At 41.7% G+C, this 112,593-nt stretch overlaps 1 protein-coding gene across 4 annotated transcripts; it reads left to right on the top strand.

Annotated features, from left to right (window-relative positions):
- Positions 1–24,486: 24,486 nt before the first annotated feature.
- DCUN1D4 (defective in cullin neddylation 1 domain containing 4) lies at positions 24,487–92,800 on the top strand. Of its 4 annotated transcripts, none has more exons than XM_068542990.1 (11): positions 24,487–24,617; positions 43,644–43,714; positions 43,890–43,929; positions 52,152–52,266; positions 55,069–55,160; positions 63,315–63,385; positions 68,685–68,776; positions 75,241–75,349; positions 87,101–87,205; positions 89,313–89,415; positions 89,524–92,800. In XM_068542990.1, the coding sequence occupies exons 1-11, from the start codon at positions 24,593–24,595 to the stop codon at positions 89,577–89,579; spliced, it is 879 nt and encodes a 292-aa protein (XP_068399091.1). In that variant the 5' UTR covers positions 24,487–24,592; the 3' UTR covers positions 89,580–92,800. The 4 variants fall into 4 exon arrangements, with proteins under 4 accessions (XP_068399091.1, XP_068399092.1, XP_068399093.1 ...); XM_068542992.1 differs by lacking the exon at positions 24,487–24,617 and adding an exon at positions 25,007–25,083; XM_068542993.1 differs by lacking the exon at positions 24,487–24,617 and adding an exon at positions 38,735–38,777.
- Positions 92,801–112,593: the final 19,793 nt, after the last annotated feature.

The raw sequence follows: 112,593 nt of genomic DNA, 5'->3' as shown, positions 1-112,593 counted from the left end.
ATTAATTTTTTTACAGTGGGTTAGAAATTTGGGCAGCACTCGGCGGGGCAATCCTTCTGTTCCATTTGGCATTGCCTGGGTCACTTACTGGCATGTGGATGGTGGCGGGGCTGGACCAGAGGGTCCTAGCTGGCTTTACCCATGTGACTGTGTCTTGATGAGGAAGGCTGGAGAGGACTCAACTGAGTCCCTTAGCTGTCTTCTCTATGCTGTTGGGTAGTTAGACTTTATATATGGTGGCTCAGGGCTCCCAAGTGAGTATTCCAGGAGGTAGAATATGGAAGCTTCCAGAAGACTAAGACGTAGGCTCAGATGGAACAGTCACTTCTGCCATATCCTATCCATCAAAGTAGTTGCTCAATTCAAGGACGTGACCAGGTCCCCACCTCTCAATAGGACAGGTATCGAAACGTATGTGACCGTCTTTAATCTGCCACAGCTAGATTTCAGGAGGTGTTCTTTGCATTTTCTAGATGAGGAAACTAATACTCAGGCTGATTGAGTTGACTTGCCCAGAAGGGCATATCTAGTAGGTGGGGAAGGTGAGACCCTGCCCAGGACTGCTGATTCCAAGGCCAGTATACCTATACTGCTGGAGACCTTGCTGGGCTCAAATAAATATTTTCTAAAGAACATAATATGCAACAGTGCTTCTTCTCCTCCTCCTCTTCCCCCCCTTCCCCCTCCCCCTCCCCCCCTCCTTCTTCATCTGGCTTCTTAGCTTTTAAAATTTATTGGGGGAATTCAGGGCATTTGAGGGCTCAGACAAGCCCTTAAGTGTCTGTGTTTCTGATGGTACATGTGCCCAGTGGCTCTTTTTTCCCATTTGACCTGTTTTCTTCCTGAGGCAGGAATGAGGTAAGGGCAAGAGGGAAAAGGTGGAAGTTTTTCTGTAAGAAATGGGGGTCGGGATAATTCTATTTAGTGGCTCCAGATGCTGCCCTTAGCATTGGCTGCTGGTTCCATTACCTTCAGTTCTCAGCAAGCAAGGGGCTTCACCCATGCAAGAAGCACCATTTATTTAAGATTAATGTGGGTGGGAAATTAGTCAGGAAACAAATAGCTGGGGGACAAGGAAATAAGTATGAGCTATTTCATTGACCATTAAGAATCAGTCCTCTGGAATCTGGCTTTAAATCGAAACATTGCTTAACAAAAGCCAGAGCATGCTTCACAGCAGTTTTCCTGTACAGTATAAATGGCTTTTTTGAAAAGCACCTCCCAGTACATGACATTTGCTCTATTGCTCAGATTTGGTCACAGGAAATCCTGGGGTTCTCTCTGGTAGAAGGCACTTTGTCTTTACTAATAAGCTATGCTTTCACTTTTCTTTATCTTAAAATGTCAAAAGATGCTTCTTTTCCTCTCTCAGTGAAGCAATGGCTATACTAACCCTCTCCTTTTTTTCTTATTATAGCAGAGCCTATTGTTATATTATCCAATATTATTTTATATTATTAATTATGTAATATTTTATTTGTAATTATAATTATAATAACAGCCTATTGCTATGGCTACTATAGCCTACCGCTATAGTATCCTTTAGATTTTTTTTTTAAATTTATTTATTCATTTTATTTAATTTTTTTTTTTTTTTTTTGGCTGCATTGTGTCTTTGCTTGCACCCAGGTTTTCTCTAGTTGCTGAGAACGGGGGCTACTCTTTGTTGCAGTGCGCTGGCTTCTCACTGCGGTGGCTTCTCTTGTTGCAGAGCACAGGCTCTAGGCGCGCGGGCTTCAATAGTTGTGGCACACAGGCTTCCGTAGTTGGGGCTCGCAGGGTCTAGAGCTCAGGCTCAGTAGTTGTGGCGCACGGGCTTAGTTGCTCCGCGGCATGTGGGATCTTCCCGGACTAGGGCTCGAACTCGTGTCCCCTGCATTGGCAGGCAGACTCTTAACCACTGTGCCACCAGGGAAGCCCTATCCTTTAGATTTAAATTTGTGCACCAAGTCTTCGCAAATACCTCGTCTCTCCTCTTCCAAAGTGCTGGAATTTGTTTTATTTACTGAAAAGAAACCTGCCCTATTTTTTACCAGACAGCAAAAGCACTAAAGAAATCTACAAAAGCACTTTGGAAATCTACATCAGATCTAAGCAGGGAAAAATTCCCTTCCAAGTACTCCTGAATGTAACCATGCCAAACAGCATATTGCATACCCGTAGCCCAGGACTTCAAAGTAACAGCAAAATTAAAGTTCAATCAAAGCATCGTTCACTCGGAACATTTTTGCTTTGTGGATATCAAGTACCACATGTACTTGCAGTGGCTAGAATTTCCATAAAAGGAACAACAGGAGAGCTAGATTGCATTACCTAAAAGCACTGGTGGCTGTTATCACAAAGGGAAAAAAATTAAAGCAGAGGAAAGATGATAGGAGTAGAGTTAGCTGAAAATGAAAGGCAGAGTGCTTGAGCACTACCTGGGAATATTAGTGGGACCATGAGCTGTGCCCATCTGATGTGTGCCTTTATTATATCCTTTATCCACAATGTCTGAGGCTTGGGAAATTTCTGTGATTTATGAAGTGCCACCAAGCTTGCCTCTCTGGCAAGGAAAGCCACTGTGGCTCAGTTTAGTGCAGTGGTTTCCAAAATGGGATCTTTCGCTCCTGGGGTGCAGGAAAAATATTAATTAGAATTACTATTTTATTCCATAGTATTTTAGTGTTTTAAATCTTGATCTGGGGGTTATGTTTATAGCAATGCTATTGAAAGTGAGGGCCATCACAGGCAACATCACTATCACCTGGAAGCCTGTCAGAAATACAAATCCTTGGGTCCCATCTGAAACCTACTGAATCTCTGCTGCTCTGGGGTTGGGACCCCATGGGCTGTGCTTGAACAAGCGCTCTAGGTGATTCTGATAACCACGAGACTTTGAAGAGCAAACTGGTTTTTAGTGTATATGTTTATAAATAAATACACATGGGAGATGCACTCAGACGTTTTTACTGATGGGATGCTCAAACAAAAATGCAGGAAGATGATGCAGTGATGGAAACCTGCTGACTCAAGGACATACTCTTCCCTTTTTTTCTATTTTGCTAATTAACCCTGGGATCGGGGGGAGGTATCATTTAGCCTCTTATTGTACTTTCTAGGTGAATTTAAACAAGTTACTTAATCATTCTGGAAAATGAGAATAAAGTGAGATGTTTTATCTCACAGGACTGTTGAGGAGAGTTAAGTAAGCTTGTGTATACTAGAAGCATGTAGTGAACCTTGAGCACAAAACAGATGCTTGGTTCCTCTTTTCCCATATAGCTGTGGATGCCACAGCATCAACAGTGTAAGTTCTTCTGCCTGCTCTGGTAGATCTATTAGTCCCCAGACACATCAGTATATGTATGGAAGCTAAAAAAAAAAATCTCTTACGGTCTACAGACTATAACCTTGTATATTACACTTTGTGACACCATGCCAATACAGACAGATGGAGAGGGCAGCAAATGAGTTTATTCAACATAGTTACCCTTTCCAAGAGTTGTATGTAATTTTCCATTGACATTCCAAGCTGCAAAGAATAGCAGTGTCAGTGATGCTGCAGACCGTAGCAGTTCAACATCATGCTGTTGTGAGGAACAGCTAATAAAACCCATTACTGATTATCCTCTAGAGCAAGTAGCCTCTGACTCAAGCTGTGCATGCTTCAGCCTGGCAGCCGGACACAGCTGAGTTAGCTTGTGGGAGATGATGAAAAGTATTAGCCAAAGGTTTTCTCTACGAGACCCGGGAAATGTGCCGAACCTTTTGTGTTCATAAGAATCACCTGGAGAGCTTGTGCAATTGGCACATTTCTGGGCCTCATCCCCAGAGATTTTTATTCTATCGGTATGAGGCGGGCCTAAGAATCTGTATTGTTAACAAGCTTCCCACGTGATTCTATTGCAAGTGGTCCACGCGCAGGAGAATTTATGTGCCCTGAATCGCAGAGGTTTTAGAGCTGATTAGCACTTTAGAGCTCATTTGGTGTGATATTTCTTAACCTTTTTCCCTTCATGAAAGCCAAGACGATTGCCATTAAGATAAATGCATGACACTTTCTCATTAATATATTCACATTTGACAAAACCACAAAGGTTGGGAAAGACTAAAACATGCCACAACTGTTAGCAGCAGTAATTCACAGCAGACCAAGGCACTGATAAGACTGTGTTTTACTCAGTTCCCTACTGTGGAATTTAACAGTACCTCTCAAGAAAACTTATCAAAATATGAGGGAGAGAGAAAAAGTGTTAATACAGAAATGACCTTGAATCTACTGCTGTTTTAGAAATAAGTCATTAGTAATCTTGAGTACTTTATCAGTAACAGATTTCCTGGTGATACAGATCACAATTGAGACACGCCCTTGTGGCAGGGTCTGCTAGTAGTCTCCTGATATTTCTTTTCCTCTGTGCTCTGTAAGAACCTCCAAATTTTAGCTGGGCACATGGACACTGAGGAAAAAATGGCTACATTTCCCAACCTCTCTTGTAGCTACGAATAATCATGGGCCTAAGTTTCTGACAATAGGATATAAGAGGAATTAGTGAGACTTCCAGGCAGTGTCCTTAAAGGGAGGGCATGCCTCTTCTCCTTTCTGTGGCTGGAATGGGAGGTGAAAGTTAAAGCAGCCATCTTGGACTATAATGAGGAAAGTATGTGTTGAAGGTGGCAGAGGAAAGAACCAACTAGAGGGGAAGAAATAATCAAAGAAATAATAGAAAGAAAAATGTCCAAGGCTGAGAAAAGGTGGAATCTTCTGACTGAACATATCCTCCAAATCCTGAACAGGATGAAGGAGACGAAATCAATATCAAGAGGCACACGGGCACCATTTCAGAAATCACAGCCCTTGTTGCCGCAGGATCCAGGGAGGTTTCAAATGGCTTAAGACTGTGGGATTGTGAGTTGTTGCTTCAGCACCTTGAATCTTGAAGTAACTGCCCCTATACTGTTTCCAAGGTATAGAGCAAGCAGTCGATGATTGTGTCTTAGTCGATGAGCCTCAAGAGGAAAATGCTCAGATCAAGATGATGGAGTAGGAAGAGCCTGGGCTCACCTCCTCCCACAGACACACCAAAACTCTCTCTTTCTGAGAATGACCTAAAGACTAGCAGGACAACTCTTCTACAATTAGGGATGTAAAGGAAAAACCACGTTGAAACCGGTAGGAGGGGCAGTGATCTAGCCAGAACCCACAGGTGACCCAAAAGCAGAAGGGGGTATCCCAAACTCAGGGGTCCTTCCTGAGGAATGAGGGGTTCAAGCCCCACACTGGGTACCCCAGCCCTAGGGACCAGGATGATCAACCCCCTTAAAGGTTTTGAAAGCCCATGGTGCTCTATGACTGGGGAGCCAGGGGCTGTAGGAATCTGTGACTCCACTCTGAAATGGTCTCACACAAACTTACTTGCTCTGAGTCCCAGCCCAGAGGCAGCAGATTGAAAAATGCCTGGCATTCTATCTGGCCTGCCAAGACCACCCCAGCACACACCCAGCCTGCACCAGATTCCTGCTCTAGGCCCCCAGCCCCCTGCCAAGGCGGCAGCCCTCACTGGGCCCCAGGAGAAGTCCCTGTCAGCACCAGGCTCTGGCTACAGCCCCACCCACCAAGGTGGTGACCCCCAACATGCCCCAGGAGAAGCCTTGTCCTGTGCCCACTTCAGGTCCAGCCCTCCCATCAAAGCCACTGGCACATGCAATCTGCATAGGGACGTTCCTACACAAGGACATACCTTTAAGACTGGGAGAGGTAACTGTTTTGTCATAGAGGCAAACACAGAAAGTCAAACAAAATGAGAAGACGGAGGAATACGTTCCAAATGAAAGAACAAGATAAAACCACAGGAAAAAACCCTAATGAAATGGAAAATGAGTAATTTACCTGATAAAGAGTTCAAAGCAACAGTCATAAAAATGCTCAACAAACTCCAGAGACAAATGGAGGAACACAGTGATAACTTCAACAAAGAATTACAAAATATAAAAAAGAACCAATCAGAGCTGAAGAATACAATAACTGAAATGAAAAATGCACTAGAGGGAACCAACAGCAGACTAGGTGATACAGAAGAATGCATAACACAGAATAGTGGAAATCACCCAATCAGAAGAGAAAAAAGAATTAAAAAAAACAAGGATAGTTTAAGGGACCTCTAGGACAACATCAAGCATACTAACATTCACATTATAGGAGTCTCAGAGGAGAAGAAAGAAAGAGGGTGGCAGAAAATGTATTTGATTAAATAATGACTAAACAATTCCCAAACCTGTGGAAAGAAACAGATGTCCAGGTCCAGAAAGCACAGAGAGTCCCAAACAAATTGAGGCCAAAGAGGTCCACATCAGGACATATCATAATTAAAATGGCAAAAGTTAAAGAGAAAATTTTAAGGCAGCAAGAGAAAAGCAAAGAGTCACATACAAGGGAACTCCCATAAGATTTTTTCAGCAGAAACTTTTGTAGGCCAGAAGGGAGTAGCATGATATATTTAAAGTGCTGAAAGGAAAAAATCTACAACCAAGGATACTCTACCCAACAAGGTTATCATTCAGAAATGAAGGAGAGATAAAGAGTTTCCCAGGCCAGCAAACAAGAAAAGAGTCCATCACCACTAAACTGACCTTATAAGAAATGTTAAAGGGCCATCTTTAAGTGAAAAAGGAAAGGCCATAACAAGAAATAAGAAAATATATGAAGGAAAAATAAACTCACTGGTAAAGGCAAATTTATAGTAAAGGCAGTGGATCAACAACTTAAAAAGCTACTATAAAGGTTAAAAGTTGTAAAATTAACTAGCTACGATAAATAGTTAAGAGAGACACAAAAAGACGTAAAATATGACATCAAAAATGTAAAATGGGGTGGGGGGGGGGAGGTGAAAAATATAGAGCTTTTAGAATGTCTTAAACAACTATCATCTTAAAACAAATTTACCTATCTACCTACCTATCTAGCTACCTATCTACCTATCTATCTGTCTATCCATCTATCTATCTCATGGTAACAATAAACCAAAAACCTACAATAGATACACAAAAAGCAAAAGAGGAACCTAACCATAACACTAAAGAAAATCATCAAGCTACAAGGGAAGAGACCAAAAGAAGAAAAGAACAGAAAACCACAAAAACAAACAGAAGACAAGTAACAAAATGGCATTAAGTATGTACCTATCAATAATCACTTTAAATGTAAATGTACTGAGTGCCCCAATCAAAAGACAGAGTGGCTGAGTGGGTTAAAAAAACAAGACTCATCTATACATGGCCTACAAGAGACTCACTTCAGAGTGAAAGACACAGAGAGATTGAAAGTGAAGGGATGGAAAGATATTCCATGCAAACAGAAACTAAAAGAAAGCTGAGGTAGCAATACTCACATCAGACGAAATTGATTTTAAAACAAAGTCTAGGGCTTCCCTGGTGGCGCAGTGGTTGGGAGTCTGCCTGCCAATGCAGGGGACGCGGGTTCAAGCCCTGGTCTGGGAAGATCCCACATGCCGCAGAGCAACTAGGCCCGTGAGCCACAATTGCTGAGCCTGCGCGTCTGGAGCCTGTGCTCCGCAACAAGAGAGGCCGCTACAGTGAGGGGCCTGCGCACCGCGATGAAGAGTGGCCCCTGCTCGCCTCAACTAGAGAAAGCCCTCGCACAGAAACGAAGACCCAACACAGCCAAAAATAAATAAATTAAAAAAAAAAAACAACAGAAAAACAAAGTCTATAACAAAAGACAAAGAAGGGCACTGCAATAACGATAAAGGGGTCAATCCAAGAAGAGGGTGTAACACTCATAAACATATACACACCTAACACAGAAGCACCTAAATATATAAAGCAAATATTAACAGGCATGAAGGGAGAAACTGACAGTAATACAATAATAGTAGGGGACTTTAATACCCCACTTACATCAATGGATAGATCATCCAGACAGAAAATCAATAAAGAAACACTGGCCTTAAATGACACATTAGATCAGATGGACTTAATACCTACAGAACTTTCCATCCCCAAAGAGTAGAATACACATTCTTTACAAATGCACATGGAATATTCTCCAGGATAGATCACATGCTAGGCCACAAAACAAACCTCAATAAATTTTAAAAAAAGAAAAAGAGGAAAATGTCAGAAACATTATACACTTAGATTCTAGGAATAGCATCGCATACAGCAGAATGCAAAATAACAGTAAGGTAGATAAACAATCATTCATAGAGCAAAATAACTTTTATATCTGTACCTGCTGTTGAAGTCCCACAGAAAGTGCACCAGGGAAACTTACTGCTTATACAAGCTGAGTCTACTGCAATTGCAGAGCAAGGAAAACATAACCTTTTCTGGAGTCTCGGTAGGGTCTCCAAAGGGGGAAGTTAGGGAAGGGTACTTATAGAGTTTGGAGGGCTGGAATTAGTCATAGGGCAGTTTAGGTCAGGGATTGACAAAATTTGTAAATCTGGCAAGTTGCTAGAACTGTCCGTGGTCTTTGGAACACATAAATCCATGTGGAGTTATTGTTACTGTGGTCTTATATTGGGATATATGGGTCTGAATGAGCAGGTGTTAAAATAATTTGAATTTAGATAGTTGATGTTACACACTATATTCTGGCATAGTTAATCTATTTTGCAAACCACAATACAGGTGGTTTTTTGTTTTTTTGCAAACTGTGGTTTCCATTTCTTTTCTCACTGTAGTATCTCGCATAGTGCCCTCGTGGGCACTCAATAAATGTTTGGTTGAATGAATTAGTAAATTAATTATTAAAGGTAAATCAAGAACAAAACTAATGGTCCAAGTATCTACACACAAAAGCATCTGGCAGTGGTGCTTAATAAAAACGCAGATTCCTGGGGTCACCCCCCAGATAGTGTGATTAAGTAGGTCTGGATTTGGGGCTAGGTGATTCTGATGCAAGTGGTCCACAGATTTCACTTTTGAGAAACACTAGCATAGTGGCATGGTGATAAATAAAGTGGGCTTGAGATGTTAACATGTGGAAGGAAATAAGACCTTATAGGTATCTTTGGGACTTGGTTAAATAGGATTGATAATTGAACTAAAGAAATCAAGAGTTATGTCCCCTTCAAAATAAGCCAGCTGATAGAAAAGGAAGCACAATGAACTGTATAAGTACATACCTACCTAAAACTCTATGCATTTTTTAATGAATAATAATCCTTTGATTTATTTACTACACATTTTTGTTACCCAGAGCTAACCTCTTTCAACTCCTTTTTATTTTTTCTATTTTATTTTTTCTTTTTTAACATCTTTATTGGAGTATAATTGCTTTACAAAGGTGTGTTAGTTTCTTCTTTATAACAAAGTGAATCAGCTATACATACATGTGTATCCCCATATCTCTTCCCTCTTGCATCTCCCTCCCTCCCACCAAAATCTATGGATTTTTATGTGATACACAGTGGTGAGCACTTAGTTGAGAAGTAAAGAAAAGAGAAATAGAAGCGATATTGTCATGGTAGAGCGTGTCAGATTACAGTGTCTTGACAGAGCTCTGTTACTAGGTTATTTCTTATTAATAATAAAATGCCTAAATTAGAATGCTTTTATTATGCTTTTCTTTGAGGTGAAATTAACATTAAATTAAACATTTTAGAGTGAACGATTCAGTGGCATTCAGTTCATTCACAGTGTTGTGCAACCACCACCTCTCTCTAGTTCTGAAACATTTTCATCACCCAACAGTAAAACCATGTACCCATTAAGCAGTCATTCCCCAATCCCTCCGCCCGCCCCCGCCCCACCCCTCCCCAGCTCCTGGCAAATGCAGATCTACTCTGTCTCTATAGATTTACATATTCTGGATGTTTTGCATAAATGGAATCATGCAATATGTGGCCTTTTTGTGTCTGGCTTCTTTCACTTAGCATAATGTTTCCAAAATTCCTCCATGTGGTAGCAGGTATCAGTACTTCATTCCTTCTAATGGCTAAGAATATTCCACTGTATGCGTATACCCCGATTTGTTTATTCATTCATCTGTCCATGGACATCTGGGTTGTTGTTTCCACATTTCTGCTACTGTGAATAGTGCTGCTGTTTGTGTACAAGTATACCTGCTTATTTTAGGTATATACGTAGGAGTGGAATTGTTGGTTCACGTGATAATTCTATGTTTAGACTTTTGAGGAACTGCCAAACTATTTCCTGCAATGGCTGAACCATTTTACACCTCCACCAGAAAAAGATGAGGGTTCCAATTTCCCCACATCATCACCCACAGTTTGTATTTATTTATTTTTTGCTACAGCCATCCTAGTGGATATAAAGTGATATATCATAGTGGCTTTGATTTGCATTTCCCTAATGACTAATGATGTGGAGCACCTTTTCATTCGCTTGTTGGTCATTTGTATATCTTATTTGGAAAAAGGTCTACTCAAATTCTTTGCCCATTTTAAAATTTGGTTGATTGCCTTTTTGTTGTTGAGTTGTAAGAGTTTTTAAAAATGTATTCTGGATACCAAGCTCTTATCAGATGTGTGATTCAAAAATCTCTCTCCCATTCTGTAGGCTATATTGCTTTTTAAAAAATTAGTTGAATTGACTAACAGTTATCTTTATACTAACATAAGTTTCACTCCCTTGTGTTCTGATGTGCTTTCTTGAGTGGAAGACCTAGTTAGGGCCATGTGAATACGTATAAATGTCTGGTATATATTGCCTCGCTCCTAATCTTAATAAGTTTGTGGGAACAAGTTGCTCATGGGAACATATTTTTCAGGAGGATCATGGCAAAAAAAAAAAAAGATTGAAAATTGCTTTTCTAGACCAAAGGTCCAGATTCAAGGATAGGATGATGTATTCCTGATTCCTGCATACCAAAAACTGGTTCAGAGGTGTGAAACAAAAGCAGGAGGGACACCAACTAACGTGACATATATGAAGTCTCCTCAGCCACACCAACCTTGCCGTTCCTCAACCCTTGGATCTTGAGACAGAGTGACGAAAAGCAAGATAATTCCGTGATTCTTATTCCCAACGTTGGCTCATTCAGCAACCTCCAAAGAACAGAGTGCAGCTCAAGCCATTAGAATTTGGCTTATTAAAAGGGGACATGAGTCTCACAAAGCCTCAGATACCAGCTTTTTTTTTTTTTTTTTAAAACAAAACTAATAGCAGCAGCAGCAGCATGAGATGTAGCATGAAGCTGAAATTGTTCAGATCCTGGATTTGGAAGGGAAGGATATGCACCAAAGAGTGATTGCCCTTAATTTAGGAATAATACAAAGACCAGTGGGAAAGCAGACTGTTCCTGGCTGATAAAACCATGGAGGATTTCAAGTTTCCCGACACCTCTAGACAGGGCCCTAGCAAATATTAAGCGCAGAGTGAAAACCGTCTTTAACATTCGGCTATAGACTTTCAGATCTGGACTGTGCTTCATCTTAAAGGTGGCCCACTGGCATGTAGCACGCAGAGAGAATAGAAGCTGCTGATTCTTCCTTATGATATCAATCCCGCTGGCTACCCACAGCCAAATTCTAGACAAATCAGAGCCATCTATTAACATAAGTATAAACTGGAGACTGTGTATGCTCAGGGTCAGCAGAAACCATGGATGAACTTGGCGGGTGATGAGAAAAGTACAGAAATCTACTCTGCCCTCTAATACTTCGCCACTTCGTCTAGTCCCAGTGGACACAACGATCACCAGCAGAGAGTTAATCAACTCTTGATGGATGAAATGTTTACTGAGTTTTTGTTACATGCTGGAGACAGTGCTAGATCATCAAAGACAAAGCTCCTGTTCTGAAGGTAAGGCGGCCATACAGAGTAGAGGTTTCTCACACAGGAGGATGGGTCCTGGCAGAGTGGGGAGGCCCACTGGACTTGGGAGGAAGGAGAGCTGGATCAGCTTTGCTCTGAGCCAGGACTCTCCTGGTTGCAAGTGATAGAAACCTAATTTGAATTACAAAGAGGGAATGTATTGTCATGAAACCAATCCCCTGGAAGGGAAGGGATCTGCCAGGCTTCAGAAGCAATTGGAACCAGGGACTAGATAGCCATCAAGACAAGGTCACTGCACGGGCTATGTCTGGAGAGCTCTTCCCTCCCACTTAGTTTATCTGCTACTCGTTATTCATGTGTCCAGTCACTTCCTCAGGAAAGCCTCCCCTCCCCTGACTCAGCTCCCTGACTGAATCTCACCCAGACACCTGGCTGGTCTATTCAAGCCTTTGGGGCAAATTAGAAAAAGGTGACCCTTTTGCATGGACAGCGCCAGGGTGTGAAGAATAGGGTCCCCCTTCCTCTGGGCACATACAGCTTCACACCAGGCCTCATGGCTTGGTGAGAAGACTCTAGATGGGATTTCAGCCCACTTGTCCCCTTGGCTGTGCTGCTTTGCGCAAGTGTACACACTGGCTTATCAGCTGTGGACCCTGCAGTTCTCAGCTAGCCTGACTGGCTCTTGGAGACCCTAATCTTTCTGTTGAGCCTCTCCTCAGAGCCTGTGCCCATCTTCAGTGAGGGACCACACAGTGGCAGGCGAGAGACTGAATTTGCATTGTCGAAGAGAGAAGTTGGAAAACCACAGAAATAAAGAGATGCGGTGCTCACAAAAAAACCCTGTAGTCTATTGTATATTCTCAGAAGACTACCTTTTCTCACTACTTGTCAAAATAGGAGTTTTACTTTGCTTGCCTGATTATTTAAGGAATGTCTCCCCTGCAAACTTGTAAGCCCCACAAGGACAGCAGTTGGGCCTGTTTTTGCCCAACATGTTATTCCTAGGGCCCAGCAGTGTCTGGCACGTGGTAAGCCCTTAATAAATACTGTTTGTTTCATGAATAAATGAATGAGCAAACAAATGAGTGTGTGTTTATTCCTCTGAGACTGGCTTTTTTAATGAGGGGGGAGCCATGCTTGAGGGCAGCTTATAAGCCCACAGACAGAGAAGGCTGCTTCTTCTTAATTCTGATTTTTAAAATTCCAGGGAAGGATGCTCACTGGCCCATTTGAGATCACATGTCCACTGGGAGTGGGAGGCACCCTGACTGGCAATTCCTATCAAAGCTCTTTTTGGTGAATGGTAGGGTGAGCAGTACCCCAAAAGTAGAGGAGACTCTTGCTGGCGAAAGAGGAGAAGGCTGGGCAGAAACAACTCTGATGGCCCCCATACTGCCATTGACTTGCCATGGGCTGGTCACTTCTGTCTTTGTTTCCTCACCTGTGAAATGAGGGAATGAGCTGAGCTCATCTCTGAGATCATCCAGCCCAATGTTCTGTTCGTTTTGTTCTGCTTCTGGTTTTGGTTCTGTTTCCTCCTGCCAAATTCTGTTCTAGTGCTGCACGTGTTAAGTGGAAAAAAACATGACTGTGGGCAGCCTCAGTCAAGGCAGGCTTAATGGAGGTGAGCTTTACGCTGAGTGGGAAGGGCAGGGGAGTTGTATATGGAGAGAGAGGGAGGAGGGGAGGCTTTTCAGGGTGAGAGGCTGGCTGGGAGAAGTCTGTTAGGGATTGGTGTTGAGCCATTTGTTTGCTAAAGTCTTTTTTTTTTTTAAGAGTAAATATCTTTGTAAGGGGTACCATGTTAACTCAGCTATATTTTCTCCTGAATTAGCTTATCCAAGAACAGCAAGCCAGTCATCCACAAGGATCTGAGGGAATGAGACATTGGACAGGTAAGTTTTGATCATCAAAATAGGTCCTGAGTACAAGCATTTCTCACGTGTATGAATTAGGCTGATCACCGTGGGGTCGATGTATACAGTTGACCCTTGAACAACACGGTTTGAACTACACGGGTCCATTTTTATGTGTTTTCAATAGATATACAAAAATATACATGTAGAATATTGTATGCAAGACTTGTATTGAAGTGACAGCCTATCCTTACATAGGCACGAGGTGAGTGATAGTTAGTATAAAATTCATAATGTGTTAGTTTTCTTACTGTTTTATAACTCTGCTCTCAAAGAATTACATTACTATACAGTGTGCTTCTCTCTCTCATAATTGGAGACACTACGTATCAGCCTATCATCACAGGTAAGTGGTTTTTAAAAAACATATAACAATGTTTCCAGCACTGTGCTATGAATATGACACTAAATGCCATAAAAATTTTATAATGATTCATTCATTAGTGTATAGGCTAGGCTACTGGGAAGCCATCGTATCAATTACACTAGGCTACCATAAAGCAATCATAACGCTGCTTCTTCATTATCAGTGCATGAATCGTTATACCTGTGAATATATACAAACTTCTTTTTCACATTATCTCTTCATTTTTGATGCCTCGTGTTAGTAATACACATAACATCTACAGTGTTTTGTATTATATGACAATATTGATGTAGGTGCTGACAGACGACTCGTAAACAGATGGTGTAAACTTACAGTATAGATAAATACAGTACTGTAAATGTATTTTCTCGTCCTTATGATTTTCTAAATAACATTTTCTTTTCTCTAGCTTACTTTATTGTAAGAATACAGTATATATTACATATAATGTGCAATATATGTTAGCCAACTGTTTATCAGTAAGGCTTCCAGTCAACAGTAGGCTATTAGCAATTAAGTTTTGGGGGAGTCAAAAGTTATATGCAAATTTTTGGTGCCCCGACCCGACCCCACCCCCAGTAGTTCAAAGGATAACTGTACTTTGTATGTGTGCTGGTTGGGGGTGGAAGATAGCTTTGCTCCAATAGTGGGGGAGGAGACTCAGGGGGGCAGGAAGGAAAGAAGTGTCTCCCTTTCATGAAGCTTAAAATGCATGAGGCTCTTACATACACAACTAGCCCTAAACCCTTCCCGTGATCATTAAGTACAATAACCTCTCGGTTATTGAGAGGTCTCGGCCTGTCTGTTCCCCTTCTAGTTTTTCAAGCAACCCCTCTGGTTTTCCTTAAGGATGCTGTCTAAGCTCACTTCAATCTTTGTCAATCTTGTTCCTACTGGGGAACAGTGAGGTTTGCCTTCACTCCCTAAGGATGGGCCTTGTCCTGAAAGTGGGAGCAGTCTGTCCAAGAGGGCCATCCACCAGGCACCACAATGGAAGCTCTGGGAACCTGGGAGCGGGGCTGCAAGAGGGAGAGAAGGCTTCCAAGGGGATATGGCAAGAGGGGGACAAGTGGCAGAGTTTGGAGCTGGGTTCAGTGGCAGTCCTATAACAACACTCTGCTACTTTGGGCCCTGCTCTCACACACCCCAGCACATAGTCCTGTTGCCACGCCCTTGGATCTGTTTCACAAGTAAGAGAATAAAATTCCATACCCTGGAACTGGGGAAACTGTGTTTCATGTTACCACTAATGATGGACAGAGAGAACACAGGACATTGCCTGGACCCCTAGAACTAGGCAAGGTGTGACTGCCTACTGATACTAGAAAAATCGGTCCAGCTTCCACATCAGAGGCCCTGGAGTGTGTGTTGGGGGAGGCGAATGGGTGGGTAGGCAGCCCTCTGTAAAATGCCCTACAAAGATGCAATATAGCAGTGACTGAAAATACAGATCCGCAGCCAGTCTGCGCGGGTTTAATTCTCCTGGTTCTGCCACTCACTAGCCGTAAGACGTTGGGCAAGTTACTTTACCTACCTGTGCCTCTGTCCCCTCATCTGTAAAATGAGTTTAACACAAGTTTCTACCTTGTGGCATTGTTGGGAGGGTTAAATGAGTTCATACAGGTGCTAGAACAGTACCTGGTGCCACGTGAGTGGTACTTGAGTGTTTGCCAATATTTATAGTCCCCCAAAATTGTCTGTGGGTTTGAAATGTTTCCCAAAGCTGAAGTTATAAACTTTGAACGGAGGTTTAAAACAGGCTAAGGTTGTGGTGATGGAGCTTGGAAGCCAGAAAAAGTGGTTGTGAGGATGGAGGGATGGAGAATAAAACGGAAGCCGTTGTAAGGGCTCGAGGCTGGACTTTCAGGGTAAACCCACCAGACTGTGCGGGGCGGGGGGCAGGGTGGCTGGGAGGCCTAGAGCTCAGCAGGAGCTGATGAGGGCCTGGGGTCCGGGAGGAGGGGAAGAAACAAAGGAGAGACAAGGCACTGGGCGATTGTGGGCAGGGTAGGGCCCAGGGTCTGGGTGTGGCTGGCTGCAGAAAGAGCAGGGGTTTTTTGTTTTAATTATTTATTTAATTTTTGGCTGCGCTGGGTCTTTGTTGCTGCACGTGGGCTTTTCTCTGGTTGCGGCGAGCAGGGGCTACTCTTCATTGTGGTGCACAGTCTTCTCATTGCGGTGGCTTCTCTTGTTGGGAGCACGGGCTCTAGGCGCGAGGGCTTCAGTAGTTGTGGCACGTGGGCTTGGTAGTTGTGGCTCGCGGGCTCTAGAGCGCAGGCTCAGTAGTTGTGGTGCCCTGCCCGGGCTTAGTTGCAACGTGGCATGTGGGATGTTCCCAGACCAGGGCTCGAACCCATGTCTCCTGCATTGGCAGGCGGATTCTCAACCACTGCGCCACCAGGGAAGCCCCAGAAAGAGCAGTTTTGACTGCAACCAGTTTGGAACTGGAGGTGAGCAAAATCTGGAAAGAAAGGAAGTTTATTTTTGGCATCTCCTCTCCAGAGAATACCGCTCCTCTTTTGCTCTATGTCTGATACCTCCACACTGCCTTGAAAGTGCTGCCCTCCAGAGCCAAGCCTCCCCCATCCCCACCTGAAACTGCTCACCTCCCCCTCCACTCCCCTCACAAACCTCCCATTATTTGAGCGCAGGCTCCCAAGTCAGCCTGCCTCGAGGAAAGCTAACAGAGCGGAACTCGTCTCTCACTAAAAAAATTACTGATAGCCACGGACTAGTCCCTAAGGTGCCTTGATTTTAAAAAGTTCAAACTCGTAAACTAAAACGAATTTCTAATCTAGGAATTCTTAATTTAGGGGGTGATAGGGTGGGCGTTGGTAGGTTTCTGGCCTTTGACAGACAGTCATCATTTTCAATGAATCTTAAAGGGAGTCTGTGAGTCCCCAAATGTTAAGGGCATTTGCTTTGACCTATTTTGGCTGAGGCAGCGGAACAAAGTAAAACGTAAGCATTCAGCTTAGTTGGAAGAAAACAGTTTTCAATTGTGTAATGTCTCCAGATTCTTTTCTGTTTCTGTTTTGGAACCATAGATGTTTTCCTTAAATGCTTGGATTCACTGCTTTCCTCCCACCAACGTGGCTCCTGTGGTAGCTTCAACTGGGGTTCAGGTGCGACTGCTGGGAGGTATGGGGTAGCTGAGGCAGATGTAACGAGGTTGTAGGGGCCTGGAATCGGCTTAGTAGGATGTTTTCAACATCCTACATCATCTTCCCTTCTAAAACAGGAAGTTCATACTTCCACAGCATGCTGTCATCACCAAGGAAGTGGGCATATATTTCCACAGCGCGCGTGCTCCTCTTCCCTCCCCCATTTCCTATTGCTGTCTGTCGCTCCACCCACTCTCCCAGACTGCTTCCCTTTGCCATAATGAGATGCTTGGCAGCCACGACGTCCGGAGATGGATGGGGCCTCCTGTACTGCCCTGAGACGGATGTTAAAGATACTGTATTCATGGAAGCAGGCTAGAAAAGGCGAGGAGGAATGAAGAGCCTCGTTTCAACAACACACAGGAGCCGATGCTGGAGTAAAATGGTTTTTCCTTCTGTCTATGCCTTGCTAGCTGGGGTAACTGAAGCAATGCTGTACTTATGAAAGTCACTCTAAAGGTCATGGATTGTTTAGATTCTATTGGAAAATTATACCTTCTGAGATTGAATTTAATGCGACATCACTAGGACTTGATTAGCTCAATGCGGTTGAGGTGGAAACACCCAATTCAGAGAAGAACATGTGGTGATGAATGAATACACTTTAATTCAAATATTCTGTTAAATCCCTAGACAGGTGTGATTTCCATAAAATAAAAGGCCCTGGATAAAAAAGAAAGGTGTCGGTTTAGGCATCTTATAGTTGTGCTGGAGAAAAGATTAGTTAAAAAAAAAAAAAGGCTTATTAATGCTACCCTAATAGTCATGTGTCAAGAAATCTTGAAGGTTAGAAATAGTTTCAAAAATAAATGAAATTTTCTCTACATCTAGGATAGGCAAAAAAAAAAAAAAAAAAAAATCATTGCTAAATGAAATTGAAATTGAAACACTGATGTCAAATCTCAGTGTAATTGAAAAATTCTTTCAATTTTTCAAATTCTCTTTCTGAGAGATCCCTAAGATGGCTGCTTCATAAAGGAAGAAACTAGGATCTTCTAGATATTTAAACATACAGACTCATTTTTACCCGAAATAGTCCCAAGCATAAAAATTAGCCTATTGCATCTCACAAGATTGCATTAGGTTCACACAGAAATATGTGATGCCATCACATAATTGGTGCTCAAGCAGTCATTCCTGCTCCCCTCCTACTTTTATAAATGCATTTATATATTTTATCTTATTTATCCCTTGAAGGTATTATTCCCATTTTTTTATAGATGAAGGAACTGAGGCCCAGACAAGTTTAATGCCGGTTCAAGGGTTTAAGTGTAGGTAGGGCTTGAGTCTTAATTCAGGCTGGCCCAAGGGTAATACTTAAAGACATTTTGCCTTTGTCTCTAGTATAGCAGATTTAAAATCTTTTATACCAGTAACTGTGGCTTTCAGGGGAATGTAGTATTACATCAAAGTACAAGGAAGAGAAATTATTCATTATGGGAACACAATATGTGTCTCTATTCAGGTAGAATCCCCTGTCATTTATTACGATCTGTTTACTCGTTTGGGGTACCATCTTTCTATAGTCGCAGGAATTTCTTATATCCATTTGAACTTCCAGTATCAATCAATTTTCATTAAGCAAGTTTTTAAAGAGTTTGAATGGCGGGCATTGATATTGGGTACTCATTTTTTTTCTTTACTGTATAAAGTCTCACATGTCGGTTCTAAACTAGACTAATTTCACACTGGTGGCATGTCCTAGTGAAGGACGCTCTTGTATGCTAATTCAATGTTCACCGTAAACTCTAGAAGGGAGGAAAGAAGCCCAGCTAATAGAACATAGTGACTGCGGAGTCAGGGACTAGCTCAGAGGAAAAGACAGATTTGGGATGACAAGCTGGCTGTGAGGGGGAAGAGTATATTCCAGAATGTGCTGAGTCCCGGAGAGTGTCACACCGACCACAGCAGCTATCATTTACTGAGCATTACTACGTGCCAGGTACTTTTAAGAGCTTTACTTGTATTTACTCATTCATTTAATCCTCACAACATTCCTATGAAGTAGGTCCTACTATTTTCACTATTTTGTTGATGAGGATCCAATACGATTTTAATCCAGGCCATCTGGCTCCAGAAAGCCTAAATTCTGCTTCAGAAAAAAATGGCATAAGTGCTCGAAGGCTAAAAAATGTCCAGTGTAGAGGTGGTTCCAGAAAGTTCCATCTATTAAGGTTTTTTTATACTGGGACACACGTTATAGCCCCAGTGGAGGCAGATGAAAAAAATGGAAGTTTCTTGAATGTGCATTATAAGCCCACATGACAGAAGCATATCAATTTTACGAAGTAACCAGTAGTGACCGTTACTTGTTTGTGTTTAATAGTCAGTGTTCTGACCTCTAGTGTAAGAGCAGAGATTGTCCTTTTTGGTAACAATGAGGAAAATGTCTACTTCTATGCTTTTTCCTTTAACCTGATAATTGGGACCTGACTATATGCAGGTGTTGAGAAATGAAACCAACATTTTTATTACCCTAGTAGCATCTGGCAAGTAGCTATTTGCAAAACTGTTCTACGTATATATGTGAAAAGCAACATATGTTATAGTGACATACGTAATTAAATTAAGAGCTGAAACTGGTTCCCAATAACACAGGCCTTAATGGTTAAAAGGTTAATTCCAGTAGGCTGAAGAGGCTGACCCCTCTCACTGATATATATTTATTACATTTAGTAGGACCTCATTAGATACTCTGGATAAATAACCTCAATAATAATATACCATGAAGTAGACAGCTGCTTCTGAAATAAGATCAAAAGGATAAAATAGATAAGAAAGGTGTAGTAACCTGGAAATAATCTTTCTGACTCATATTTTTCATAATATATATCTACAAAGGCAGCTTGAGTGGCTAGATATTCAACTCCAGAAAAAGGTCAGGTTTCACACACTATCTTTTAAAAGCACATTCATATCCATATTATTATATCCTTATAAATAAATCTCTCACATATGTAGGGCATATATTAACCTGATTACGAAGAGTGAGAACTGAAGCCCAGCAAGAGAACACTATAACACAGGGAGTTTGGCTACTTAGCGGCACTATTACTTACTAGCTGAGTGGCAAGTTATTGAAGTTCTCTAAGCCTCAGTTAACTTATCTGTAATTTGAGGATAATATCAGTACTCCATTGGGGGTGTTGTGAAGTTAGGTGGAATAATTAACAAGCAAAGCACTGTAAGAGTAGAGCTTATCACACCGGAAACACTAAAAAAAGCCATCATCCTTTGGGTCAGCAAATTGTCAGTTGGTTATGAGTTTGGAGAAATAAACCATCCTGATCTCTATGGATATATTTACTCCTCCCCCCACCCCTCATATCCTGGAAACCCACTTAGCTGGACTTTTTGTAACTAGTGGAGTTCTACACACTCTCTCACTGTAATCTGAGGCTGAATTAATTCCTACCTGCAGTTTGTTTTCTCATTCTCTTCAAATCTCCACGGGGCACATTTATCTATTTGTCTGAGCAGGCCCAACTTTATTTCAGTCTTAAGGACTATGCCATTCTCCATTCTGTAACCCCAACCCTAATACATGCAGGAAAAGCAAGCTATAATGGAATTTGTGGAATTTGGGGAAAAGTTCTAAAATGTTATTAAAGAGCACTGCTATTCTTTCTCACTAGACTCTTCCATATCAAATTTCAATCTAGGCTTAAGGTATTTAAACATATATGATTAAAATTAATGTTGGGCAACAAATAATATGGAAAGATTCCAATTAAATTAGGTATCAGTTGACACAGAGTAACTTGCTTTAATATTACCTTAAAGCAGCAACTGGGTGAAGCAAAATGGCATAGAGACTGCATTCCCAAATATCTCTACCCACCACAGTCCCAAGACAATTATTAACTTTTTTCTCCAAGGATATGAATATAAATGCACAGAAGCATAACATTATTATCTCAGTAGACATCCCCACAGGGATTGAGTGATTTGGGAATGCTACCAATGAGAAAAAATAGAAATGTATTATATATTAAAAAAATTCCGTACTGAACTTCATAAAAAAGAAGGCAATATTCCAGCTCTGAAGTACAGAATTTGAAGTAGATTGATATAATAACTTTCAAATGGAAAGGGAGAGTTGTCTACCCACCTTTGGAATTTGAAGCCTTGCTAATTGGACAGTGCAGTGCAGGGGAAAGACCTGGTCTAGGAGTTGGGATACTTGAGTTTAATTAATGCTTTGCTATAAACTAGCTGAGTGACTTCGACTACATGTTTAGCTCTTTTGGACCTCAAGTTTCATATTCCTAAAATGAGGAAGTTGGATTTGATAATCTCCAAAGCTCCTTTGAGATCTAAAATTACACCTTACAGTCAACATTCAGTTCACTTTGAGGAAGAGTTAACTAGTGCCTACTATTTGAAAGCACTGTACTAGGTGCTAGGGACATAAAGATAAATACAACAAGCTTCCTACCCTCAAAGGTTTATAATCTTATAGATTATTAAAATGACAGGGTAATATTTGCAGAATATTATGCAGTCATTTAATTATACCTGTTTTATTACTCATAACACATGTGGGGCAGGGAGGCTTAGCAGACTATGAGCTTTGCCTCTCAATCCTCAGGCTATAGCCGACTCACTAGAAAGATCTGAGTAAATTACTTTCTACATCGGTTTTTTTTCTTTGAAAATAATCATACTGACCCTGAAAGTGATGCTGGAAAATAACAAAGGTTGTATATTCTATAAATTTTTATGGACCGCATGTGCCAGAGGAGTGTTGGGTGCTGGGGCAAAACAGCTGGCAGGTACCTCCTGTAGATTAACCATTATATACATTATTATACAGTTTGCTGCAAATAAATCAATATAGCAAATGACTACCTAAAATTAATTGTGGCCTTATTTTAATTTAGAGGTCTCAAGAAACAAGTCCATTTCTGTGCAAAATAATGTGTCTCAGCCCTTGAAGTACCATGATAAGCAGTAAAATGCCATACAAATATTACATATACAAAATATTATAAACTTGTATAAACTATAAATGTTTCCTAGATGTAGAATAGGTTGAAAACACAAATGGGGTAAAGAATGCAGGAGCAGTTTTTCTGCTCAGACTAAGGACAGACATGCTGACAATTAGATCTGCCCCAAAAGATCTAATTTTTTTTTCAAAAGTAAGGGGTGGTGGGGGGAATCAGTGGGCCTCTCTTTTATTTGGCGACAAGCAAGTGCAAGAAAGTTCATCTGTAATTTGTTCAGTTATCTATCTTTTGCACATCTGCGTTCTGGCCGGAAGGGACTTTGAGGTTTTTCTGCAGCACATGAGCATCAGCGGGCTCTATCCTCTTATAGTAGTTCTTCTTCGTCTCAATAATCTCAAAGCCAAACTTTCTGTAGAAGTCAATTGCAGACTCATTGCTGATCTGGACATGCAGATAGATGTTGTCAAAAGTGCCATCTTTTTCATCTTTTTCATCATCTTTCCAAGATGTTTAAGACATGATTTGACATTTTAGTTCCTATTCCTAGCCTTAGGTATGGTGCCAGACATCCTAGTGTCGTGATGTAAAGTCTCTTCTGATTCTGTGAATGAGCCACCCTACAGCATACTGCACCTACTGCAGTATCATTGATATAGGCAAGTATTTCAGAGTCCAGAGGTACCTACCCACCTCTGCAGGGCCCAGCTGATGCTCTGTCAGGTTAAAGGTCACCAATGATGAAATGAGATTTTTGTCTTGTCTGAACTGAACCTGAAGTGGATAAATCAGGTTCAATTCTGAGAATCTATGATTAGATGAAGTGATCCGTAAGTGTTTGAATGACAGAAACATGATAGATATAAAATTATAAGGATGTAACTTATTAATGAGACATTAGGGATTAAGAGGGATGGAGTATATTACAAGGGGAGTGGTGTGGGACGGAGGAACTGGTTTCATCTTGTTCCTTCAAATATGTTGCTTTTAGCCGTAATATTTATGCCCTGATTTGAAACTTAAATTTCAGAACCCTGAAACTCAAAAGCCTTGGCTGTATAAGTCTAAAACAAAAACGACTGTTTTGTTACCGGTCGTTCTTAGTGTCATCCATCCTCTGAGGCAGGAGGGTGGATTGGCTCCGCTGCAGGATGGCGCAGGGCTTCTGCATATAGAGAAGCGGTGTTTGTGTGTTGTGGCTGGGATAGGATGGGGGCAGTCCTCCGTTAATATCTCAAAATATCATTCCGCTACCATAATATGGTTGAGTGTGATGAGTTGGTTTGAAAGCCTTAAGAAAAACTGGTCGGAACTCATGAAAATGGTGCAAATTCTTGACTTATGAAACTCAAATGGTCAGAAGTCACCTAAATTAACGCCTTCCTCTGCCAAATAACAGCCAGTTTTGTTTTCTGGACAGTTTCTTGGCGTTACTGACGTATGCGCTTACGCTAATTGTCCTTTGAGGGCTGGTAACTTGGCCCCTGGACTCGCCGACATGCCAGACTGAGCCCGAAGCTCAGAGGGTGGCCCTGGGTTTCCTGCACGCGGTCTGGGGGGCGCACATTGTGTATCACCGACAATGCAGCATTCGAAGCCTTTAGAACAGCCCATTTGTCATGAAGGAGGAAGAAATGTGCTGTCTCTGGAAAAGAAGTGCATTTCGAAAACGAGGAGAAGACGGACTGTTGTACAAGAAAGAATTTGTTCCTCACCAGAGGGTTTGCTGGAAATGAAGACGCGGCGATGCTTTATCCAGTTTCTAGCTGTACGAAACGGCTAGCAAGATAAGTCCCAGTCCAAGTTCGGCGCGGACTGGGCTCCTGCAGAGAGCCGCTCGGAGGCGTGGAGACAAGCAGGAGACTCCGACGCGTCGCGCCAGGCGCGAGGGAAGAGCTGATTCCCCTACTCTGTGCAGCGGGATGCAAGCCGCCCCAACTGCTCTTCCCCTTCTCGGTTCTTCGGGAAACACTTCGCATGCTTTGTTTCAGACGCCGACCCGTCTTTCCCGGTTGGTCTACAGCTCCACCAATCCCGCCCGCCACAGGGCGGGGCTTCAGGGTCAAGGTGGACCAATTCCCCAGCCTCGCCCCTACACGCGCTTTCGGACCCCCGGGGCTGAGTGACAGTGGTCGGGGCCAACCTGCTCTCCCAGAACGTGGCCTCCGCCAGGGGCGTTAGGGAATGAGGCGTCGGGACCAATCGCATTGGACCTTGGGGGGCGGGGCCTCTGCCAGCTCCAGACCGGCGCTCTCCGCTCTCCTTTTGTCAAATGAGACATGAGGAGGGGCGGTCGCTCATTCAAGGTTCAGCCAGTGGAGGAGGAGAGGTGGGCGGGCCGGGAGTGCCTGGCGGCGGGTCCTCAGCTCCCAGCCGAGGTGCGGCGAGCCGGTGGGGGGACCGCGAGGCGAGCGCGGGAGCCTGGGCGGCGATCGCGGTGTGAGCTACCCGAAAATGCACTCGGATGCCGCCGCTGTCAGTGAGTAACAGAGAGCTAGCCGGCCGGGACCGGGCTGCTGCCAACACTCTCCGCTTATCTCCCACAGTCGCCGCTCTGCGCCTCCTGTCCCAAAACGCACCGGGAGCCCCTGCCCGGGAGCCACCCCTTCCCCTCCCGGGGCCGGGGCGGGCGGTGACGCTGCGGGCGGCGCGGGGCGGGGGCGAGCGTGGGGGGAAGGGGCCGGCCTGTCGGGGGAGGGCGGAGGTGAGGGGGGTGGGGACTGGCTGCATTTCAGTGTTGGGGGAAGGGGGGGGCGGGACGTGCGATGAAGGGCCGGGACCAGAGTGTCCCGGGTGAATGGAGGTGGAGGCGGCGGCGGGCGCTAGCGAGCAGGGCTGGGGGTTGGCACCGGCGGCGGGGGAGAGAGAGGGAGCGAGCGAGCGGGGCGCAGGGGTGAGGATTTCCTAGGGACCGAGCGGTGCGGGCGGCTCCGTGAGAAAGGCGGGTGAGTGCTAGGGGAGCGCGGGGGCGGGGACAATGGGAAGAAGGGCTGGATGGTGGGGGTGGGGGGGGAAACAATGGGGTGGGGGATTGGGGGCAGCGGCCGTGCGGGGCAAGAGGGCGGGCGAGGAGATGAGGGCTGATGTAATGGGAAAGCGAATGGTGGGAGGGATTGAGGTGTGATGGGATAGTTGGGGAGTCCGGCGGGCGGGAGGGCCTTAGGAAGCGTGGAGGGGTAACTGGGAGTGGTGAGAGGAAGCAGACGTCGGGGTAATAGGATGGAGCAGGTGTTGGGAAGATAGGGTAATTGGGAGTAGAGAGGAAGAAGGTGGGGAGGGTTTGGGGTGACTGGATGGAGGTAGGGGTAGAGGAGGTGCAGTGGGGGTGAAGAGCTGGTTGGGAGGGAAGGGAGGTTGGGAGGGGCCGGGGCAGGGGTAAAACTGTCTTGTCCAGATTCGGTCCGCGTGGGGCTGGGGGGTAAGGTGTCAGACTACGCGTTTGGGGGAGGTGTATCCTCCCCCGGATTAGGGCCGGGTTCCTTGAGGGGGAGCTCTGAGGTTTGGGGTGCTTAGAGAGGAGGGGGCGGGGCTGAGGTGGAGGGGGCGGGGGAGGTGCCCAGAGGTTGGCGCTGGCCGCGGTTTCCCCCGAGCGGCGGGAAGCGAGGTCAGCGCTGGCGCGGGCTCTGGCTGCGGGAGTGGGAGGTGGGGCAGGGGAGCGGGCTGCGGGTTTGCCGTGGCGGGAGCCGGAGGGGTCGGGCCCTGGAGGCCAGGAGCGTGGGGCGGAGGGTGGTCCCTGGCGGTCCGTGGATTTGGCAGTCTGTGACGCAGTTGTCTAATTTCTGGTCGTCAGGTGTGGAGGCTGGTGGCTCGGGACCCGCTTCCCTGACGGGAGGGCCGGACCACAGGCCCCGCGCAGCGCCCGCGGGGCGCGACCTCTCCCAGCCTTGCGGAGAAGGCGTTTTAGGGGTTTCCTTTAGGGTCTGGCTCCAGTCGCCGGGTGTGAGGGGAAAGGCAGTCCCGCGGAGAGGGGAAAAGCAGTCCTGCGGAATTCTGGGACTTGTAGTCCGGGCCGCGGTTGGGTTGGATGCACGTGGGTAACTGTGGAAACGAGTCCCAGAATGCAGCGCGCCCCTCGGAGCTTCCCAGCTCTGCCAACTCGTGCTTTATTCCCCGCGGACCCGAGCGCGCTCTAGGGCGGTGCTCCTGTCCCCTGGGCCCTTCTCCCTGTGTCAGCGGCTGGGGGAGAACCAAGCCAGACGCAGTCCTTTCGTACTTAGGGTCTTGATCCCCGAGTTGATTGTTTCCCTCTGCGTTTGGTGGCCTTACTTGTAGAATAAATGCTTGGTTTTGAACCATCTAGTACATAGGTTGTGAAAGAACATTCAAGATGCAACACAATCTAAAGCAGCGCTTAGGGTGGTGTATATTTGTGGCATCCAGTGTATATAAACACTAGGTTAAAATGTTCCGTCTTAGACAAATCTGGGAATGCAATGGAGACACATGTAAACCTTGTGAAGGTAGTATAAATTATGTGTTTGTAGTTCTTGGGCTGTTTAGATTGCCAAAGGATAAGGGAACTTTTGGAAAAAAGATGGTCTTGAAATGAATTGACTGTTGGAGGCGGCTTAATGGAATTGAGGGTGGACGTGGTCCCGTTCATTTAAGCCAGCTTGAAAATGTGAAGATGAGCGAAGGGAATATTTGATGTCTTCAGTTTTCAAAGAAGCATGGGAAGCAAATGAGACTAGAGGAAGGTAAACTCAGTGCAGGACCTTAAGAGGTTTCCATGTTTTTTCGTTTCTGTTCTTTAATATCAGAAACCATGCATTTAGACTGTAGACTCTCCAAACATCACATCCTTTGCCAGTTTTCTTTACCATTTATATGCGATGACTCCAAAACCTGTAATGATTAACTCAGAGATGACAGAGTATTTTTATGTGTTATATAGGGTATTTTGAAACTGTTGGTAGCATGGTCACTAGAAGAGTATTATGATGACCCTAATGATAAAAATTTTACCAAGAAGTCCAAAGATTTGGAAACTGTCTGGTATGGTTACAAATAAACTGAACTTGAGTACTTGTGTGATTTTATCAGGAAAAGATTTATATCTATTTTATATTTTACTTAAGCTTATGGTGAAATACCTAGGAAATCCTTTGTAATATGTAACATGGTCATGTTTGTTTGTTTTAATGTGCATGTATCACTGGAATTTGCTCTTGTAAAGGGTGAAGTGTATGAGGTTGAAAACAAGAACTGTACAAGATGGTGTTTTTAAAGAGAATATTAGGCTAGTCATTTTTTTCCCTTTTCTTTTTTTTCAATTTCATCCCAAAGGGCAGGTGCCCTATACACACACATGACACTCCCTCTCCCCCAGCCCCCAAAACCTGGGTTCCTGTACATAATCACCTTCTACTTTCTGCTCTGGTTTTTAGGTTCCTCTTTGATTTTTGGCCTTTGGGGAGGTTCTGTGTTTTCTTATGAACAAAATTTTTTGACTGTTTTAAACAGATGGTTCCAACTTAATGATGGTTCGACTTTACAATGGTGCTAAAGCAATATGCATTTGATAAAAGCTGTACCTCGAATTTTGGATTTTGATCTTTTCCCAGACTGGTGATGTATGATACTCTCTTGATGCTGGGCAGCAAGCGGCATCCAGTCAGACACAGCAGCTCCCAGTCAGACACAATACGCTTATTACCATTTTGTACCCAGACAGCCCTCCTGTTTTTCACTTTCAATACAGTTTTCAATAAATTACCTGAGGTATTCAACATTTTATTATAAAATAGGCTTTGAGTGAGATGATTTTACCCAAGTATATGCTAAGGTAATAAGAGTTCTGATCATGTTTAAGATAGGGTAGGCTAAGCGGTTATCTGTAGGTTAGGCATATTAAATGCATTTTCGACCTAGGATATTTTCAATTTGCAGTGGTCTTAACTCAGGGTAAGTGGAGGAGGATCTGTACTGGTAAGGATTTTCAGGTTATCTTGTCAATAACGTTGCCAGGAAAGAAAGCCCCTCATTTTCTCCACTTCAGAGGATTTCTGTACTTTTACTCTTTCCTTCCTCAGTTCTTACCTCCAAGAATTACCCCTATTAACACTTGATCACATTTTTTTCAAATGTTATTTATCATTATATCCTTTTCTCTTTTCATCTTTAACTGCTCCCAGAAGCTCTTATTAGCTTATTGCTTGCTTCCTGACAATAATATATGCTTGCATTTTTCTCATCTTGATAATAACAGTCTTGCTTAGTCAGCAGTGTAAAAATCATGGTTTCAGAAACTGACCTCATGATGACTTTTGTTGTATCAGTTAGGATGCCTCTGGCAAATAACAATACTCAATCAAAAATGGCTTAAGTAGTAGAACTTATTATTGTTAGCAAGAAGTTTAGCGATAGATGGTTCTAAGGCTGGTGCAGAGTCCTAAGGATGTCTTAAGAATCTAGGCTCTTTGTATACTTTTTTCCTTTCTTCTTAGTATTTGGTTTATCAAGAGCCTCAGGCTCATTGCCTCATGTTTGCAATATGGTTGCTGCAGCACCAGACATCATGCCTATGTAAGAAAAGGAGGGAAGGAACATACTTCCTTACAGTTCCCTCCTAACAGAGTGGAGTTTTTTTCTCACCTTGGCGACTTCCCCTTTAGTCTCACTGGGTAGAATTGACCTCCTGCCACTGCTAGTTGTGAGGGAGGTGGAGAAAGTGAAAGTCTGGCATTTTCAGCTTCTCTTGTGGGATGTGGACTTTGCTAGGGTGGAAGAAGGGTGAGGAGAGTGCTCTGGGTTGGTAGCCTGCAGTTATTTCCCTGAATCAGCTACTTTGTCCAATTGTCTCTGGCTTGGACTCAGTTTTTTTTTATCTGTTGATTTATTTTCTGTTTCATTCTAAAATAGAGGTGACTTACTAAATATAGATAAAATTCTGTCGAGAGAAAGAAAATATAGATTTACAGGCTACACATAAATGCTTGCCATATGTTAGAAATGGGCCATATATTTGGCTCTGAGCTTCCTAGTAGCCAAAATAAAGAGGAAAACAAGACCAATTAATTTTATTCATTTGGTTAATGAAACTGCAGTTCATTTAATAACCCAAGCTGGAAGCTTAGACATTCCTCATCCTCTCTTTCCCTGGTCAGTAGCGAGAGAGAGGCTGTATCTCTTCCCATGCCTGTCCTTTCTTTTCCATACCTATTGCCATCGTCCTAGGTCTGATCCATTCTTTCTTATATTGTAATAACCAGTAATCCTTTTGCCAGGCTCAGCCTCCTTTTTATCCTCTCCATCACCAGTTGCATATCTTTGTCCTTATGATCCCCCTACCCCAAAACCTCGGAGTCTCCTAGTTGCTTACTGAAATAGACTCCTCAGAAGCTGGGGTTGAACCTGTTCTGTAGTTTAAGCTCAGTTTTGAATTCCCCCAGCACTGCTCCCTCCCCACTGCCTTCAGTGCTACTTCTGTGGAAGTTCTGTGTTCCTTGTTCCCTCTCTCGAAGGCTCTCTCCTTCCATTGAATCTCCAAAGACTGTTTACTTCTATTCTCAGTTTTATCTTATTTAACAGTAGCTGCTTGTTTACTTATTTGTCCCCCCCCCCCAATTAGATGATAAGCCCCCTGAGATCTGGGACTGTGTCTTACTTAGTCACCACTTTATGGTCCAGCAGAATGCCTCGCTTAGGACCTCAAATATGTAATAAATTGAACTTAAATGGTCAACTCTTGAGCAGTTAGTGAATTATCTGGAAAATTTTAATGTTTCCTCCTGCTATCCTGCATGCTTCCGAGGTGTCTTTCATTGTCTTTAGATTTTTCTTCCAGGCATACAAACTTCCGCTTATTCATTCTATGCCCTCTTTTGACCAAGTTGTCCTATGCAAACCAATTTAAGTAATATATATGTTTAAATACATGCAGATACCAGTTTTGAAGAATGTCTGTGGCATGGAGCAGTTCTCGGAGGGAGCGGAGTGCTGGTGATATGCTGAGGGGCCGAGAGCAAGCGTGCGTGTGACAGTACACGCATCTGCTTCTGACCTGGTGTGTAACAGGCTGCCCAGGTGGGGAAGGCTTGGGCAGGGCTTGGACGGCCTGGATGTGTCTGTTTTTCCCCTCTTCTTGTTTCATGACCAGATTCTGGTCCAAAGGGCTTATTTCTTAATGTTAACAATGCATTGAGCTCACTAAAGGCTTGCTTTCTTTAGAAAGTGAACTATGTTAGTTGGAGGTGAAGTTTCTGAGCCTCTGACATTAATGCTAACATCTCTTCATAGGTGGTCAGCTTAAATTAGAGTTAATAGCTTTTCACAGCTTATTCTGAGATTCAAGTTAGGAGAAGTACCTCTTGAGAGTTATTCTTTTAAGCAGAATGTACATTTAAAAATATTTGTGGCTATAAAAGAGGCTATAATTTGTGGCTTATGTTTTAAATAGAAAAAGTATTGAAATACATTTTAAATAGAATCATATATTTTAGCAATCGTTGCATGACTGTTTCAGATCTAAGGATCTTTTTTCTATCATGTTCAGTATTCTAGTAGACAAAGTATCTGCTACTTTAGATTTTAATTGTTTTTCTTTTAATCAGGAGATACCTTTAATGAGTTATTTTCAATCTAGGAAGGTAGGCTTGTAGTTTTTGAAACTACTAATTAATATATTGAGTAAAACACTAAATGATGCAGAAAAAGATCCCCACCCACCCCAAATAACATTACCTCTGGGTATGATTTTTTTTAGTTCCATCTTTGAGGATTTTTTCCTTGTGAATATTTTTTGAAAACCTTTCATTACTTGCTGGCTGTATCAGTAGTACTTGCAGAGATGGTGTGTCATCCGTCTGTGTCCGTGATGGCCTTTGCCAGTCGTCGGGGCCCAGGCTCTTCCTCTGATTGGGGAATTCTTACCATCAAAGGCAGAGCTGCCCAGATACAGCCACACCACGGTGTGAATCAGAAGCTGAAGGCAAGACATGGGAAGCAATTGGAAGTGCCTGGCGGCCTTTTACAGACGATGGACAGTGGTGACGGCTGCTTCTAGAGGCCGTGGGAGCTACAGCCCAGGCAGTTCCGGGCTGTGTCGGTGGTGCACTCTGCAGCATGCCCTTAGGCATTGTTTTGGTTGTACAGCTGATGTGCTTGGTGCTCTGGTTTTCCTAGAGAGTCTGTGAACTACCCAATAACCTTTAAAAAAAAAAAAAATCGCTGTTCAAATAGCTAGTTGGTTTCTGATGCTCGCAACTAAGAATTCGGACAAATCCAACATCCAGACCCGTCATGGGTTGGTACTTGGCTGAGGCCCTTGTGGAGAAGAGCAGTGATCTGCCTTTCCACCCTGGTTGGACTCTGTTCAGAGTCCAAGAGTCCTGGCTCGAGGTGACCCAAAAGGCTAAAGGGGGGACACAGGCAGTGTCAGGGGGAGCTGCCTTTGCCAGTGGTCAGGCAGGACTCTGAGGCACGCATCAGTCACCCCACCGATCTCACCATATGGAGCTCTTACTGCTGTCTTTGCCTGATTCCATCTTTGTCCCCCCGCCCCCTCCCCAAAATTCTTGAGAGTATTAGGTATGGAAATAATATTGGTAGAATGTTTATTTTGTTTAGCCAAAATTATATCTAATAGTCCTAATTGCTTTTTAATTGACTTTATTGAGTATAATTTACATTCTGTAAAATTGTACCCATTTGATAAATATGTGTGTGTGTAACCACTACTATAATTAAGATATAGAATGGTTTCATTACCCCCTAAAGTTCCCATGTATCCCCTTTCAGTCTGTACTTCTCTACCTCCCACCACAGTTTTTTTTTAAAGATTTTTTTGATGTGGACCATTTTTTTTAAAAGTCTTTATGGAATTTGTTACAGTATTGCTTCTGTTTTATGTTTTGGATTTTTTGGCCACAGAGGCGTGTGGGATCTTAGCTCCCCAACCAGGGATCGAACCCGCACCCCCTGCATTGGAAGGCGAAGTCTCAACCCCTGGACCGCCAGGGAAGTCCCCCACCACAATTTTTGGCTTTTAATATATATCATCTTAGGCCTCCTCTGTGTTAGTTGATGATTTGTCATTTTGCTGTTCATGGGGATAGTACAGTATAAAAAGGTGTAATAATCTCTCTCTGTCTTTTTACTGAACTGTTAAATCCAAAGAAAAACTGTCAGTGCTGTATAAATTATAAATCTGGTAATTAATACTTTACCACATAGAATGGGCTTGAATTAGATGACTTGTTCCCTTGAAAGATTTTCTGGTGGATGGCTTTTCTTGCTTCTCTGTGGGCCAAAGGCATACAATGCTAGGTTTTGCTCCTTGGATACCACGATTTCTTTTCATTGTTATCTGGGTCAGGTTGAGAGGCAGGAAAGCATAGTAGTTAAGTGTGGGCCCTGGTTCTGGGTTCTGCCTCTGTTAGCTGTGTGACCGTGGATAAATTACTCAGCTACTCTGTGTAAGCTTCAGATTCCTCATGCATAAAAAATACCTCCTGTGTGGTATGGAGTTGGTCAGTCAACAGTGTTTATTGAACACCTACTATGTACCAGGCCGTCTTCTTCATCTGTCGTGAAGTTCCCCTTGCAGTGTGGGGGAAGATGCAGATAATAAGCAGATAAGTCATGTAGTATGTCAGATGGTGAGCAGTTCATTTGAGAAAACTCAAGCAGGGAAGGGCAGTGCACAGGTGCCCCTGTGTGTGCAGGGGGGAGAGGAGCAGAGCAGGGGACGTTGTAATTTTACAAGGCTCGGTCAGGGAGGGCCTCACTGAGAGGCTTGTCAGACAAGACCTGATGGAGGTGAGGGGGCATTCCAGGGAGAGGGAACACAAACGCAGAGACTCTGAGGAGGGGAGCAAGGCTGTATTTGAGGAACAGCAAAGAGGCTGGTGTGCTTGGAGTGAAGCTGGGGATTGGGCAGAGAGAAAGAAGTAGGAGGCAAGATCAAAAGTGATCCTGAGGATTAAATTAGATAAAACACAAAGTATTTAGAGAAACGCTTGGCACTTTTCTAATGATTACTGTGTAATGACAATTTCTTCATTAGGCTTTAAAAGGAGACCCTTGAGAGGAAAACAGGTTATAAGAAAGAAAAGAAGCAAGTGAAGCATTCCCTCACTTAGTCACTCTCCAAACCTTTTTTCTTGCTGCTGGGTGCTGCTGTAACAACGTGACTGAGCCTGGTCCTCGTGTTTCAGGAGCTTCCTTCCAGCAGGCTTACTGGTGGATGCAGAGAGGCCCTGGACAGTTGAAGTATGGGACAGGGCAAGATTATTTGGATGCCCAGGGTGCTTTGGGAACAAATAGGGAGTCATTAAAATTAGACTTCAGGGAAGGGTTAGCTATTGTCATGTGGGTTTAGCTTTTGAAGTTTCATTACGTGAAGAAAAAGATGGGTGTGTGCCTGAGGGGTGAGGTGGGAGGGTGCTTTCCAAGCAGAGGGAACAGCCTGGCAATAGCATGGGCGTTGGATAGACCATAGCGAAGGGGGGAGAGGTGGAGGGATGGGCAGGAGCCACGTGGGGAGGGCTGAAAAGAGGCACCAGGGAGGGTTTATGAGTGGAAAGGAGGTGAGGGGAAAGAGAGAAGTTAGAGGAGGTGGGGCGTGGGGAGAGAAGAGGAACGAAGTGGGATGGGGAGGGGAGGGACTGACACATGTTTATACACAGTGATCATTCTTGGGCTGCTCCAGCTGTCGTGCCTGCGTTAACTCATGTAATCCTCGCCACAGCGCTCTGAAGTAGGTTATGTAGGTACTGTTATCATCCCCATTTTACAGATGAGGAAGCTGAGGTACAGAAAGGTTAACTAACCTTCTCAAGGTCACACAGCTGATAGGTGGTGAACTGAGATTCTAACTCAGGCATTCTGACTCCAGGGTTTAGGTTCCCACCACTGCCTGTGAAATAATACTCACTGTTTTATCTGTGCTTTTCATTTAATCCTTATGGTAACCTGGCAGGTATATTGGAATTCCATATTTTGTCACTGTTATCTTTGTTTTGCAATTGGTTCTTTTCTTCTTGGAATGGGTCCCAACAGGATAAGGTCTAGGATGAATTCCTCCTTTCCCACTGCTCTTCTTCCCCTCATTTCTGCCATCTCACAATGACAGTGGGCATTTAAAAACGGATTCTCGCTGGGCAACTGATTGTGGCAAAGAAGAGTATTTCCATACTTTTTCTTTACTCACTAATGAAATAGTCATTTTTAGTCTTAGATTTTATTTTAAACAGACATTTGTATTAAGTACTTTTTAAACACATAATTTTTATATATAGGAGATACCTAACAACATTGCAGAAAAGCCAGAAAGCTTACCTTTCAGTAGAGCTACTAATGTAGTTTTTGCGTAACATCTTTGAAATGATTCTCTTTCCTTTTCCTGTAGTTGAGGGTGGGTTTAAGTCTTTTTCCCCTTTAAGATCTCTTTCTACAGATTCCATTCCCAAAATTATTAGACCGCAGATTACTTGTTCTTAATTAAACAGGAAGCTGAGAAGGAGTGTTGTACATGCAAGCCCAGGCAACTGACTATTGAAGTGAGAGTTTTAAAAACCTGTCCTCTTGTCATCCCTTCTGCCCCGTCTTTACTTTTTGATCTTCTGGGCTCAGTCTGTCTTAGTCTCTTCTATGTTGAATAATAATAGGGATTAAAATAATAAACCTTCATTAGTGCACAGTATGGGCCACCGCTGGGCTGAGTGCTTGGCATGCACCGTCTCAGGAGTCCTCACAAGCCCTTGTGAGGGGGGACCTGCTGTTGTGGTCTAGTGAGGTTGGGTTATAGGCAGGGCCCTCAGCTAGGACGCCACAGAGCAGGGGCTCTAACCCAGGGCTTTCCGAGGCCAGAGCTGTACTCTTTACCCTAAATCTGGCCTCTCCTGACATTAGTGAGATGAGAGGGTGATTTTTACTCTGAGCGATGGAGTGGACGGATCTGTGTTCCTCCGTGGGTAGGGTGGGGTGAAGGGAGTGAATCTAGGGCCCTGTGTACCTTGTCACAGTGGGAGAGCTGCCAGGCCGGCTGTCCTGAAGTGGCCGACTCCGTTGAGATGGCACCACCAGCAGGCACAGGCTGCGCAGTGGATGACGGGTGCTAGGTGGCATGCCGCCTGTCTTGGGCGGGTGGCTTCTTTCCCAGCCGCTTCTACAGGTCCTGTGAGAGTTAGGAGGAAAAAGCCAGCAGCAGTGGTGTGCTTGGATGGTTTTAACGTCAGATCTTGTGTTCAGTGAAAGCGCCGAGTCACCTGTGATGACCTGCTCCCATTCCTTGTCAGTTTTCCCCTTTCCATGCTCACCTTTTTGGCCCTGTGCCTTATAAATAGCAAATATTTATAGATGAGGAGAATGATATTAACACCTTCCTCACTGCTACTTTGCTTCATTTAGTTTTCACCTAGCTTTTCGACCTTGAAAAGCCTGGATGTTGATCTTTTCTTCATGCTGCAGGGCTTGCAGTGAATGAGTTGAACCTGCCCTCTGGCCCGTGCTGAGATTGTGATGTGGATATGGATTGGCTGTGGCAGGCTGGGGTTGGGGATCGAGGCGAGGGTGGAGACGGAACGCTTCTCTCCGGTTGCACTGTAGAGTCACCTGGACTGCTTGAGAAGTCTTTGACAACCCCACTCCTCTTTTTATTTAGTTGGTCTGGATTGGGGCCCGGGCCCTGGCAGTTATTCGCACTGCCCAGGTGACTCTGATGTGCAGCGGCTGGATTAATGCTCAGGCGCTTCCTGTGTGCTTGGGGTTTGGTTTGGGCTGGGGGGCAGAGGACTCCAAAGCTGCGGCTGACCCCCTCGGGCCCTGCCCTGGGCGGGGAGCACAGGCCACCCCGCTCGCCGCGCAAGTGAAGCGGAGTGGCGCGGAGCCGTGTGCCGGGCACCGTGCTGGGCGCCTCGCAGCACGAGTTAGTTGGATCCTCACAGTGTCCTTAGGAGGCAAGCACTATTACCATCCATTTTATAGACCAAGAAATTCCTACTTCTGACAAGTTAGACAGGTGTGTGGTGTGAAGCTGACCCACGACCTGGCTTTTGGTTTTTTCTCAGTTGTGGAAAACTCGTTTCGGATCTTTGTGTTTTAATAATTTGGCCTCAAATGTGAATATGTTTGTTTTAACGAATGAGATGTGTACTTGTGCCATCTCACATAGCTAAATGACGATCAGTTGGTGTGCAGAAGTGTAAATTGGTGTCTGTAATCCCAGTTGAAAATACTACTTTTTATTTTATTTTTATTTTTATTATTTATTTATTTATGGCTGTGTTGGGTCTTCGTTTCTGTGCGAGGGCTTTCTCTAGTTGCGGCGAGTGGGGGCCACTCTTCATCGCGGTGCGCGGGCCTCTCACTATCGTGGCCTCTCTTGTTGTGGGGCACAGGCTCCAGACGCGCAGGCTCAGTAGTTGTGGCTCACGGGCCTAGTTGCTCCGCGGCATGTGGGATCTTCCCAGACCAGGGCGCGAACCCGTGCCCCCTGCATTGGCAGGCAGATTCTCAACCACTGCGCCACCAGGGAAGCCCCCAATACTACTTTTATAGCGTCAAAAGTAGACTTCGTTTTATGGTAGATTTTGTCTGTCAAGTTATTTTGAGATAAAACTCATTTCTAATGACCTTTTACTTAAAATTGCATTTTGTACTTGTCTTTTAAAATGACTTATACTCTGTATGCTTGAGCTCATGTATAGATCCTCCCTGACTTGTAAGCTGACCCCCTCTTTACACTCTGGCTTCTGTAACCTTCCAGGGTACTAAGCAAGTCAAATCTCAGCATTTTAAACGTGCTCCAGTCTCGCCATCGTAAAGCCCAAACTCAGCAGTCCCTCAGTCCCCCACCCACACCCCAAAAGCCATTACTGATTTAGTTCTTCATTTTCATTGTCATCAGAATGCATTTATTAGTACATATCTGTGCATAGTTCTTATTAAAAATTTTTATACCTGAGAGCATTGCTCACTGATTGGCCACCTGGAGTTTAGCTCATAATAAAATACTTTCATGAATCTTTAGTGACAAGAGGAAAGAGGTGTAGTTAATAGAAATAATATAGGCGTTATGTACCTTTTCTGCACTATCTTTTCTCCAACAAAGAAAAAAAGAAGTTGGTAGGTTGTTTTAGATTTTACCAGTTTTAGTATCTTTTTATTTAATATTAAAGTTCTCTAATTTTGTGTGCTTGCTTATTAACAACCTTGGGTGGGAAATGCTGCTGCTTTTTACCCCTGATGGAGTGTGAAGATACATGGACACTTGCTCCCATCAGAAATAAGCTAGAATGGAGAAAGGAGCTTTGGATTGGGAATTAGAAGATGTGAATTATCCCCAGCTTGGCCACAACTAGTTACCTGACCCTGCTTGGGCTAATTTTCATAGCTCAAGGAGAATTTTTGAGACTTGGACAAAAGGACATGAAATGTTGAGCTTCCCTCTCAGCACCTGAAAGCAATCTTGTTGGTTTTCCTCCCAGTACAATCACATTTGGTGTAGCGGTTAGTTCTAAAGTCCATATGTAAGGTGAAAATCACCTGTGTTAAAAATATCACTGGAAATACTTTCAGAAGGTGCCCCTCATCAGAGGTTGTCTCCAGCACAGCAGTTCTTTCCTCTGGCGTTAGGACAGGTCACTGGCTCTTCAGCTGAGCACCAGTTGCAGCAGCTGGCTTATGTTTAGGGACTGTGTTTTATGAAGAATACATTTCTTTAAATACTTGACTCATACAAGGTTGTGAGATCCACGTGGAAACTGAGCCGACCCAGTGACTGTCAGATTCCTGTTGCCCAGCTCCCACTCATTAAGTAGAGACCTCGAGGGCAGTTACCGGGACAATTGACTTTTCTTCTCTCTCCCTCTTCATTTTGCCAAGCAATTGAGTTGAATTTGTGTGAGTTGAACGTTGATGTCCTGCAATCCCGTTGTACTCAGGATGTCTTCCCTCCACTTTTGCTGCCACAGTCTACCTTAAGACCCTAATCATTTCCCACCTCAGTCACTTCCAGTAGTCTTCATGAAAGGCCGCTCTAAATCCAGGCCACACACTCGCCGTAGGGAAGTCTATCTAAAAAACTGATTAAAACACTTTCATGGCACCCAGGCTCACAGCAGTGCTTCTCAGACTTCTCCACCAGCGTTCTGCTATGGCAGAATTAAGTACCCTCTGGATTCTGGGAGCGTAACTTGGTCTGGTGAAATTTCTTTCAAATTTTGTGCCATAGTCATTTTTTTGTTTTCATGTGAAACAGTTGTACATGAATTACCTTTGAGTAGGACTGATGCTGCTTGAATGTGCCCTGTTTATCTGTTACATTTGCATACCCTCTGATGGTCCAATTGGAAATACAAGTCCTTAGGAGATTAAACTCTTAAGCAGGATTCACAGCTGCCTTTTTCTGACCTTGCGTGCCTTTTGAGTCTCCTGATACCGTGCTGCTTCTCACTTATGAAGATCTAATGGTGTGAATGCACTGAAATACCCTGAACATATTGAATTTAAGTCTTGATGCATTTGTACCTGCATTCATTTATTCCTTGAGTATTTATTGAGCACCTGATGTTTCCCAGGTATTGCTTTAGGTACGAGGGATACAGCAGTGGACAAGAGCAAGCAAGTTCTGGCCTTTGTGAAGCTTACATTCTAATGCGAGAGGAAGATGACACACAAATATGACATATATCAGGAGGTACTAATGCCATAAAGAGAAGTAAAGCATGGTAAAGTGATAGTGAAGAAGAGGTCCTGTTTGTTGGGTCTGGCAAGGTTCTGTAAGAAGGTGATATTTCAGTGGCAACCTGATTAAGTGTGAGAGCAAGCCATGTTATTATTAGAGGAAAGAGTGCTCAACGCAACGAGAATAGCACGTGCAAAGGCCCTGAGGTAGGAGCATGCTTGGAGTGTTCACAGAATAGCAGGAAGCTCACTGCAACTGAGAAGAGTGAGCAAGGGGAAGATGAGTAAGAGATGAGATTGGGTACATGGGTAGAGGCTGAATGTGCAGAAAGAGCCCTGAGTCCATGATATGGACTTTTCTTTTGCTTTGGATGCCTTCCCCTTCCATGCTTTGGGTGGGGTTGAAATTAATTTTAATTTGTTCCACATGGTAGTTGGTTGCCCCTCTGTTTGCTAAATAATTATCTCTTGCCCATTGATTTGAAAAAAGGCAAAAGATTTAGTCGATCTGAAGAGAAACCAGAGTATTTCATTGATTTGAAATGCCAGTTAATCATATTAATTATATGTGTTTATACATACTTAAAAACATACAGACATGCTTGCAGGCATATATACAGACATATGTTTATTAGCTCTCTTCCGTTGATTTGTATTATAATTACTGTTATAATTACCTCTATACCAGGCATTGGCACACTACAGCCCATGGCCCCAGTCAGGCCCACCACCAAGTTTTTATAAATAAAGTTTTATTGGAACACAGCCACACTCATTTGCTTGTGTATTGTTTATGGCTGCTTTTGAGCTACAATGGCAGGGTAGTTGTAACAGAGGTCGGATGGCCCACAAAGCCTAAAATATTTAAGATCTGGCCCTCTGCAGAGAATTTACCAACCTCTGCTTTATATTATGTATTGTCTGATAGGGCAAGTTCTTCCTCATTCTTCTTTTTCAACAATTTCTTGGCAAGTCAAGCACGTTTGTTCTTTTCAGATGAACTTTAGAATCAATCTGCCAAGCTTGCCTGACTCCCTTCCTTTTCCCCCACCTCTTTTTTGGGGTGGGGAAGTGGGAGGCAGGGAGAATAGGAATTTGACTGCATTTAATTTGTACTTTAGTAAAGGGCGAAGTGATCGCCTTACAATACTGGGTCTTTCCATTCCAGGAATATAATATCTCTGCATTTTTGTCTTTCAGGAAGCTTTCATTGTTTCTTCATTTGGTTGTTGCATGTTTAAGTTTATTCCTACATGTATTATTGCTTTTCATTGCTGTTATAATTAAGATCACCTCCCAGCTATATTTAACAAATGACTATGTCATAAAAGAAAGGTTTGGATTTTTATGTATTTAAATTGTTTCTGACCCTCTTACGGAAGTAAACTCCTGTTAGGACTGTTAATTCTGAAATTTGATTCTTTTGGTTGATGGTCATTGTCTGAACTTACCAATAATTGTTTTATTCCTAATATTTATGTCTCTGCCTATATTGTGGGATTCTATACTGAGAGTAGTTTGGGGGAAGTGAATTTTGACTCTCATTGGCGTTCACTTTCTTCTATTATGTAGGTCACAGCAAATAGTAATTATAAAAAAAACCAAACAAACAAACCAAAAAAAACCCCAGAAAACTTTATGCCCAGTCAGCATTTGTTGATCATTTTTAAGAATGCCCAGAAGATAGTTTAGGCAGACCATTTATCAAGCAGGCTGTGCCTTTCTGCAGAGCCATTTGTCGCTTTTAATATAGAACGTAGGGTTCGCATGTCACACAGGAGAGTCAAACCCAGTGACTACTTTACTGTGGAGGGCCTTTTGATCATGGACTAAAGTTGACTTAACCAAGCATTTATACTTTGGAATTAAAATATGAGCAGAAGAAGATTTTATGAATGAGTTAGTACTTTCCTAAATATGTTCTCTGTAAAGCATTTGATCTTTATCCTTAACATCTATTCCTTAAGGACGTGAAATCTATTTTAGATTTCAAGGTCTGTTACTTGCCCTGAGCACTGAACAGATGAACCGTAAATTCAATATGTGTTAACCTTTGTGGATTTATCTTTTAATGCCATTTTAGTCTTTTTGTCCTGAATTTGTGTCTATTCCCCAGCTTCTTACCTTGGTGAAACTAAAGAAGAACTATTCTGTTCGTGCTGCTGTTCCTTTTCATTTCCCCTTTTTTTTTGGTGAAGCGATGATGAGGTGGTTATGGTAGTAGATGCTGGATATGGAAATAGAGAATTGCTGACATGTATTATGTGACTTGTGAAATGAACCTTGTTGCTTGTGTTGTCTGTAAAGTGAAACTTCATGTATAGAACCTGATCTTAAATGCTTTTGTGTATTTTTTCCCACTGTTGAGATGATCTTCCACCATCATTATGAACGTCAGTTGGTGGTATATGAATATAGATAGAAATGCCATCACACACAGTAGAGATGTATCAGGCCACATGCCTCAGTCACAGAGGGAGCTCCAACTTTGAGATCTTTGATGTGGGGCTTGACTTGGACCTACAGAAAGTAGAAACCATTGTAGATAGCTAGCTGTGTGGTGTGGAAAATGGTATAATCAAATAGAGTGATAATTGATATCTTTTATTCGGCACTCACTGTGATCCAGGCATTACATTGGCTGTCTGCCACATCTAGGCATTGTGATCTCACTTCACAACTGAAATTTAGGTTGAAATTTAGGTTAAATAACTGGTAGGCCTGAGATTCAAAGTGACTGTTAGACTCCAGAGTCAGGTTGTAAAGCTCAGTGAGTGGTATTTTGGCAGGAACCGTGTGTGTGTGTGTGTGTGTGTGTACGTACGTGTATGTGTATAGAAGGATTTAGCAGTTTTATTTTGTTTAGATTCTCCTGTGTGAATCTTGACAGTTGAATTCACATCAGGGTGGTATGGCATGAGTTCTGGAGACCTCATTGCTGCAATGATCTTTGGCAAACCCCTTCTGTGTGGCCTCAGTGAGAGAGAATCTAGACCCTTAAGTTTTCTGGTTTTGTTTTTTTGGGGGGCCCAGGAGCTTAATTAATATTTCAAGATGTTAATGTAGTATATCATTTGTCTTCCAAATTTTAAATTGAGAGAGTACAAAAAGGGGGTTTATGGCTTGGTCATAGGTGCCAGGAGAGGGGGGCAGTGGAAGATGAAGCTCCCCAAAGCCTTTGCGGGTCAGGACGAGGCTTTTGCTTCGAGTTTTAGAGCCCCTACCCAGCTTTATGAAGTAGAAGCATAAGTAAATAAATACACACACGTATACACACTCGGATACCCCAAATGGTTTTTAATCCTTTTCTGTGCAATCGCACTAATTAAGATGGAAAATCAAGGTCTGTGCACATTATGTCATCATTTACCTTAAATATGGCTAAACCATTCAGATGCCAAATAATTAATAATGCAAAATAGTTAACACATGTCTGTATTTGAGGCCCTGCTCTGGTTGCTGCTCAGCCAAGAACTCTGATTCTTTGGACCATTCTCGGTGGCTGTGCCTGTGGCGTGCATGTGCCAGAGCCGTGCATGTGTGCATGTCAGGGTCTCCGCTGCCTGCTGGCCCCTCTGTCCTCCAGGCCAGCCTAGACCTGGATTCCTGGCTCAATTTAGAAAAGAAAGTGAAGCTTTCTAAATGCTGGCAAGTCAGCTTGCTTTCCAGATTCGGAGCAGCAGCCCAGAGAGTCCAGCCCCAGCAGAGACAATTTGTGTTGTAGTGTCTGCGCTTTGCATCTGATATGTGTCCCACATAAAAATTCCAGTGAAGGGAGATTTTTTTCTTTTTTATCCGAATGGCATAACTTGGAAAGTTACAGTATCTTTTCAAGGTTATTTTCAGACTAACCTTTACTAGTCTTTATGATAGTAAAGAAAAGGAACTACTGTAAATCTTGATATTTTATGAAAATACTTCTATTGCTTGTTCAAATATGAAATTATTCATAGACTTTTAACCCATATTCACATAGCCTAATATGTAGGCAAGCATACTTAACTTTATAAAAAACATTTGAAACTGGAGATTCAAAAGCCTAACAGTTTAACTTAAAGTTTTATGTTGTGCAGGATTGTATGATGGAGCAACTTAATTCGTCTTGTGTGTATGATTCATTGTGCAATTATTAGAGATGGCATGTGGAGACAGTCTTTGATTTGGCCATGTTTCTCTGTGAGTGTGAGTTCTGCCTCTGTGTTTCTGGTTCTGTGGCACATTTTACTGTTGCCATGCAGGTAACTATAGGCTACATCCCAGAGCCCTGGCCTTTCAGACTGGGAGCTTGCAGGATAGTCCTTTGATCTGTCCGTGTTTGTTAAATTAGGAAGGGGAGGGGTTTAGATTCCGTTTCTGCTCTATGTTATATAAGAGCCAACAAAATAAGTATATTGTAAGAAATGCCGAATGGTTGAGATGCTTTCCTATTATTTTCTTGCCAGGAGCTTGATACTGTGCTAGTAATTCTGGGGAAGAGAAAGAGAAAGTGAACAAGTTTCGTTTGAGATCTGTCTTCTATTTGTGTGACTTGTTTAATTTGCTAGCATTATTGATATTTTTCTTTTAAGCTCAAGTTTATTGCTGATAGGCTATTATAACTACTGAAGTATTTTTATTTTACCTTACAATTCACATGAACATTTCATGAACTTTATTTTAACATGTGGTTGGGAATTTAATTTTATTGTCAGACTTTATTTCTAGCAGATAGGTTGGTAGTTGCATGTTGTATCTTATTTAATAAGTATCAAATTAATGGAGATAGAATTCAGTTGTATCAAAATATTTGTTTATCTTCACTTCTGAGCTTTCTTTTTTAATAGTCTTTTTGCAATATGAGAAGTAAATGACACTGACTTTTCCCCTTTTTCTTTCAAAGACTTTCAGCTGAACTCTCATCTCTCAACACTGGCAAATATTCATAAGATCTACCACACCCTTAATAAGCTAGTAAGTCAATCTTTTAAAGACAAAACTACCAGCTGTTTAAAGTAGTAGTTTTAAGTGTATTTGATAAAATTTAGATTATGGGTATTAAGATATCAGCTGTTTATGAAACTATTGAATTTTAAAGCTTGCTGTATGGTATGTGATTTCTTGGTAATGATGAACATATTTCTTGCAGAATCTAACAGAAGACGTTGGCCAAGACGATCACCAAACAGGTATCTATAAATGCTAACACTACTTAATTTTAAATAAACTTCCTAATATAAAGTTATAATGCATTCCATTAGCAAGTTGTTACTTGGTTGAGGATTGTTTTTCAGGGTGTATGGAGGTAGCCATCTCACAACTCCTTCCCTGGAGGAAATCTGTTCTAGGGCTCTGGTTTATAACAGAGTCCTTCAGTTCCTTTAAAGGGGCTGGGGAGTCTCCCCAGTGGTTTCAAAATAATCATTTCTCTACTGAAGTGTTTTAGTTTATACTAAAAAGTTGCTACAGTAGTGCAATTTGGAAGGTATTCCATAAATATTTGTTGACTTGAGATGTAAAATGAGTTGATAGGTCAGTAGGGGCATGTGTACACACACATGTGTTGTATAGGTCCTGAGGATTTATGAATGGGAAAACTGAAAGTTGATAATTGTAAACAATTCTCTAGCCCTGTGGTTCTCAAACTGTAGCTGGCATTATAATCACGGGGGGCAGGGTGTAGTTCCAATGGATTGCTGGGCTCCACCCCCAGAGTTTTTGATTCTGTAGGTTCGGGGTGGGGCCCTAGAGTTTGCATTTCTAAGCAGCTTCCAGATGATGCTGATGCAGCTGGTCTGGAGACCACACCTTGAGAACCACTTCCCTAAACTGTAATGATCATAAAGTTCAGAAGCTTGCACTTGATCTGTAGTTACGAAAACTTCTAGCAAAAATGATTAAAATATATTTTAAAGTTTTTGAAAATTACCACAGTAATACATGAATACATGCTTGTTAGAGAATTGTGAATAGCACAGAAGCAAATGAAGTAAAAAGCCACAATCCTCCTTCACGTCTCCCAGCCCAGCCTTCCCCCAGTTTGCCGCTTAATGTTTGTTCTTTCAGACATTTTTGCACCTGCATATATTTTTATAGTAGTGGGTTTTTAAAAAAATTTATCATTGATGAGCTCATACTGTACATACTGTATAGCATCTTTCTTTTTTCATTTAATTTTTTAACTTAATGGTGTATCTTGGAGGTTGTTGGGATTTAGAACTCTCCCCACCCTTCCCCTCCAGATTGGTTCAGGATCAATTGAAAATTAGGCACCAGATGGAGATTGAAGTAACAGTTGTGTTGGAAAACATAGCTTAGAAGAGCAGCAGAAATGCAGAGGCTTTTCAGTATTTCAACTTAATTAGATAGCCTTACACGCAATCACTGCCACAGCTAGTTAAGCACAGCACACCTCCCGGCCCCTCTCTAACCCACCACTTATGGTGGAAGGGTATCAGCTTCTGCTGGCAGGTTGATCTGAAAGGGAGTTCAGAAGGGGCTGGGCCCCTCTGCTCAGTTCCTCCCCGCCCCGATCACCAGTTAGATCAGACATTCCTTCTTCCAGAGGAAGGAATGAGAGAAGGGGGAATGTATTCTAGAAGGCCAGGCCACAGAGGGTCCCTTCACCTGATCTTTCTGTTTTAGTAAATATAGGTCAACTCAAGGCAGTCAAAAACAGTTTCCTTAATAATTTTATTGATTGATTGGTTATAGCTCCTTAATTTTAGAAGCAGTGTGTGCACATGGTTTTAAAAGAGATGTCAAAAAGGTGTAAAGAAGCGAAGGTTGCTGGCCCATTTTATGAGCCCTAGCTCCCATCCCCACTAGTACTACACCCTTGACTCTCCAGAGATAACGCTTATATTCTTGTATTTGTTTCCCAAATGATGATGATATATGTTTTTCCCCAAATACAAGTATACCTTTGTATGTGCCTCTTGTTTTTGTCACTCAGTATATCTTGGAGATCTTTTCATTGCAGCACATTTATAAAACTTTAGTTTTCAATGACTGCATGATTTTCTGTTTCATGGATATATCATAATATGTTTCTATTGATACACATTTAAGTGTGTTTAACTTTTAGCTAATTTTCAGGGCCAGTTTTAAAAGTTAAAAAAAAACCCCACATTTCTCTCTACTATTCTGGAACAATATATTGGTAGACATCAGAGATTTTTTAAACTTAAGAGTTAGTGTAGTTTTGATTTTTTAAAACTGAATTTTGTGTTTGTAAAGCCTTTAGGTTGTCTTTCCCTTGGCTAAGGTAATAAAACATCTAAGTGCTGAGTCTTGTACATTCTGTAGTTAACGTTGAACTTTGGATTTAAGTGAGTATTGTTACCGTGGTAATTTCACATTTAAATATTTAACCTGAATGTGGCAATTTAATAACTATAAGCTATAATTAAGGAAAATGAAAGTGGAGAGTGTGTTTGGCCTCATGCCCCCTCTTTCGCCCTTGGGGACAGTGGATGTGCCTGATGTTTGGTATATGACTTGCTGGTGCAGTGCCTGGTACCTTGTACGTGCCAGTCAATGTCAATTAACATTAGTAATTTCTCAGAGTGGTCCATTTCATTAACATTTCCCCATCTGGTTATAGCATCACTTGTGATTACCATACCTGACAGAGTATACTTTAAAAATTAAGTAACATAAAATCCGTAGTGTTTGGAAATCTGAGAAAGTTAATCACTGTAGTGCCTCTTTGAATTTCTTGGCCCATCAGTAGTCTGAGTCATTTCTATAACAACTGTATATGGAAGAGCCAAACTAAGTGCAAAAGAGGCCTGTTATCTTCCTGCTCTGTTTCCTTTAACACTTTTCTTTGGTGCTTTCAGTCTTCCACCAAAAAAAGAAGAAAGAAAAAAAAAAGGAGAGAGAGAGTGTATGTTAAAATTGGAGAAATAGCGCAAAATACTGGGAGTGAATTTAAAAAGCCAGAGAGGACCAAAAAAAAATGATGAAGGAGGATGATAGATGTCAGAAGTCAGTATTGTTTAGAGAGAAAGGAAAGGAAATATTTTGGTCTTAAATAGTAGGATAAAAATTGCGCATTTGGACACTACTAGTTTTACTGAAGCAAGCAAGTAGTTCAATGCTCTGTTCAAGAAAATGAAATAAAATATTTAGGTACTGGTAAGATGTCTTAAAATGCATCCTATTTACCAACTTAAATTACTATACCTTTGTGACATTATTCAGTGAAAAGTGAGGTGAAATGGCTATATAAAAAGTATTGAAATGGCAGAATGAACATGTAAAATGTTATTGAGTCAAGGCTATAAGATACAACAAACCCATTATAATGAAAATTAGACAGTGAGATTTTTGTATGGGAACATGCATTTATGCTAAGTTTGGAAAAGTCAGAAAAATTCTCTAATTGTATAAACCTCTTTGGAGATGACTAGAAACTGGGCACACAATTTAATATGTCTTACAAAAAATGAATCCTGAACGGGACCTTTTTTTACTTGAGGCCCACAGCAGGAAGATTAAATTTAAAAAAAAAAAAAAAAAAAAGCAGTGGAGCAGTGACTTAGATACCATTTATTAAGAATAACATGCTTAGTTAAATTATTATCAAAACAGCTAGCTGCATAGGCATTAAAAGGCCTTTGGTTTGATCCAGGTGAACTTAAATTGCTCTTTAAAATTGATTTTTCTGGGACCAAATATTGGAATAGATATGTTAAAAATGTTGGCAGTATTTCTAATTGTTTAACGTAAGAAGAATAGCTATATTCATTGACTACCTGATTTATTTGAAAATATGGTCAGTTAATAGAATAATTTATTTGTTCTTCTTAAAAACTGAACCAAAAAGAAATGAACCTGAACTCAAATCATAGCCTTTGGTTAAAAAATAGAAACAATTTTTATTGCCTTCCTAAGGATCATTTAAAGACTTCAGCATCAAGAAAGAGCTTCTAACGATGGAAGAGGTGATTTCAGAGTCACTGTCACAATGTAGAAATATTATAGTCTGAACACCAGAATATCTATCACGATAATGTGAAGGAGCCTGAATCATAGTTTGGGATTACTAGTTGAGATTATTCATCTCTTCCTCTTCCTACTTCTTTATTATTATTATGATAAAAAGGCATTTTCTCTTTCATAAGTACCTGCCAGATGTTTCTAATGAGATTTAAGATGGATCCTTAAAATCTTTTTCATCACTGTTTTTTCTTGGGTGATTGGCAAATATTGAAAACTTGCAGCTCTGATCATTTTAAATCAATTTATGGGTTAAATCGCTTTAATTTGTCAAGTATTTATTGAATAGGAACTTTCAGGTGCTCAACTTATTGGCCCGTTGTCTTATCTGTAGAATTGGGGTGGTAATAATACCTCTCAGATTTGTGAAGATAAATTTGAAAGTGCTTTGTAGTTACTAATTTAAAATGTCAGCCTTAATATTTTGCCTCTACCTGTAATGTCAGATTGTTTATACCTAAGTAGATACTTGTAGCAGGTTAAAATAGCTAAAGCTTCTTTGAAACATAAGCATCCCATAACATTTTTGTTTATAGTATTTGCTTACTGAATTTTCTTTTTACTCTAAAAATAAAGTTTAATTAAGGTAGATAGTGATAAAAGTTCTAAAGCAGTAAAGTGTAAATTTAATGATACGAATAAATACAAATTTGTAAAACATTCATTTAGATTTAAGTGTTTTTATTATAAAAAGACATCACAGAGTTATTTTAAGAAGCAAACATTCTAGAATATGTGTGTTTAAAAAAAATCCGACCTGCCAGGAAACTTAGAATCAAGTGCTTGTCTTAACTGACGAATGGGAAAGAAAATCTGAAATGGTGGTGTATTATCTATTCATAGATGTTTCAGATTTCTGGAAACATACTGATCTTTAAGCAGAATTTGATTTACGCTTGTTTTAGGAACACATTTATTCAACAAATATTTGAGAGTCTACTGTGGGACTCTCAGTACTGTATATACTGTATTACTACTGTACTGAGATGATCTATTAGCTGCTGGGTCTGCACAGGTGAACAAAGCAGAACCCTGCAAACCAAGGTGCACTTTTGTGCCTGAACCTAAAAACCTGAGTTGTTGCTGTCGCTCAGGTAGGATCCCTGGAGCCATGCGGGCTTGGGAGAGCAGCTTCGGGGCCACCGAGCTGTGAGTTGTGTGCTCTTTGTGTATTTTTGTTGACTTGGTTCATGTTGGCAGATTATTGTAGGTAAACTTGTTTTCCTCAGCATTAAAAAATTGCTTTTGAGAGAGCCTGGAACTTTTTCATTGTCGTCATGGGTTCCAGGGTTCTACCTGTGGAGCTGTGCTGCGTCGCGCAAGTTGGACTCGTCCTTCCTGTGAGGTGGGGGGCGGCGAGAGGCTCAGTGAGCCAGTGGGTGCCTGGGCTGTAACGGGAACCGGGGACGAACAGACGCCGTTTCCTTGTGAAGGGTGGCCCCTAACAGTCACTCGCTTATGCCGATGATTAGAGCAGAGAGGTCTGAACGAACGCCACGGGAATAAGTGAAAGAACAAAATGCCAAATTTGGGATGCTTTGGGGCTAGAATACGAGTAAGTTTTACACCAGGAAAAACGATTTGTGGAACTTGAACAGTAAGAAAAAAAAGTTGAAAAAGTTAGTTACTTTATGATGTTTGTATGTTTACCAGAAACATGATACTCTTGTCAAGTAGGAATCCGTGAAAGCAAGACATTATGCCAGTGTTTCTATGAAGAGGCAAATAGTAGAGGAGCTGGTGGATTGATCTTTATTGGTGAATATTGGTGAAGACATTATTTTAAATGGTGTTCATCTTCCCACACGCTGAGGAGATGAGTGCATTTCCTCTGTGTTCTGCAAACGCTGGTGGGAGGGAGAGGTTCCTCCCCGGAACAGATGCTCAGAACCTGCCCGTGACCAGTACCAGGAGACGGTGTCTTTCCTTCAGACGTGCACGTCCAAGGCGGGAGAAGCAAGCCTCGAGGTTGAAGGCAGACTCGTTTCTGAGCAGCGTGGCAGGCTTTCCGGCAAGGCGGGACCCACTTTTTCATTCTGCACGCCCCACCCCGAGGCATTAACGGACAAGAATAAATCTTGACCGTTGGCAGTCTGCAAAAGCTTGGGTCTCCGTGCACCTCTTCAGACCCTTCTGCGCGCTTCAGTGTAAACAGGACTGCCGTTTCACCGGGAGGATGAGCGGGGCGTGTGTGGCGGGCAGCACGTTCTCTGGCTCTCTCTCTTCCTGATTCGCGGCTGTTGTGGGGAGAGAGAGATGGGCGTGCCTTGTGTCTCTGAAGAACCTCCTACTCGCTCCGTTGTTGGGCCCCGGGAAGGGTGGCTGAGGATCCTCGTCTTTTCAGCCTGGTGGGCGCTGCCTCTGGCCGAAGGAGTAGGCAGGGTCCAGTACCCGGCGCTGGGCGCACACCTCGTTCGCGCTGTCGTCCTGGTTCGTGGCAGAAGAGGTGCTTTCGGCTGGTCTGTTCCTGAAGCGCATCGCCCGGGAACTTAGCGTGGTGGTGGAAGCCTGAGTATGTCCTGAGATTTAGGTTCCAGTCCCGACTATTGCGCTTACCAGGTTGGGACTGTTAGCTACTGACAACTCTCTCCCTGCCTTCTGAACCGCTTTCTAGAGAGAACTGTCCACATTCACTGGGATCACACCCTCCGCTCACATCCTTCCCCAGCCTCTTGCTTGTGCATCCGACTGCTGCCACCACCCTGTGCACTCCTCCTCCTTTGGCTTCCGGGAGTGTACATTCGCCCAGGTTTTCTCCCCACCCAGCTCTTCACCCTCTTTTCCCAGCCCCCGAATATCCACACTCCCTGGGCTCTGGCCTTGGTCCCCTGCTTCTCAGTCTCTGCTGCTGAGGCTGCGTGGAGGCGGCAGTGAGTGGTGGTGGGGAGCTTGGCCTCGCCGCTGAGCTGCTTGGGCTCCATCCTCGACTTCACCTGCTGCCTTCCGGCTGCCGCTTCATCTGTCTGCCTGAGTTCCCTCATTCGTAAGAATGGGGTGGTTGTGAGGATTGGGTCAACGTGGAGGTCCAGCCTGAGCACGCACCTCCCTGGTGGCACTCAGATCCCAACATCTGTCTACTCGCAACACTTGGCCACGTGAGCACGTATTGAATGGATATTTTTCCCTCATAAAACTCCGGAGAGGTAGATCTCATGTTCTCATTCTTCAGATGATGAACCAGAGACCCAGAATAGGTCACTGACTGACTGAGCCACATGACTAGGTGAGGAGCTGGCGCTCATCCATTGAATGCAGAGCACTCAGACCCTATCGCCCGGTGCTGCCTTGTCCCAACGGCTCACTGAGGGCCCTGGGCCCTCCCACCAAGGCACCAGTGGAAGGAGGAGGGCGTGCAGTCCAGATTTCCCCACTTAGCACTTCCGAGACCTTGGAAAGTCTCTTGAATGCCTAAGCCTTAGTTTTTACCATCGGTCAGTAGAGATAATGAACTCTGCCCTGCCTGTCATTCAGGGTTATTTTGGGAACCAAGTGACATAATATCTCTGATAGTACTTGTGCCAAGATGGGTATTTTAATTATGTTGTAATTGTCTTGTAATTTATAATGGTTTAAGACAGTCTGAAGTGAGACTGTCCGGGTTTGAATTCCAGTTTTGCCCCTTACCTGACCCCTCTCTGCCTCCGTTTTCTTATCTGCATAAGCAGTAACGATTATTCTTTTTTCGTAAGCTTGTTGTGAGGTTAAGCGAGGTGTCACACATGTAAGTGTTAAGGGCAGGGCCTGGCTCACCATAAGGTTTCCATAGGTGTTCCATGTTGTTGTTACGTTTTAATATCTTTTACCAAATGAAAGTTAATGCTTCCGAAAACCCTGACTGAAAGTGGCAGAAACAAATTAAAAATTTTTATGGAAGTTTTTGCTCAAGATCATGTCAGGCTTTTGCCCCAGAAATCCAAATTCTGTTTTTTTTTTTTTAAATCAGATATTCCTTGAAGCTTAAGAGTGTTGGGACTGATGTACTTGTATGTATTTTAGATCCAAGGTCACCAGTCGAGCTGGCCTTGCCTAATGAAGTACAGAAATGAGATAGCAGTGCACTTCCTTCTGAAGGAACGTTGATGTGTAAAGGAAGCCGGAAGCTTAGATGATTTATATTAGTATTTTTGGAGAGTAAACTGAAGTTATTATAACTTCATTTTCTGGTGTGTTTTTTGGGGGCACTATTAACTTATTTGTGTCATTGCTAGGTTTATTTCTTGACTCTAACATTTTCTCAAAGAAGAACTGAAAACCAGTTTTTCACTTTTCATTTTTTCATGTTTACAGATAACATCTAAACCCTTTGCAATGTAAGTTGTGAAAGCTCTTCATTTAGCGCCGATATTCTTTGGAAGGGTTTCGACGTGGCATCCCTTACTTTTGTGCTCTTCACTCTGTTTTGTAGGAAGTCTGCGGTCTTGCAGTTCTTCGGACTGCTTTAGTAAAGTGATGCCGCCGAGGAAAAAGAGAAGACCTGCTTCTGGAGATGATTTATCTGCCAAGAAAAGTAGACACGATAGGTACGTCGCAGAGACAGTGGAACCACATTGATGGCATATGTTTCGAAGAGGCACCTTTCTACCCAAGCCCAGTGTGGGTCTTCTAAGCGTACAAATGCCAACTGGAATATTGTTTTGGTTCTGCCAGGAAAACTTTCAAAGTGTAATTTTTCGTGATACTTACTTAACGTGTGGGCTTATGAAACAAAAACAAGTTAGGTAACCTGAGTTCTTAGAAATTCAAGTTTTATCTCAGTCCATTGATCCATCAAAACTGGTGTAGAGTTTCTTTCTTTGCTTTTAAGAGCTTGCCCTCTGTGCCTGTTGAGGACCTCAGGATTGGTACGTATCTCTTCTTTAAGAGGGTGCCTGCTCACTGCCTACAGAGGCTACTCACTGCCTACAACCGCAGGAATCCTGTAGCTGCCTTTGCCAGGACCTGGGCTGCGTGGCTGGAGAGAGCTGCCTGCACCAAATGCTCTAAGCCTGCCTGGACTATTAGCTGAGCTGACATTTCTTCTCAGAAGAGTGAGCATTTGTTAGAAACCATGAAAAACAAGACTGTTGAAACCACTTCTCGTTCAGACAAGTGAACTGTTAATTTTGGTAACTCCCAAGGTCCATTAGACTTGCTTATTTTAGGCATCTTTACTGTTTCACCCAGATTTTAATCTTTTCTGCCTTTTCCCATCTTCCTCCATTCTGGCTCTGTAGGTCACGTCACTTCACTTCACTTATGTGGCCTGAATTGCCATATCGATAAATCAAGGGAATTAGATGAGATTTTTCTGCTTCTTTCTTTTTTTTTTTTAATAAATTTATTTATTTATTTTTGGCTGTGTTTGGTCTTCGTTGCTGCACGCGGCCTTTCTCTAGCTGCAGCGAGCGGGGGCTACTCTTCGTTGTGGTGCGTGGGCTTCTCATTGCGGTGGCTTCTCTTGTTGCGGAGCACAGGCTGTAGGCGGGCGGGCTTCAGTAGCTGTGGCACGCGGGCTCTAGAGCGCAGGCTCAGTAGTTGTGGCGCACGGGCTTAGTTGCTCCGCGGCATGTGGGATCTTCCCGGACCAGGGCTCGAACCCGTGGCAGATTCTTAACCACTGCGCCACCAGGGAAGCCCTGAAGCCAGTTTAAAAACTGGTAATTGAGTTGCAGAAGGGTGCGAGGTACTCTCATTGATAGCATTTCATCAGTCACCTAGGGGATGGGGAGCTGTAGCGTTATCCGGGTTTCATTCTTGGTCTTTTTTGAAAAACAACTTTATTTACATACCACAAGGTATACAGTTTTAAGTGTACAGTCCAGTGATCTTTACGGAGTTGTTGGAGTTGTGCAGCCATCACTGCAAACCAATCTTAGAAGGTTCCCATCACCCCAGTTGGAGCCTTGACGCCCATTCACAGTCCATCCCTGTGCCTATTCCCAGCCCCAGGAAACCACGAATTCACTCTCTGTCCCAACGATTTGCCTTTGCTGAACAGTTCACGTCAATGGTCTTTTTGTGCCTCGCTTCTTTCACTTAGCATAATTTTTTTGCGGTTCATCCATGTAATAGCATTTGGTATCTTTTTCTTGTTTCTGAATGTTATTCCATTGTCCTTTTCTATGTAGAGTATTTTTAAGTGATTCAGTCATTACAGTGTCATATAGAGGTCTCCGGGATATTGACTAGTTAACAGACTTTGAGCTGAGATAGGATGTCCAGGCCCAGCTGAGATAGGATGTCCAGGCAAATCTGTTTGAACCCCTGGGCAGTATCCACCTTTGTTTCCAGGTGGGATGGCTACTTTTTATAGAAGAAATACAAAACTGGTGGTTTGCGGTTTCAGTATCTTAATACTTTATAACCATGTTTTGGGGGTTTTCTGGGTATTAAAACCCAGAATCTCTGATCAGCGGTATATACAGATATTCTGGTGAAAGTCTTGATCATGAATGAATGCTCTTTTAAAAAGAATTATACATGATTTTATATTATATGCTATGTAAATAAAAACTGTATTCACAAATATTTATATAACTATTTAGACAGTTTATTTATAAATACTCATAATTTTTCTCTCAGAATCACGCTTCTCCCCTCCCCAAGTAGGGCCTGTCTTGGTTCTCAGCCCCGTGTCATCATGAAGTAAGGAGTCCCTGCCGAGGGTCACAGTGTTGGCAGGCGGAGGCTGCTGTGCTTGCTGACTCCGTTCTCCAGCTTATGTGTCATTTCCACAGTGCGAGGGCGTGATAGGAGAGGGGCAGAAGCCCAAGGGTTCTCTGTACTTCACTTTCCTGAGGTTTTTTTCCTGGAGACTTGGACATAATTTGACGTTTCTTTTTATTTGCTTGACAAGTTCCTTGGAGGTGTCTAATACTGCCAGGTTCTTCCTTAGTCCATGCTCTGCCCAGCCTGACTCGTGTGGCACGGGAGTCAGGAGAACTTGATGCAGAGACATGAGTGAGTCCTAGGGTCACCAGCTGAAGAAACACCATCCACATTTCTTGCTGTTATCACTAGTGTTCTGTAGTCAGTTCTGGCTAGAGAGGTAGAAAGGAGTGTATTAAATACTTGTTCTCTTCAGTTTTTACTGATTATTTGTTCACCAGAGAAAAACCTGTATTAAGTGCTTACCATTTAATTTTGTACTGGGTATGACTGTGTTTAAAACTATAGCTATAAAAGCTGAAGCTTCCAAATGCAAGAAGTGAAATATTTTAAATATACATGAAATACTGACTGAATAGATGTCTGGTTGGGTAAAAGAATAAAAACTATTTGCTACTTAAAAAAACTCAGTATCTTTACTTTAAATAACTTAAAACCCCTTTCTTGATTTCTAGCATGTATAGAAAATATGATACAACTAGAATAAAGACTGAAGAAGAAGCCTTTTCAAGTAAGAGGTGCTTAGAATGGTTCTATGAATATGCAGGTAGGTAATCATTTATATCTTCTAAGACTGAGCCTCATAAAAATAAGGAGTGCCTTAGAGGAGATTAAAGAATTAAAAAGGAGTACTTTTCGAATTTGGGGTGTGTGTGTGTGTGTGTGTGTGTGTGTGTGTGTGTGTGTGTGTGTGTGTGTGTGTGTGTGTGTGTGTGTGTGTGTGTGTGTGTGTGTGTGTGTGTGTGTGTGTGTGTGTGTGTGTGTGTGTGTGTGTGTGTGTGTGTGTGTCTCCCTGTTTTCAGGAGGGAACACAGTTGAAACAAATCACCAAATGTCCTATTTATAGCCAGCAGCTAAGCCAAAGAATTCAGAACACTAGAAGGGAACTGAAAAGATGAAATGTACTTGGGAGAAATACTTTGGATTGCTAGGAAACCTCTTGAGAATGCTGGTAATGGGTGACTATTTGGTTTATGCGTCCAAGTTAAAATAAGCTTTGCTGCTTTGAACCTTTATGTAGCACAATGGAATTTCTTATATTGTGTCTCTATTTTGAAAGATCATTTGGCAGACAGTGTTTGTTTTGTCATTTAAAATGTCTTAAATCCAGTCCCATTTTTGCAACTTATTATAATTGGTTGGATAATGTAATACTGAAATAAAGGGTTTGTTTGTTTTTGTGGCTGTGTATGTGTAAAAAAGGGGGAAAGAAGAATTTTCAGGCGAGTTTGAACTGAAGGCTCTTTTACCTTTCCTCTTCCCCACCATATTTCTGGCCCTATCATAACTTATCAACTTGACAGTTCCAGTGACCTTCAAACCAATTTTCTTGACATCAGTCTCTACTCCCAGTCGGGTTCTATGTGTTTCCTGTTGTATTATTTGAAAAAAAAAATAATAAACTGAACAGATCATACATGTCATTCCCTAACAATCTGCTGCACCCTTGCCCCCCACTTAAAAATCCCTGCTACCTATAGGAGAAAAGACAACTAACTCGGTGCCATCCCTTTGCCTGGAGTGTTTTTCTCCACTTTTCCATATGGCAAGCTGCTATGCATCTCTTAGCTTACTTAGCTTAATAGCCTTCTTTGTACTCTTACAGGAAGGACATTGTTCATAACTGGTTTTGATACCCTTTTTTTTTTTTTTTTTAATTAATTAATTTATTTATTTATTTTTGGCTGTGTTGGGTCTTCGTTTCTGTGCGAGGGCTTTCTCTAGTTGCGGCAAGTGGGGGCCACTCTTCATCGCGGTGTGCGGGCCTCTCACTATCGCGGCCTCTCTTGTTGGGAGCGCAGGCTCAGTAGTTGTGGCTCACGGGCCTAGTTGCTCCGTGGCATATGGGATCTTCCCAGACCAGGGCTCGAACCCGCGTCCACTGCATTGGCAGGCAGATTCTCAACCACTGCGCCACCAGGGAAGCCCTTGATACCCTTTTATTGGGTGTCAAAATGAGGATTCCTCCTGGGGCCAGTGTTTTCCTCCTACCCCTACTCTACCCTTTTTCTGATAAAAGTCTTGCACCTTTGGCCACAGAGATTGTTCCAGGGGCTGCCAGGTAACCCAGGTCAGGACAATCAGATAAAATTTCCTAGGGTTTTCAGATTGAAGCTGGGAGAAGAGCATCTTTCTCTTCTGGTGGTAGACTTGAAAGGATGCGATCCTGATTCCTGTAGTTTTTTGGATTTTTGTGAGCTACCCCAATATCCTTCTAGTGAATTCTCTTTCATTACTTGAACTAGTTTGAGCTGGATTTTGTTTGCAGGGCACAGACACATGGTACAGACACTTATATAGTATTAGAATTTATCTGTTTTCATGTCTAGGTCTTGAGAACATGAATCTCTTGAAGACGTTTTGTGAAAGTGGTTAGCACGTTTCCAGGTGTTCAGTACCTGGGTCTGATGGAACGTTTTCTCCTGTTCATATCAGTTTGATTATGAAGCTCTCTTGCTTTCTCATATTGGTTCACATTTATTGTTATGAAATATATTATAAAAAGGAAAGTTTAAACAGAAAAAGTATACTTAATCCCACCACCATAGCACAGCTCTTTTGATATTTTTGTGTCTTCCTTTATAAGCAAATATGAATTTTTCCATAGTAAAAACCACACTTCTGTTTTCTTTTAAAAGGAAGCAAGGTACAGTTTTCCTTCTTGTTTGCTTTTCTCTGGCTCAGAAAGATGACATTTGGGATAAAGATTAAGCCACATTCTTTAGGTTCCTTGAGGCCCCTGCCAGGTGGTTCCTTGGGATTTCATCACTGCGCGAAGTTTATGTGGGTGTGGCTATCCCTATTTTTATTAATGCCGCCCCCCCCCCTTTTTTTTTTGCTTTCTTTGTATTTCATCAGGGAAAATAGCTTGAAATTGAGAACAACTGGCACCTGCTTTCTTGTTTTTTAAAATTTATTTATTTATTTATTTATTTTTGACTGCATCGGGTCTTCGTTGCTGGGCGTGGACTTTTCTCTAGTTGTGGTGAGCGGGGGCTACTCTTCTTTGCGGTGCTCAGGCTTCTCATTGTGGTGGCTTCTCTTTGTTGTGGAGCACGGGCTCTAAGCGTGCAGGCTTCAGTAGTTGTGGCACGTGGGATCAGTAGTTGTGGCACACGGGCTCTAGAGCTCAGGCTCAGTAGTTATGGCACATGGGCTTAGTTGCTCTGCGGCATGTGGGATCTTCCCGGACCAGGGCTCGAACCTGTGTCCCTTGCATTGGCAGGCGGATTCTTAACCACTGCGCCACCAGGGAAGTCCTCATTTTTTAATATCCCAACTACATGAATAAAAACTGAAGATAAATATTATTCAAGAAAAATGCACAGCAAGAAGTCCCTGGAAGGTTGTGCTCTGGGCAAGTCTGTGGGAGCAGACAGTGAGGCCGTGGGCCCCCTGTGCTAGGGTGAGGGCCTGCCCCCCTCGCTGTGCTCATGTTCCCTCGGAGAGAGCCACCTGCTTTTGGTTGACTCCCTGCACTGAATCCGGAGTGGAGTGGAGGGTGGTAGGGGCCTTGGTGCTGCAGTTGTGCTACACAGATGGACCTTAGTTCTTTCCAGAGTTCTCAGTTCCACCCTTGCCCTGCCCTCTGTCCTCTGTCCTCTGCACTCCTTTAGCCTGAGCCCAGCTCCTCCCAGCTCCTGCATGGCCAGTTAGTCCCAGCCCTCTTTTGCACATCCTGTGATGCAGCCTCTCACCTTTTTAAATCCCTGTCAACTCAGTTTCTGATTCTCAGAGATTTAATAAATGAAATGCTCTCCACTGGGACTCTTGTCCTGTTCTCTGTGGTTATAGGCTTACTCCCTTTTGTACTTTGGTACTTGAGTCCTCTGTGACTTTAGAAAGGATTGCTGGGGGCAAGGTTGGGGGAGTGTCTTATTTAGACCTCCGTCTGAAACTGGAATCCCATTTCTTTTCGTTATAATAACCAGTTTTACATAAATGATTTATCTAATAACTTCCACTTTCTGAAATATATCTAACAGTAAGAGATGAGACCAGATACACAAGTGCCAACATTTCAGAGTCACACTAAAGCTCACACATGTAGGTCATAAAAGTTCTACAAGTCCTGACTGTAGGCCCTTCATCTCTACTTTGGATTAGGTTCTATAGCAGAGTTGTTTCTTGGTTTACCAAAGTGAGATTTGGGACCAGGAACAGGTGCTAAGAGACAAAGGAGACAAAGGTTTTGCTGACAAAGGTTTCTTGGCAAAGGAGACAGCATGGCCCCGTTTGCCCCAGTGATGCAGCATGGTGTGATTATGGAAACTCTGCCGTGAGCGCCTTGGGCTCTCATGAAAGGGTTAAGTATATTTAGTTAGGGGCCCCTGCTTAAAATGTCAGTGAAAGTGGGAGGACCACTTTTTTCTAGATTATTGTCAGTACATCCGCCTTCTAAATGTACCTCTAGTATCTTTCACCAGGGCATTCTATAGCTTTTAAACCATCTCCCTCAAACCCACTTTTAATCCACTTTGTGTTAACCAGTAGCCTATTTATTAGATTAAGATTGTTCAATTCTACAGGTAAAATGATAAATCTAGTGTATATACACCCATAATCCCAATGAACAATGTGATCACAGATAGATCTAAATGTGTACATGGGAATGATAATGAGAAAAAAGGAAAAGTTGTTGTAGATAGCAGGATTATGGGTAGCCTTTAAGTAATGTTGACTGATAAGCTATATTTAATATTTTTAGGATAAAATATTAACGTCATATGAGTCATCATGCCGTTGCAGATCATATTGTTAAAACCCTGCTCTTTTCAAACACACAAGTGCACGTGTATATAAGTAATATGACAATGGCATTGCATAAAATGTGGAAAAAAGAAAAAAGCATGGCTAACTTAATGTTTACCACTGCCCAGTGTACCTCAGCCAACCTTTGAGGGCCTGCTACGTGCCAGGCTCTGGTGTGCGGATGACAGGAGCGCTGTACTCAGAGCTTATTTTCTGGTGTGGCAAACAGACAAACAAATGAGAAGCATCGTCATTGTAATGAGCATTGACAGGGAGAGGAGGCCAGGTTGGAGGGGGTGTGAGTGGGACAGCCAGCTGGGAGACCCCAGGGCCCTGTGCACAGGCAGGGGAAGGGCAGGTGGCTTGCCAGGCTCAAGAATAGGTTGCAGTAAAAGAGCTTTTTTAAATCACGAAGAATAGAAGCCAAAGACAAAAAATCTTTTAAGATTATAATGTACCTTTTTTTTTCTCAGCTCTGTGCAACCACCTGCCAGTGAGTCCTGTCAGTAGATACCAAAGAGTCATCTGTTCCTACAACCAAACCTCTTAGCAAAATAGTAATAGATGGATACTTCCATATGAGAATAATTACTCTTTAATGTCACAGCCTAAATGCTTTACAGTAGTGGAATGAGGAAAAGAACTATGAAACATGGGATACGCACACACACAGTCACCTACGGGGGGTAATGTAAAGTGTGTCAGCTAGGTGTTCTCACAGGAAGATTATCAGACAGTCGGTGAAAAAAGCAAGGTGTAGAATTTATAGGTACAGTATGAACCCATGGGTATAGATAAACAAATTCAGGGCTACATTTCACCGTATATTTGCACATACATAAATACACAGCAAAAAGGTCTGGGAGGATACATGCCTGTCTCGTAAGGAAAGGAAGAAGGCAGGCCTTCTCTTTTTACTCTATTTTACCTGGACTTCTTTACTGGAACATTTCACCGTGTGAATGTCTTCATATATCGTTTGTGTAATATACACATGAGTGCCCACATGCGGTGCTGTGCACACTCAAACCCAAGTGATAAAATGCCAACTGTATTTTCATTTGAGTCAAGAATGAGATAAAGATGCCCACTCTCACTCTTCTTATTTGCCATTGTTTTGGGAGTTATTAGCTAATGCTGTTAGGTAAGAGAAAGAAAGAAGGGGCACGGATACAGGAAAGGAGGAGGCAAAAATGATCATTCGTTGAAGGTGAAATGATTGAATTGTGGTGTACCTGGAAAGCCAAAGAGAATTGCCTGAAAAACTTAGAAACTAAATAAATATGTATATACATTTCTGCAGGTAGGATTTATAGAATGGCTTATTTGGGGAAGGGTTCTTAAAGAAATGCTTTTATTTATTTATGGGCTCTGTAGTTTGCGGCACGTGGGCTTTCTGGTTGAGGCGCGTGGGCTCCGTATTTGCAGCCCGCCGGCTTAGTTGCTCCGCGGCATGTGGGATCTTAGTTCCCTGACCAGGGATCGAACCCGTGTCCCCTGCAGTGGCAGGCGGATTCTTTACCACTGGACCACCAGGGAAGTCCCAGAAATTCTTTAATAAGTGGTCATCTCTGGGGAGTAGAGAGAAGTTAGGGGGAAACTTTTGCTTTTCTAACATTTTTATTTTCAGTTTTACTTTTAAATGAAATTTTGTATCATGTTCATGTATTAATGTTGCCCAAAAAACTAAGTTAAAAATTAAGTAAACTTTTATTTGATTTTCCCTCCATAATCAAGATAAAAAAATTAAGAATTCATAGAAAAACATGTAAAATAAAAGGAGAAAAAAGAAAGTCCCAGAAAAAGGTAACAGATTTGAATATGTGAAATAAAACTTTGTAACAAAGTAGCACATTTGTGATTAAAAGGAAAATAACACATGCAGAAAAAGTATTTGCTCTGGCTAGATTATGTGAAAGAGCCTGAGTTTGGACTTCAGGGGGAGCCAAGGATTAGAAGCAGAAAAGTGACACAAGACTGTCCAAGGTGATTTTAATAGTCATCCTTTGTTGAGAACAACCACCTTACACTTTTATTGTGATCTAGTTATTACTGTATTGAAATTACTCTTATGCTTTGTCTCCCTTCCTGGAGGGCAAGGACCATGTATTACTCCTCTTCAGCCACTTCTACAGCGCATCGCTCCAGGGTGTGCCCGGTAGATAATATCTGAATGAAACTGAAACATTTTCAGATGGTGGATCCTGCTGGTCTTGGCAGCTTGCTAGATCTGAAGTCTATGGAAGATTGTAGAGTGATTCTTGTGTGGTCCAGTGGCTAAGACTCTGTGCTCCCAATGCAGGGGGCCCAGGTTCGATCCCTGGTCAGGGAACTAGATCCCACATGCCGCAACTAAAGATCCCGCATGCCGCAAGTAAAAGATCCCGTGTGCCACAACTAAGACCCAACGCAGCCAAATAAATAAAATTTTTTCTTTTTTTAAAAAAAAGAATAAATAGCTCTTACACTTGAGGAACTTAGAAGGAAAGGTAGATGAGTTGGGACTTAATGCAAATGTGAGAAAAGCATTCCTAGCATTGCACGGGGTCACAGAGGACTGCCTGACCCAGCCTCCGCTGCTGGGGGTGGGGAGATTGGGAGGACTGCCTGTATGGTTCCTGTCTTAAAGATTGAAGAAGCTGGCATGGGAAGGTGGGGAGAGGGGAGAGGGAGATGGGCTGTGGCCACAAAGAGTTAGTACTGCGTTGGGTATGTGTCAGGATGTGTGTGCATAGCAAACAATGGGTCGGTGTTTCTGGATCTTAATTTTTATTCATTCAGCAATATCTATTTGATTCTTTTATTTCCAAGAAACTTGATACGAAGGTGGAAAGCTATGACGCTGAAGAGGAAGGGACGCGGTAGATCATAGAGAACCTTATTTGATATGCCGGAGACTTTGGACTTTACCCGTAGGTAGTAGGGAACTTAAAATCGAAAGAGTTTGTGTTTGAGGTGGACCCTCCAGGTGGCTTTGTAAGGGATGCGTCCGAGTGGGGTGAGGCTCTGGAATTAGGGAGATCCTGAGGAGACTGCTGTGGTCATCTAAGTGAGAGAATGACATCTGAACAGGTCAGTGCAGTTAAGAAATATTTGGAAAGTAAAATTGGCAGCACACTTGGTAACTGATTGGCCCTGGAGAATGTAGGAGAAGGGGGGGACTCCAGGATGATGCCTCAGTTTCTGTTTCTGGTGGTGCCCCCGTTGAGACGCTACAGGAGGATAATCTCAGCTACCACAGAGAAGCCACATAAAATAAAGATGGACTGTGTCTACTGGATGTGGCGATTAGGAGTTTATTGGTGACCTTGGCAAGAAGAGTTGCAGTGGAGGGAGATGAGCAAAAACCAGATTGCAGTGGTTGAAGAACGAATGGGGGCTACAGTAGAGCTGGGACATGGGGACAGTTCTTTCAGGAAGAAACAGAGATAATGTGGAATGTGAAGAAAGGGGTTATTGCCTTGTCTAGAACAAAAAGACTGCTTGTTTTTTTTTCTGTGTAAAAGAAACAATTATGTTATCTCCCAATTAGTTTTATAAAGAATATTAGGTGGCGGTTTGCTGTGTTTCCAAAAATTACTGTATGTGTTGAAATTATTACCAAAATAAGAATAGAGATTTAAGCTACTTTAAAGAACAGGAATTGAATGCCTGTAGCCTTATCTTTAGACATGAATTATGTGTACATCTGTCCACAGGTTGAAGGACTTGGCCATAAACTGACTTAAGTGTGCAGAACAGAATCCTTCAAAGATAGAACTGAAATTCTAGAATATTTTTCAATATATTCTTGGTGATTTCTTCCTTCAGAAAGGATTTATGGTCTTTAAGTGTTATTTGATCTAAGTTTACTTTCATAATAAGTATTTTAACAGTATAATACTACTATAGTAGTAATAGTGTATGTACATGGTTAGATTTAATTTCTATAAATTGCATTTCATCACAGGTACAGATGATGTTGTAGGTCCCGAAGGCATGGAGAAATTTTGTGAAGACATTGGTGTCGAACCAGAAAATGTAAGTCTAACTTACTAATTTGGGTAGATCAGTTGATCTGATTTTGTCTCTTGGCAAAAAAAGCAACAATGAAGATGTAAGGGTGCATTAGTTTTTATGAGGCAGTCTAAGAAATAAGTTCCAATTCTAAATTGGTTTGTAAGCAAAAGTTTTTTTGCAATTGGTATGCTGTAACTACAGTCAGTCATTTTTTTCTCTCATTTAACTTCTTGTCTCTAAAAGGTACGGTAATAAAGTAATTAAACTAGATGTTTAAAAAGTGGCGTGGGCATGTGTGCCTACCATGACGGATAACTGGGGGACTGAGGGCTTTGTGTATCTTTGTCCCCCTCCGTAGTTGTTCCAGCCTAATGTAGAGTTTGTCCAGGACTTTGAATAATTAATTATTCATAAGGGTTTTGAATAGGTTATAATTAAAAAGGTTTTTTCACAGCTCCTTCATTTCCAGTTGAATTTAGCTCAGAAAGTGATTGCTTTTTAGTGTAAAGCCCCTAAGTATTTCCTTTAAAACATTTAATTAGAAGTTTTTTTATATGCTTCATTATTTTTGCATAATTCTTATCATCATGTTATTTTTGAATATTTTTTCCTATTCCCACATTTGTCTTACTGCAAAATGAAACATTATACAAATGCTGTGACTGATTAACTATGCAGTTTAATATTACATCAGCCTCCAATTTAACAAATACCTCTTATATCCTAAATGAATTTATGCTCTGGAAGAGCTCTCAAGGGATCATCCCTTTCATTCAGACTGTTGGTGAGATATCTGGTACCCATGCATATCATGCTCTTCGAGACTTCACACTTTTTTCTTTAAAAAAATTTTGTTGGGCTTCCCTGGTGACGCAGTGGTTAAGAATCCACCTGCCAATGCAAGGGACACAGGTTCGACCCCTGGCCCGGGAAGATCCCACATGCCACGGAGCAACTAAGCCCACAGCTACTGAGCCTGCGCTCTAGAGCCCGCGAGCCACAACTACTGAGCCCGCGAGCCACAGCTACTGAAGCCCGTGTGCCTAGAGCCCGTGCTCCGCAACAAGGGAAGCCCGCGCACCGCAACAAAGAGTAGCCCCCGCTCACCGCAACTAGAGAAAGCCCGTGCGCAGTAATGAAGACCCAACGCAGCCAAAAATAAAAACAAGCAAACAAACAAATAAATTAATTTAAAAAAAAAATTTTTGTTACCATTTCTATGCCTCCATCCTTCCCACTTCCCCCCCAAGTAACACTGTAAATTTTCTAAAGAGCCTTTGGACTGTCTTTAACTTACTACATGGATTTTAGTCTTGTATTTTTATTTTAATGTAATCTAGTTCAGGTGTCTTGATAAATTATTGAGTTTGGTACAGAGGTTTGGGGACAGCTGGGTCAGTAGTATTTTGCCTGATCTAGTCCATAGCCTAGTCATAGACAGACAAAAACATTTCACTGACCTTAAGAAGGAAGTTTTCTGACAGGGGCTGGGCCAAGGTTGGCAGTGTTTTCTGGACAGTAGTGTAAAAGGGGCGAGAGTGAGCTGGGCCTGAGAGGAGGTCCAGAGGTTCCACCCGGGGGACAGTAATCAGCATGTGATCAGAGGGGTGGGTAGCAGGGCCCGATGGTGGGGAGGCTGGGAGGTATCGGGCCGCCAGTGTGAGAGGGATCAGGTGGGCATCTCCTCTCAGGGCCAGAAAGGCCTGTCGGGTGGGAGGAGTGCTGACACTGATTCTAACCGAGAAAACAGGGAGGCCCAGCTCTTTAAAGTTCCTCAGCCCCAAATACCAGTACTCAATAAAAAATAGCTACTCTTATTATCGTTTTTTGGCAATTATGAGTCTTTGGTTCTCTATTTCTGTAGCAGTAGAAATAGTCTTGAAATGTTGAATCACATAGAAGACTGAACGACTGAATTCAGACTATTATTCCAAAGCATTGATTCCTGTACTTCAATTCTAAGATGCCACTAATAGAATTTTTTAATTCTATTCATCACTAAAAAGGAAAAATGTTAAGTAAATTCTGATAAGCCATCAATTGTGGATACATCCCAATTTAAAAATTGTTTGAAAAACCAGCACAAAAATAGTTTTTTACAGGCTTGTCTGCATTGATGAGTGAGCACTTTAAAGTATTTAAAACCCTCACCTTGCCTGATATTTATAGCTTATGAAATTTAAGCAGGCTTGTAAAATTCAGTTCAACTTCCATTTACTAAGGTAACAGCAAAATCCTTTAAGTAGCTAGCTTCCTTATTAGCTGTACTAGGGAAAGGTCTGTTTGTGTAAAGAAGTACCCATTGTGAATATCTGCTTTGGCTGTTTGGCCACATTACATGCATGCTTGTATGTGTGTTCCTTTACCATAACCATTTTTTTTTTTTTTTTAACTTAACAAGTATTTATGTGGAAATTTTAATCCTTCTAATAGAGGATTGAGTATAGATAATGTTTGAGAACATACGAAGTTTGAATTAGAAAATATGTAAATAGATACATAGGAGTCAGAATTCCAAGAAAAACTGAGGGATGAGGAGAAAATCCACTAATGTGTGAATAGTTTGAAGAACACGTTAACTCCTTCTTTCTGGAAAATCCTTCCTAGTAGGCCCCTGGTCTCTTAAGTCACCATTTTCTAACCAATTTAATAATCATATTTTGTGGTGATGTGCATAATATGTAGAAAAATTGGTTCACTTATCAGTTCTAGTTATCTAGAATCTAGATTAGTAATCTAGATTCTAGATTTTTAATCTAGATTTGTAAAATCTAAAAAACCTAGTGACTTAAAAAAAATGGGTAAGTACTGATTGAATTGATATTTGATTGATAGGTCCTAGAGATTTACTGGATTCTCACTGAAACTAATCTCCAAAGTAGAAAACCATAAAGTCAGCACCAAGAGAAAGCTTTGCATTAATCTTCCAGTTATAAATTAAGCAAAGCTGGAGATTTTTAGTCTACAAACGAGCTCATTGGCAGTTGAAAGGACAGACCTTCTGAACCTCCTGAATGCTGTTGTTCTGGAGTCCTTCATGTGCCTTTTGGCTCTCAGGGCCTAATTAAATCATCTAAAGTGATTTCTGAGTGGCTGCTTGCCTCATTATGGTGGGGAGTGTTATGCTTTTATTTTGCATTTTGTTGTTGTTTGGGATTTTTAAACACTTTGGTTCTATTACAAAAAATAATATAAGGCAGGTGCAAAATTGTATTTTTTGATTCATTTTCAGGGATAACAGCCTAAAAATATGTTGATGCTCTTTTTTTTTTTAATTTTTATTTTATATTGGAGTATAGTTGATTTACAACATTGTGTTAGTTTCAGGTGTACAGCAGAGTGATTCAGTCGTACACATACATGTATCTATTCTTTTTCAGATTCTTTTCCCATGTAGGTTATTACAGAATATTGAGTAGAGTTCCCTGTGCTATACAGTAGGTCCTTGTTGATGATCTGTTTTATATATAGTAGTGTGTATATGTTAATACGAAACTCCTAATTGATCCCTCCCCGCCCCCGCCTTTCCCCTTTGGTAGCCGTAAGTCTGTTCTCTGTGTCTGTGAATCTGTTTCTGCTTCATAGATAGGTTCATTGGTGTCATACTTTAGACTCCATATATAAGTGATATCATATAGTATTTGTCTTTCTCTGTCTGACTTACTTCACTTAGTATGATGATCTCCAGGTCCATCCATGTTGCTGCAAATGGCATTATTTCATTCTTTTTTATGGCTGAGTAGTATTCCATTATCTATATATACCACATCTTCTTTCTCCATTCATCTGTCAATGGACATTTAGGTTGCTTCCATTTCTTGGCTTGCCTCATTTTTTTATGTTATGTCACCCCGATTCCTTTCACCGTCACCACCATCTGACCCATTTGGGCACATGGATTGTAGTTTAATGGTTTGGGGCAGTTCTTCTGTTAGTTGAAATGAAGCATTTAGGTCCTGGGTAAAGAAATCAGATTAACTGCCAAATGCAGAGTATGCTAGTCCCTGGCCAACTGTATACAGAAACATTTATTTTCTTCCCATTGCCTTCTCTTTTTTTATTACAACAAATGGACATATAGCCATTCAACAGTGTATGTGTGAGCTCCACTTTTGTACTTGGGTTCCCTTTTGTATGAATGACTGTCCAGAGATAGCCAGCCTTGCAGAGTGGCAAAACTTCCTAGGACGGTCCTAGGAAGGCCCTGTCCCTCTTCTTTACCTCTCTAGGAGTGGCATACTTTCTTTTTTAGTTACCCCTCACCTTGTCTTGGGTCTTTGAGGTAGACAGGATGGGAGAGCTTCCTCCTCATCCCCCAATCCAGGCGGCCTCAGCTCTGTCCCTGTGTAAGAGCCCTGGAGAGCTTCCAGTTGGAGGCATCTTGGAAATGTAAATTTTGTCTTTTATACCTTTAGGTATTTATTAAACTCACCATCACTGTCTCGGTGCCACCTTTTCTCTAAAGCAGCTGAGTGAAAAAGTGACGAGCGGTGCCAAAAGCCCGAGTTGTCACAGTTCCTCATGTCTGCACAGTTTCAGAAGATGCACTGAAAGCAAGGATGGCGCCCCACTGAGAAGTGATTGAGTGATTGTCCGCTCATCCTGCGCTCATTGCAGGCACAGTGCCACCGAAGTGGAGTGTTGGGCTACTTTAAAATCATTTCCCCAGTGTATGTAGTTGAACTCACAAACATCGAGTTCACTGTCCGTGTCCCACCACCTACCGTTTGGGTTTTTAACACTCTGTTCTGTACCTCACTCTTTTTATTTTCACTTAATAAATCTTGGAAACTGTTCCATATTTGTACTGATGGCTCCACTTCATTTGTCTCACTGGTGACATAGTATTCTTTTGTATGGAATGTGTTTAGCAAAGAAGTATTTAAGTAGTTCCTTATTAGTAGATGTTTGGTTGTTTTCAGTCTTTTGCTACTACAAATAGTACTGTAGTCAGTCTTGTTGACTATACAGCTTTGTGTATATGTGCAGGTGTATCTGTGAGATAACTTTCCATAGGTGGAACTGCTGGTTTCAGTTTTGATACATACTGCAGAACTGCCCTCGGGAGAGGTTAATGGCTTTACACTTCCACCCTCAGGCATCATAAGAAGTCATGTTTCTCCAAACCCTTGTCAGCAGACTGAATTATCAAACTTTTAGATGTTTGCCAAACTAGAACTCATTTTTGAAGTTACCTTGTTCATATTTCAGTGACTAAACTACTGTGGACTGAAGCATTTGGCTGATGTTAATGTATTTAATTGCTGAGGTCTGTCCTCCTTATTTGATTGGTCTTTCTGCTTTGTTTTGTTTTAAACAGGTAGTTATGCTCGTCCTAGCTTGGAAATTGGATGCACAAAACATGGGTTATTTTACTCTACAGGAATGGTTAAAAGGAATGACGTCTCTACAGTAAGTCCTGAGGCTACCCTGGGGCAAGGGTGGGGGGGTGGGTGTCCTTGCCCTCCCCTCGCTGCCTGCCTGCCTCCCCCCTGGGGTCTCATCGAGCCTGGTTTGGGTGACTGAAGGAACGCCAGGGGATCTGGGCAGGCTTCACCTGTGGCCATAGGTGTGAAGACCAAGCCCCATTTTCCTATGATGAGGAGGGCTATAATGGATGAATTTTAGAAATTAAAGTTTTTATATAATGTATATCGTTTATTTTAGTATTCTTCTAGAGCAGCTCCATAGAAATAGGCCATCCTTTTCTCATATATGTGAGCCACGTGTATAATTTAAAATTTTCTAATAGCCACATTTAAAAAAGTAAAAAGAAACAGGTAAAATTTATTTTAATATATTGTACTTAATCCAGAATATCCAAAATACTATCATTCCAACATGTAACCAATATTTTAAAAAGCTGTTTTACCTTCTTTTTCATATTGAATCTTGAAAATCTGGTGTATATTTTACATTTATGGTACATCTCAGTCTTCATTAGCTGTATTTCAGGTGCCCAGTAGCCACATGTGTCTAGTGGCTACCATATTGGACAGCGCAGGTTTAAAATCAAAGTATTAGCATCTGGTTTATAATTAGTGAGAAAAGTTGAGTAAAGTATAACTTATAAGTAAAGATACTCAATATCTTTTATTTGATATATTCTGATATTAGCTTTGGGAAAAGTTAGAACTTCATTACTCTAGTGATTAAAAAAAATAATAATAATAAAGATTCTGTTTATGTTACCTGGGCCAGAATTGAGGGAAAAAAATCAGTGGTCTTATGTGTTCACTTCGTGCTTACATGCATGTGTGTCTGTGCGTGTGTGTTTACGTGTGTGTGCTTGCTAAGAGTTTCACTCAAGAAAACAAATTGTCATTCTCTTTTATTCATTGAAAGATACACTTGAGGTGGATGATGAAACATTTCAAATGATATTTGAAGGGGAAGTGCTAATTCTTAATACAGTAACTGATTTAAAGTACTTGAATGGCTTCTCTTTCTTTTTGCTTTAACTAGGAATAATAGACTTCAGTTTTTACTGGATTAAAATTGGGATTGAAATGGTTTTATGGTTTTATTTAAATAATTTTGTAATTTGTCAACTTTCAATATCATTGTCCCTTTGGCATTGGTAACAGTGCTTCATTTTCGTTGTGTTTTAGTAGTTTTATGAGGCCTGTTCACTGTTCTTTCATTTGAGCCTCACAGCTACCTAGGCAGATCAGGCTTTACCCTGCACATTTTACAGATGGGCAAACTGAGGCTTAGAAGGGGTATTTGATTTGTGAAAGAAAGTGGTAGGATGGGAGGAAAACCTAAGACTTCTGATTCTTCAGTCACATTCTTCCTCTGACAGCTATTGTCTGATGACAAGTGTGTTTTAGGTAAAAGCCAAATCACCCTTTTACAGATACGCTTTCCTCTCAGCATGCTCTAGAATTTTAGGGTTAAGTCTCTGGACTCTCTTAAAATTGTGTATGTCGTGTTGGGGAACACCTCCTTACAATTTCCAGCCTACTAACTCCTGCATTGTTTTCCGTGCTGCCTCCCTTTGTTGCTTTCCGGATAGAGCACGTGATGGCTGCTCCTTTTTAAGTATCCTTGTAATGATGAATGCACAGCCAAATCAAGATTTTATTCATGGCTTTAGAGAAGGCACCATCAGCGTTTCTTCAGGCACAGTTTCATGTGTCTTAAGCGGGTGTAGTATCCATTTTTGTACAGTTCTAGATTCGTTTTTACATTTGCCTTTACAGAAGAATATCACCCCGTGCCAGGCCTTGCCCATGTTTTGAGGATTGCGTCGCCTGGGAATTGAAATACACAGTTTCCTGGAAGAGGCCTCCGCGTGTGTTCATGGGGTGGGGGGGCGCCCCACAAGCTCTTTGTGGGGAACTCTGCTCGCCGCTTTGTGTGACACGGGTAGTGGCAGGTGGATTCCCATAGAATGCTGCCACTTGGCCCTCGCAGTTTACAGTGTAGTAACAAACCTGATCCACTGTAAAGGAATTGAGGAATCTGCTTTCTTTTGTGAGATGAAACTCTGAGATTAGTTTCCTCATCAGTGAGGTGAAGGTGATTACTCACAATAACCTTTAAGGTTCTTTGTAGTTCAAAAATAGCACAATTTCAAGTTTTAAGAACTTCCTCCCCCTTCCCCTCCTGCCTCCCTAGGCTCGTCATTTGTTCAGCAAATATTTGAGTGGCAGAGGTGTGCCAAGCACAGAATTCTAGGTCCTGGGGAAACAAAAGCCATGAACAAGACAAAGTCCATTTGGGGCAGGAGCTTGGAAGCAGTGTTCAGGCAGAATATCCAGAATTAATAAGGTCACTTCTCTTTATGCTACTTGCATTTATAAGGTATTTGCACCCAATAAATAAGAAAACTCAGAGGCCAATCCTTTATATGCTCTAAAGATGGAAAGTAGTCCATCTTTTGAATGATCTATTTTGTCTTCTATTTGGATTTTTTCTTTTTTTCTCATTTTTGGCTTTATTAAACCTGTCCAGTGAAGTTTTACGGACTCAAGCTGGAATTAAAGTGTATATAACAAAACCTTTTCTAAAAAAATGGTAACTGTACAGTGAGCGCATGCTAGAAATAGGAAGCCCATGGGTTTTGGAACCAGAGAGTTTTGAATCGGTTCTGCCACTTCCTGGGTGTCCCTGGTAATGTCCCTAAAACCAGGAACGTTGAAGTGATGAAATGTGGCTTTCCCCAGGGCACCCAGAAATCAGTCTCCTGGATGCCATCTGGAGTTGTGTGCTTGGCCTCTCCAGGGCCATGTTTTGTGACTCTTGGAAGCAGTGACAGCAGCTGGTAGGGAACATCTATCCCCAAGTTCCCGCAGTCGTTCTCAGAGAAGGCACAGCTCTTGATTGATTGATTTATGTATTTATTTATTGGCCACATGGCTTGCACTTGGCAGTGAAAGCGCCGAGTCCTAACCACTGGACTGCCAGGGAGTTCCCAGCTCTTGTTTTAATTGACTGTTTTTTTTATTGCCTTGTTCCAACGTGTGGTTTAAAGTTACCTCTGATGAATTAAGCTTATAGAGTGTTTAAGCTAAACAAAACAAAACCCCAAAAAAGTGTGTTAGAGTTGTAGCTAACTTTGCAGAGAACTGGTGACGGGCTGGAAAAATACCTTTGGGCTGACCAAGTGAAGGGGCAAAGGCTGTCCCGGGGTAATGGGAGAGAACTACCTTTGATTTTATAACCTTTGAGGATTATTATCCTGATTCTTGTTGCTTCTGACTGTGTTACAGCCGCAGAGTTCAAACAAGCAATGATTTCATTCCACAGTATATGCGTATTTTCTTACGGGGAAAGATGCCCCTTAGCGGTTTGGCACTGTCCCTGTATGACCACCGCAAGTTTCCTTGTACGTGGTACACAGAAAAGCAGGGGGAAATGTATTGAATGATGTGGCTGCTTTCTGAAAAGTCTCAGGCGGAGCCTGTTTCTTCACAGGCCCTTTGTTTGAACTGAGCCCCTCTGCAGATGGCCTTGTTGAGTGGCCACTAGATGGCAACGTGCGGTTCAGACAGGGTGACTCAGCGGCCTGTCTCCCTGATGGGGGTTAGTCCACAGTCTCCACAGGACAAGACCCCTTTTAAAGCAGATTAAACCCCTTATTGACAGTATCGTCTCTAACCCATCCTTAATAGATGCATGAAGTGAAAATTTTACTTTGGGCATTTTATGCTTGACACTCCAGATGAGCACTCCGAGCGTCTTGCAGACGTAGGGACGTCTTTGCCAGTGTGGCTGGACTTGCTTCCAGGCACGCTGCAGACGTCATATTCACCTTGCAGCGACTTTATTTTCTTTTAGCTATGCAATGGTCATCTAAATGAGTGGTTCCTGCTCTAGAATCTGATGAAACAAACAACTGCTCTTCTTCCTTTCATTGGACAGGACTAACTAAACTAAACCACTGGCCCAAATCTGGCCAGTTTCCTGTGGTTTTCGTCCTTAACCTTCTTTCCAAATGACGAGGGGAACCTTGGCCTTAGATGTTTTGGGGTTAGCTGGTTTCCCTCCTCTTTGATCCTCCCCCATATTATTACTGATAAAATATTATTCGTTATTTATATACATGATAAGAAAATCGAGCCATACAGTAGAGTGCCCAATGCAAGGTAAGCCCTGCTCCCACTCCTACCTCACAGGCTCTACTTACTGCTTTCTTGTGCATCCTTTTAGCCTCCAGCAACCCTCATTTGGGTTCTGGCAGTAAATCTCTGTAACTAGGCTATCAGTCAGTGTCTCTTTTTTTCCTTCCCTAACCTTTCTCCGCAGAGATCCAGAGTGAGCTTTTCAAGATGGAAGCCTGATCACGGTCTCTCCCATGATAGGAGGTGGCTTCCATTGTTTCTAGGATTCAAAAAAACCTCCCAAGACAAACAAAAAAACCCACTGTGGACCACAAAAACCCTTTGTGGTCTGGCCCTACCTCCCGTTCAGCTTCATCTTGGGCCACTTCCCCTCTTACTCTACCCAATCCAGTCACAGTGGTTTTCTTTTAGCCTTTGGACTTGGCATGCTCCCTTCTGCCACTGGGCCTTTGCACATACCGTTCCTTTAATGTGGAAAGCCCTCCCCTCCAAAAACATCTAGTTTCCACCTATCTTTCAGCTCTCAGCTTACATGTCAGTCCCTTAAAGAAGGCTTTTCTGACTTCTAAAAGTCTAATTTTAATCTTTTTTAGTTTTCAAAAACATCAGGAAGAAACAAAGCACATTCTAAATTGTTGTAGACTCATAGAAATGAAATATTTACTGTAACTTTTGACTTTTAGATATTTTATCATCTCAATAGATCCTGGGGAGTTTTTTGTAGATAGCTCCAAAAAAAAAAAAAGCTTTCACAAATTTATTGCTAAAAATACATTAGTACACTCTGTTATGAACCATATTTTAGCTTATAAAGTATGTAAAATATTTACATTGATAATACTTGTAATATGTATTGTCTATACTTAGTAGGAGGTAAAAGCTCTACAGAGAAACGCAAGGATACACATGCAGCATTGAAAAGCTTTAATATTGTCAGTGAAAATGATGACTCTTTGTTCTCATTTTTAAGGGCTAGATATTATGAACAGAAAATTAGTTTGTAAAAATAACCAATCAGTCTACTTAAGAAAAATAAACAGTGTGTCACTTACCTGTGAAAATAGATTGTCATCACTAGGGGCTCCCTGGAGAAATAGCTGATTTCAAGTTTAGGGTAGAGAGAGTACAAGGTGAGCTAGAATATCTTGCGCCAGAAAAGTGAGGACGTGCTCAGAGACTGACGGGGGCCATGTCAGAAGGACACTGGAGCCAGCTTGAAGGGGCCACTGCCCAAACAAGGACAATTTATGCATCAAAAAGAATGAAGACAGTAGCAGATTATAACACTGAGTAAAAGGCAAAAATCCTTAAGTCCAGAAAGTAAGAAAGATGGTGAGTAGAACTCTTTATAGAACAATTCCAGCCTGTAAGTGTAAAAGCATGATAGAATTAGAAAAATCACCATTTTGTACCTTCAGATGTAAAACTGATTCAGGCAGGGATCATCAACAGATGCTAAAATGTTTCACCTGGTGAAATGTTGTTGAGGAACAGGATTGTCAGTCTCAAGGTATCATCCCCCAGATTACACACCGTTTCAGAAGGGCGAAGAGTACCGTTAAGTGGAGAATCTGGTGGACGCTGCCTTCACCAAATGAATCAACTTAATATCACCAGTAATGGGACAGACTGACTTTATGAGCCTCCTCACGGGTATACTGAGAAGGACATCACGTGGAGAGTTCTTATCATGAGCACTTAATCTAAATATAATCATAGGGAAATTATCTGACAGACTGAGATTCTGCAAAACAACTAGTCTGGTTTTTTAAAAAATGACATTGTCAAGAAAGAAAGAAAAAAGGCTGGACACCTTCTAGATACTAAGGAGATAGATACCTGAAAGCAGTGCATGAGCCTTGACTGGATCCCGGATGAAAAGAAGCAGCTGGGGGAAAATTGGGAAATTTGCCCATGGGTCGTATATTAGCTCAGAAAGTTAACATTTCTAGGATATTAAGAGTGATGATGGCATTGAAGTGTTTAGGAGGAAAGTGGTATTATGTTGGCAACTTACTTTCAAATGGTACAGGAAACAGTGCACGTATGTGAGAGAGCAAGCACAAATGTGACAGTGCTCGTGGTGGACCCAGGGGATGGGTATATGGGTGCGTATTTACTAGGCCTTCAACTTTTCCGTACATTTGAAATTTCTTAAAATAAAAAGTGTAGGAAAAAAAATAGCTCATCGTGGACATGTTCCAACTCCAGGGTTTTTATTGTCTTTTGGTATTGTGTTTTATATTACTGCCCCACGTTAAAAAAAAAAAACTCGGGTTATAATTTGCCTTTATTCTGTTTTTCTAGATGTGATACAACAGAAAAACTCAGAAATACTTTGGATTACTTAAGATCATTATTAAATGATTCTACAAACTTTAAACTTATTTACAGATATGCGTTTGACTTTGCACGGGTGAGTTCTCTGGAGCCTATCCAGATGTTTCCCTCTCTCTCCCTCCCCTTTTGAGGTTTGTTTTATGTACTACAGCAAGGAAGTTGAATAAGCTACTCCCAGGATGCTAGTTAGAATTTCTCTCTATGTGTACACTTTCTACACTAACTGATTCTGGGCAAGAATGTGGTATGTCAGCAAAAAGCTCTAGTGACAGACTATTAATAGCTCTTGAGATTGGCTTAGAAGTAATTTGTAAATGGGCATGTAATAGACACTGTTCTAAATGTCTCTTAGGTAAGCTTGACAAATCTTTTCCTTCTCATGAAACAGCAAAGCTTCACCCATTGAGTTTACTGGAATAAGTTAGTCAGATCAAAGCCAGTTTCATTTTGGGTGCTATATCGTATCTGAAAATCGTTTGAATTTCAAACGTAAGCTAATTTCAGTGGACGTTATTCAAACATAGTTTCTAGTCATCATTTTGAGAAGTGATCATCTTGTTTGTCACGTAGTGAGCCAGTCCAAGTAGGTGAATAGGTGGTTCTACTGGAGTGACATAAAGCTGTATTTTTCAGCCTGGTCACCGTAAGTAGCGAATTCTGAGGTATAAGTTGGCATTGTGTTCATTCACTGTCCACGGCCCATATATACGATTACACTTTATTGCAGAATGGTGGTTTCTGTTATGTTTGTGTGTTTGGTGGGTTCAGGTGACTAGGCTTTCTTGATTGATGATTTCTTTTTAATCTTTTTTTTTTTTTTTTTTTAAGCAGAGAACTCAGTGACAAATAATTCTTTTTTCTTACCACCTTGTTGATCTTTTCACTTTTTCTTCACTTTGGCTCTGTTAGCTCAGCCAAAGGTTTATTTGCTGATGAGTTCCGGTGCATCTATAATAACACATTAGTAGTTCACTGTGATGTCCTCACTTGTGAATTTTTGCAACCTTCAAGTAAAATCAGGACATGCATGAAAATTTATAGATGTTAGAAGTAATATGGTGAAATTCAGTTGCAGTGTTTTACTAAACAGCGTTTGTGTAATTGTATATAGAATTTGTTTGCCAGATGCTTTTAGAATAGATGCATAGTTTTTAGGATTAAATGTTTTGTTTCATGAGATTTTTTTTCCTTCCAAAGTCAGCAGTGTCCTATTGTATGGGCAAAAGTTTGTTTAGAAGCATCATGCCTTCTCACGAAAATATTTTCTAACTTCCTTGTTTGAGGGTCAAATTTTCCCACATATCCACTGCTTTAGAACTGGCTTCCGTTTTGCTCCTCCCTGGCTTTCCATCCCCTTCTCGGCTGGTCACCGAGGCCCCTTCTGTTGCCTCTTTCTTGGTGCTTCCACCACAGCCTTGGGGTTGAGGCCGTGCCCCTCGCCTGTACTGCTGCCGTGGCCTTGCGTCCACGTTCTGTCCCTTCTCACCCACACTCACACCAGTAGGGTGTCGTCCATCCTCCTTCATCCTGGGGCCACTCGGGCACCTTCAGCTCACCGAGCCATTGCACCCATCGCCTCCGTGTGAGTGTAGTGCTTCACCACCGTGTGGATGGTACAGTTGCTCCCCCCGCAGCTGAGTGACGGATGGGATGGTTTTGTCCTCCTTCACAGAGGAGTGGGGAACTTGGGGCAGGGCCGCCGCGTTGCTCAGCAGTAGGTTCAGGACTCAAACTCAGGTTCTGGCTCCAGGTCGCGTCTGCGGCTCCCTCCAGGCCCTCGTAGTCCAGTCCCAGGCTTCCTCTCCCACAAGACGCCTGTGTTGTGCTGACGTCGAACCAGCAGTGCGCTGAACCTGCCGCCTGCCCCCGCCTCTCTGCTGCCTGCCTTTTGTCCCGCCAGGCTCTGCTTGGAGCCAGGTCTCTCCCCCGACTGCTCTCTTCAGCGTCGGGCTTCTGGGCCCAAGCCACGTGCCTCCACTGTCACACAGAATCCTCCTGCCCCGGAGAGAACACGTGCCCGCACTTACATGGCCCTCGTGTCCCTCTAGCTGCGCCTTGGAGTTTGGGTACAGGCCTGCATTTTTTCTGACAGGTTAAGGGAGTGCCTGTTTTCTTTCATCATATCCCTGGGAGCAGCCCACAGAGATCTTTGCCTTTTAAGGAGAGTATCAGTAATATCAGCAAATTAAGCCCCTTTATGTAATGATGAATAACAACCACCCGTATTTAATCATTACCAAATAGATTTCAGTTTAGCTAAAATATGCTGTAAGATGAGTTTGTTATTGAATCCTTTGTTTTGTTTGGTTTAACTGTATCCCACAAGTGTCGAGGTGTTGTGTCTTCATTTCCATTCAGTTCAGAATATTTTCCAGTTTCCCTTGTGGCTGTTTTGGACTCATTGGTTATTTAGAAGTGTGTTGGCTTGTGTTATTTGCCAACTATTAGGACTTTCCAAGTAATCTTTCTATCGTTAATTCTGCTGTGGTCAGAGAACATACTCTGGACAGTTTCAGTACACTAAAATGCAGGGAGGCTTGATGTGTGGTCCAGAATATGGTCCGCTGTGATGAATGTTTTGTGTGTACCTGAAAAGAATGAATATTCTGCTGCTGTTTGGTGAAATGTTTTATAAATGTCAGTTAGGTCACGTTGGTTGATAGTGTTGTTGAGGTCTTCTGTATCCTTATTGATTTCTGCCTGCTGTTCTGTCATTTACTGAGGGAGGAATGTTGGACTCTCCGACTATAATTACTTCTGTCATTTGTATCATTTCTTGTTTCATGTAGTTTGAAGCTCAGGCATTAGGTTTAGATAGACTTAGTATTATGTCCTCTTGAAGAATTGACCCTCTAGCATTATGAAATGTTTTTCTTTATCTCTGATAATATTCCTTGTTCTGAAATCTACTTTGATACAAATATAGCCATTTCTGCTTTTTTTTTTTTTATTATTAAAGTCTGTATGATATATCTTCTTCCATCCTCTTTAAAAACCTATTTGTGCCTTTATATTTAAAGTGGGTTTCTTATATATAGCATATGCATAGTTGGGTCTGACAATATATGTCTTGAGGTGCTTAAACAATTTACATTTAATGTATTTATTGATATGGTTAAGTTTACATCTCCTAAATTGCTATTCATTTCTCTTTTTGTCCCATCTGTTTTTGTTCCTTTTTTCCTCTTTTCATGGCTTCTTTTGGATTGAGGGGTTTTTTTAGATTCCATTTTAATCATTCTTTTCCACTATTGTCTTATTAGCTGTGTCTCTGTTTCATTTTTTTGCAATTGCTCTAGGCTTTACGGTATACATCTTTAAATTTTCACAGTCCATCTTCCGATAATATTATACCACTTCATGTATAATGCAGGAGCCTTTACAATAGTGCACTTTCATTTTGCCCTTCCGTACTTTTTGCTGCTGTGTCATACATTTTACTTATACATGTATTATACATCTCACAATCTATTGTTTTAGTCTGTTCAGGCTGCTGTAACAAAATACAAGAGACTCAGTAGCTTATAAATAATGGACATTTATTTCTCATAATTCAGGAGGCTGGAAAGTCCACGATCACAGTGCCAGCAGGATAGGTGTCTTTCTGCCGTAAGCTCACGTGGTGGAAGGGAGGAGGGAGCTCTCTGCAGCTGAGGACCCCACCTCCTATTACCATCATCTTGGCGATCAGGGTTTCAACATATGAATTGGGGGGGGGGAGCATACACAAACATTCAGATCATAGTATATATTAATATCATTTTCGCTTTAAATAGGCAAAAATATCTTTTATATTTACCCAAATATACACCACTTGTGTGCTCTTTCTTCCTTTTGTGTGGATCCAGGTTTCTATCTGGTATCATTTACCTTCTGCCTAAAAAATTTCCTACAGCATTTCTCATAGTACAGATTTTCTGGTGATGAATCTCTAAGCTTTTATTTTGCCTTCAATTTAGAAGGTACTTCCCTGGATAAAAGATTCTAGATTGACCATTTATTCTTGTAGTACTTTAATGATAGTTCTCCATTGTTTTCTGTCTCGTGGAGTTTCTGATGATAAGTCTGGTGTCATTCATTATTCCTTTGAACATACTGTCTTGTTTTGTTTTCTGACGGCTTTTATTCTCTTTTCACTGCTTTTCAGCAAGTTGACTATGGTGTGCCTTGGCATAATTTTCCTTATGTTTATTCTGGTTAAGGTTTGTTGAGTTTTTTAGGTCTTTGGTCTTACAGTTTGTATTAAATCAGGAAATTTCTCAGCTGTTATTTCTTCAAATATTTCTTCTGTTCTCCCTCTCTCTTCCTTCTGGGACTACAGTTATACCTATGTTAGATGCTTGATATTGTCCCGCAAGCTACTGATACTGTGTTCAATTTTTTTGCTTTTGTTTTCCCTTTGGATAATATTTATTACTATATCTTCTAATACTGATCTTTTCTTCTGCTAATCCTAGCCCCAGTATATTTTTCATTTCAGATACTATATTTTTCATCTCTAGAAATTCTATTTGTGTCTTTTTATATCCATTTCTCTCATCGTAATATTTTCTTCTACCTTCTTGAACATCTAGAATGTGTTTATAACAGGTGTTTTAACAACGTTGTCTTCTGGTTCCATCATATCTGTCATTTCTGTATCTCTTTCTCTTGGTTAAAATTTTTATCTTGGCTGTGGGCAATATGTTACCGCTTCTTTGCATTCCTAGTAGTTTTTATTCTTTCTTTGTTGGATGCTGCGTATTGTGAGTTTTATGTTGTTGGTTGCTGGGGTTTGTTGTATTCCTTTAAATAATGTTGGATTTAAATTTTTTTTTCTGGTATATAGTTAAGTTACTTGGAATCAGATTGATCCTTTGAAAGGACTGGTCCAGAGCAGCCTCAGTCTAGGGATGACTTAACCCCACTAGTAAGACAATAATACCCTTCTGAGGATTCTATCCAAGGCCCTATGTATTATGAGATTTTTTTCCACTGTGGCTGGTGGAAATAGAAACTATTCCCAGCCCCATGTGAGCTCTGGGAATTTCTGCGTACTCTTCTGCAGTGATTCTTTCCCAGACTCAGGTGGTTTCCTCTCACATGTGCACAGACAAGTCCTCAGCCAGCGGCTGGGGAGACATTCTGCGGGTTTCCAGGTCTCTCTGTGCAGCTCCCCCCTTGCTGGTATTTTGCCCCACCAATCATATGCCTCCTTGGACTCCACAAACTCTGTCCTTTCCAACTCAGTTGGTTGGGGTTCCACTGGGCTGGGTCTGGGTCCCCCTCCTGTGCTGTGGCCTGGAAACCACCCCCGCACAGTATGCTGCTGTCACTGGGGGCTTATCCTTTTTCTCAGGGGTCATACTCCTGTGCTGCACACTGACCAGTGCGTGAGAGCCATTGTCTCATGGATTTTGTTCAGTTTTCTGGTTGTTTGACGTGCACGGGGCGTGGGAATCTGGTTTGTCTAACTCTGTCTTGGTTGGAAGCAGAATTCAACCCCCCCGCTTCTTCCCTCCAATCCTTTTCTTTTCCTACTAGAAAAATGACTCGTAGAGGTAATAACGCATAACTACACAGCAGACCTTTTAAAATTGAACTTTTAGTAAGAACTGAACTTTGTTATAGTTTTAATATCCTAAATATTCTCTATTGGAAATAACAATGACATATGTTAAATATTCTGAATTACCCTTTATTATACCAGGAAAGAAACTGTAGTACCAGAAAGTGATAAAATGCCACTTTAACATCTCTCCACCAAAATTATAATCCTAAGAGTGCGATTGTTTTCCCCTCACCTTAGAATCTTGTAGCCAATTAAAAATAGTACTTGGTTGTAAAGTTATATTATTTTTCTCCTAATTTTACTTTGACCTGAACTTATTTGTAGTCTTAGGGATGGCAGAGAATCGTGAAACTTGAGAGTTGAAAGAAACCACAAGAGGACACTTGGTCCAGTCTTGTCACAAGGCAGACGACAAGGCTGAGGGCCAGAGAGGAGGGGACAACACGAGGGCCCGGGCTCTGCCCCTGAGTGCAGACCGTGTCCTCCCCACGGAGCCACACCACCTTCCTGACTCAAACTGTCCACCGTCCTGTGGTGTCCTGTTCCAGGAAGATGGTGGGGTAGAGACTCAAGAGCTGAAATGGCCAGTTCCTTCTACAAGTGGAATTTTGTCTGAGTACTTTTATGCTTAGCGTTTTCCCCCTAATGTAGATTTTATTTATTGTGTAAACAAATATGGTTGTATGGATTCCTTAAGTAAAACAGCCGTTTTTGCCTTGATTCCTTTAAAAGGACCTAGTGAGAATAAGATTGGACAAATAGAATGAGATAAAAAGCCTAAATATAGTGATTTTTTTGGTTGATCTGGACTAGTTATTAAATATGAGTTAAATTTGTTTTTTCTACATTCTCTGGGGCAGAGACAGGGTACTGTGCTGAAAGCCACAGAGAGTTGCCTCTTGGGGTTCTGAGAAGGATGAATGTTGGGCTGAGTGAGGTGCTGACAGCAGCAGCATCTTGGCATCTGGCTGAGAGTGGACACCATGAATTGACGGAGATGCCGCTATCGGAGGTCTTCCAGCAGTGCTGCCTCCGACAGCCTTGGTGTAGGAAGGCGAGGATGATGGGGAGGACTGAGGCAAGTCCTCAGTGGGCTCGGAGGTGGGGTGGGGGAGATGGGAGCCGAGTGGAGCCCTCCCACGTGACTGAGGTGGAGAAGCGCTGGATGGAGAGAAGGGAGGCCTTCAGGGTGAAGGAGAGGAAGGGCAGTGAGCAAGAGAAGAATGGGAGATTCCTCTAGGGGCAAGTCCTTGTTGTTCATTCCTTGCAGTAAAGCTTGAAGAAGTTGTAACGGAGGGTTTTGGGGAGGCCGAAGGTACCGGTAGGAATCGAATCCCCCTTCCTGAGAGGTGATCCTGTGACAGTTAATCTGTTGTTACAAGTCAGTCCTCACAGCCTGTCCCTTGATGCACCCACTTTTCCAGCTACCAGTGCTTTTACTTAGTTTCTGAGGAGGTGTTTCAAGAAAGTGTAAGAGGTCACAGGTGAAAGCTAACGTCTATGTCACTTCCATTTAATGGAATGGTTGTGGATGTTAGAATTCGCGAAGGAAAATTTTGCTGGGTCTTGTGTTCAACACCCCCTGTTATCAGAGAACTCTGCCTGGCTCTAATCTGACATCTGCTCTGACCATTTGATTCATTTTCTCTTCTAACTTGAGTCAGTTTCTTACTTCTTAACCGATGTGTTTGTCTACTTTCCCTTTCCACACAACCCCCAACGCATCAGACACACACACATAGGTACTCCTCTCTACTTCTACCTTGTACTTTCATTGTAAATTATGAGGAAAACAGAAGGTGGGCCTGTGCGAGGACAGAAGTAGGAAGAATATGTGGTCATCTCATCTGAGGTCTGTTACCCTGGACATCTTGTCAGCTTTACCTTTAAGATTACCGTTTGGTTATTGCCCAGATTTGCTCAGCAGTTGTTTGTAAAGCGAATTGGACTGTGTGTCTCTTAACATTGAGAGCTGTCTTCCCCCCTTCCTTCTCGGGGAGGTGGATTGGTACACGATGAAATGCTCAGGCTTGGAATCAGACTCCTGGTTCAAGCCCCAGCTCTTATCGATTGTCATTTCATTCCTGTGCCTCAGTTTCCTTATTTATAAATTGGGGATTATAATAATGCCTATCCTAATACGGTTGTTGTATTAAATGAGTTTGAAGTATGAGGCACTTAAAACAGCTTCTGGCTCAGTTTTAAGTTCTCAGTAAAAGTTAACCGTAGAATTAGAAATAGTTGTTGAATTATTCTTCGCTGACATTACTTAGGTTTCAAATAATAATTTACCTTCCAAGAGTAGTGCATACAGTAATAGAATCTATGCCAAACAAAACGACTGTGGAGAGGCTATGCCTGTTGGCAGATCTTTCTTTTTCTTTTGTTTTAAAGGAATTGTCAGTAGTTGAGCTTAATCAAGTAATTGCCTTGCAAACATTGTTATTTGAAAACTGTGCTGGGGTAAGTTCTAAGAGCATTATGGTTTAGTTTCACTTTTCCCAGTGGGAGGGCACTCATGGGTTTTATGACCTTTTTGCTTGTTTTTAATGTGTATTTAAAAAAAAAAACTCTCATTCAAAAAACTGATTTGCTGTATTTTCAGCTTTGTAAACAACCACTTTAAGATTTGAGTTCTTTAGCGCTCTCTATTTTTGCCTTACGTTTGTTGAACTGTGGTAAGGAAAACTGCATTTTCTCTTTATATTTTGTAATCCGGTGGTCTCAAATGAGAGTTCCGTGACCTATATTACAGGTCTTCAGTGAAGGCCTTTTGATTTCATGTACTGATTTCTGACTTGGTTGTCACCATTTAAAATGGGTTGTGATCATGGGCATTTATATACTATTTCTAAAGTTCATCTAGTCTCTCTCGAAAATCTTAAGGATTTCTTTTTTAATGTTGAAGATTTTTTCTTTATAATTTTAGTAATTCAACATTCCCCTTTTCAAGTACAAGTCTTTAAGCTATTCAAACTTTGTGAAAATTGGAAGTAGATCATTTGACACAGGGGTTGGTGATACAGCGTAACTGGATACCTAGATGTTTGCAGATTAACTTTTGTTATATATTTATATTTGCATATTGACAATTAACTGTTTAATTACTTTGTTTCAGTTTGTGTCATTGGTGCCATTTAAGAAAAAAATGCTTAGTTTTCACATCTTACAGGAAGACCTGTGTTGGAACAGTCTTATATAAACAAAGGCAATATTTGTTTTCATTTTTGAACGTCAAATCAGAACTTGGTAAAACTTCATTATTCTCTACTCTACATTAGGTGTTAGTAGTCTTTAGCTTGAGTAGTGCATTTATTCCATATATGAAACATAACTTCATAGAATATTCAGAGAAGGATCCTTTGGTCTTGCAGCTGTAAATAAGAGGACTGATCTCATCTGTAACTGAATTTTAAAATCTGTGTTTAAGGAAGACCACAAGGCAGAATCTAGTTGTGTATTATAGGGGGTTAGTACATCTTTGGTGTGTGTATAGAACCTGTTCGTTTCCTATTATTATTTGAAAAATAAAATTGCTTTTTATTTTGTTATCTTAGAAAATGAAAGTTGGGTTAAGAGGTGGGCAGGGAGAAAAGTTTCACTTCTTCTCCCTTAACCTCAGTGGGCCTTCTGGGGATGCTTGTTGACTCTGGACAGCCTGTCTCAAGGTACATTCTGCTTAAATTCTGACCTTGAGATGCAGAAATCTGCCGCTCGCTCCCTGGTGCTCCACGAGCAGAGTCACAGCGTTGGTGTTGACAGTGTACTATTTGAATTTCCTGCGAGGGGTTTCTAGATGTCTTTGCTGTATTCCTTGAATTTGTTAAGGTGATTTTTTTTTTTTTTTTTAAATACTTGTAATGTTGATGGCTGCTTCATAGCATTCTGGGAGATTCATTTCACTTTTAATTGGGAAGCCTTTTGAGAATGCCATTAGGATCATTGTCAGAGAACCCCCTGGGCATGTCTCCATTTTGCTGTTTAGTAGCTGTTTGCTCTGGGATCTCTCAGCTGTGCTGTCCCCAGGAATTCGGAGTGCTCCCCGTCATGGGCATTTGCACGTAGCCTCACATCCACCCACAGGCAATGTTGGTTATCAGCGAGATGCCACTGTTCAGATCGCGAGTGCATCCATAATATCTCTCTCTTATTTGCTAGGCAGAAGATGGTGTTAGTGATTGCGAGCTGCTGGCTGGCACCCTTGCAGAGCAGGAGTAAGTGAGTGCTGTTCAGCTTTCCAGTCCTGTGAGTCTGATGCCTTTCATCCATGTTTTGGCATCGCTGCCAAACACATGCACTGAAATCCTTCATGATCATCAGTTTGTCAGATGATTGCACTGTTTCAAAGAGTCTGTCCAGGTCCTTTGTATCTTTTTTTTTTGTCACCTTAGTGTATGTCCATTGTCACGGGGACATGGATGATGTTGGAAGAAGGCACAGTATGTATCAGGGCAAGACTAGGGACTTCAGGTTGAGTGAAGGATTACAAACTCCTCAAAGGGAGCGCATTTCCAGAGCGCCCGTGCCCTCAGCCCGGTGCTGCCTGAGCTGTTGTTCAGCAGGTGACCTGGGGCCCCGGTCCTGTGGTGCCGCGTGTGTTTTCAGCAGTCCCCTCGTTTTCCTTGTGGATGCTCCGTAGCGGGGCGTGCCGTAGCTGCCACAGCCGCGTGACACGGTGAGAGGAAGCTTTCCGTTTGCTTGCACAGTGCACCGCAGAAGCAAGAGCCCGTGCAGTGCAACAGACCTGTGAGGCTTGGTGGCAGAAGGTGGGCCCCCTCGAGGGCACCTTTCCTGCCGTCGTCCTCTCCACGGAGTGGGTACTGCAGCCCTGAGCAGGATGGTATGCGTGGCCGGGGACAGCAGAGCAGGCTGTAGAGAGGAGGCCCCTATTTGCACTGAACTGTGGAGTTGGGGTCCCCCGCCATCCTCAGACTTCAGGTGTGTGGCCAGAACAGGGAAGGGTGACTCGGAGCCATCCGACCTGGTCTGTTGGTGAACGGTCGTTGTGCTGTACAACCAGGACCAAAAGACAGACCCATCACACATCTTCCCAAATCTTCATCTACTTTGCTGGCTGTTGAGTTAGGCCCTGCCTTACATTTGCTGTATTGTTCCAGTCCGTCACTTTAAAATTCAGTGTCACGGCCAGAAATTCTCTGTATACTAAAGAGCACTTCACTGTTAGAATCCTTGCGGTAACAATTTTTTTGGGCGGTGTGTGTAGCTGCATATGTGGCTGACAGTGGTGGTCACGGCATCACCCCGTAATTTGGTGAACATCTAGGTTCCGCCCCACGTGGGATAGCCGGGCACTTTTCCTTTTCCCTTTGTAGAAAAGCACTTTTGCAGACTTTCTTTGAAGTTGAGATACCACGAGGAGGCTAGCTCTGGATATATAAAGTTAACCACTTAGGGTCCCACGTCCTCTGTCCTTTTGCATAGAAACTGCCCACCTGTAGTTCCCGAATGGAAATTGGTAAGAAAGATCAGTGAGAAATTAGGATTCTTAATTGCAAGTCTAAGTAAAATGAGCTTAATCTGCCCATATTCAGGTTTATGTAAATGTCTTTTCTGGATTCCTTATGCAATGTTGTCTTTCACTTGGCTGTTAGTTAGGGGTGTTCTGCTAGGAGATTTCACATCCAGCGACTCCAAGGTAAGAAGGACCGTAACAGGTAGACAGACTGCTTTCCCCCAGAGTCGGGGAGTGAATGCATCCTCTGATTTGGGAAGACCCTCCAGAGTCCCAGCATTCATTATGAACTCAATTTAACAACAGCATTTTTAGGTTACAAGAAAAACATTTACCAAAGAAATAAAAATTGGTGGAAAAATGATTTTTATCAAGGAAACCTGATTCCTAAGCATGGAATTAGAAACCTTTAAACTCCATTTAGTTAAGTTATGGACTTTGGGATCAGTGATTATGATGTTGATAATAATCATAAATGTCAAACAGCAAGTTACAGATTTTTATTTATCGCATGAAATAATCATGGAGATTGTTACCATGTAACTAATGTATTTTGCATTAGGGTGATCATTCAGTTGACATGAATCTTTCTCACAGTAAAATTATATAGTACCAAACCGTTTAATCTTCCCACTGTGTCCTGACACCTCCCCTCCCCCACCTTAGTCTGGATTCAGGGTTTTTATAGTGTATGATAAATGAGCTGTTTACTAATTTTTTGTTGAAGTAAAACAGAAATTTGAATTATTGGGATTGATTATTTGGGGGCACCTGGCTCATCCTTGTTTTTGTTTGTTAAACAGGAAAAGGACCAGCGCAGCCTAGACATAAACACTGCCAAGTGCATGTTGGGACTGTTATTAGGAAAAATCTGGCCCCTTTTTCCAGTTTTTCACCAATTCTTAGAGGTACTAAATTGTTATTTTATGGAATGTATGTTTGCTTGCTTAGAACAACCAAGTATGCTTTATTTAACTCTTTTATGTAATTTTCTGTTTGTTGTACTTTTCTGCCTGTAGGAACTGTGGTGACGTAATTGCTGTCAGTGAGCACTTCCCTGCGTTCTGAGTGTGCCTGTGTGTGCATTGCATGTGCCGCATCGCTCCCCAGTACAAACGCATCCGAGACAGCGCGGCTCTGTCCTTTCCTCTCTTGTCCCCATTTTAAAAGCTTGTTTTTGTTTAGATTTCCTGCTCTTTATAACAAGAGTAAAGCAAGATTTACTTTTTTTTGTGGCTTTAGGTGAAGTTCACCTGCCTTCTCACTAAATTAAGTTTGTAATGTATTCTTATCTACGCTTAGCTCCAAGTAACTTGGGGACCTAGATCAATCCAAGTGACAAAGTCCTTCAGACAGCATCTCCTGCAGTTTAAATTTTCTTCACATTTGTATTAGAAGTAATCCAGCACTTTCCTCTATCATTGTCGTTCATTTGCTTTAAGTATTAGCGATAGAAATTTTGAGCTGTTGGTTATTAAGAACTGGCTTTGATGCAGTGTAGTAACTCTGCAGGACCTGAAGGAATCTGAGATGTAAGTGTGAGTTGCATGGGTTGTCATATCACATAGACCATCCTTCCTGCCGTCCAGTCCCAGGCCCCTTTAAAAAATGCTTTCTGCTTGAACGGATGGGGGTGTTGCATCTTTGAGAAACTCCTGGGCCTTCCCCTGACTCCAGCTTCACTCTTGAAGTGAGCTTCCTTACAGCTTACTTGGTGTAATGGTCCAGAAAAACTTCCAACTGATAGGATTCTTTGAGAACTATTATTAAAAATCGCTTTTAGCATTACTAACTGGGACTCCTGAAGAAAGGTATAAAAACTAGTTTTTAATACAAGAAGTACTTGTTTACTTGTACTTGTGACAACCCGTATTTACCAGTGATCTGTTCCAGTTTCTCTGACAACCTTAAGAAGTGTTAGCTTTGTTTGGAAAATGAGTAGAAACAGATTCCTGTTCTCAGAGAGTTGGGCAGAATTTGAGCCCGGGTGTGAAGGGTTCTGTGGCTGAAGACCTTGCCGCCAGCAAATTTGACTTCGCACAGTTCCAGGAGCACCGTCAACTGCTTCGATGACTGGGTTTTGCTTTTAGTTGCTTAGAAAGTTGAACTTGTGGTCTGTGCTTTGTTCTCCCTCTTATATTAGTTTGCATTTTTCTTTGAAAAGGGCACAATAATCCTTTCATTTGAGCTTTTCTTGTGTTTGCATCCTCCAAACCGTTGGTGCAGCTCTCTTTGCTTTTAAGTACTTGTTTTGTTTTCCAGTGTTCCTGATTTTAGTGGCGAGGATTTTTAAACATTGTCGGACTGGGTTTTATTTTTAAATCTTTATACAGGAATACTGTCTTTTAAAATATGCGTGTGGCATATTTCTTGTCTGGGAGGAAGAGAAAAACTAGTTCATTGCTATTCTGGGTTCTTTTATGATCAGACTCAAGTTCTGAATTATTAGAGCAGTAACTCTTCAGTGGCTAGACCGCCCGGTCCTGAGACCGCTTGCAGCACTTAGCGAGGTCTCGTTGAGTCAACCCACCACTGCGTGTGCTGTAAGCTAACAGCTTGACAGTGAGCATGCCGTTCATGTCAGGGGCTGTTAATGGGAGCAACTCTTTATTTAGCACTTACTGTGTGCCAAGCACTAAATAAAGTACTTTACGTGAATTACAGAAGTTATCTCTTTAAATCCTTGCCACATCTCTGTGGGATAGGAATTATCGCTCTTTTACGTAAAAGGGTTTCTGCCGTTTAGAAATTTCACTTCTGGGGATGTAAAATTGTGTTTCTTTGGTGTATTTGTTGTTTTGTGTTGAGCCTCCATGATATTTTTGTAATGAAAATTGTCATCTGAAGCTCCCCTCTTGCTCTCTCTCACCTTTCTTCTAGATTGGTGCTTAACGTACCTCAAATGGAAAGAGTTAACCTTCGTGAACTTTATTAAGTTGATTGTTACAGCAATTGAAACCATCTCATTGGTTAATTGTGTGTGTCAGTAATTCATACTACTTTTCCCTCCACCAGCAATCAAAATATAAAGTTATTAACAAAGACCAGTGGTGCAATGTGCTAGAGTTTAGCAGAACAATTAACCTTGACCTCAGCAACTACGATGAAGATGGAGCATGTAAGTACCGGGCAGGTGTTCCCCCGCTCTCTGCCCGCCCCTGCACCTTTGCTCATCTGCCTCATTGTGAGAAGCCTCATAGCCGTGTTGTTCTCTCTCTCTCTTCAGGGCCAGTTTTGTTGGACGAGTTTGTGGAATGGTATAAAGACAAACAGATGTCCTAGGACTTTATGCATAGCAGCGAGAGAGTCACTGTTACCACAGTTATGTCAACCATTAGCCATAAATTGCTGTTTGTATCCAAGCGCATGCTGCTTTTCTTGCACTGTCTCCCTTTGGCAGGGACGTGTTGGTGTTTGCTATTGAATGGGCCAGCTCTGCTTGCTGTGTAGCCTTGTTCTCTTGGAAGGCTGCTTCGCAGTTTGTATTTACACTACAGATTGGTGAATTTGCCAGCGTCCTCACTGTGATTATGTGTATATTGCTGTTTAAATTTTGTATATGTGTATAAAAAGAAGAAGCTTCACCTAGAGATTATTTCTGCAGAAATGTATTGTAAAATAATTTTTGTGGCATATTTCTAGTCCCTTTTTTCAGATGAACCAATTATACATTTATTTGGTCTCAAATGTAGCATTTCAGAAAACAAGACAGAACAACTGTTACCATATGCAAATGTTGCCAGAATTAACCTTATTGTTTAAGAGGCCAACTTTGGAAGGAGGTGGGAGTCATAACTTTTCAGAGGCATATGCCAAATATAATTTGGTTTACTTAAATATTAGCATTTTTAAATGATGGAAGTTAGAATAATTGAACATACAGACACATAACTATGCCACAAATCATTTCCACCGTGCAGGGTATAGGTTTTGATTTTCTAATGTGAAAGCTAGCATGGTTTGACTATAGGTACAGATGAACAAATTAAAATTGCATCTTTTTTTTTTTCATTGGTTTTAAACTTTTGTAAACTTTTTTAGTGTTTTTTTTTTTTTTTTCCTTTTGCATTCTTCCTAGTCAGTGTTTGGTCTGCTGATGCTTTCTATGCCATTCTAAGTAAAATTTATTTTGCCGCCTCCATGAAAACCTAATGGTTTGCTGGCAATTTATAACTGCAGAGCACTTTTAGTTGTGGCTTGAATTTTTAGTTAAGCTTTCATGGTGTTCAATTCTCTAGTTTTGAGGGGGAAAGAACTATACAATAAGTGAGAGGCGTTTTGCTTTGCTTTCCATTTTTGTTTCTTTCACGCTAGGCTTTTACTGGCAGAATGTCCATTGCAGGCAGTGGACACGACTCCACCAGCACTGAGCTAAAATCTCTGTTACACGGTAGGACCTTTCCTGGAGGGGCCGCTCATCATTACCTGAGTAATGTGTGCAGAGAGGTGATAGCCAATATTTATGTGGATGAGGAAACAAGAGTAAACGGGACGGTAGTTTTAGGTTTGTATTTTATGTCTTTTTTTTTTTTTTTTTTCCCCCTTGTCTTACCCTTCTCAAGGAAATGTATAAATAACATGTTTCTCCCTCAACTATCTGGTGCTATTGAATGACTAATTTAGTCCCTAAAGTTTTGTGAAAACACAAAAGTCTAACGACTTAAACCAAGTGAAAGCTAATGGTGCATTTAGACAAGTGAATGCCTAGTTGTGAGCAGAATCCGTGATTGAATATGCAGCGGTTGGAAGAGGTTCCGTTTATTTCAAAATCTGGCCCCAAGACCTTTTGGGTCAAATGTGAACCTCTAAATGGCATTAAATGAGTAAAGCACACAGACAATGCTACTCTTGACCATGATTTCACAGCTTCTTTGCCAACAGTGTTCAGATTTTCATATATTATTTTTTTCCCTAACTGAACCACCAAAGACAGGAATTTTGTTTGTATATACAGTGTGTGTGCATATACAAAATCATGATATGGTAGAGTGAAATTACTTCCTTTTTCTACCGAATAGAAAGGTTTGGTTTGCTGTGAAATAAACCAGAAGTTGGAAAAACTCTGTAGTGATTAAGCATACTTGACCATTCCTTGTTGAGAAGTTGTAGACTCCCTTCTACCTTACACATTCATACCAGTTTGCACAAATTCCTATCTGCAAAGGATAGAAGATGTTGAGCAAGCACTGCTCCTGAGACCAACGCGTTGAAAGGGCTTCCGTTCTGACGGGCGCCTGCTACTCCAGTGGCGATTGGCCATAGGCAGGTTCCAATCTGTTGAAAACTTGAGTCATTTTCAAAAGGATCCCATAAAGTTGACAAATTACACTTTAAAGGCAGCAGTTCTTAAGTCTGATCAACTCTAGTTTTGTTTAAAGCAAATATAAATCATAGATGAAATTGGTTTAAAAGGTATCATTAGAAACTGGAGAAGTTTTTAAACACTAAAGCACAGTTAATCCTAAAATAAAAGGATTGTTACAGGGAAGATGTTACATTTTAACCACAATGGACATTTTGATGATAGGGGTTTTGGAAAAGCCAAGTAAAAAGTATTTCATGATGTACCTAATATGGAGATAAGTATTCCAAAGGGATAATCTTGCGTATTTAGAGAAGTCCAAGTAATCTTTGAACTCCCTTGAAAAATAAATCTTTGTGACTGCAGAGTGCTTGCCCTTGGTTTTCTTGATTCTGTGCAGTTATTTTTAAGGGGAAGAAGAGGGGCCAGGGTAATAAGATACTTTTTCTTAAAAATGTCCCTCAGTTACATAAGCACTTGTTTATGGGTGAATGCCAAGTGAATGAGGGTGCCTTTTTCTGGTTTTTCTTTCTCACCTACGTCTCCACCCTTTCTCTTTCCATCATGTTTTGAACTCCACGTTGCAATACTCTGTCATGATAGAACGCAACTTTTAGATGTTTACTGCTGCGGTAGGTCGGAAATTTCCTTATTTGATTTGCCATAAACACCCCCTGTAACATTACATGCAGCTTATTTGAAGCATGACCTCTGAATTAAGTTTTTATAAATCTGACTAGACAGACCTCTAGATTCTGGATTAACAACAAACTTCCGTTGCCTCTCAGTCTCCATCTTAACAGTGCTTTTGAAGTTTATACAGAAAGCTTTAAAAGTTAGTTTGTGCCCTTGGTTTTTATTCTTACAACTGCTAAAATACCTCTGTACGCCTTATCTTTTATTCTTTCATACGTTGTATAATAAATGTATAGAATTCATTGACCAACTGAAAGGTTGGGTGTCTGTAAATGAGACCAAAACGTGGGTTGTTTTTTTTCATGAAGTCATTTCTCTTGGGGGTTACTGTTAGTGAACAGCAGCTAACCTGTAACTGTGAATGCTTCGTGTCGTCAGTATTTGCATTACCTTCATAAACGTGTGCAAGTCCTGTGACTCCCAGCTTAACTGAAATACTGTTATGCCATCTAACTTGAGTACAGCAAACTGGTTTTAGGTTTTAATGGAATTGATGTAAAACAATACCCCATAAATAAAAAGTATTTGTGTTTGGTTTCAGAACTGATTTGTCAATTCTTTCTTCTCTGACTTTTTCTTTAAAAATCACTTAAGGTAGGGGCTTCCCTGGTGGCGCAGTGGTTGAGAATCTGCCTGCCAATGCAGGGGACACGGGTTCGAGCCCTGGTCTGGGAAGATCCCACATGCCGCGGAGCGACTGGGCCCGTGAGCCACAATTGCTGAGCCTGCGCGTCTGGAGCCTGTGCTCCGCAACGGGAGAGGCCGCGATAGTGAGAGGCCCGCGCACCGCGGTGAAGAGTGGCCCCCACTTGCCGCAACTAGAGAAAGCCCTCGCACAGAAACGAAGACCCAACACAGCCATAAATAAATAAATAAATAAAATTAAAAAAAAAAAAATCACTTAAGGTAGTTTCAAAGTATTTCGTTTTTTAATCTTTTTTGCTTTTCCCCAACTTTTTATATGGAAAAATTTCAAAGCTACGGAAAAAACACAAGAATAACATAATGAACACCCATATACCTATCACCTGTGTTTTCCGTTGTTCACATTTTGCCACATTCTCTGTGCCACTCTGTGTGTGTGTGTGTGTGTGTGTGTGTGTGTGTGTGTGTACTTCTCCCTATAGATACAGAGATGGAATTTTTTCTGAACCATCCTAAAGTAAGTTACATTATGACACTTAATATTTTGAAACAAGGACATTCTTATAACCACAGTACGCTGCTCACACTCAAGAAATATAACATTGATACAATACTATTACCTAATATACAGTCCAGATTAAAATCTCCCCCTTGGTACCAAGAATGGCCTTGAGAATTATTTTTAATCCAGGGATAAGCAATGCATTTAGTCGTCATGCATCTTCAGTTTCCTTTAACCTAGAATAGTTCCAGATACAGTATTTTAATAAGACAGTACAAACGGTCCTCAGCCAAAGAGGAAAAAAAATTAAAAATTTACTACTGTATGTTGAGTATTTCTAAACATCGAGCTAATAACCTAGTGCTTACCATGTGCCAGGAGCCAGGTAGAAATGACCATTTTTACTATCTCCAAGGCTACCACCCACTTAGTTTGTAAGTGTGTGTCAGCCTTGGTCACCACTTTCTAAAATTGTCCTACACTAGAATCTTACCTCCCTGACGGTGGGACCTCCAGCTCAGAGTGGATGCCCAGAAAATGGATGAGGAAGGAAGCAAGTCACATGGCCAAGAATTGTCAGGACCTAAGAAACCTCGTGTAGAGATCAAGAGAGTCCAGGAAGGACTGATACAGATGTTAAGATTTTTAGAAGCTTGAAAGCAAGAGAGGAGGTAGAGAACAAGATTCATAAAAATCAGGATCCAGGTACACACTTTTATTTATTTATTTTTTCCTTTGGGGCCATTTTATTTTCTTTAACATCTTTATTGGAGTATAGTTGCTTTACAATGTTGTGTTAGTTTCTGCTGTATAACAAGGTGAATCAACAATACATACACATATATCCCCATATCTCCTCCCTCTTGCGTCTCTCTCCCACCCTCCCTATCCCACCTCTCTAGGTGGTCACAGAGCACCGAGCTGATCTCCCTGTGCTATGCGGCTGCTTCCCACTAGCTATCTATTTTACATTTGGTAGTGTATATATGTCAATACCACTCACTCACTTTGTCCCAGCTTGCCCTTCCCACTCCCCGTGTCCTCAAGTCCATTCTCTACGTCTGCATCTTTATTTCTGTCCTGCCCCTAGGTTCTGCAGAACCATTTTTTTTTTTTTTTTAGATTCCATATGTATGTGTCAGCATACTGTGTTTGTTTTTCTCTTTCTGACTTCACTCTGTATGACAGTCTCTAGGTCCATCCACCTCACTACAAATAACTCAATTTCGTTTCTTTTGATGGCTGAGTAATATTCCATTGTATGTATGTGGCACATCTTCTTTATCCATGCATCTGTCAGTGGGCTCTTAGGTTGCTTCCATGTCCTGGCTATTGTAAATAGTGCTGCAGTGAACATTGTGGTACATGACTCTTTTTGAATTATGGTTTTCTCAGGGTATATGCCCAGTAGTGGGATTGCTGGGTCGTATGGTGGTTCTATTTTTAGTTTTTCAAGGAATCTCCATACTGTTCTCCATAGTGACTGTATCAATTTACAGTCCCACCAACAGTGCAAGAGGGTTCCCTTTTCTCCACACCCTCTCCAGCATTCATTGTTTGTAGATTTTTTTTTGTTGTTGTTGTTTGTCTGTAGATGTTTTGATGATGGCCATTCTGACCAGTGTGAGGTGATACCTCATTGTAGTTTTGATTTGCATTTCTATAATGATTAGTGATGTTGAGCATCCTTTCATGTGTTTGTTGGCAATCTGTATATCTTCTTAGGAGAAATGTCAGTTTAGGTCTTCTGCCCATTTTTGGATTGTGTTGTATGTTTTTTTGATATTGAGCTGCATGGGCTGCTTGTATATTTTGGAGATTAATCCTTTGTCAGTTGCTTCATTTGCAGATATTTTCTCCCATTCTGAGGGTTGTCTTTTCGTCTTGTTTATGGTTTCCTTTGCTGTGCAAAAGCTTTTAAGTTTCATTAGGTCCCATTTGTTTATTTTCGTTTTTATTTCTATTTCTCTAGGAGGTGGGTCAAAAAGGATCTTGCTGTGATTTATGTCATAGAGTGTTCTGCCTATGTTTTTCTCTAAGAGTTTTATAGTGTCTGGCCTTACATGTAGGTCTTTAATCCATCTGGAGTTTATTTCTGTATATGGTGTTAGGGAGTGTTCTAATTTTATTCTTTTACATGTAGCTGTCCAGTTTTCCCAGCACCACTTATTGAAGAGGCTGTGTTTTCTCCATCATATACTCTTGCCTCCTTTATCAAAGATAAGGTGACCATATGTACATGGGTTTATCTCTGGGCTTTCTGTCCTGTTCCATTGATCTATATTTCTGTTTTTGTGCCAGTACCATACTGTCTTGATTACTGTAGCTTTGTAGTATAGTCTGAAGTCAGGGAGCCTGTTTCCCCCAGCTCTGTTTTTTCTTTCTTAAGATTGCTTTGGCTATTCAGGGTCTTTTGTGTTTGCATACAAATTATGCAATTTTTTTGTTCTGGTTCTGTGAAAAGTGCCACTGGTAGTTTGATGGGGATTGCACTGGATCTGTAGATTGCTTTGGGTGGTATAGTCATTTTCACAATGTTGATTCTTCCAATCCAAGAACATGGTATATCTCTCCATCTGTTTGTATCATTTTTAATTTCTTTCATCAGTGTCTTATAGTTTTCTGCATACAGGTCTTTTGTCTCCATAGGTAGGTTTATTCCTAGGTATTTGATTCTTTTTGTTGCAATGGTAAATGGGAGTGTTTCCTTAATTTCTCTTTCAGTTTTTCATCACTAGTGTATAGGAATGCAAGAGATTTCTGTGCATTAATTTTGTATCCTGCTACTTTACCAAATTCATTGATTAGCTCTAGTAGTTTTCTGGTAGCATCTTTAGGATTCTCTATGTATAGTATCATGTCATCCGCAAACAGTGACAGTTTTACTTCTTTTCCGATTTGGATTCCTTTTATTTCTTTTTCGTCTCTGATTGCTGTGGCTAAAACTTCCAAAACTATGTTGAATAATAGTGGTGAGAGTGGGCAACCTTGTCTTGTTCCTGATCTTAGTGTATATGGTTTCAGTTTTTCACCACTGAGAATGATGTTGGCTGTAGGTTTGTCGTATATGGCCTTTATTATGTAGAGGTAAGTTCCCTCTATGCCTACTTTCTGGAGGGTTTTTATCATAAATGGGTGTTGAATTTTGGTGAAAGCTTTTTCTGCATATATTGAGATTACCATATGGTTTTTATCCTTCAGTTTGTTAATATGGTGTGTCACATTGATTGATCTGTGTATATTGAAGAATCCTTGCATTCCTGGGATAAACCCCACTTGATCATGGTGTATGATCCTTTTGATGTGCTGCTGGATTCTGTTTGCTAGTATTTTGTTGAGGGTTTTTGCATCTATGTTCATCAGTGATATTGGCCTGTAGTTTTCTTTTTTTGTGACGTCTTTGTGTGGTTTTGGTATCAGGGTGATGGTGACCTCGTAGAATGAGTTTGGGAGTGTTCCTCCCTCTGCTGTATTTTGGAAGAGTTGGAGACGGATAGGTGTTAGCTCTTCTCTAAATGTTTGATAGAATTTGCCTGTGAATCCATCTGGTCCTGGGCTTTTGTTTGTTGGGAGATTTTAAATCACAGTTTCAATTACAGTGCTTGTGATTGGTCTGTTTATATTTTCTATTTCTTCCTGGTTCAGTCTCAGAAGGTTGTGCTTTTCTAAGAATGTGTCCATTTCTTCCAGGTTGTCCATCTTATTGCCATATAGTTGCTTATAGTAACCTCTCATGACCCTTTGTATTTCTGCAGTGTCAGTTATTACTTCTCCTTTTTCATTTCTAATTCTGTTGATTTGAGTCTTCTTCCTTTTTTTCTTTGATGAGTCTGGCTAATGGTTTATCAATTTTATTTATCTTCTCAAAGAACCAGCTTTTAGTTTTACTGATCTTTGCTATCGTTTCCTTCATTTCTTTTTCATTTATTTCTGATCTGATGTTTATGATTTCTTTCCTTCTGCTAACTTTGGGGTTTTTTGTTCTTCTTTCTCTAATTGCTTTAGGTGTAAGGTTAGGTTGTTTATTTGAGATATTTCTTGTTTATTAAGGTAGGATTGTATTGCTATAAACTTCCCTCTTAGAGCTGCTTTTGCTGCATCCCATAGGTTTTGGGTCATCGTGTTTTCATTGTCATTTGTTTCTAGGTATTTTTTGATTTCATCTTTGATTTCTTCAGTGATCTCTTGGTTATTTAGTAGTGTATTGTTTAGCCTCCATGTGTTTGTATTTTTACAGTTTTTTTCCTGTAATTGATATCTAGTCTCATAGCGTTGTGATTGGAAAAGATACTTGATATGATTTCAGTTTTCTTAAATATACCAAGGCTTGATTTGTGACCCAAGATATGATCTATCCTGGAGAATGTTCCACGAGCACTTGAAAAGAAAGTGTATTCTGTTGTTTTTGGATGGAATGTCCTATAAATATCAATTAAGTCCATCTTTTTTAATGTGTCATTTAAAGCTTTTGTTTCCTTATTTATTTTCATTTTGGTTGATCTGTCCATTGGTGAAAGTGGGGTGTTAAAGTCCCCTACTATTATTGTGTTACTCTCGATTCCCCCTTTTATGGCTGTTAGCATCTGCCTTATGTATTGAGGTGCTCCTATGTTGGGTGCATATATATTTACAATTGTTATATCTTCTTGGATTGATCCCCTGATCATTATGTAGTGTCCTTCTTTGTCTCTTGTAATAGTCTTTATTTTAAAGTCTATTTTGTCTGATATGAGAATTGCTACTCCAGCTTTCTTCTGACTTCCATTTACATGGAATATCTTTTTCCATCCCCTCACTTTCAGCCTGTATGTGTCCCTAGGTCTGAAGTGGGTCTCTTGTAGACAGCATATATATGGGTCTTGTTTTTGTATCCATTCAGCCAGTCTGTGTCTTTTGGTTGGAGCATTTAATCCATTTACATTTAAGGTAATTATCAATATGTATGTTCCTACTACCATTTTCTTAATTGTTTGGGGTTTTTTATTGTAGGTCTTTTCCTTCTCTTTTGCTTCCTGCCCAGAGAAGTTCCTTTAGCATTTGTTGTAAAGCTGGTTTGATGGTGCTGGATTCTCTTAGCTTTTGCTTGTCTGTAAAGGTTTTAATTTCTCTGTCAAATCTGAATGAGATCCTTGCTGGGCAGAGTAATCTTGGTTGTAGGATTTTCCCTTTCATCACTTAAATATGTCCTGCCACTCCCTTCTGGCTTGCAGAGTTTCTGCTGAAAGATCAGCTGTTAACCTTATGGGGATTCCCTTGTGTGTTATTTGTTGCTTTTCCCTTGCTGCTTTTAATATTTTTTCTTTGTGCTTAAATTTTTTTTTTTTAATGTTTATTTATTTATTTATTTATGGCTGTGTTGGGTCTTCGTTTCCATGTGAGGGCTTTCTCTAGCTGCGGCAAGCGGGGGCCACTCCTCATCGCGGTGCGCGGGCCTCTCACCATCGCGGCCTCTCTTGTTGCGGAGCACAGGCTCCAGACGCACAGGCTCAGTAATTGTGGCTCACGGGCCCAGCCGCTCTGCAGCATGTGGGATCTTCCCAGACCAGGGCTCGAACCCGTGTCCCCTGCATTGGCAGGCAGACCCTCAACCACTGCGCCACCAGGGAAGCCCCTGTGCTTAACTTTTGATCGCTTGATTAATATGTGTCTTGGCATGTTTCTCCTTGGATTTATCCTGTATGGGACTCTGCGCTTCCTGGACTTGATTGACTATTTCCTTTCCCATATTAGGGAACTTTTCAACTATAATCTCTTCAAATATTTTCTCAGGCCCTTTCTTTTTCTCTTCTTCTTCTGGGACCCATATAATTCGAATGTTGGTGTGTTTAATGTCCCAGAGGCCTCTGAGACTGTCCTCAATTCTTTTCATTCTTATTTCTTTATTCTGCTCTGTGGTAATTATTTCCACTATTTTGTCTTCCAGGTCACTTATCCTTTCTTCTGCCTTAGTTATTCTGCTATTGATTCCTTCTAGAGAATTTTTAATTTCATTTATTGTGTTGTTCATCTTTTGTTTGTTTGCTCTTTAGTTCTTCTAGGTCGTTGTTAAACGTTTCTTGTTTTTTTCTCCATTCTGTTTCCAAGATTTTGGATCATCTTTACTATCATTACTCTGAATTCTTTTTCAGGTAGAATACCTATTTCCTCTTCATTTGTTTTGTCTGGTGGGTTTTTATCTTGCTCCTTCATCTGCTGCATATTTCTCTGTCTTCTCATTTTGTTTAACTTACTGCGTTTGAGGTCTCCTTTTCGCAGGCTGCAGGTTTGTAGTTCCCGTTGTTTTGGTGTCTGCCCCCAGTGGGTAAGGTTGGTTCAGTGGATTGTGTAGGTTTCCTGGTGGAGGGGATTGGTGCCTGTGTTCTGGTGGATGAGGCTGGATCTTGTCTTTCTGGTGGGCAGGACCACGTCCAATGGTGTGTTTTGGGGTGTCTGTGAACTTATGATTTTAGGCTGCCTCTCTGCTAATGGGTGGGGTTGTGTTACTATCTTTCTAGTTGTCTGGCATGGGGTATCCAGCACTGGAGCTTGCTGGTCGTTGAGTGGAGCTGGGTCTTAGCGTTGAGATGGAGATCTCTGGGAGAGCTCTTGCCGATTGATATTACGTGGGGCCATGAGGTCTCTGGTGGTCCAATGTCCTGAACTCGGCTCTCCCAACTCAGAGCCTCAGGCCTGACACCCGGCTGGAGCACCAAGTCCCTGTCAGCCACACGGCTTGATGAAGAAATGCCGCGACGCAGTGATGGTGTGACCGGAAGTCCACACTGTTTTAATTGGTGATGTAGCTGGTTCATTCAACTATAGTTTGGGCCAAAAGCTATGGGTCAGACCAGGAAAATCTCTGTTCTTGCAGACATCCACAAAGTTTGGGGATGGGTGGTAGATGGAGATAAAGGAAAATTCTGACCCTAAATTGATGGAAAGCAGTGGGAGGTGACACATCTTAGGACAGGGAATTCTTAACCTGGGCTACAGCAAACAGTAGGAAGTCATGAGGCAATTATCCACTAATAGAAAATAGGAACACGAGATGTATTCTCCAGGCAATACTAGTGGTCCACCTAAAAATTAACAGGAATTGAAATAAAGTTCTCCAGCAAGGTGATTGGAACAAGGTAGACTGGAGAGAGATTAAGTCACTAATGCCTGCTCCAGATGAAAAACCCAGCTGAAGTGCATTGCAGACAGACCTATAAGGGAAAAATTTACAGGAAGATCACTCTAAAGGAAGGGTGTTTATAAAGATAGCTTTTTGAAATGATGGAACAAAGAAGAAAGTGAACCAAAAGATGAACCACATAACCCCCGTCCCCCCCGCAAAAAAGGGAAGATCTTTGAGTCGGCTCCAGGGCTATAAAAGTGAGGAGGAAAATAGCTACTTCTGGACTTTCTTCATATGTCTGAACCTACAGGAAGGCAGGACCTGTTTTCCATGATGCTGTAAGGTGGGTTACATCATACTGAGATGACTCATTTGAATGTTATCCCCAAATTCTGATGTGAAAAATAGCTTCTAGGCAGAAGCTTAGAGAAAAGCTTTTGTGATTCCATTAGAAAAGAATTGCCTGTGGAACTTTGCTATAGCTAGAAGGGAAAAAAAAAAAACTATCACGTGAGGAAATAATACATCAAGCTTTCTGGCCCTGTCTACTTAGCTAAGCTTGTAGGGCAGAAGATGATCCAAAATAAGGCACGTTCGCCACTTTTGGCACATTCAGCAGAAAATAGTTTGGTTTTTTTCCCCCTGAATTTGTTCCTAACATTTATCTTCGATTGCCTTAACGAAAAATCAACCCAAGTATAGAAGTACTTGCTTAGAAATTATGGTGAGTGAGTAAGTAGGCTGTGCTGAGAATAATAATTGGAAACTGAAAAAAAAATGACTATAGTAATTAAATGGAAATTTTTTTAAAAACACCATTTAAAATGTAACTCTCTTCTCCCAAAGAAATGTATTCAATTCTTTGAAGGAAATTCTTTTGTAATCACTCTGAAGAATGTGGATTGTGAAGAACCCTGGCCATGAGAAGGTAAGCTGAAGAGGTTTGGTTTTTCCTCTGACACTTTCCAGCAGAGATGTCTCAGAATTGCCTGAATTTGAATATCTGAAATTCAAACTAGTGTTCTCTAGAAGTCTTAGGATAAATGTATGGTGATTAAAGAGAGCTGCAGCTGTACTCGTTACCAGTGAACTAACTCACCAAAGAGTTTTGGACCAACTTTTAATAGTATGTTGAAAGCCGCTGCATTTTGTCTCTAATTGCTTATTATTTATTTTGGCTTCATTACCTGTCATGGCTCCTACATGTTCTGTCTCAAGAGTAGGATTTGGACAAGGGTTATCCTATCGCATCTACTCCCAGAGTCGCTGCATAAAATAATAGGTACCTTTTAACAACCTATTCTGCATGTCTTAAAGTGCTCGTAAATCCTTCCAAACCTTGTTCCTCCTCCATCAAGGTTGATTTTCAGATTCTCAATGTAATCATCTTTATTAACTTTAATTGTATGTTTAGGCAGAATTCCTATGTGAAATTGGGAACATAAGCATTAAAATTTATAAGTGTGCAGAGAGAGGACCAGGGTAAATAGAAAATCAACAGACTGAAGAATTAGGAAGGACCTCTGGATGGGTGGTCTTCTGCTAATTGGGCATAAGTGGCATCAACCACTTATAAATGGTAGACCAGAAAGACACTGACTCAGTTGGAGCTGAGAGTTCCTTTTGGAGAGTCGAGCATTATAGAGACAGAGGGGGACTCATCGGAGGACTGTCCCTAGGGAGGTGCAGCAGTGCACACAGAGATAGCGATGGAGGTGGCAGAGAGGTTGACTGAAGAGTTTGTGGTTGTCACCAAGAAATAGCAATGTAATTGATGAAAAGATGCCAACAGAAGAAATCTCCTTTAATGGTAAAGGATATGGAATGTACTGAGGCAGCCGCATAAAGCAAGAGATGATAAAGCATGTTCCCTGGTGGTCCCTGGTGGAGGAACTGCTTCCCAGATCCCCAGAGTTCACCATGGGGATGTCCAGCTCTAGTTAAGTGCAAGGATTCCACCAGGCACGAGATGCTCTCTTTGTCCTCTCACGGGAGGCAGGGGGTGCATAACTGTCTGCTGTCCTCTGGAGCCTTTGGCCATAAGCCTGCCCACCCACCTGATGGGAGGAGCTGATGCAGGACACCCCAGCACGTTCCCTGCAGGAGGGGGTGGAAGGCCAGTTGTCCAGGAGCACCCTCCCCAGGCCCAGATGCTAGGCATTTCATAGAGGGGAAGACACACATGAGAGGAAGACCCCAAAGGTTCTGGAAGGGGAATGGGGAGCCGAGGTGCTGGGAGGTGAGAAGGGTCAGACAGCACAGCTTAGTGGAGGGCACCTCCGTGGGGAGAGGTGGGGAGCAATAGGAGGCCAGTGCTGGGCGAGCAGCAAGTTCACCTGAGACCCAGAGCTTGTATTGTGTTTGGGTCAAACCTCCCACAGAGGCACTGACTGCCCTCATTCAGTTACAGAGAGGGCGTGCAGGCTAGCGGAGATACTGTGCTCTTCCCTCTTCCTCAGAAAGGACATAATTTTCATGCAGCATATATTTTTCTGTGCAATGAGTGTCAAAATCTTTGCAGCTAGGCAGCTGCATTGCTGAGAACTCCCCCTGCCCCCAGCCCCACCCTCCCTGCTATTATAAAAGAATAGGTTGCTGAAGGCACCTGTAACCATCTCTTGCTCCAGAGGTGGAGATTTGGAGATAAGGGAGCAGACTTCCATGGGTCTTTTTAGGCAGAGTATTTTTAAAATTCTGACCACAATGAGATGACATTGCAGGATCCTGAACAAGAGAAAATGAGACTTTTCGTCTTTCTGGTTCACCGCGGTCATCGTCGTGACTTTAGCACACTGATACCAAGTGCATACACGTGGATTTTGTTTTGAGAGTTGGTTGCCAGCAGCCTATAATGGATTCAAGGGGTGCAGTAAAGAAGGCCAGTTGTTGGCTTAATAACATCGTGGAGCTCCTTTCAGAAGATAAGGCAGCCAGCCAGGCAATGTGCTCTACACTGATCTCCTGGAACACCTGTCAACAATCATGGGGAGTATATGGAGGAAACTAAGGTTCAGAGTCTCTGAGTAGCTTGTCCTAAGTGACGTAGCGGGAAGGTAGGGGAGCTGAAGTTTGAGCCCAGGTGGATGTCGCCACCCAGCAATTTGCCTGGGTGCCCACGTGGTGTGGAGAAAGTTGGCCAGGAGGCGGATGGAAGCGTGTAAGCCCTACGTGTGCGGCTTGGTTCTCTGATGGACTTACTGTTGCCCCTCTCCTGCTAATTTTATAGAGAGTTTTGGCCAATTTTTCAGGAGTGGGGATGTTTAGGGGTTGGTTGAGCATCAGCCACGGAATTGAAGTTACTGGAGTGAGGCTGTTGCTGATTGACCGATTTCAGAAGTTTGGGGCTGGCTTCCAAAGGCGTGGTCTGACGTGTGGCTGTTTGCCAACAGCACCAAGCAATTAATTCTGACACTGTCTACCCAGAGACAGCATCCGATCCTACAGGTTAAGGGCTCAGTCCCACAGGACTGCACCCGCACTTCAGATGCTAATCCCAAGTCCAGGTTATCACCTGTGCTTCTAGCCAACTGGCTATAAATTTGCTAAATTTCCCACACCGCTTTCTTAGGTTCGATTAATTTGCTAGAGTGGTTCATAGAACTTAGAGAAACATTTACTTGCATTACCAGTTTATATAAAAGAATATAACTCAGGAACAGCCAAATGGAAGAGGTGCTTAGGGCGAGGTATGTGGGGCACGGAGCTTCCATGCTTCCTGAGCACCACCGTCCCCAAATCTTCAAGTGTTCATCAACCTGAAAGCTCTCTGAACTCTGTCCTTTTGGGTTTTTAAGGAGGCTTCATAATAATAGGCCTGATAGGTTAAATCATTGGCTATTGGTGATTGAACTCAATCTCCAGCCCCTCTCTGAAGATGAGGGGGTAAGTCTGAAAGTTCCAACCCTCTAATCACTGGGCCGGTTCCCTTGGCAACCAGCCCCTCCTTAAGTTACCTAGGGGCTTTCTAAAACCCATCTCATTAACATAGCAAAAGACACCATAATTTCTAGTCACCTAGAGAAATTCGAGGGATTTTAGGAGCTCTGTGTCAGGAACTGGGATGAAGACCAAATATATATTTCTTATAAATCCCAATATCACATGTGGATCCTGATACAAGGCTGTCACTGATCAATAGAGACAAGTTTAAAATGAGTTCTAGCAGTTACATGTTCCTATGGCCAATGAACAATCCACTTTTCCCTCCTGTTTTGAATTCGGAGTATTTTCAAGATAAAGAGGAGAAAAGAGATGGTGATGGAGTGAAGGACTGAGGGAAGAAGGAGGAAGGACCCCAAAGCACAGGTGGAGGTTTAGGAGAGGGACCCGTTTTCCCGAGACAGCAGATGTTTGTAAATGGGTAGGACGCAGTAAAGAGTTCTCGCCTTATGGCCTTGATTTCCTCAGGGGCTGACTCAAAGATTTCTACTGAGAGGGAGAAGGAAGAGGTAGGAGTTTCAAGGAAAGAGATGAAAGTTTGGAAGAGCCTCTGGGGAGAATGAGAACAGATGATTAAGGAATAGGTCTCATTGCCCTAAGAGAAATAAAAAGTAAAAATAAGACGAGGCTCTGTAACTGTGGCACAGGAAGAAGTGAAGGATCCAGGACATTAGGTCCAGGTGGCATGGCCAGCAGGCTCCAGCCCCCAGCTGGAATTGTTATAAAAGGTGGCAGGATTTGGACGTTGGGCTCCTCTGACCTGGGAAACTCCTGTCTCTTTGCAGACTGCTGAGACTACCCACCTCTGGACATGCCTTTTGAGAAATAAGGGAGACCCAGTGAAGCCATGTCCCCTGACATCCTTGAAGACTTGCATATACTTTGCATTGTTTTCTAGGTGAAGGGACGGCGAAACAAAGTGGAAGTTTCCATAGCTGAGTTGCCATTCCTACCAGTCTTCAAATCCAGACCAGCCCTGTGGTCAGCCCTGTTCCTGTGGAATGGCCAAAAGACTGGGGCAGAATGACCTCAAGTGTAAGAAGTTAGCAGGGAAAGACTGAGGCAGGCATGAGAAACTTCCTAAGTTCCTGGAGTGGTGTAATGCAGCCAGGGCTTTCTGTGGCTTTTGAGCTGCAGGCACAATGGAAGATGGCATCTGTGTGATTATCTGGGGGCACTGGAGGGGATCAGCTGGTGGATTAAAAAGGAAAAGTGGGACAAGGGGCATGCTGTGCCTCAGAATTACAATTCCAGGAATACCAGACTACTCCTTACTAATTTGGAACAAACATCAGAGGAGGTCAAATTTTTCCAAGGCAGAGAGTGAGATACTAAGGTAGAAGGACAATTAATGACCGCTTAGGTAAAGAGGACTCATCCAGTGGTGCTCCAGTGGGCCATCTCTAGGGCTAGATTCCTGCCTGGCATCTAGGAGATCTTGAAGGATGTTCTGGAGGAAGGAAGTGTAGGAGACCAAGACTCTAACTAGGTAGGAGACAATCACTCTGGTGGGGAGCAATCTGGAAATGGAACTGACGGTCAGTGGGAGGAAACGGAAGAATGGGTCTGGTGGCCTGACCCCAGGACTATGACATCGTCATAAGCATGACAACACATTTAAGAAATATAGAAGAAGCAAAGCTTGACCTTCTCCATCATTATCCCATCCTGTACTCCCCAAATCCAAGCTGGATGAGACTAGCTGGATGAGCTCCATGGACCCGGGTGGTCCTAATATCAGACCCATCAGAAGATGGGAGACTGTACCTCTTTCAAGGTGTTAGTAAAATGGAGGGGTTGGAAAACATATTCTGGGGTTTTTTTCAATATGAGAAGTCAAATGATAGCCCTGTCATTTTCAAAATGTGTCTCCTATTTGATGAGAAGCTGAAAGGACACATTGCATAAGAGCCAGATTGTCTAGAACCCATTATCTGGTGGTTGTGATTGTGGGAGACCAGCCAGCATGCATTGTGGACCCTATTAGGGAACGAGCGGGGGAGTGACAGTTTCTTCTCTTACATGATCCATGTCACAATCGTGGATCAGGTCCACTCAAAACTTCTCACCTTACCTCAACTGTCCCATTAGTTTAACACTTTGTCATTAACCATACAGCAGGCAGAGTGGAGGAAATCACAGCCCTCATCAAAAACAAAAGTGGTGGTTGGGTAGAGGAGGACGTATATATCACACTAGATAACACTTCTATATTCATTCATTCATATTCATATTCCATATTCCATATTCCACATTCATTCAAGTGTTCACACTAGATAACACTTCCTGTACTTGGGGTCTCTCTTTGAGACAATGAGACAAGAGCAGAGAATGTGCCATATTGGCCTATGTTTTCAGAAAGCTCTTGAGAAAACCCATCAGGTGCAACAATTAATGTAAAAGTTAGCTATAAGACCTTTCATAATATGGAGGGACCAAAGACCCTGGGAAATAAGACCAATTCTTATTCTAAAATGATGACATTCTTGGGAAGTATGTGGACATCATATGAAGTTTGGCTTCCTGCAGTGGCTAAGTTGTCTTGGACAACCTCCTGCTAAGAATAACTAGAAAAGTTAGGCAAAATATTAAAAATCTGTTTGAAGGGATTGAAAAGCTACTAAGGAAGTGAACATTCGTTAGGTAAGATCTAGAGGAAGAAAGAAGCCAGGAGAAATGAGCCTAGTATCCGAAGCTCATCTTTTTCCTTTCAGACAATTGTCAATTCTGAAAGCGAAAGCAGAGGCTGAGGGGTTCAGAAGACCTTTTTGGGGTCTCACAGGGACAAGGGTGACAAAATTAGAGTTTGGAGTGTCCCAGGGAGGATGGGCTCTCGTAACCAGACTTATGGTTAGGACCCTGAGAAGCTGGGGGCATGGTGAGGTCTGCGAGTAAGGATGAGCTAGAAATAGACCAGTACTCACAGGACTAGAGCTCAGTTCCAAATCAACTCAGTCCCTCATGGGATTAGGTTAATTGCCTCAGTCTAACCGCCTGACAGAACCAGAAGTTAATTTTCTCCGGAAAAGATACGTCATCCACAGTGATACATATATGAAGTAAAATTCTATTCACTCATGAAAAGAGAATTAAAACGGAAAGCAAAGAGATGTAATTTATCTTCAGGAAAGCTAACAGATGAAGAAAATAACACAAAATCTAGTGATGCTGACATTTAGTGTTTTCATACTAGATATGAGTATCTTTGGTTTCTGCTGAGACTTACTTCTAAGCTTGATCTTGTTGCCTTTTTGAACATGTGAGTTCACACCTCTCCAGCTACGGTGACTGGACCTTGGGTACAAACCTGTCCTGACAGGTACCAATCCACTGCCTTGGCTGAGTCTTTCATATTCTTTTCCTCAGGAATTTGAACTAAGATATACTGAATCAGTCACGAGGAAATAGGTGAATATGAGATCTATAATATCATGAAGATTTGGGGTAGCTTGACATTTTACACTGTTTACATGTCAATAAGTCAGAAGTAAGAGCCGTTTAGCAAAGAGCAACAGTAAGAAGCAGGTATGGGATGTACAGTTGCCTGAGAGATGGATGGGGCAGCTTTGTGCCCACAGTTCCAGGTCCACAACCCATTTTCCCAGCTCTTTGTTCTACTTTTCAATGTCTTTTTAATATCCATAAGACTACTGAAGACTTGAAATAAACTTTCTTTTATTAGTTAAAAAAATATCATACAGAACCTCATGCAATGTCTACAATTTCTTGTACACAATGTTAGCAATCACTAAAAAATAACCAGGCCTACAAAAAGGACAAGATTTTTTTAAGGGGGAAAAATCCATAGAAAAAAGATCCATAAGAGATTCAGATATTAGGGTTATCTGACATGGAATTTAAATAACTATAAATGAATATTTTTAAGACAGAATTTCAGCAGAGAACTGGAAACTATAAAAAAGAATCAAATGGAAATTCTAAAACTATAAAACTTAATTCGATGAAACTAACAACTCAGTGGATCGGATTTAACAGAAGATTAAACGTGACGTAGACAGAATTAGTGACTAGAAGATGATGTCAGAAAAAATCTAGATGAAAGCACAGAGAAACTTAAAAAAATGTAGAAAATATAGAGACAAGTCAAGAGATTTATGGCACAGTGAAAAGCTCTAAAATACACATAATTTGAGTCCTAGGAAAAGAGGAGAGAGAAAGCAGAAGAAGAAATATTTAAAGAAATAATGGTCAATAATTTCCCAAAACTAATGAAAGATGACAAGCCCCAGTTAAAGAGTCCTACAAACACCCAAGCAGGACAAATATAAAGGAACCAGACTTAAGTACATACAAGGAAAACTGCTGAAAAAACAAAGACAGAAAATCTTAAAAAGTAGCCACACCTGTAGGTAGCAACTATAAAATACTACAGACAAATTAAAAACAAACAACAACCAGAAGGCACTGGAGAGTAAGCAAAAGCAGAATCTGAAGGGAAGTTGATGCCATTTTTTATAGCGTTTAGTCTAGGGCATGCCAAAGTCTGTACCACGTGGGGTGAGTAAAACTTTGTTAGAAATCCTGCAATCTTTCAAATAACCAGAGGACAGATTTCAGGGCAACCATAGCCCCTAGAAAGTAAGAGGGGAATCCCAGAAACAGAGCCAAAAGGAGAAAGCCCAAATTCTGAGTATTAACTCTGCCCAAATCTTCACCTAATCCCTGAACCATGCGTGTGCAGGGCAGTTTGCAAGGAGCCCAGCTCAAGATAAAACTGCTGAAATGAATTTTGAATTGCCACACAATAGACAGAGTTTGCCATTTGAATGGGAGCAAGTTAACACTCTTTGGAGGAACTTAACAGAACCCAGAGTTTCCACAACAAAACAGTCACAATATCCAGGATACAGTCTAAAATTACTTATGAAGAACCCAGAAAATATAACTGAATCTCAAAAGATGACTATCAGCAGAGACTGGTCCTGAGATGATCCAGATATTAGAATTAGTAGACAAGAATTTTAAAGTGGATATTATAACTGGCTCAACATAAAAGAAAATGTGGTCATAATAAGGGAAAGGATAGGAAATCGCAACAGAGAAATTAGAATATCTTGTAAATACAACAAAATGAGAATTCCAGGGTTAAAAAATTCAAAACTGAAATAAAAAATTCACAGGAAAAAGATTCAATATAAATGAAGATAGATCAGTGGAAATTAATCCAACATGAAGAACAGGGGGGAAAAAAGATTGAAAAATAAATAGAAGCTCAGGTATCTATGGGACAATACAGCAAAGATTTAACTTACATGTAACTGGAGTTTCAGAAGGAAAGAAGAGGAAGAATGAGGGAAAAAATTAGAACTCAAGGCTAGAATTTCCCCAAATTTGGTGAAACACATACATTTACAGATTTGAGAAGCTCAGGAAACCCAAAACAGGATAAATATGAATAAAACCATACCTAGGCACATCATAGTCAAACTGCTGAAAACCAAAAATAAAGAACAAATGTCATATGATATCATATACATGGAATCTAAAATTTGATACAAATGAACTTATTTACAAAGCAGAAACAGACTCACAGACACAGATAATAAACTTATGGTTACCACAGGGGGAAGGGGGCGGGGGAGAATAAATTAGGACTAGCAAACTACTATATGTACAATAGAGAAATAACAAGGTCCTACTGTATAGCACAGGGAACTATATTCAATATCTTTTAATAAACCATAATGGAAAAGAATATGAAAAAGAAATCACTTTGCTGTACACCAGAAACTAACACAACATTGTAAATCAACTATACTTCAATTAAAGAAAAAAAAAAAAACAAAGATAAAGAAAAAATTACAAAAGCAGTAGTCAGGGTAAAAAAACAATACATTTGTGAGACTTCCCTGGTGGTCCAGTGGTAAAGAATCCACCTTCCAATGCAGGGGACGTGGGTTTGATCCCTGGTAAGGAAAATAAGATCCCACATGCCGCAGGGCAACTAAGCCTGCACGCCACAACTACTGAGCCTGCGTGCCACAACTAGAGAGAAGCCCGCGTGCCACAACGAAAGATCCCGCATGTTGCAACTAAGACACAGCGCAGCCAAAAATAAAATACATACATACATACATAAAACCAATACATTTGTATACAGGGGAACTACCATTTCAAAAACCACCACTTCTCATCAAACACAATGAAGTTGAGAAGACACTGAACCAATACCTTCAATGTAATAAAATTTAAAATAAGCTTGTTAACACAGAATTTTTACATCCAGTGGAAATACCCTTCAAGAATAAAGGCAAAATAAAGACAATTTCAGGTAACTGAAAAAAAAGAGAATATGTTCCTAGCAGTTTTGCAGTACAAGAAATGTAAAGGAAATTGTTCATGCTAAATTGATGGACTGAATATTTTACTGTTATGATATATCCCTCCTTCTCTTCAGTAACGTCAGTTGCCTTGAAATCTACTTTGTTTGATGTTGCTGAGGTAAGGAGGGATATTTCATAACAGTAACATATTCAATCCATCAAGAAAATATAATAAAAAGGGACAGAAACAAAAGGAGAAATAGGCAAATCCACATAGTTGAAGAGTTTATCACATCTCTCTCACTGATAGAACAAGCAGACAAATGGACATTAAGGATATTCAACATTTGAACAACACAACGATCATACTTGACTTAATTGACTTACATAGTGCACTGCTTTCAACAATTTCAGAATAGGCAATTTTTTCAAGTGTATGTAAAACAACACCAAAACTAATGATAAACTGGTTCAAAAAGCAAGTCTCAACAGATTTCCAATAAAGTACCAAACAGCAAAACTAAATAATGGTCTCAGAAGTCAGCATAGGGATTACCCTTGGGAAGGGGGATAATAGCAGAAGGAGGACAAGAATGGGCATCTGGGTTGCTGATTACGTTCTGTTTCTCTGTTTCTGGATGCTGGTCACATGGCTATATTCAGTTGTGAAAATGTACTGTATCCTTTTGTGCACTTTCCTGTATGTTCTTCTTAATAAGAAGTCAACAACAGAAAAACCTTCCTACGAAAAAAAATGAAGCAAACCTTCAAGCTTGGATAACCCCACCAATGAATTCTTCCCAACATTTGAGGCAGAGATTACACTAACATTTTGAATCTTGTTTTATAATCAGTGTAATCTAAGAACTTTACAAGAAAGAATACTATAGGTCAACTTCTTTTGTGGCATATGTGCAAAATCTTAAAATATTAAATCAAATTCGATAAAGAGTATAAAGTTGGGTTTATTCCAAGAGTGAGAAGTTAAACTTTTGAAAATCAATCAATGCAATCTACTATATTTACAACATGAAGGGGAAAATCATAGAATAATCTCAATAGTTAAAAAAAAAGATTTCACTCAAGCATCTGAGGTTCATTAATTAGGTATCTGATGAATCATCTGAGAAATACAAATTAGAACCCAGTGAGATGCTTTTACTCAAACCCTGGAGTGGCTACGATGAAACGTAAAATGACTGACAATCCCCAGGTTAGTAAGCAACTGAAACTCTTATCCATGGCTGGTGTGAGTAAACTTTGGTACAAATACCATTGAAAATCATTTGTCATTGTCAATTAAACTTGAACATACACAATCCCTGTGATTCATCATTTCCTCCCTAGGTATAACTCACCAGAAATGCTCACGCACCTGTGCCAAATGATACTGAAATGCAAGTTCAGAGCAAACCACCCCTACGTGCAACAGCATTGGTGATTATTACAATTCTACTACCAAGTGAAAGAAACAAGATGCACTTCATTCTCTGTAATTCCCTTCAAAACCAGGAAAACTAATTTGTAGTGTTAGAAGTCAGGACAGTCGTTACCTCTGAGGAAGAGGGAAGGACTCGTCATTTGGGGCGAGACTAGGTGGTGGGTGGGGATGAAGTTCTAAGGTTCTGGTAGTGACTTGTTTGTCTTCAGATGATGGTTGTACAGGTTTTTTCACTTGGAATAACTCGTGGAGATGTACACAGTATTTGTGCCCTTTTTAGGTATATATATTCTGCTTCAATAAAAGAATTGATATGAAAACAATAGCATAGGAAATTGTCCATTTTACTGAAGTTCTAAAATCTTTGCATTGCCATACAAATACTATC

Source organism: Eschrichtius robustus, chromosome 4 (genome assembly GCF_028021215.1).
Source record: "Eschrichtius robustus isolate mEscRob2 chromosome 4, mEscRob2.pri, whole genome shotgun sequence".
NCBI classification, from domain to species: Eukaryota; Metazoa; Chordata; class Mammalia; order Artiodactyla; family Eschrichtiidae; genus Eschrichtius; species Eschrichtius robustus.
This window is presented reverse-complemented; position numbering and strand designations above follow the sequence as displayed.

What these genes read in the sequence shown, in the direction of transcription:
- DCUN1D4 (XM_068542990.1), top strand. Translation starts at nt 24,593, where the DNA reads ATGCACTCGGATGCCGCCGCTGTCA. An exon ending in CTCGGATGCCGCCGCTGTCA is followed by an intron (nt 24,618 to 43,643) that starts GTGAGTAACAGA and finishes TTTCTTTCAAAG; the next exon opens with ACTTTCAGCTGAACTCTCAT. An exon ending in TTTTTCACCAATTCTTAGAG is followed by an intron (nt 87,206 to 89,312) that starts GTACTAAATTGT and finishes TCCCTCCACCAG; the next exon opens with CAATCAAAATATAAAGTTAT.